Genomic DNA, 122,955 nt, shown 5'->3' with positions numbered 1-122,955 from the left:
AAAGATGCGGCTTCCCGCTTCAACAAGAGGCCTCGGTATATCAGGCCGGAGAGTCTGCGGTGTTTAAGGAGCTAAAACATCTGCTCGGTCCTTCTGTCCCTCTGATCCGCCCCTGGGGTGCAGATTTGTCACATTACACACTTGTTAACTTGCTACAGGACCAAGGAAATCTGTCTCAGAAAGGCAGAGCGAGGACAAGAAGCCATAGCGGGAGGAACACACAACTCCGTGGGTTTGTAACTTTTCCAGTCCGCGCATCCGCCTGCTAGGTGAGTGATTTGAGTGTCACAACCCACGGTCTGAAGTGAAGATGCTAGTGCACAAGTCGGGAAGCAGGAGAGGAGAAGAGTGAGCTGGGTGATCTTCTCACTGGTCCAGAAGAGACTGTGTAACATCTGTGCCCCTTGTTGCACAATAGTTAGAATTCACTTAGTGTAAAATTCTGTTTCAAGTTGTAGTTCAACTCGTGTAGGTTGAACATCAGTGCGTGAAATGAGAACTGAGTAGTAAGTCGCTAGTAGGAAAATCTGTGGGCCTCACTGGGGTTCAGAGGCAGAGAGAGGCCTGTCTTTCTGGAAGCAGAGGCAAGATTGGGGATGGGGCTCTGTCAATGCCTGTGACATTATGGGTTAGCCACGACTGGTGTTAGATGCTACGGGCAGAAGGGAGAGGTTGAAGCCTTATCCCTGTCCTAGTCAGGGAGACCAAGCCCAGAAGAGGATTGTTAATGGGAAAAAGACATGTGAGTGGAGGCTGAGGGGTTACAGGTGCTGTTGGTTTGACTGTGACCTGGTGTTGGAAGGACAGTGGGAAGGACAGTGTTAGTGACCACGGAGGAAAGGAGCAGGGCCTGCTGACAGGCCAGAGGGCTGGCCTGACATGCATGGACAGCTCTTATGACAGACAGGTGGGCAATAAGAGAGGACTGAGAGAAAGGGGCCCCGAGAGGTGGCAGAGGAGCCTGAACCAGACCCGGCAGGAGGCACAGGGAGGCAGGAGGTTTGCATGCAGGCAAATGGCTGATGAGAGCATGTTAGAGAGATGAGTCCATGTGCAAACTGGACTGCAGGGGCCAGGGCCTGGAGCTGGAGCAGCCCAGGGTGTCTGCAGCGCTCCAGAAACAAGCCATCCAGGGCCCAGACAGTCAGAGGGAGGAAAGAGACTGAGGGACGGGCCAGGGGGAAACTGCTATGAGACCAGACAGCCGGAGGGACAGGAAGGCCAAGGAGGATGGCACACCGCCCATTAGAAATGCCCTGTAGCAAGTGGAGATGCCAGACCTGCTCGCCAGTGAAAGAACTGGGATTTGGGAGTTGTCAGCAAAGAGGTTGTAAATGAACTCTCTAAAGGAGAGAACGGAAGGTTGGACAGGAGCTGGGCGGAGCCTTGGAAAGGGAGGAGGGAAGGCAATCCCAAAGGAGCCATCAGAGAGGCAGGAAAATCAGCTTAGGGTATTGTCTCATTAAGCTAAGAGCACAGAAAGCTGCACAGAAGTGGGCCTTTCCACAGGGCTCTCTGCAGGATGGGTCAAGGAGGACGAGGCTGGGAAAGGCTCCTCTGTCTGTTAGCAGAGGGCTCGCAGGTGACCTGGAGCATCTTGGTGAGCAATGGGGACGGGAGCTGGGCTTCTGGACATCAAAAGTGGAGCACATGTAGATGCGCGTTTGAGAACTTTGGCAGGGAAAGGAAATGGGGGCCAAATATAGAGGGCAGAGGTGCCAGAAGGGTCACATTAAGCACCTCCTCCCCCACAGTACAGGTGGACCCTCTGCATCTCTAAGGCAAGAGGCAGGTGCTATGGAGAGGGGGCTTTTGATGGGCGAGACTTGACATAGCTGCACATTTGACCTTTGCCCTTCTCTGTCTTCTCATTTCCCAACTTTCCCTACTGGTAGTCCAATATTTATGCTATCTCTCCTCCACTTTGAGGTTTTATACGTTAGGATACATTGGATAATCGGTATAAAAAGCTGATGAGTGGCATTCTTAAACTTGGAAAGGAAGTGACAATCATGAATGAATGATTACAAGATGGTCTTCTTTAAGAATGTTAGTATTCTGGATTTATAATGTTAAAGGTGTGATATTTGATGTCCCCAACTGAGAAAGTTTAGGAAATAAAGAAAATTCAGAAGTGGGGCAGGAGAAAACTTGAGCTGGAGATTTTCTTAGCAGATTTTACTTCCACGAGAGCAAAATTAAAAATAACAATTAAGAATTCAGTCCACTTGCTTTTGAGATGATAAAGATCGTCATTACACTCTGAACCTAGAGTATTAAGCAGCTATGTTTTTCCCACAATGGTAAGAGCTTACTCTAAAAAAAGCAAAATTTAGTATAATTACAAGGATATACGTGTTAAGTCAATTAGGTATAATCTACACAGCATTAAAAAAAGATCTATGGAGAAAGTGCAAGAGATATCTCTGAAAACTTAATGAATAATGTGAGATTTTTGTGCCCAAACATTAACAGACTGTTATTCCACGTCATTTTGAGATAATTTATGGCCTGAATCCAAAAACTGTTGTCATTGTAATTACTGATATACACTCTCCAGGACAATGTAACCATAGTGTTCAGTGGCATTAATAGCAGCATTTGCACAACATGTGTAAAAGAGAAAGGAAAATGGGAGCCCTGTAGCCTTTATTCATAGAGAAGTAATAAAAAAATTACCCAGAAACGTGAGCATCTTTTGTTTAATTCAACATTCCTCCCGAAATAGTTATACCGTACCAGGCACCGCACTTGGGGCTGAGGATACAGCACACGGAACATAAGGCTTTCCAAGCTGCAGGTGGCCGTGAAGTCGATTTAAAGAGTCACATCACACTTTAGAAAATGAAATAGAAAATTCCACTCTGGGAATGTACCCAAAGGAATTGAAAGTAGGGTCTGGGAGAGATATTTGTGCACCCATGATCATAGCCATACTATTCACAGTAGCCAAAAGGTGGAAACAACCCAAGTGTCCATCAGTGGATGAATGGATAAACAAAATGTGGTATATCCACACAATGGAATATTATTCAGTCTTGAAAAGGAAGGAAATTCTGGGGGCCAGCTCAGTGGCATAGTGGTCAAGTTTGTGTGCCCCACTTTGGTGGCCTGGGGTTCACAGGTTCGGATCCCAGGTGCAGACCTATGCACCACTTATCAAGCCACGCTGTGACAGGCGTCCCACATAAAAAATAGAGGAAGATGGGCATTGATGTTAGCTCAGGGCCTATCTTCCTCAGCAAAAAGTGGAGGATTGGCAACAGATGTTAGCTCAGGGCTAATCTTCCTCACCAAAAAAAAAAAAAAGGAAGGAAATTCTGACACATGCTACAACATGGATGGGCCTTGAGGACATTATGCTACGTGAGATAAGCCAGTCACAAAAAGACAAATACTGCGTGATTCCACTTATATGAAGTTCCTAGAGTAGTAACATTCACAGAGACAGAAAGTAGAATGGTGGGTGCCAGGGGCTGGGGGGAGGGAGAATTTGTTTAATGGGGACAGAGTTTCCATTTGGGATGAGGAAAAGTTCTGGAGATGGATGATGCTTGCACAACGTGAATGTACTTAATGCCACTGAACTGTACACTTAAAAATGGTTAAAATGACAAATTTTGTGTTATGTATGTTTTACCACAAGAAAAAAAATGCAACAAAATAGGAAACATCAGAGTGCATTGAACATAGAATAAGTATTTTTTACTTGAAGCATTGGTCTCAACTTGAAAAGTCTGTTATGCGCTGAGTGGCAATGTAAAATGTCTCTCTCCCTGTAAGTCACAAAGTCTAAGAAACATGCAGACATATAATAACCATACAGATAAATGTATCATTACAAACTGTGATAAGTGCTCTGAAGCAAAAACAGAAGGAAGGATTTCAGATTATTCCGGAGGGTCTGAACTGGACTGAGGAGTAGAAGAAGGAAGCAGAGCAGCAGTGGGCAAAGAGTGAGAGGATGCTGCTTCAGGCAAGTCAAGCTTATCTGAGGAAACAAGGGGGTTACTGCGGCAGGGAGTGGAGGGCCTCTTCACATGGGGGTTCTGATTTTATTCTGAGAGCAAAGAGAAGTTGCTCTTCAGTTAGTGTTATGGGCTAAATTATGTCCCTCCCCCCCAAATTCATATGTTGAAGTCCTAACCCCCAGTACCTCAGAATGTGACCTTATGTGGAGATAGCGTCTTTACAGAGGTAATCAAGTTAAAGTGAGGTCATTAGGTGGACCCTAATCCATTATGACTGGTGTCCATATAAGAACTGGAAATTAGGACACAGACACACACAGAGGGAAGATCACGTGAGGACAGAGGGAGAAGACGGCTATCTACAAGCCAAGGAGAAAGGCCTGGAGATCTTCCCTCATAGCCCTCAGAAGGAGCCAACCCTGCCCACACCTTGATATTGGACTTCCAGCCTCCAGAACTGTGAAACGACACATTTCTGTTGTTGTTTGTGGTACTTTGTCTCAGCAGCCCTGGCAAACTGATACAGTTAGTATAGAATTTCAAAGTCAAGAATTGGTTATTCCACAGACTCAGGACACCATTCATTACTGACATTAAAATATAAAATAGACTTTCTCATGATAAGATTGTTACTCTATAAAATAAGAGGTGATCACAGATCTTAACATCAATAAAGAACATTAAACTTTGTGGTCTCCCACCAGCCTGCCGACGCAGGTGTACTTTTCCACAGCATCCCCGACAAATGGTCTCTCAGCTCGTTTCAAAGTTGAAGAGCTTGAGTTATTAAAAAGATTGTTCGTTATTTTTATCCCAAATCGCCTTTCCCAAAGCGTCCTTCATTGATCCTACTTTTGTCGGGTCGATTGCATCTCTCTCTGTCCTGGTGCAGGCTTCTGTCTGTTGCGAAATGTTGCCGTAACTGCCTGTGTCCTGGTGTCCCCACCTCTGCTTTGTTACTCCAGGATGAAGTTGCCCAAAGAGGGGTTAATGATGTCATTTCATTCTCTGACGCCTACCTCATTAAGTGCAAACATCTTGGCACAGACTTTGGCTCTGCTGCGTTCCTGCCACAAATGCTGTCTTTGGCATCCCACACACTCAGGCCACCCCACGCCATCAGCAACTCTACTCCTGACTCTCAGACGTGCCGTGCACTTGAATGCCCTGGACCTCCGCCCATGCTGTTCCTCAGTCCTGAGGGCCCGCCTTCCCTGCCTGCCAGCATAGAAGCTGCCCAGTCTGCAAGGCCTTGGCGGGCCTCTGCAGTTGTGAGCAATCCTGTCCGCTGCACTCCCACATCTGCTGGTACTTGACTGTATCCCTATGTCAACCCGCCTTGCCTTGTAGGAATGCGTGTGAGTGTGTGTGTGTGTGTGTCTATCTCTCCCAGGGACTAGTTGGCTCTAACACCCATCATGCTTGATACAATGTTGAAAGTAGTTGGCACTAATTGCTGAGTGGATGAAAGAGTGAATGAAGGAATGAATGAATGAACCCTCTAGACAAAATCAGTTGCCCATTACACACAATAGGCTTTCAAATGCTTTGAAGAGAGCTCTCATCTTCTCCAAGGTAAAGTTGTCCATTTCCTCCCTGTCCATCATAGGACATAGTTCCTAGACCCCTCATCTGCTTAGATGCCCACCCCACTCAGCTGGGCTCTTTTCTCCTGAATCCTGGTACCCAGAACTGAGTACAATAACCTCAGACGACTGACCTGGGTGGCACTTCCCTTTAATAACTTGGATATTATGATTCTATTGATGCCACTGAAGTTTGTATTGATTTTTTTTTTTTTTTTTGAGCAGCCAGGATATATACTGTTGGTTCCTATTGAACTTCTGGTTAATTATAAACCTATCAATCTTTTCAAATGAACTGCTTTTGGGTCTTCTTCATCCTGGACTGAGCTAATTGATTTTTTAAAATCTAAAGACAGGATGTATCTTACCCTTGTTAAATGTCATTTTGTTGGTTTCAATCCATCCTTTTAGCTAACCAAAATCTTTTAAACTCTTAAATCTGGCATCTAACACACCAGCATTTTGACAGCAGGGAATGTGCCATAACAAACCCTTTAACGTCTTCTTCATCCTTGTAATTGATAAACACAAGAGCAGCGCAGGAGAGGGTGGAAACGCCTCACCAGCCGCATTTCCATTGATCTATTTGTCAATATTCTGGATTTGTTTGTCCAACTAAATATGGAATCACCTCAATTGTTTGTTCACCAGCCTATTTTTCTCCAAATCACCCACAGAGTTTTGTGAACGATCTTTACCAACACTTTGTAAATCTAGTCTGGCAATGCTGTGAAAAGAGGGAACGAGGTTGGTTTGGCCCTCAGTAACCACATCTCCTTCCAAGTGCTACACACTAGCTCTTCAAAGGTCTGTTAGATTTTTTGCTCAGAACCAATATTAATATCAAACTTATCATGTATATTTTCCAGAACCCAACTTTTTCTGCTTTTTGGAAAATGATTACATTTTTCCCTTCCCAGTTTTCTGCGACTCCCATCTGGCAAAATCCAAGATCATTTGTCGAGACCTCGAGAACGTATTTGCAAGAGCTAAGGCGTCCTACAGCCATCTCTCACCTTTCTTGGGCTCTTGACAATTCCTCCTAAAGAACGTTTCTTCAACTTTTCCCACTTTTAAGATTATTCTCATCGGAGAAAAAGAAACCCGCAGAGCAAAGTCCTAAAGGTGCAGACTGGTTTTCAGAGTCCTTCACGGCCCCCGTTCCCTCCAGTTTAGCATCCTCTGCCCCCAGTCAATCCCCACTGCTTTTCGTTTCCCAGACACCCCACAATTGTCTGCCTCTGGGGCTTCGCCTGTGTGATTCCCAATGTTGGAAATGTCCTTGCGCTCCATCTGGGATCTCACTCACGTGCTGCCTCCTCTCTGTCCTGTTGGAGTCCCTATCCTCTTGGATTGCTAATGGCAGTCAGTGCTTTCCCTCTGTGCTAAATCAACCTGCCTTTTAAAGTTCTGTAGAAACCGGACTGTCGACACCATGGGGGCACCACAAAGGCAGGGCTTCTGCTCTTCACTTTGAGTTCATTCATCCTCCCACAGCAGCCAACGTGGAGTCTCCATAGGACTCTCCCTGGCCTCGCTCCTGGCTGGTAACCTCATCCTCATGTGGGGAGGCAGATCTACAACTCATCTCATAAAGGTGAGATATTCGTAGCCCTGTGAACCCAGCTCCCTGACTACCTGCGCACCACCTGTCCTGGATGGGCGGGGGTGGGTGAGAGGCGCTGGGCGAGAAACAGCTCTGTGTGATCAACAACCTTATCAAGGGCCTCTCCAGCTTCGTTATCCCGTCCCAAAACTGTCGACACTGCAGTACATGATCCCCAGAGCCTTCCACAGATCGCTTGTTAATAGTCCAAATAGATACGAAGACGCCTTATTTTCTGAGAAACTCGTGGCTTCTTTCCCCAGTAGGTTATTCACTCAAAAGCATTCTTAATGATTTGCATTCGTCAAAAGAATTTACACATTTGGAAGTATCTGAATTGAAGTGGAAAATTAAAAGCAATATTCGCTTGGTTTTCTTTTTCAAAAATGTTGCTCCATTTAGGAAACTCAATGTTATAATTGTCTCTAATTCATACAGTAATGCAAGTACTACAGTAGATTTTAAATATCCGTTGCAGCATCTCCAGTGAACAATGTCATTTTCAGGAATTTCTGTTCGTTTGCTCCATCGTGTTGCCTGTGAGGTTTTATGGCAGTTCCTGGCACACCACCGACTAACCACAGAGTAAACACGCTCATATTAGGTCAACTCCTCATTCCAGTATGCTAGGGTGGCCCGGGTTCATGCCTGTGTCCCGGGTAATCATTAACAGTTCCCCTTTGGCTCTGAAATATTCTGATTTGGATGACAAATAATATGGTTACCCCAGCTAATACAGAAAGACTTAGAACCTATCCATATTGTACATTGAAAAAAATTCTTGAGATTCATACATATTTAAAATGCCATCCTAAGCTGCCTCACAGCATCAGAGTTGCAAGAAATAAAGAGAAGTTGCTGGAAATCTGAATATTTATCAGGAAAATCAAGTAAAAGATCCACTTCTGAGATTTGCCTGGTCCATTCCCACCACCCCCATCACAGGCTTTTTCATCCCCATGGTCTAGATACACAATACTTATTTGTAATTAACAAAGGGTCTGGGAACTGTTGCTAAAACTTTTGCCTATGGACCTCAGACTCCAGCTATCCCACTGGTTAAGGCAAAGGTTTAAAGGGTCCTCTGATCAGAGGTCCTGTAAGACGCTGCTCCACCTGCCTCATTTGTGGGCGTGTTCACTGCGTTCTTCGTCACAGAGAGAAGCTGGGTGCTGAGCATTGGTTCATTCATTTGCACACACCAAGTGCCCACTCTGTGCTGGGAATAGGGGACACAAAGGAGAATAAAGCACTAGCCTCCCGCCCCAAGAGGGTCTCAGGGTCCAGGAGGGGAGCAAACACACAGGAACACATCGAAACACACAGGAGGGGACCAGCACACAGGAGCCCACTGGGGGGACGTGCCAGTCACCACCCATGTGTCAACTCCAGTCCATGCTACAAACTGCAGGGTAGGTAGTACTGCCTCAATGTCACATGTGGGGAAGCTCCCTTGTGAGCAGAAGGCAGTGCCTGGCCTAAGGTTACATGGCTGTGGGTGGTAAAGACAGGGTTTAAATCTGGTTCTGCTAGGCCCCAAACCTCACTTTTTTGCTCTGAACTGCCACCTCTACTGAGGCTGGGGCCGATGGAGAAGGAATCTAGGGGTGGATTGGGCCAGAGCTCCAGCGTTGATGGATCTGGGAGATGAGATAAGTGGAGAGAAGGAGGGAAAGTCATCCAGATAAGAGTCTAGAAATGCATGCCCAGCGTGTCTGGGAAATAATGAGCCATCCAGCCCTGTTCAAGTTAAGGATGGAAGAAGGAGGTCAGGCTGGAAGGTCAGGCCCTATTGCCGAGGGTCTGGGACCCCATACTAAGGGGCTAGGTTTGACCCAGGGGTGATGAGGAGCCCCTTGGAAGCCTCACAGTTGGGCTGCGTTCAGGAAGACTGATGGGAAAATGCACGTAAACTGGACCAGGGGACACCGGAGTCACAAAGACCAACTAGTGGGCATTGGCATAGTTCCAGGTGAGGTGGTGAGAGCCTGGGGATGGCCAGAGGCCGTCTTCCCAGGTGGATGGGGAATTGGCTGGTTGAACCAGGTTGTTGAAGCAGAAGACACCAAGGGAGGATCTCTTCTGAGAGGGAAGGAGTGGTAGGCAGAGTAGGACGTCAGGGTGTGAGGTGAGTGCAGGAAGAAGGCCAGGCCTTGGCAAAGAGTATGCCCCTGGGGATATGGAGGCTGGACAGATGAGCAGTGGCAAGGCCTGAGGGCTGGAGGTGGCCAGGAAACAGGCAGAGGAGGAAAGGAGAAAAGAGCTGGAGAACCCACTGTGTGGGGCCGCATAGTCGGGGGGGCTTTGTCAGGGTGGGAAGAGCAAGCACGGTTGACAGGAGGAGGAAAGAGTCAGAGGAAGGGAAGTTGGTGACGATTCAAGGAGAAGGTAGATGGCTGCTGGAGCGGACTTCCAGAGGACCCAGTGTGCGGGGAGTCTCCTTAGAAAGGAGGGATGCATGTCTCCTGGGAAGGAGGGTTAGAAGGATGAGATGGGATGAGATGAGAAAAGATGAGATGAGAAAAGCCACTGAAAATGTGAGGTTCCATCCATTTGTTCAACAAATATTTGTTGGCAACATGGTCGTCCTCGTAAAGAAGTTCTAAGAGTGGCTTTCCAGGGAAAGGCAGTGGATTGAGTCCGTGTGTTTATCTCCACATTCTGCTGAAACTCCTCAGACCCACAGGACAAAGAGTGTGGAAGACGAGACCACCTCAGTACAACTTTGCAAGCTGGCAAGTGGGAAAGGAGAGGCAGCGTCTCATTTGTCCCAAACCAGCTGAAACTGAAGCCAGTAATGTTGGGGCAACCATGAAGCACCCCACTTCCCACCACAGCACCCTCAGAGGTTCAGGAATTGACGCACCAGGCACCTATGGAAGTGGGGGCACAGGAGAGGCTGAAAACAGGACTGGCCAAAAGTCTGCTCGAGAAGCTGCTATGGACAGAACTGTGTCCCCCTAAATTCCTACGTTGAAGCCCTAACCCCACAATGTGACTGCTTCCGGAGATGGGGCTTTTAGGGGATGATTTAGATTAAATAAGAGTGGGCCCTAATATGATAGGATTGGTGGCCTTATAAGAAGAGGAAGACATATCTCCCTCTCTCTCTCCACCATGTGAGCACACAGGGAGAAGGTAGCCATCTGCAAGCCAGGAAGAGGGCCTCACCGGGAACCGACCATGCTGGCACCCTGATCTCAGACTTCCAGCCACCAGAACTGTGAGAAATTTCTGTTGTTGAAGCCCCCCTGTCTGTGATATTTTGTTATGGTGGCCTGAGGTGGCTAATACAGAAGCAGTCAGACCCCTTCCCAATCTCTTTCCTCGCCCTGCAGAAGATTGAGGGTTAATCTCTGAAACAAGTGAACTCAGGAGTTCTCTGCACAGACAGATACCAGGGGTACCGTAGTGAAGATAAGAAAGAAATGACAGCCTAATGCTGACTGATGAGACCTTGCCCCAGCCCCTTCCCACCCTGAGCTCGGGAATTCTGGCAGCCAAGTGTCTGTTCTCCAACAACAGTGTGGAAGACCCTCCTTTAGGGAATATGACGAACTCTGGGGAAAAGACCTGGAGGTATGGAAGGTCGGGAGTCACAGAGAAGTCCTCCTGTTGACAAGTCTCATCTGTGCGCTCAGAGCTTCCAGGCAGTTTTTGAATGCTCCTCTCTAAAATTTGAATGGAGAGCCAAGAATCTCTAAACATTTGAGAAAATATAAAAGCAAAAAGGAAGGGGGGATCTGAAGGAAAAGACAATACAGAGAACAGAAAGAAATAAAACTATCATCGACATTCTCAAAGGTCGAAGTTATTGTAGCCACAAAACAAGGGCAAGATGCCAAAATCAGATGATAAAGAAGAGTTTTTGGAAATTAAAAATATGACAGTAGAAATAAAATCTCCACAGAAGGGTCTAAAATAAAGTCAAGTAAATCTCCCAGAAAGATAGAACAGAAAGACAAAGCAATATAGAATACTGGAGAAAAAAATTCATTAATCATATTGGGAAGTTCAATGTCTGAATAATAGAAGTTTCAGAAAGAGAAAATTAAGAAAATAGAAGGAGGGAATTCATCAAAGAAATAATTCAAGAAAAATTTCCAGAACAAAAGGACACGAATTTCTAGATTGAAAGAGTCTGCTAAGAGCTCAGCACAATGGAGAAAAACAAACAAACAAAACAAAACACTAAATTTTATATCCCTGTGACATTTTAGAGCACTGGAGATAAAGACAAAAAGCTTCCAGAGAGGAACAATAGGTCTCAGACAAAGAATTAAGAATTAGAATGGTGTTGGATTTCTGAATAACAATGAGAGGAGCTAGAAGTCAATAAAGAAATGCAAAAAGTAAATTTTTGAGGGATATTTATTTTCATCCTATAATCACAGGCCCAGACAAATCATCAAATCAACTGTATGAGTAGAATAAAGATATTTTCAGTTACACAAGTCTCAACTCAAAAACTTAACTCCTGTGTGCCTCCTTTCTCAGAAAGCTACTGCAGGATGTGATCCACCAAAATGAGGGGGTTGCCAAGAAAGAAGAAGACATGAGATCTAGGAAACAAAGAATCGAACCCAGGAGAGAGATGAAAGGAATCTCCAGGAAAATGGGACAAGAGATCCCAAGACATCAATTGTGCAATGAACAGCAACAATTGTGCTGCTAGGCATCCAGTCAGATTGCAGCCAGAGGACAGAGGCTCTGCAGAAATGCGACCAAGAAGACGAAATTGGAGACTATTGAAAGGAGGTTTACACAGAAGCCAGAAGGGATGATGTAGTGATAGACACATGGAAAACAGAAGACAGTTACTTAGTCCAGGAAAACAAAAAACTGTAGAAGAAAGAAAATTCAATTGCATCTTATACGCCTTAACTGTGAATCACGTTCCGTAGTCGTAATAATATAAACACAAAACAATCAAATAAAAAGTTATGCCGTATCTATATTGGAAAGATAGGGAGAAGTGCGTGTGCAGGTGTGGGTGTGTAGTGGGCGATGTAAGAGAACTGTCTTCATCTTCCGTGGAATGTCAGCAGATAACACACTCCTGAACGTGGAAAATCAAGAACTATCAATGTACCCATGTTATTTCAAGGAAGAGAAATACACACCGAAGGAACGGATAAAATATTTTCAAGTACCAGTTGCTTCCGGGAAGTGGGGATGTGGGGGTGGTGTGGGAAACGAGAGAAGGTAACTGCTATTTTTTTGTACTAAGCTTTGCAGAATGGCTTGATATTTAAAAAATATCTGCAATGACTTTAAAAAATGTAAATGAAGTTTAAGATCATATGTACGTTTTCATCTGACTTCTTGAGCTTCAATTCGTTGACTTGTTCTTTAGCTCATTCACTCTACAGACGTTCACTGTGAGCCTCCTTCTGACGGTCAGGTGCTGTGCCAGATGAAGATGAAGTCTCAATTCATGTCCCTACAGGACCTCTCCTTTTTTTTTTTTTAATAATTTTATTTATTTATTTTTTTTTCCCCCAAAGCCCCGGTAGATAGTTGTATGTCATAGCTGCATAGCCTTCTAGTTGCTGTATGTGGGACGCGGCCTCAGCATGGCCGGAGAAGCGGTGCGTTGGTGCGCGCCCGGGATCCGAACCCGGGCTGCCAGTAGCGGAGCGCACGCACTTAACCGCTAAGCCATGGGGCCGGCCCAGGACCTCTCCTTTTAATAAGAAAGACTTCAAGGATGTTAAAGATTTATGTGCCTTTTTACTTTGTTTTGCACAGTAGATGGGTTTCCGAAGAACTCTCAGATCTACATTTGTAAATCAGTTGAAGTCTTGGGACAATGTGTGGCTGGAGCCTGTGATTTAAAGGGGTCTTATGATAAATCTTTCAGGAAAAAAAATTCCCACATAATATATCAATGTGTAAATTCATATCTTCATATATTGACCACTCTGATGAGAAATAGATGTGGCAGCAGAAAAGGTAGTTTCAGAACAAATTTAGGGGCGACATATCACCATTTGGGAAGAGGAGAATTCATTTATGACCAATATTACTAATGACAACAAATTAGAATTTATTTATATACTGTATACTGAGATGTGGTCCTTAATTACATTATTATGTACGTACTTAACCATGTCATTTAGTGATTAAAAACTAACTATATCCAATAAATGGGATAGTAAAATGTTCAGCTATACATCATTGGGATTCTGTACTAAGCAATTTCACAGGTTTTTACATTTCTCCATTAATAACAGATATCATTGCTTTCTTTCAGCTTCATCTATAAAGGCACCGAGAAGAACTTCTTCTATATATGTAATATACATATGGCTGTGTTACCTGCTAAGACTTTATTTTTGACTGTAGAACACTTTATGGCACCAAATTAGAGCAGCAGGATAATATTCTTAAAAGATAGCCATAGTTTGGAAAAACCATCTGTTTTAGTTGGAAGAGTATGCACATAAAATGTATCATGAAAATGCTCTTTCTTCCAAATGTTACCTTTTGTGCTATGACTATTTATAACATCCTGGATGAATCTACGAAATGTTTTATTCAAAGTCCTCATTGCTATCCCAATACTGCCATTATGTGGGAAACAGAAGAGGCTCATAAGTTATACTCATGTATTAGACATGCCTTTCAAATTGGTACAAAAATTATATTAAGTAAAATACATCCCACAGTAATGAAAAGCTATCTTCCACACGGTGGCCAGATTCGTCTGCTGAAGTGTGGCACTAATCCAATCACTGCCCAGCTCACAATTCCCCTGTGGCTCCCCACCGCCCGCTGGAGGAAGAGTAACCTGGCCTGCGAGCCGCTGGGATTCGGCCAGCCCAGCCTGTCCCGCGTGGGATCTGTCACGTCGGCCTATGCTCAGCCCACTCGCCTGTGAAATGAACCATTTGCTGTTCTCCGGATACGCCCCCACTCTGTCCCATCTCAGACTTCGATTGTGCTGTCCCTTGCCATTGCTCCCTGTTATGGACTGAATTGTGTCCCCTCAAAATGCCTATGTTGAATCCCTAACCCCTAATGTGACTGTATCTGGAGATGGGGCCTATAGGGAGGTAACTAAGGTTAAATGAGGTCATAATGGTGGAACCCTAATCTTATAGGATTGGTGTCCTCCTAGAAAGAGCAAGAGATGTCAGAGCTCTGTCTCTCCTCCATGTGAGGACACAGCCACAAGGCGGCCGTCTGCAAGCCAGGAGAGAGTCTTCCCCAGAAACCAAACTTGCCAGCACCCTGATCTTGGACTTCCAGCCTCCAGAAACGTGAGAAAATAAATTTCTGTTGTTTAAGCCGCCCAGTCTGGTATTTTGTTGTGGCAGCCCGAGCAGACTAATATACTCCCCATTTTCCCAGTCACCACCGCTCAAGTTTCATCTAAATGCCACCTACTCAAATGCCACCTAGTCTGGGGACCCTCACTCTCCCCCTGCCAGATGTCCCTCTCCCCTCTCTGAGGCCCTCGGCACCCAGGACCGTCCAGGTGAGCTCCAGTCCCTCGAGACTTGGCCTAGTCCGCTCCCCGGGCTCTGCGCGCCCTGAGAACAGAGCCTGGATCCTTCCCGATGCTCTGTAGTTAGAACATCGATTTGACATGGAGACACAGGTTCCTGTAACTTTTCAAGAAGGCTGCGAGGCTCTGCCTCTGTGTCGTGGGCAGTGTGCCAGCAAGCTGCATTCCTAATTATATAACAGTATTAAAATGTAAAATGCGTGTCACTATGAAGAGAGGAACGACCCCCTTTTTATTTTTTTTTTTTTGTATTTTGTAACCAGAAAAGCTCTTTATGATCGCTGGACTAGTTTCCATTTTAAGCTAATTAGTAAATTGCATTTTTGGCTCTTTAACTGGCTGGGTTAAATTTAGCTCATCTCTTCCCTTAAAGTCAAGCTGTCAGTGGGATTTGCAGTTAAAATTTCCACTCTCAACTTTCCCATTCAGGGGGATGTTGGCAACACACCCCCTCTTCCAGCCCTTCCTCCTTGCAGCTGCTCCCCAACCTCGGGCTTCCTGTGGACACAGCAAGACAGCTCCTTACCCCCAGGCTTGCAGGTCACCAATGAGCATGGCTGACATCCTTGTCAGCCCCCACAAGCAGGCAGGGCATGTACTCGGGGCTGCAAACAGCGCTCAGTCACGCAGCTGAACACCTACTGTACAGCAGGCCCCAAAGGAGTTACTAAACATATGCAACCAGGGCTGGAGCAGGGTCCTGGAGGCCCCCTGATGTGCGAGGCAGGAACCCTTTCCTCACTGGACGTGGGGAGGGCTTAGGGGTCCCGGAAGAGGAGCCTGGGTGGCAGGAGAAGAGGGTGTACTCAGTGGAGGGCTGGGGAGTGGGGCCACCTTACACAACTACTGAGCACTACAGAAATATTTGAATCTTTTAACAATCACCATGTCCAAATCAGGGTGTACCAGCTGACTCTGGGCCCTGCCAGGCCCCAAAGATGCCCAGGAACCTCCTAGTGAGGAGTGTGAGCGTGTGATAGTGCAGGGGTCACCAGGCCACTCCCGCCCAGCTGTCTCTGGTGACCAGAGTCACAGGGAAAGTCCCCCCCACCCAGAATGCCCCCTGTCACCTCCAAGCCCTCTGCTCTTCACTTGGAACTCTGCTTCCCTCCCTCCCACCCTGTTTCCCCTTGAAGCCTGCAAAGAGCTATTCTCCAGGCCCAAGCTCTTCCTGCCCATCCCCAAGTGTGGTTCAGAGGCTCCCCAGCCCCTCAGCAGACAGCCTGAGGGTGAGAGGAGGGAAGATGCTCACCCAGTCTTCGCTAGGCAGAAGAAAGACGTCAGGCCAGTTCCTCCCTGTGTGAGCAGTCCGCTGCCCCTCCTCCAAGGGGAGATGGGGAGGCAGAGACTGGCCTTATGAGCAGAGTGCCTGCGTCTGACTTCTCTCGAGGCCATTAAGCAAGATGGGCTGGTGATTTCCAAGAAGCGGGAAGGAGGTGTCCATTCTGTGGGCACTAACGGGTCTCCGGCCTCCTGCGCTGCTCAGGGAAGCGGAGCAGGTCTGCGAGGGGGGAGCAGCGCCCACCTCGGCCTGGCTGGTTCCTCTTCCCATCCACGCTTCTGTTCTCTGCCGCAAGCCCCTGCCTATCTGGGTGATGGCAAGTAGGGCAGAGGAGGCCACCTCAGGGGAACGGCTGCAGTTCATGAAATGAGCTCAGTGGCCTGGGGAGTCCACAGAGCAGAGAGGGGATCTGGGAATGAGCACCTGCGTCTTTGCAGTCACAGTGACTTGGAATTTAGGAGAGAATTACCTGTGGAAAAACTGGAAAACATTTTTACTCTCCCAGATATGTGACCCTGGGCAAATGTCCACCCCTCTCTGGGTCTGACACAGGAGGAGGTGGATTCTGGGACCTCCCAGTGTCTTTCCAGCTCTGGCCTCCTGTGGCCCTGACCAGATCAGAGGCTCCCGAACAGCTATCCATGAGATGGTGAGGAAAATGTGGAGGGAGTTTTTCATGGCACAAAATGTATTTAATTTCAAGACTTTGCCTTATTCTGAGATTATTCATCTGACATTTTTAGTGATAAAATAGGCTTTCTTTTAGGAAATAACGGCCAGAGTAGATGGTAATTATTTTTAAATGTCCTTATTAAGCAAAATAAAAAGTTAGCAGCCTTACGTTGCTGCCCTGGGGGGCTGGGGACATGGGAAAGTCTGTGAATCACAGTTTAGTGTGAAATCTGGACCCTGAAGGACTCTCATTGTGATCTTTGGTCACTGTTGGCCCCTGGAGAGGTGTGGAGGGGGAGGGGACACAGATGTGCTCCCTATCTACGGCGACAGCATTGTGACCGCCCTGCTCCCCCATGTGTTCAGGATGCAACACCTTCTAAACTTTGGGCGGAGAGGGAGAAGCTCTTGCGTTTTATCCATCCAATGAGCTCTTAGAGTAAGATCTCCTGCTCCTGGTCTGCCAGGCAGTAGAGCACGTGGATCAAACCGCGGGCTGTGACCCACTTATGGGTCAGGAAATCCATTTAGCAGGGGACTGAAACCAGCATCTTTAAAATGAGATATCCTGGAGCAGAGCAGAAAATATCAGAGTATATCACATGTGGACATGTAGGGTAAGTATTGATTCATATCCCTTTTCTTCCAGATACATATTCAAATGTATATGTATTTGATATATATTCAATATATATTCAAATATATATTCAAAATACATATATATTCAAATATATATGTATATTCAAATATATGTGCATATTCAAATATATATATTCTCTTCTGTATGGAGGAGTAAATTCCTAACAAACCAACCCTCTTGCAGACAACATCTACAAATCTACAAACTATGGACAAAAGAACAAAAACAGCATCCTGAGGTCCCTAGAGAATAAACAAAAATGGGCAGGTTTTGGAGCAGCATCAAAACCTAGAAGAATTAACCCATGTGCAGCAAGTTTCCCATTTTTACAGCTTTGCCTAGAGGGCAGCCACATTTGTGGTATGGGCACAAAGTGGCTAAATTCCAGTAGGTGGCCTGTTGTCCCTCTGGACAGAGGAATGGGGAGAAGGAGCCTTGGACAGCAGGGCTGCTGGAGAGTGGGGAAGAGCCCCATAAAGGAGAGAGCCAGAGAAAGAGAACCCCCAATTTTTTTTTTTATGAGGAAGATCAGCCCTGAGCTAACATCCATGCCAATCCTCCTCTTTTTGCTGAGGAAGACTGGCCCTGGGCTAACATCTGTGCCTGTCTTCCTCCACTTTATATGGGATACTGCCACAGCATGGCTTGACAAGCGGTGCATCGGTGCGAGCCCAGGATCCGAACCCGGGCCACCAGCAGCAGAGCGCGTGCACTTAACCACTACACCACGGGGCCGGCCCCAAGAGAACCCCAAATTTTGTGTGTAAATTCTGCCCCAGTCTCTGGCTGACTCCCAAACCATACATGCATGGCATATTAAAAGCAGTCTGAACTGAGATCTGAGCCCCCACCCACCACAAGTGTCACAGAGTTTGAAGTTTGCATCAAGTTCATTGCCTACTGAAACAAAAACATCAACACTCTTCAAAGCAATATCACAGAATACAGAGTTTCCACAACGGAACATTCACGATGTCTGAGATACAATCCAAAATTACTCCATGTATGAAGAACTAGGAAAATGCAACTCATTTTCAAGAAAAAAAGTCAATCAATAGACACCAACCCTAACATGACTCAGATATCAGAATTGTTAGACAAGAACTTTAAAGCAGCTATTATAACAATACTCAATGAGGTAAAGAAAAATATGTCCTAATAAAAAATACAGCACATCTCAGCTTAGAAATATAAAATATCAGCATTATTCATAACAGCCAAAAAGTAGAAAAAGATCCAGATGTCCATCAACTGATGAATGGCTAAATGAAATGGGGACTATTCATACAATAGGATATTATTCAGTCATTAAAAGGAATGAAGTACTGATACATGCTATAACATGGATGAACCTCGAAAACATTAAGTGAAAGAAGCCAGACATAAAGACTATATATTGTATGATTCTATTTATAGGAAATTTCTAAAATAGGAAAATCTATAAAGACAGAAAGTAGATTCATAGTTACCAGGAGCTGGGGAGAAGGGGAAATGGGGAGTGATTGCTAATGAGTATTGGGTTTCTTTTGGGAGTAATGAAATGTTTTGGAATTACATAGTGGTGACGGCTGCATAACTTTCTGAACATACTAAAAACTACTGAATTGTTCACTTAAAAATGAATCAAATAAAAATTTCAGAATGAAAACTACAGTATCTGAAATTCAAAAATTTGGGGCCAGCCTGGTGGCATGGCGGTTAAGTTCATGAACTCCACATCAGTGGCCTGGGGTTTGCCAGTTTGGATCCTGGGCACAGAACTACACACTGCTCATCAAGCCATGCTGAGGCCACGTCCCACATAGAGCAACTAGAAGGATGTACAACTATGACACACAACTATCTACTGGGGCTTTGGGAGAAAAAAGGAAAAAAGGAAGAAGATCGGCAACAGATGTTAGCTCAGGGCCAATCTTCCTCAAAAAAAAAAATAATAATAAGAATTCATTGGATGGACTCAGCACCAGAATGGAAATGACAGATGGAAAAAATCAGTAAACTTGCAGAGAGATGAATAAAATTTTTCTAATCTGAAAGAGAGAGAGAGGGAAAAAAAGACAGAATAAAATTGACAGAGCCTGAGGGACACACAAAACAATATCAGAAGTCTAAAAGTTCTAGAGAATGGGAAAGAGAGAATGGGGCAGGAAAAGTATTTGAAGAAATAATAGTTGAAAATTCTCCACATTTGGAGAAAAACATAAATTATAGCTTCAAGAAGCTTAGCAAAATCTGAATAAAATAAAGGAAGAAAATGATGCCTTTGGCACATCATGATCAAAACGCTGAAAACTGAAGATAAAGACAAAACCTTGAAAGCAGACAGAAAAACCATGTATTTCATACAGGAGATCAATGATTTGAATGACTACATCTCATCAGAAACCATCAAGGCCAGGAAACAGTGGAACAACATCTTTAAAGTATGGAAAGAAAAAAATATTTCAACCCAGAAGTCTATATCCAGAAAGAATATCTTTTAAGAATGGAGATGAAATAAAGATATTTTAAAAGAGACTTTGGTAATTCATCACCATCAGACCTGCACCATGAGAAATGCTAAAGGAAGCTCTTCAGTCTGAAGGGAATTGATGCAGACAGGAAACTCAGATCTTCATGAATGAATGAATGGCATCAGAAATAGTAAATATTTGGGTAAATATAAAAGATCATTTTTCCTCTTAATTAAAAAAAATTACCTGTGTCTGTTTGAAGCAAAAATTATAATGCTGTCTTGTGCAATTTATAGTAGATGTAGATATAATACATATTTCAGTGTAAAGGATGGTGCAAATGAGGATAAATGGACCTATAAGGTTGCAAAATTCCTACATTTTATCTGAAGTAGTGCAATATTAACTTTAAGTAAACAGTGAAAAATTAAGATGTATATTATAACCCCTAGAGCGACCACTGAAGAGGCAGTGCAAAGAGGTGCAGCTAAAAAGTCAGTAGGTAAATTAAAATGGAACTCTTAAAAATATTCAAATAATCCCAAAAAAGGGCAGGAATGGTGAATAGAAAAATTAAAAACAGAGGCAACAAACAGAAATAAATTATAAAATGGTAGACCCATAGCCAACCAAGCCAATAATTACATTAAATGTTAATGGGCTAAACACTCTAATTAGAATGCAGAGATTACTAGAATGGAAAAACAAGTAAGACACAACTATATGTTGTCTACAAGAGACCCACTTTAAATATAAAGACATACGTACACTGAAAGTAAATGGGGAGAAAAAATGTAACATGCAAACAGTAAGTATGACAAGGTGGGAGTGGCTCATTAATATCAGATAAAATAGGCTTCAAGACAAAGAATATTACTAGAGCTAAAGAGAGACACATCATAATGATTAAAGGGTCAATTCATCAGGAAGACATAATAATAATAAATGTGTATGTGCCGAATAACAGAGCATCAAAATACATAAAGCAAAGACTGAGAACTTTAAAGGGGAGAAATAGGGAATTCCACAATCATACTAGGAGATTGTAACACTCTCCTCTCAGCAATTTATAGAAGTTAGACAAAAAAAAAAAAAAAAAAAAAAAAAAAATCAGTAATGACAGAGAGGATCCCAACATATCTTGACCCAATTGATATTTATACTTATGGGCCATGATGTAAAATATATTTCTTACCATGACTCATTTCTAAAAAAAGTTTGAAAACCACTCTGCTAGGGCAAACACTGAGGACTGAACCATAGTCTTAAAATTCAACAACTGGTGGGTGAGGCAGGCACAGATCATTACAATACCAGTGGAAATTGCTATAAGGAAGAGTAGGAAAGGGAAGGAATTAATGTTTACTGAGTAGCTACTATGTGCCAGGCCCTGTGCTTAACATATTACACAATTATATAATTCTCATTACTTGGCCAGGTGGTACTATCATCCCCATTTTACAGACGGGAAAACTGAGGCCCAGGGAGGTAAAATAAGTGGGCTAGTGTCAGAACTGGAATTTGAACCAGTGCTGACTCCTACAAACAACCGTAGGAAGACAGAGAGGGTAATTCCTTTACTTTGGAGGGAAGTGAGGAAGAATAGTAACAAAGTTTAGGTGTCATTGGAACTGGGTGGACAAGAGAGAAAAGGAACGGTGTGAGAGAAAATGAGGAGGAGGGAGAGTTTGTGTGTGACATTTACAGATGTCAGGTGGCTGGAACTTGGAGAGACAGGAGGGACTTGGGGGGAAATGTGGCTGGGGGGGTTATGGGGCTAGAGCAAGCCCAGCTGAACCCCCACTTCTATTTCCAGGCAAAAGGAGAAAGGGGAGCAATAATGAAATAAAGGGGACTTGGGGGGTCTTGCTCATCTCCCCCACCTTGGCTGGCTGCCCTGGGAGATGCAGCCTCAGAGGAATGTTCCCTACGTTTAAATTGAGTGTCTCCAATTTAACGTCCTGAGAAAACCTGAGCATACAGGTGGGTATGTCCAGAGGACATCGTGACACTTGTCCAAATGCTGAAACACATATGCCTCATTCTTGGTCCAGACAGATGTCTTAAAGGGTGGGGACGGGTAGTGTGGAGACATGCGAACAATTAGGATCCCCCCTTCACTAGTTGTGAGGCCCCAAAAGGAGTGACATCAGATTGACCACATAAACCAAGGAAGCTTGGACCGTCCACTCTAAATGCGTGGTGGGAGTGAGAGAGGGACCCCAGAAATGAGAGCGGCACTTGTTTCTCTGTCCCCTGCTGGGGAGGCCAAGGTTACTGAGGTCTGGGGCCAGCACTGCCTCCTGAGGATGAGCTCCATGGAACCGGGGTGCTCCAACTTCCCGCACGCGCTCCCCAGAGCCTTCTGCTGGCGCCCACCACAGGGGCCCCGGGGCCAGGGCCATGCCCTTTGGGATGGTGCTTTTCTTCGCATCTCAGGGATGAGTTCCTCCCACAGGAGGACCCTAACCTGGGTCAAGTGTCCCCACAGGTGACCAGGATGCCATCTGCGGCGCAGGCCTTGCTGTCTGCATGCTGATAGCCCCCCAGCTCCCCAGGTGCCCAGCACTGCTGTAAAGTCCCCGCTGGGCTGACAAGCCAGAAGAGAGGAGTAAGCTGCTCCCTTTTCTGATTCTCAGGCAAGTTGCTGGCAAGGCTAAGACAGGAGGAGCAGAAAGGGATCCTCTGGTGGGTCCCCTTCGATGGTGGAGGGGTCTGCAGTTTTTGGCTACCTTGATTCCACATCGAAACCACCAGCCAATGCCAATTGGGGTCACTCCGTAGCCCCAAACTAATGACAAAAAAGATGCAACCAGCATTGGGCGTTTTTCAAATGCCTTTCTAAGTTTCCCCCTTTACCCAGCTGTTCTGGGGCATGTGACACACGATCTGAGCATGGATTCTCTTCGTGCCCGTTAGGCTGTAGTGTATGTGGTCATCCCTGGCCCGGGGCCTGTCTGCCTTCTCTCCACCTCCTCCCTTGTCTATACTCCAGCCACGTGGAACTCGGATAGTTCCTTCAATTGCATCAAGCTGTTCTGTGCCTCTGCCTTTGCCCATGTTCTTCCAGCCACTGTGAAGTCTTCTCCTTCATGGCAGCTCCATCAACTCCGCAGTCTTTCACCCTCGCAGCTCAGACGTCACCCTTCCAGCTCAGAGGTCACCCTCCAGGCTCAGACACCACCATCCCAGCTCAGACGTCACCATCCCAGCTCAGACACCGCCATCCCAGCTCAGAGGTCACCCTCCCAGCTCAGACACCACCATTCCAGCTCAGACGTCACCATCCCAGCTCAGACACCGCCATCCCAGCTCAGCGGTCACCCTCCCAGCTCAGACATCACCATCCCAGCTCAGACACCACCATCCCAGCTCAGACATCACCATCCCAGCTCAGACACCACCATTCCAGCTCAGACGTCACCATCCCAGCTCAGACATCACCATCCCAGCTCAGACATCACCATCCCAGCTCAGACATCACCCCCTCAGCTCACACACACCATCCCAGCTCAGACATCACCCTCTCAGCTCACACACACCATCCCAGCTCAGACATCACCATCGCAGCTCAGACACCACCATCCCAGCTCAGACATCACCCCCTCAGCTCACACACACCATCCCAGCTCAGACATCACCATCCCAGCTCAGACATCACCGTTCCAGCTCACACACACCATCCCAGCTCAGACATCACCGTTCCAGCTCAGACATCACCGTTCCAGCTCGGACATCGCCCCCTCAGCTCACACACACCATCCCAGCTCAGACATCACCATCCCAGCTCAGACATCACCGTTCCAGCTCACACACACCATCCCAGCTCAGACATCACCGTTCCAGCTCAGACATCACCGTTCCAGCTCGGACATCGCCCCCTCAGCTCACACACACCATCCCAGCTCACACACACCATCCCAGCTCAGACATCACCGTTCCAGCTCGGACATCACCCCCTCAGCTCAGACATCACCTCTGGGCTCAGAGGGCTTCTCCGTGAAACTCTCCAAGACCCCACCCACCACACAGAATGAACCCTTCCCTCCTCTGCGTCACCTCAGAAGGCCCAACAGTACAGCCTTCTGAGAATTTCACTTAAAGTGTGGCATTGTAGTTACCATATTTCCTCAATTCTGACACACTTTTTGCTTTTGCAGGTTCCTGAAATACGGTTGAATCTCCCGTTCAATGTGCGCCTTTAACATAGGGGTGCTTCTCCCTGTCCCCCGCCCTGGGAGAAAGCTGCTGTGAGACCCAAGGCGGGTCTTAGACTCAGGTGACTCAGCCCCTTCCCCAAGTTGTCTCTGTGTCCCTGCAGCCCTGTGCAGACTGGACGTGGCAAGCATTTGCTGGATCCAAATTTGAATTCAATTCAGGTATTCCTTGTGGCCTGCTCTGAGTGAAGTCGTGTGCTCGGCAAAGTGGAGGGTTTGGGATAAATACAAAGTGAAGTTCCTGTCCTCTAGGAGGTCACAGATGTGTGTGTGTGAATGAGGGGGTGGGGAAGGCCGAAAGGAAGGCAACCAACAGTGATGCAGGGGGGCAAGACCATCTGCAATAGCATCTTGGCCTGGACTAAGGGGTTTTGTATTTGTTTTTAGTTTGTGGTTTTTTTTTTTTTTTGGAAATACGTTTGACAATTTGTAAATGTCTTGTGTTTTCTCAGTCGATTGTACAGAGAACTCAGATTTCCATTCTCCATCTCATTTTACAGAGAAACGAACTGGGGCTCAGAGAAGTAAGGAGTCTTGCCCAAGGTCAACAGCTAGAAAGTGCCAGAACCAGCTAGAAAGTGCTAGAACCAGGACCAGTTGCCCAGCTCTTCTCATTCCCTGATTCCTGTTCTCTCTCAGCTGTAGTAAATTCTGCCTAGTGGAATCCAACTCTTCTCTTTAAAATATGAACATTAGCCCACTTTTCAGGAGAAGTCTAATCTCTGTTCTGCGAAATAGGAAGTAAATCCTGAAGTTTCTCACTATGCCTTCTTCTCACACAGTCACCATGGCGATGGGAAAATATTATGCGGTGAAGGAATTATGGGAATATGAATCAGCAGAACTAGCAGAAGGACCTTTGGAAAACCGTGACTCCCAGTGGACATGCTGCATTTTCAGAGTAAACACTCCAGAATGATGGATTGCACTCTGCTTCCTATAGAAACTTGACGGCCAGCCTTGCTCCATTAGCTGACCTGCTGTTTCCGTGTGAACCCTGGTCTCCTCTTCTCTTTGCAAGAAAAGCGTTGGCCATTTATGAGCACGATTGCTGCTTGGCAACAGGGATGGTGGATATCTGCTGGCTTCATTAAATTTTAAACATTTTTCCTCGCCAAGGGGAACAAATTATTGATGTTGATTTTGGTGGATGGTTAACATTGTCCAATAGAACTTCAATGGTGAAGAGTTCAAACCTGGTTTTTAAGCCTAGAATGATGGAGCTATTCATCCAACCTTAAATAATGTTGGAACAGAATGACTGGCTTATCCTGTCATTGGTAAGCCTCCCTAAAACTCTTAGTCAGTCTATATGTGATAAAGAATACTGAGTGAGTCCCTCAGAAAAATTAAACATACAATTACCATATGATCCAACCATTCCACTTCTGGCTCTATACTCAAAAGAGTTGAAAGCAGGGGCTCGAACAGATATTTGCACATCCATGCCCACAGCAGCATTACTGACAATAGCCAAAAGGTGAAAACAACCTAAGTGTCCACCGACAGGCGAGTGGATAAACAAAATGAGGTCTGTGAATACAATGGAATAATATTCAGCCTTAAAAAGGAAGGAAATACTGGGGCTGGCCTGCTGGCATAATGATTAAGTTTGCATGCTCCACCTTGGCAGCCTGCGGTTCGCAGGTTCGGATCCTGGACACGGACCTATGCACCGCTTATTAGGCCATGCTGCGTCAGGCATCACACATATAAAGTAGAGGAAGATGGGCACGGATATTAGCCCAGGGCCGGTCTTCCTCAGCAAAAAGAGGAGGATTGGCAACAGTGGTTAGCTCAGGGCTAATCTCCCTCACCAGAAAAAAAAAAGGAAGGAAATTCTGACATATGCTACAACACGGGTAAACCTTGAGGACGTTATGCTAAGTGACAGTCACAAAAGATAGTCACATAAACCAGTCACAAAAAGACAAACCACTTATGTGAGGTACCTAGAGGAGTCAAATTCATAGAGACAGAAAGTAGAACGTTGGTTACCAGGGGCTGGGTGAAGTAGGAATGGGGAGTTAGTATTTAATGGGGAGTCTCTATTTTGTAAGATGAAGAGTTCTGGAGATAGATGGTGGTGATGGTTGCACAACAGCATGAATGTACTTAATGCTACTGAACTGTACACTTACAAATGGTTACGATGGTAAATTTTTCTGTTATACGTATTTTATTGCAATAAAAAAAATGTCAGTTGAGGAATGGGCAAGGCAGTGGCTTGTGTGTCGCTGACCCTGACTCGGAGCTCCTGCTGGCCAAGCCAGAGGTCTCCCAAGAAAGTTGAGTATCTGTTTCACCAAGCAGGCCTGGTTCTACAGCCATGTATAGTCCACCCTGCTTTTCTGCTGTGCACCTGGACTGGAACGCAGGTGGTGGTTTCTCGCCATCCTTGCTTGGTCAGCCACCTCCTTCCTTCCTTCCAGCAGCACCTCGAGTGTCCCCTCAGAAGCCTGCCCTGACCCTCTACGGCCTTCATTACCCTCCATCTCTTTACAAGTCCGTGTGCTCCACCAGGCTGTAGCCCTTGAAAGCGGGATGCTGTGCCTTGGGACTCAGCATGCTCCTCAGACCAGTAGCATCAGCCACACCTGGGAGCCTGCTAGAAACGCAAACTGTCTGCCCAGTAAATCAGAATCTTTGGCGGTGGGCTCAGGAATCTGGGTTTTAACCAGTCCTCCAGCTGAAGAGGATTTTGTCCCCCATCCTCTTCCCTCGCCTTCCCTCCATGGCTCTTAGCCCACCACCGCCAGGTAAGCGAGATGAACAGTCAGCCTTGGCCTCAGGTAGGGGCAGACTCCGAGGTGCCACTTACACTGCAGAGCCCCCTGTGAGATGCAATCCCACCTTGTCTGGTGTCACTCCCTTCCCTTCCCTTCCCCCTCTCTTGTACCGGATTCTCCTGGGAGCATGGCTCTGGGGTAGCCCACCTTACCTACATAGCAACGGCTCCTTCATTTTTGCACCACGGGGCTGTACACACACTAGGTGTCAGTCATTGTCTGTGTTAAACTTTATTGCAATTTTTTTTTTTTTTTTGGTGAGGAAGATTAGCCCTGAGCTAACATCTGTGCCAGTCTTCCTCTATTTTGTATGTGGGACGCTGCACAGCATGGCTGATAAGTTTTGTAGGTCCATGCCTGGGATCCAAACGTGTGAACCCCAGGCTACTGAAGCAGAGCATGTGAACTTAACCACTATGCCACGGGGCCGGCCCCTATTGCATTTTTATTTTTCCCAAAGTTGTCAGTTCTTTCAACCAAGGGAGTGACACACTAATGGGACCATATATAGTGTCACTCTTTACCTTTGTCCCTCCACACACTCTCCCAACCTTAGTGGGTGTGATGGTTCATTTTATGTGTCAACTGACTGGGCTAAGGGATGCCCAAATCGCTGGTAAAACCTTCTTTCTGGGTGTGTCTGTGAGGGTGTTTCAAGGAGAAGGGACTCAGGAGACTGAGTAAAGCAGAGCGCCCTCACCAATGTGGGAGGGCATCATTCAATCCACTGAGGGCCTGAATAGAACAAAATGCGGAGGAAGGGCAAGTTCATTCTCTCCCCTTGAGCTGGAATGTCCATCTTCTCCTGCCTTTGGACATTGAAGCTCCTGATTCTTGGGCTTTTGGATTCAGACCAGGACTTACACCTCCTCGGATTTATCAGCCCCCTGATGCTCAGGCATTTGGACTGGGACTGAATTACACCACTGGCTTTCCTGGTTCTCAAGCCTGCAGACAGCAGATCACGGGACTTCTTGGCCTCCATAACCACGCAAGCCAATTTCTATAATGAATCTCTTCTTATATATCTCTCTTTACATTCTATTGGTTCTCTTTCTCTGGAGAACCCTGACTAATGCAGTGGGCTCTCCTCGCCCTGCTGTAGGCTGTCTCCTCCTCGAGGAAGCATTTGAGGCCGTCAGCTGGCCCTCAGCTGGCCTGTAGTATTAGCAAGTAGCAACATGCAGCTCTGACACCCAGACCCTGCCTTCGAGAGAGGGCCTCCACGGGTCAGTGACCTCCCAGAGCCAAAGCCTCCCACCGGCCTGGGCCCTCGAGGGTCTTCCCCTCCCTTGCCCAGTGGAATGGACGTGAAGGGCAAGAAGAGACAGCTCGGGGTCCTCCTGGTGTCCCCCACTGCCCCTACATCACCATCCATGCTCAGGTTTATGGTACGGCTGTGCTGAGGCTCATAGAGGTTAAGGAATGGGAATGGTAAATGCTAAAATCAATGAAAACATCTGTACCACTTAGTGGAGGAGCTAGAGGAAAACCCCGGTCACGGGAATAATGACTATGACAAAGCTACGCTCCTCGGCGCTCAGTTGATGCTGGGCGCTGTTACAAGCACTTCCCACCTAGTACCTCCGCTGCTCCTCGAACAACCCAGGGAACCTCCTGGTGCTCCCGTGGGCCTGCCTCCTTCAGCTCTGAGACTCATCCTGTTGTCCACGCTTCTTCCCTTGTTGAACAGCCTTCTACTGCTTGGATGTACTGATTTTTTATCAATTTTATTGTTGACAGACATCTGAGCAGTTTCCAGTTTGAAGCTATCGTGAAAATGCTGCTGTGAACGTTCTTGTCTTTTAGTAAAAACGTGTATTTATGTCTATCGAGGACATCCTAGGCGTAGATTGTATGTTTTCACACACACACACACACACACACACACACACACACACACGCCTAGGAGTGTAATTCAGCTTTAGTAGGTGATCTCAGTTTTCCAAAACGCTCGGAAAAATTTACACCCTACCAGCAATGTGTGTGTGTTCCAGATGCTCCAGATCTTTCCCAGCATTTGTATTTCCATTTACATAATCTTTAAAACAAGCAAAGCTAATCTATCGTGTTAGAAGTCCGATAGTGTTTGCCTTTGGGGGCAGGGACTGTAGGGGTTACGAGGGGGCCTTAGGGTGTTGTCACGTTCTGTTTATTGATCAGGGCACCGGTTACGTGGGTGTGTGTTCACCCTGAAAACTCAGGCCATGCACTCGCAATCTGTGCACTTTCCTGTATGCATGTTAAACTTCCATCTAAAAGTTTACGAGAAAAAGTAAATTTAAAAGCGATCCAGTGGCACAAGTGCTCCCATCGCGCCTCTGGTTCAGATGAAGATGCTGAAGGCCAGAGTCACTGCCTGGTGCTGGGGTCACCATCGGAGTTAATTACGGGAAGTCCCTCCTGACCCCACATCTGTTCAGTCTCAGGGTCAGATCTACCTCCACCGCGTTTCTCTAATTGGTCACTGGTTTCCATTCCTGTTACCCCTCACGCTGGGTCTTGCTACCCTCAGATTTCGTGTTAACTCTGCCCCCATTTCCAGCCCAGGTGCAATCATTTTGAATACTCATTCTGTGATCTCCCACACCACCTCCTCGCCCCAGGCTCGGTATAGTCCACGAATTTGATAAGCGTGTCACCCACGTGTCCAACCAGATCCTTCGTACAAACACTGGGCAGCTTTGTTCCATCTGGGCAGGGGCAGCCGGGTCCCACGACACCCGATGAGAGTCCTTGAGGTGGGCTCAGTGATCGATGCTGGTCTGTGTTTGACATCTCCACCCAGCTCTGCCAGCCTGCCTTCTTCCTTATGATCCACAAGCGTGAGATCTGGCAAACAGTCCTCCAGTTGACAGATATGGTGTGAGCACCTCCTACGGGAAGGCCCTCTGCCAGCAACCATAAGGGCATAGAGCTAAATTGAACGCGGCTCCTAGAGAGCTGACAGGAGCAAGGTGGTTGTAATTATGGACTCCAGAGCCAGATGGCCTGAGTCCAAATGCTGATTCTGCCACTCAAAAGCTGTGTGATTCTGCCCGTTACTCAGCTTCTCTGAGCCTCGGTCTCCTCATCTGTAAGGTGGGGATAATAATAGCGTCCCTGAGGGGTGGGGTGAGGATTAAGTGAGTTAAAATTTATAAAGCTCTTCAGAGACAATGCTTTATAAGCCTTGACTGGCATTCCTAGTCTACTGGGGCTTCTGGATCCATCTATGATTCCTCATTTCTCTTTCTCCCTGCTGGCCTGTGGCTCCTCAGGGTCAGGCAGCAGAGAGCAAAATGCACACAGGAGGCCCTTGAGTGAGACGGACCTGCGTTTGAATCCCGGCTCTGCACTTACTGGCTGAGTGCAAGCGTCGAGCAGGATACTGTTTGCTCAGCCTAAGATGGGCCTAGTGGTGCCACACACGTGGACCACTGGCCAGGATAGGTGCTCACTTGATGAGACCAAGATTAACAGTGGTGGCTGCCTGCACATGTTTGGAAGTTCTGTCTTCAAGGCCCTTACAGTGAGGTTGGGAAGAAAAGCGTGTTGCACGCTGTGGGAGGCTGGTTGCGTGGAGGGGGGACGGATCAATAGATGCCTCCATTAGTAATGTGACATAAGAATTAAATTAATGGACAGCTGAAAGTCATTTCCTTTTAACAGTGACCTTTAAAAATCCTGCACGGGGCCGGCCCCGTGGCTTGGCGGTTAAGTGCGCGCGCTCCAGTACTGGCGGCCCGGGTTCGGATCCCGGGCGCGCACCGACGCACCGCTTCTCCGGCCATGCTGAGGCCGTGTCCCACATACAGCAACTAGAAGGATGTGCAACAATGACATACAACTATCTACTGGGGCTTTGGGGGGGGAAAGGAAAAGGAGGACGATTGGCAATAGATGTTAGCTCAGAGCCGGTCTTCCTCAGCAAAAAGAGGAGGATTAGCACGGGTGTTAGCTCAGGGCTGATCTTCCTCACCAAAAAAAAAAAAAAAAAAATTCCTGCACAGTTATGCCCAACAAAAGGAACAGTTCCTTGCATAATATTCTGCAGTCGTTAAAAATGGTAATTCTGGAGATAATTCAGCATGTGGAAAACGCTTATGACATAATGGTGAGGGGAAGAAACAGTACTGCCATTTTATGGGTGGCAGAAACGGACGAGGAGAGAAAGGATGGCCACGTGGCTGGCGGCACTGGGTTTCCAAGAGAAGAGACTACAGCTGATTTCGTTTTCTTTTTCTCCGCGGAATGAATTTTCTGCAGAGGTTTTGTTTCTCACACACATTTGGAAGTTTACTTTTCAGAGAAATGGAATGGCTTAAGCCCAGCCCCATAGCTCCTGGTCCGTGAACGCCCACAGTGTTTTTGAGGAGGCTCCAGGCCCCACTGCAGGTGCGGACTGTTAAGGCCCGGCTGGGGAGCTCCCCCGGCTGGAGACAGGGACTGAGTTTAAGCGGGCGTGCTGCAAACCCACAGTGCCACCTCCCAGCTGCTGACCCGGGCAGGCCCTTCCCTCTCTGGCTGAGGCCTGGACTGTAAGACTCGCACCAGCTTCCTCCCCAGGCTGCTGGGAGGATGAAACGAAAGGAAGGCTGAAGTGCCCGCACGTGGTGGCTGTTGACAGCAGGGAAGGCGTTGACAGTCGCAGAAGGACATATGCAAAGAAGTGGGACCTCCTGGCCCAGGGCTGCACTCAAGTCTGGCTGAGGTGTGGCCAGCAAGGAGCGGCCGAACTCCAGAGAACCACAGGGTCGAGGAGATCAGGAAGGTGAGCACATGTGGCAGCAGCTGGCCAGGAGGAGGGAGGGCCCCCCAGAGAGAGACGACCTCCAGCCACGCAGGCCATACAGAGACACCCCAACCCTGACTGCCAGATTGCCCGCCATGTGCACTTCAGCGCCTGTGAGAGGAGAGGCTGGTTCTGGGGAGGGCAGGGGCCCTGGGCTCACCCCAGACACCTGCGCTGGGGAAAGCAGAGCCCCTTCCTTCCCTTCTGCTTGAACCTGGACCCCACCCTGACTCCCGGCCCATGTTTGTTGCATGATGCTAGGGCCACCTGTACCCGAGCACGCTCCAATTTGGAAGAACAGAGCTCTTTAAATCTAAACAACGTGTAAGTCATATGTCTGGGCACCAGCTTCTCAGCTGCTGGGGCCTGGGTAAGGTCAGACTGCTTTCAAGATCTATGCCCCTGAAGCAAGTCGCCCAGGCCAGCACAGGCCTGCTCTGACCCCGACAGCCCCCTCCAGACATGCCAGCATTGCCATTAGAGAAGCAACAGGCAAGTAAACTCCAGAGTCTTTGAAAACCAGAGTGCCACATTTTAAGGGAGTTACAGTGGCACCCTGCAAGTCCATTGTGATGGGGAGGGAGGGCGGGCAGGAATGCGTGCTTCACAAGAAGCCCTTGTGAGCAAGCCCCTCCTGGCCCCCCTGGCCTCCCCAGGAAGCCTTGGTACCAAGTGCATAATGTATGAGGAAGAGCCTCTGCATATTCATGAGCTCATTGCCTCCCAAGGCCAGTTGCTGTCTGTGAAAAATCCTCGCCTAATGAATTATTGCATGAGTATGCCACGGAAGCTGAGGGCCGGGAAGTTGAAGCCTCCAGGCCTCAAAATTACTACAATCTCTAAAGCTGGCTTTGAAGAAAATGCTCCCAACCGTGCCTGCCTTTGGTCCAAACGTGGGGGAGATGCAAAGAAGGGAGCCTCCACTATGGGGAACACATGCACCCCTAGGCTGCACAGATGGGGTGCATTTGGCATTGAGTAGGGGCTCAATGAATGTGAGTTTACCCCCCCTTGTTCCTAGGGAGGAAGGGCTGCCCCACTCATCCTAATTTGTCTGATAGAGAAGTCTGTTCACGAGACTCCTTACGTCCATATTTATTCCACGTGCTGCATGGCATTCGAAGCATTAAGTAAGTGCTGGGTTATTTTGGATTTGGGGTGGGAGTTGGGGAGGTTAAAAGTTTTCCCAAACTAGTCACGACCCAATTAAAATGTTACTCATGAAACCCAAGACAGTGATTCATTTAATGCTCCATCTGGCGTTTCTTGCTTACAAGCAGCTCACATATGACTCAACTTTGATTTTGCTTATTAAACATTAACTGGCACACTTTCTCATCCCAATAAAGTCATTTGGAAAGCCTCGCTGCCCCTGAGCGTGTGTGCCCATGCCTGCATATTTGTGTGTGTGTGCCGTGGGGCAAGTTCATCCACAAGGGTCCCAGGATGCATGACGTGAGGGTCTGCAGGGCTGGCTTTGTTGACATATGACCTGTGGCTCCCGGCTTGGTTTAATGTTCTGCTTGAAATTCTTCATAATTCTTGAACAGGGGACTGCATGTTCATTTTGCACTGGGCCCTGCAGATTGTATAGCCAGTCTGGGTGTATATATGTACGTCTGCACGTCTGTGTGGGCACCAGAGCCCATATGTCCCCATGAGTGTGGGTGTGAGCCCATACAGATGGGATATACATGCTCGTGTGGATGCAGGGGTGTGTGAGGACGTGTGTGGGAGGGGACTTGAGAAAGTGGGCGTGAGAGGGGCATTGAGAATCTCACGAACGTGCCAGAGGGTGCCCGAGACAGGGGCACAGGAACCACAAGGAAGCCCCCAGATGCAGACTCCACAGGCCTGGGTGGGGCTCAGGGACATGTAATTTTATCAAGCCCCTCCTTCCAGTTGACTACAATGCGCACCAAGGTTTGAGGACCACTGGCTGTAGGTTTTAAGCACTGAAAATTGAAGCCAGTGATGCCAGCGGCATTCTTTAAGGATGGGTTTAGAACATGAAGCAGCTCAAAACCCTCCCACCACCCACCCAATTACCTGGCTTCAGGTTCTCAAAGGAACAGAAGCTCAGTAGGAACACCAAACTGTTGATGAGCACTGATGCGGCTAACTGCGGGGAAGCCCGGCTAGAGGCCTCCCTCGGCGCTGCCTGGGCCCTGAGCCAGGCGGTGAGTCATGGTGGAGGAGGACAGGGTGGCCTTGATGGCCAGCCCTCCCCCTCCCACTCCCTGCATCAGTGGAGCAGGGCCAGGGCTGCTACCCCTGTGACTTCTCCGATTTATCAGCGTGGGTCATACCATAGGTCCTGCTCCCTGCTGCCCTACCTCTGCCCATGTTCCTCGCCTAACCCTCTCACATGAAGACCCATCCTCAATCAGAAGTGATTGGCATTGGTCAGCATCCCCCACCCTTGATGCCATCTGGGGGTGCCACCTCCAGAAGCACAAGCGAGGGTCCTTATTGCACCCTCCCGCGGCCCAGCAGGCGCTGACCCTCAGATTGCTGGCACCTTGTGAGCTCATCCAAGATAACTCCACTCCTGAGCTCCATTTCACTGAAGGTCGTCCGAGGGTCAAGATGCTGCCCCCTCACTGAGCACATCACGGCTGGGCGAGGGGCTGCAGGGCAGCAGGCTGCCACTTGCCAACCAGTGACTCTGAGAAGGTCACTTGAGCTCTCTGAGCCTCAGTTTCCCCATCTGTGAAATAGCCTTTCCCTGTGCTGACCCTTGGGCCAGGGCCTGGCTCCTGCCCCCTACTTCCTTCAGGTCACACCTCCTCCAGCAGCCCCTGCTGGGCCATCAGACACACCTCTCAGCTTTCAACCTCTGCCCCATAGGGGGGTCGCGAATGGAGCCAGTCATCACCAGTGTAAACTAGAAATGGAGTCCTGCAAGCTTTGGGGGGACCAGGAGAGGCCCCTCTTTCCCAGGAGAGGAAGTGGCCCCAGGATGGGGAAGAGGCTGGCCCAGTGCCACACTGCCAGTCTGGAGCTGTAATGGAACAGACATTTTCTGTTCCCCACCCCTTGAGCGCTTTCTTCCATAGCTGCCACTGCCAAGCATCTACTGTGTGCCAGGCACTCTGCAGGCCCTCTTCTGGAGCCCCTGAAACCATCACAGGAGGTAGGTGGGATGTCAGACAAGGAGATGAAGGCTCAGAGAGGTTAGGTGTCTTGCCCAAGGGCACACAGCTCACGAGACTGAGATTTAAGCCCAGGGCCTTCACAGTAACACCAATGCAGGGACACCGTCCCTCTCTGCGCAGCATCAGCCCAGCCCCTCTCTGAATCCCCTCCTCCAGCCCTGAGCTCCTCCACGCCTCTAGGATCCTTCTGCCGTTGAGGCTGAACATCCCTCGTGGTTGATCCCCACAGCTCCCCGACACAGCCCAGGTGGCTGGGAGCCCAGTGCCAGCCCTTCTATTATTCACGCCTCCCTTTGGCTGCCAGCGGGGACCAGGCCCGGAGGCCCCGGCTTTGCCAGGAAAGATAAGGAGCCAACACCTGACTCGTCCTCCTCTGAGCTGCATCTCCATTTCCCGACGGAGCACAAAGGCCTGTTGTTCCTGGCCCCGTGTGGGAGGCTGGACCTCCTTCTCACCAAAGGGAGATAAACCATTAGCAGGATTACGGCCGGTTAGATTTGCAGCTTTTCCTCGTGGCCGCCTGTCTCTCCTGTGACACTGCATGGGCCCGGGCACGGGTGCCTGCTGTCTGCTGGGTCTCAGGGCGGGGGCGGCATTGGCTTTACACATGGCCTTATCGGGTCCATGCCCACTTCCCGGGGCTGGTGCCACCGGTCCCGTGTTAGAGGTGAGGAGACTGAGGCCCGCTCAGACCACACAGCGGGTGGATGGCTCTCTGCCCTGGGCAGGGACGCCAAGCTGACTCATTTGTCCTCAAAACAAGACTTGGAAGAAGTGAACTCGTGTGTGCAAACCCTGCCCGCCCACACCTCCACCTCTACCTTCCTGGTAGAGTCAAGCAGAGACCGAAAGCAGAGAACAAAACTGTGAGGCCACCAAAGGGTGCTCCGGGAGCCCAGCCTGCAGCCCCTGCTCACCCTTCCTCTTTCTCCAGCATGGGCACCCAGGCCGGCCAGCCTGGGAGCCGAGTCGAGGCCCTCCCCAGAGGTCTGACGGAGCCTCTGGGCCCCAGGGATGCCCGTGGTCTCCGAGGGTCACATGTGCCACCGTGAGGGGAATTGGGGGGCAGGGGAGGCTGCTTTCCAGGCTGGGAGGTGGGGGCCCTTCCCTGCCCAGGCAGACCCCGCCAAGCGGATGACGCCGCCTGCCACAGGACTAAGATGATGTCACAAGAAGCAGCTTAGTGCTGGACAAATAAACATCTTCTAAGGGTTGGCGCTCCAGGGGCGCCTGTGCATGAACAAAGTGTGGCTGTGTCTTGGACCCCACGGCGCCCGTGGGGAGGCACTTTAGGGACCACTAACTGCAGCTCCACCCCATTTTACACATCGGGAGAATGAGGCCAGAGAGGGGAAGGGATTTGTCCACGAGCCCCCAGTGACGCAGGGCAGGGCCAAGGTGCGTCCCGGATGTGGGCATGGGAGGGGGGGCACTTACTGGAAACCCTCTGGCTTTGCCACCCGCAGCCCTGCAGTTGAACCCTCATGCCTCATGAACTGGCCGTCTGATGGTCCACACCCTCTGAGCCTCAGTTTTCTTGTCCATAAAATGGGAGTGATAATACTACCCAGCTGATGGGGTTTCGAGGAAGAGAAAACAGAGTGTGCGTCAGGGGTCTTATAGGCAGCTCTCAACTCTAACTGCTTCCTAGGGGCCGTTGGAGGAACAATGACCAGCAGCGTCAGAGAATTACAAGACCATTCGTTGAGCACCTACTGTGCGCCAGCTGCTGGGCATAGAGAGGACTTGGGTGTGGATGCTGCCCTCAAGATGGTCACCATCTAGTGAGGGGACATAGGGAGTAATGGAGGCACACAGAGAAGGCCCCTCCCTGCGGGGAAGGAGCGGGTGGGAGGGGAGGAGGACTGTTCTGGGAAGAGGGCCTGGCACTGGCAAGGGCCAAAAGGTGAGAAAGGGAGCGGAGAGTTCCATCTGCCTGGCTGCCCTGGGTGTGAGGGGGTGGGGCAGGGGCAGTACTGGGCAGGGAGCCTGGGGTGGCCGGAAGGGTCAGACCACCCAGGGAGGGCCAGTGTGCGACAGGCTGGGGGGCTGGGACTTAACTCCAACGAGGAATTCTCCCTGAAGGGTCCCACTAGCTGGAGTGTCAGGGACCCCGGGCCACTGGGCTGAGACAAGAGGCGGCCCCTTGGAGAGGGCAGGTGAGGTCTGGGGGTGCTTCCCTGAGGGACAAACCTCAACACCACACGTCTCTGCAGGCAGGACCCCCTCCCCGTGTGCTGTGCCCACTATGCCACTTTCCCTGCCTCCTTCTCATGGCCATGCCAGGTGGGCCTCGGGTTACAGATGGGGAAACTGAGGCTAGGCCAGGTGCAGTCGTTCGCCCATGCATGACAGAGCAGGGAGTCAAATCTGGGCCATTTCCCACCATGATCTTTCCATTACATACCCTGCCTTTCAGCTTTCTTGAGTATTTCTTCCATTATCTACACATTTTAGTTTATTTCCTTTTTCAGCCTTCACTGTTTTAAAAAATGGCTGCTTTAAAATGTGTGTGTTTTTTTTTTGTGTGAGGAAGATCAGTCCTGAGCTAACATCCATGCCAATCCTCCTCTTTTTGCTGAGGAAGACTGGCCCTGAGCTAACATCCGTGCCCATCTTCCTCCACTTTATATGGGATGCTGCCACAGCATGGCCTGACAAGCGGTGCCTCAGTGTGTGCCTGGGATCCGAACCTGGGCTGCCAGCAGTAGAGTGCGCTCACTTAACCGCTACGCCACAGGGCCGGCGCCAATGTGGGTATTTTTTTTAATGTGTGTTTTTAAAAGATAGCAGCCCATTCTTCCTGGAGTCAGCCTTCCACCTGTGCATCCTCTCTCACCAACCCTGTTTTCTCAGGGCTGTAAATCACTTCTTTAAGGGGGGCTGGGACACCCAGGGGAGATCACTGCCCTTGTCACTTGGTGAGATGCGGTTCATCAGCCAAAGCAGGTTCAGGCTCTGGAGACGCAGACGGGGCAGCCCAGAGTCCCTAAGCGTGGATGCAGGCCCCGCTTCCCTGGGGACACGCCCTTCCCCTGGTGTCTGCACCTCACAGGCAGCCTTCCCACATCAGCAGGACCAGGACAGTCTCCGCTGCCCTGGGAGGGAGGCTTCGGGCCTGAACCCCTCGCACTCTGATCCGAACCCTATGCAGCTCCAACCACTGAGCTCAGAGAGGTGCTGGGGAGGTGGTTCAAAACCAGCTCAGTCCTCAGTCCTGGCATCCTGAAAGATGCAGAACCATCACCATCAGAAGTGCTCCTGGGGCTGGGGGATTCTTTAGTTCCCAATAGAAGCAATATTTGGTTTATACTTAAACACTAAAAATTTATCTGTTGTTGCCCTGAAATTCAAATGTAACTGGACTTCCGAATTCTATCTGGCAGCCCCAGTGTGGACTACATGTTACAAGTGTGTGCCTGTGCGTGTGTCCACGTGTGTGTGCCTGTGCGTGTGTTCACATGTGGGACTGTGTGTGTCATCGTTCAAGACCTTGTCATGGGGGAGTCCAGTGACAAGGACTTGGCACTTGGAGTGTCTTTCTCGTATAAGAAGAGCTGCATCTGCTGGGGGCTGCGCTGCCTCAGGGCAAAGAACTCGAGTTCCCAGCGCTTTTGACCCAAGAGAGCCTGCTGATGACATTTTAAACATCATTGGTGGCCCATGAACAGCGCCTCTGGAGGACTCCATCTGGGACTCTGTCACCAATGACTCCAGCAGGGGCTGGCAGAGAGGACTTGGGTTTGACATCTATCTTCTGACGCCCAGAATCACTGGAAATTAACATCTTCACTTGCTGCCACTTGCTTGTAAAACCCAAGTGAGATCCCTTACCACTCCTCTGCTCAAAACCCTCCCATGGCTCCCGTCTCACTCAGGGTCAAAGCCACCGTCCCCTCGTCACCTCGAGGACTGCAGAAAGGCCCTTCACAGTCTTCCCGCCCCCTCCTCTCTCAGCTTATCTCCCACAGCTCTCTGGTTCGCTCCGCCCAAACTGACCTCGCTAGTGTTCTTTGAAAAGACCATGCACTCCCACCTCAGGGCCTTTGCATCTGCTATTTCTTCTGCCAGGAACACCTTCCCTCAGATACTCCCAGGGCTTGTCCTTCATGGCCCTCAGGTTCTTCTCAAGTGTCACCTTCTCAGAAAGCCCTTCCCCGGCACTGCTCTCCATGCACTGCTCTCTCTCTTCCCTGATTCACTGCCCTCCGTCCTTATCACCCCCATCACCATCGTACGTACTTTGATTATTTGTTTTGTTCATTGTCTGCACACTCGAGCGTCAGCCTCGTGAGGGCAGGGACCACCACGTCTTCTCTGTCTGCAGCTGATCAGTAAATATTTGTTGAATGACTGATGGACTAAATAAATGCTGCTGCTGCCTCTGCTTCTGTGCTGGGTCACCCAGGATTTCCTGGTAGCAGGCTTTGCTCTGAGGACTCACTTTGTAATCGGAAGACCCACGCGCAAGGCTGTCTCTAGCACATTGGAAGCTCAGCTCCTCCCTGGGCCCTGGACAGCTGCGCCCCTGCACCGCCCATGCTGCCCTCTGATCTGGAAGACCCTGCCCTGCCTTGCTACCTCCCATTCATCCCTCAAGACCCAGCCTGGGGTTACCTCCTCCAGGAAGCCGTCCCTGCCCATCCCTGGTGACTCTCAAGTCACAGCACACGGCTCGCTGGGCTCTCGCTGTCCCTCTGCTTGTTCGTCTCCCTGTCTGGCTGTGACAGACCGTCCTCTGTGCCCCCAGACCCAGCAGTGCCCTGGCACTCAGGACGTGATTGGAGGCTAAGGGAAAGATTGATTGTGTAGTTTCTTTTTATTTTCTTTTTAAATTCCCCTTCACAGACCCTGGTACTTCACCTGGAAGGTCTGTAGAGACTCCAGCTCCAGACTGGTTCATATCACAGACAGGGAAACTGAGGCCTAGAAGACGGAAGGTGTGGGAACTAATTCCTGTCCAGCATCTTCTCTGAGCCAGGCACCAGCTTCTGAGCAGAGCGACTCCTCCCCTGCCCACCTCCAGCTTCTGTGGGACCCTCAGTGGCCATTCCTTGGAGGGCAGAGGTTACGGCCCTGAACCGAGGCCGAGCTCCCTGGGACACAGCTTTGACTCCGGGTCCTTCTGGAGACAATAGACTTGGAATCCAGGTTTCATAGAAAGATTAAAAGGGTTTCTAATCCCAAAACTCCCCTTTCCATATCAAGAGAAAAGCCTGGAGGGCACAGGGCTGGGAGAGGGAGGGAGAAGGGCAGGAGTCACAGGCAAGGAGGGGCTGGCTCTCCCTTAAGGACAAAGCCACCTGGGGGGATCTGAGGCCCTGAGGCCGTTTCCCTGGGTACCCTCCAGAGTCTAGGAGGCTTCAAGCTTCTCTGAGGAATCCTGTGTTGGTGCCTGGGCTGAAGGGTGACCCCCAGGATATCAGGCCCCAATCCCCGGACCCTCTGAATGTTACCACTTGTGGATAAAGGGTCTTTGCAGATGTGATTAAATTAAGGATCTTGAGATGGGCAGATGGTCCTGGATTATCCAGGTGGGCCCTAAATGCCGTCACAAGTATCCTTATCAGAGAGACGCAGAGGTTTGATGTACAGAAGAGGACAGTGTGGCCTCGGAGGCAGAGACTGGAGGGACGCGGCCACAAGTCAAGGAGCTCCTGGAGCCAGAAGCTGGGAGAAGCCCGGGATGGATTCTCCTCTGGAGGGAACAACCTGCTGACACCTTGACTTGGCCAGTGAACTAATCTCGGACTTCGGGCCTCCAGAACTGTGCGAGAGTAAAGTTCTGTTGTTTTAAGCCACCAAGTTTGTGGTCATTTGTTACAGCAGCCAGAGGAATCTAACACAGTGTCATAGCCAGACTGTGCAAGGGCAGGAGGTGAGAAGACAGACAGGCCCTCGGGGATGGAAGCCACCCGACTCACTGGGGCTGGGGTGCAAAAGCCCTCTTGCCTCAGACTCCGTGGTCTGGGCTACACTCCAGAGCTCCCTTGGGATCAGGCTGTGGGGAAGGTCCTGGGTGACAGGGCACCGAAGTGGAGGCAGCAGGAGCATTTAGTCCATCAGTCATTCAACAAACATCTGACCAGCTGCAGACAAGGAAGGTGCGGTCTCCGCCCTCATGGGAATGAAGTTTGAATACAGACAATGAATAAAATAAAGCTAGACCTCACCGGAAACCCTACCCTGCCTCCTCCCTCCTTCATTGCTTTCTCCTGAGCCTCTCCCAATAAGCCACATGCATAGAATGGAAGCTTTTCTTCTATCTGATAGAATTCCCACAGCCCTTGACCACGTGTGCTATTTCATTCATGGTTAGCACTCCTATAAGGTATCATCAGCCTCGTTTTGCACACGAGGAGACAAAGGCCCAGAGAGATTATATGACTTGCAAAGATCATACGGCACCAGGTGGCAGAGCTCGAATGCCAGTGCCAATTTGCCTGATTCCCCAGCCACGCCCCCATCCCTGCTCCTCACCTGCTGCCCCGAGTGGCTGTGGGCACAGTGGCAGGACAAGGAAAGAGCCTGGGACTCCCGCCTGCTGCGGCATCTACCCCCAGCCCCAGAGCCTGGAGTCCCCTTCAAATATGGCCCATCTCCCCTAGGTTACAGACTCAACTGAACATCCAGGGCCATCAGGGTGGCTTCTCCTCATTTCCCCCACTGGGTTGCAGAATAGAACATGAGTTTTCCCTCCGGGGGCCTAACGAGCTTGCCGTCCGGAGGCGGGTTTGTTTCCACCGGTGCTGAGCTGATTGCGTCCTGCACCTCCTGCCCAGCTCCCTGCTCGGGTTACAGCTACACAGTCAGCCGACCATCAGATGCCACCTCCGCCAGGCCCCAGTCTCCCGTCCAACCTCAGGGGAGGATGCTGCTGGCCTATCTCCAGAGCTCTCCATTGACAGACGCAATCTTGCAAGTCCAGGAAGTCCGATGTCACCCCCTTGGGGAGCAACCAAGGGGAGGAGGACAAGTAACTCACCATAAGAAAACCCATAGGTGCCCCCTCACCGGAAACTCGAATGACGAGCCAGGCTTGTCTCCACTGAATGTGTGGTCTGGACCCCTGCCTTGTCTGGATTTCCCCAGGGCTGTGTAGACACGGCCGGATCTCTTTGCCTGCCCTGCCCAGCAGAGCTTCAAAGCCCGGGAGGATATCAGCCAAGGCTGGGCCAGTGTCACTCGGTGCCTTCTGATGTCTGTCCCTTTCTAAAGGGGTTCAGAACTTGCAGCATCTTCCAGATTCCCAGCTTCCTCCATGTCCCTCCCTCATAACAGCCTTCAGAGGAGGGACTGTAAGCCCAGCCTGCAGCTCAGGCAGCAAACATTTGCTGGGCAGCCACCCTGTGCCAGAACCCTAGAACTATCTCACTGAATCGTCTTCACAGCCTGGGAGGCAGGCGCTGTCATCGTCCCCATTTTACAGATGAGGAAACTGAGGCTGAAGGTCTCAGAGCCGAGAGGTAATAGCCATTAAGCACAAGAAAAGATGCTCAACATCATTAGTCACCAGGGAAAGGCAAATCAAAACCACAGTGAGATCCCACTTCACACCCGCTAGGATGGCTAGAATCAACAGACACGTAACAACAAGTGTTGGTGAGGACGTGGAGAAATCGGAAACTTCATGCACTGTGAGTGGGAATGGAAACAGTGCGGCCACCTTGGAAAACAGTCTGGCGGTTCCTCAAAAAGTTAAACATGGAGTTACCGTATGACCCAGCAACTCCACTTCCAGGTATACCCCCAAGAGAAATGAAACACGCTCACATAGAAACTTGTACACAGTGTACACAGCAGCATTAGTCATAACAGCCAAAAAAGTAGAAACACCCCACATGTCCATCAACCGATGGACGGGTAAATAAAATGTGGTATATAACTATACAATGGAATATTACTTGGCAATACAAAGGGGTGAAGTACTGATACACGCTACCACATGGAGGAACCTAAAAACATTATGCCGAGTGAAAGAAGCCAGTCACAAAAGGCCACGTATTATATGACTCCATTTATATGAAATGCCCAGAATAGGAAAATCTATAGAGATAGAAAGTGGATTAGTGGTTGCCAGGAGCTGGGGGTGAGGGTGACTGCTAACGGGTAGAGGGTTTCTTTTGAGGTGATAAAAACGTCCTAAAATTGTGGTGATGGATGCACAACTCTGCGACTATCCTATAAATCACTGAATTGTACACTTTAAATGGGTGAGTTGTATGGTATGTAAATTACATCTCAATAAAGCTGTTACCAAAGAAAAGAAAAAAGGGATGCAGACAGGATTGGGACCCAGGCCTCGTTCCACAGAGCCTGCAGCCTTGAGCGTCACTGGCTGTTCCCTTCGTCCTCCCTGTGGGACTCGGGGGAACCTGAGCACAACTCCCTGGGCTGGCTGCACCCCTCCAAGTTCCCCACAGCGTCAGGGCAGGCTTGGGAGCCTGGGGCCCCCACATGCTCTGAGCGGGCAGGGCACAGTGACACCAACCCTGTGACCTGCTCTCCTTGCTGCTCTGGGGCTAAGGCCGCCCTGACAGATCCACAGGACCCAGGGCAATCCAGGCTGTGGTCGCTCCCCCTGCCGAGCACCGGCCATCTGCATTCTGATCTGGTGGTAAGCAGGGCTCTGCACAGCCACCAGGACACGTACAGTGGATGTCACAACTGGCAGTCCTGATGACACCTATTTATGACACCTCACCCCCCAGTTTGGGGTCGTGGCTGGGGCTCCTCCTCTCTCAACAAGCTCCACAAGTTTCAAGATAGAAAGAAAAGGGAAGAAAGTCCATGGGGGACAAGGGACTGGGTGGATTTTTTTTTTTTTTTTTTTTTTTGCTGAGGAAGATCAGCCCTGAGCTAACATTCATTGCCAGTCCTCCCCTTTTTGCTGAGGAAGATCAGCCCTGGGCTAACATCCGTGCCCATCTTCCTCTCCTTTATATGTGGGACACCGCCACAGCATGGCTTGATAAGTGGTGTGTAAGTCCACAGCAGGATCCGAACCTGCGAACCCCAGGCTGCTGAAGTGGAGCGCCGAACTTAACCACTACGCCACCAGGCGGCCCCCGGGAGTGGGTATTTTTGCAGGTCTAACACTTCTGACTCAGCGAAATTAAGTTAAGCAAGATGAGACGGGACTCCCTTCCCTGTGCACTGCCCTCCCTGCAGGGGGCCCCCCAGAGCCGCATCAAAGCAGCACCAAGCCCCCTGCACGACCACCTGTCTGCCTAAGAGGAGGTGAGGGGGTCTAGGCGCCTTCTGGCTGCAGGCTCCGTGCTGGGTGTGTCCCCCTTCTCCACTTCTATTAACCCCATGGACCAGGAGGCTGAAGACCCCTCTTCAGTGGTGAAGGCCAGTCCCGGAGGAGGACACCCAGAGCGAAGCCCCAGCTCCTCCCGCACAGCGCAGGCCTGGCGGGACACGTGCACACGGCACGTGCTCACAGAGCACCCACCGCCTCCGACCGTCCGCTCAGACGGCCAGCTCGCCCTTCAGCCAGAAGCGGCAGGAAGGGTGTTTTCTGCAACTGCCTCAGCGCCTTGACATGTTTTTCCACCCGAAATAAATGACGCAGGATTCCTAGAAGATGTGTTTAAACTTGGTAGAGCGTTCTCTAAACACTTTGGCTTAGAGGTTGGAACACGGGGCCCAGAACTGCAGGAGCGTCTGATCCCCAACGCGGAACCCAACATCCCAGACCGAATTCCGGTTTTATTTCTAGCAATTGCGCCGATTAGGGGAGGGCTCGGAGACAACCTCGAGTTTTTGCAAACATTATTTTTAAACCAAGTCTTATCTCATTCTACAAAACAATGTATGTTATTCATCGCCACAGCCCTCTGCTGGGCTGCAAATTTTTCTTTAAATTTGTTTAGTTATATACTATTAAAAGTCAGTTGGGAAAGCCTGCTATTAAACTGATGGTGCAGCTTCTATTTGATGGTGTCAGAGAATCAAGGAAATAGCGTCTATATTAGCGTGATGAAGCTGACTCTTCGTAGTTTTCATTTTCCAATCTTCTTCTATAATTATTGTCTTCTAAACTCATATCCCATTTTTTTATCTGTTGACTTCGTTGATTAAACGGGCTGGTGAACTATCCATCCCAACTCCCTCTTTGCCTTAGCAAATAATAAATCGATAGAGCTTTTAGGCAATTAACAGCCAGCCAATGTTTCTCTTGGTTATGCTTTTCCTTGCTAGCGTTGTGACCAAATCTTTCAGAAATTAGTTTTTGTGCTTTTAAATGCAAATTCCAGTCTGCGGGAGAGAGCACATTTTGAAAGATCTTGCCCCTTTCTTTGTGATTTGCATATTGGAACGACTCTTGAACCGAGTTTCAGACACCTGCCGACCACAGCTCACACGATATGCTCCGAACATCATAATTAAAATGGATTACTTAAAAAAAAAAAAAAGCCAAATGGGAAAAAAAAGTCAACGGGGGGCCAATATTACTACTGTTCACTAATGGCTGGCTGTACCCAGCCCTCTGCCATTAGGTGTGGCCATGTGACTCGCGGGAGCCAATGAAATGCCAGTACTGGCAATATTGGTCACTTTGGGGTGGGAGCATTTAATTGCCAGTGTGGCCTCCTCTGCCTCGTGACTGCAGAAGGTTGGGTCCATATGGAGGCATCACACTGAACTACTGTGTAGGCGACCTGCCCTGAGAGTCACTCAGACCCACAATGGATTTTGCATGAGCAAGAAATACACCTTTGTCGCTTTAAGTCACAGGGATTTGTTTTTTCCACAGCACACTGAGCTCGTCCGGAGTGACAGAGTCAGTAGAAAACAAAGGGGTGGTTCTGATGAATGCAAAAATTTGAAATCAGCAGTTACAGATGACAATGGCTATCTGTGACCTGTCTCAGCCACCAGTTTCTGTATTTTATTTTGACTACACAGTTTCAAGAAAAAACAGATAAGTGGTTGCAAACACTAGCAGCTTTGTTTCATTTTTAAAATATAATTAACAAATATATAAAACCTAGCTTGCTATCTCAAGAATGCTCAATTAGAATGGACCCAATACTTCAAAAGAACAGAAGTGGGTAACTTTTGTTTCCAAGTTGAATTCCCAACTGCTTCTAACCTGTATTTCTTGTCATAAATATAAAAGCCCCCGAGGGGACTTCAGACACTGGAGCATGGATTTGTTCATTTGCTGCTTGGAGGCTCACGGGCTGTAACGAGAGCCAGCGTAAAGCAGGTGGTCCTGAGCCCTGCCTGGGGTGGGAACACGGGACACGCGTGTGAGCCGAGTGCTTGCCTATAGGAGTCATTGCTAATAGATGCAAATAACCTCTCCAGGCCAGCAAGAGAAGGAGGCTTGTCCCAGGTCACACAGCAATAGACCCCACCCAAACACATCTCCCGACATCAGCGTCCTGTGAGCAAGATGGGGTGTCTAGGTTGGCACCGTTCAACGCTATTACCGAGCAAGAGGAGCAGATATTGGGGGGGAGGACACTCCAAGGCTGCAGGGTCCCCCGGGGGCTCCAGAACTCAGGGCAATGTACAAACGGGGTGACTGTGGCCCGGGGGCACAGTGGGATTGGCGGGAGATTATACAGAAGGAGAAAGACGGTCGCTCTGCTGGCTGAGCACTTACTCAAGTTAGGGCTGTCCATCCTCACCACACCCTCTGAGGCAAGGCAAATGTCCACCCCTCACTGAGGCTCAGGGAGGTTAAGTGACTCTCCCAGGGTCACAGAGCCAGGGAATGGTAGAACGGGGATTCAAACCCAGCGCTCTGACGGACCTGCATTGGGTGGTCTGCTGAGAGTACAACAGCCTATTCTTTGGTGCTTGGAATTGTAAAACTGCTTAGCTGGAAACATTCCCAAACATGGAGGGAACTGACAGCACAGAGGCTGGATTATCTTCCTGCAGAGTTCCACCAAGAGGGGGGCGGGGTAGACCACAAGGTCAAAGGCAGGAAAAGACAATTGACAGACCCAGGATGTGTGGAACCAGCACCTTCTGGGCTCCTCTATCTAGGTCTGTGCCAGCACTTACAGACACTGTCTTGGGCCCAGGGAGGGACGAGGCAAGGCCCCATCTTACAGGTGAGGAAACTGAGCCTCAGTAGGGAAGAGAGGGGAAGAGCCAGGCCTGGAATCCAGGGGACTGTAAAGGAGGCACCGTCGCTGGATGTGGTGCTCGGGCTGGCCGTCCTCCGTGCAGACAAGCTCCTGCTATAAATACAATGCTGACTCCCGGTAACCTTAGCCTCTAGGCTCCCCTGCCCAGGCATGGGGCCATAAATCCTGGAGGCAACCGCCTGCCACGGTCCTCCTGCTCTGCGGAATTTTTCTGACACCCTAACAAGGTACCACATTTTTTTTAACAGGTTCCAAATTATTGGAGGCAATATTGAGCTAGCCTTCTTCACAATGAGAAGGGCTGTTGCTCAGAAGAGACCCAAAAAGGCCTGCAAGACAGCTGCTCCCTGGGCTGAGCAGGGGGGTACTTCCTGAAAGGGGGATGTAATGTTGGTTCTGTGCAAACAGGGTCCAGAGAGCTGGGTTCGAATCCCAGCTCTACCATGTAGCTGCTGGGTAACCTTGGGCAAGCCTGTGTGCCTCTCTGAGCTTCCATTTCCTTAGCTATACAGTGGAGTTCATGCCACCCACCTCCAGGGATTAAACAGACAATGTGTCCCAAATGGCCAGGACACAGGACACAGCAGATAATTTGGTCCCTTCATTTTCCTCTTTGGGTTGAAGCTCATTTATTGGTCGAATAATTATAACAGCAGCTACAACTGCTAACAATAAGCCTGGCATTATTTTAAGTGCGTTACTTGCTTTTGGTCACTTAATGCTCACTGGAACTTGAGGAGCTAATGTCCTATATTGTCCCCATTTAATGGATGAGGAAACTGAGGCACGGTGCCCTTGAGTAATCTACCCAAGGTCACACAGGTCATGAGTGGAGAGCTCAAATTTTCCTGCTGTCGACACAGGCCCAGGTATTGTTACTGAAAACAGAAATATTTCACAGGGGGCCCTTCCTGGGCCCAATGGCTGCTGCGGGGTAGGAATCCCAGAAAGACTTGAACTTCAGACAGTACACTCTAGGAGACTCCCCCATGAGCAAACATATACCCCTGCACCCAGGCACAGTCTTTACTCCTGCCAACGGGGTTCCATCGCAAGCCCAGCACATCAGAGACCAAAGGCCATCCTGCAGTATCTTATAGGTGGGAAGCCAAGCCCCAAGCTTGCCCAGGGCCATCTGCCAAGCCAGGGTGGGCAAAGCCAGGATGGGCCCACTGGCCCCCAACCCAGCTGGCCCTCTCCTAGATGGCGAGAGGCAGTGAAGGCCATGTCTTCTCCTGGCCTCCTGGGCATACACACGAGCACACAAACACACACACACACACACACACACACTCAGCACCCATTCCATTGCCCCGACAGGCTAAATATTGTCCCGGCCTTCCTGAAATACCCAACTCCTCCAGGGTGATTTTACAAGCTGCTAAAAGCAGGGCCGTGTCTCTGGTGGAGGGAGAGAGCTATTCCGGGTTTGTGTCAGGTGTGTCCAGAGCCAGCCAGAAAGGGCCTGTCTGCCGCCCCCCGCCCCCATACTGGCTCCTTGGCCTTCACAGCCACGGCGGACAATTCCTGGCAGCCAGCACCACTGGCGCCCGGGGGAAGAGGGTGAGGTCAGGCCAGTTTCATCGGTGTCCCCCTCCCCAACACACACACACACACTCTCTGTTCCAAATCTGACTCGGCCTGGCCCAGGCACTAGAACTGTCCATCAGACACCACGCAGGGTGGGGCCACACCGCTGTTGCCCACAACCCATCCCAGGGCCCCTGGGGACAGCTTGTCATGCCCGAGATTCTCCCTGGCGGTGTTTGATGGATAAGGAATCCACGAGTCACAGAGGTGCAGTGACTTAGGCAAGGAGGCCCGGCGGGAGGGGCCAGACCAGGATGCACAGGCCCCAGCGCCTCTGGGCTCCTGCCTAGGACCCCCCACCTGCTGCTTCCAAGAAGGCGCCACTGAGCGCTCACTACACACCAGGCACCGACAGAGGCTTTCACACATTATCACCTTAATCTTCACAACTGCCTGTGGACTAGGTACCCTTAACACTGTCTCTTTAATCACCTGGGGACACTGAGGCACAGAGCAGATAAGCCACCTGCCCAAGGTCACCCAGTCTGGAGGTGAAAGAATTGGGATTTGAACCTGGGCAGCCTGACTCCAGAGTCCCCGACGTACCCCCTGCATTAGGCTGTCTCCAGTCCTTGCCCACTCAAGGCTGGTTTGGGGGGACGTCCACATCAGAGCTTGTCTTCAACTGGAAGGAGCCAGGGGCAGCCAGCCAGGGACACGGCAGCCAGTCCCCATCACAGCCCCTTGCCCTGGGCAGGGCAGAGGGTGTGTGTGCAGACCCCAGTATCTGGTATCCCCCCACCTGCCTGTGTTGCCAGCCATTTCCAACCTAGAGGATTTCGGGGCCCATGGAAAGCCTGCCTTGTGCTGGCAGACAGGGGCTCAAAACTTCTCAGAGGTCTCAGATCTTTGGGGAATCTGGCGGAAGCTGTGGGCTCCCCCGCGCCTCCAGGCAAATGTCCATGCACATTTATTTGCACGCAGTTCCAGGGGCCTGTGGCACCCCGAGCCCACCCAGGGGTCCAGCTGCAGTCTAGGCCCCTGCTGCAGTGTGGGTCAACTCCGGATACCCTGGCTGACAGCCGGAGGGTTTGCAGCAGGCACGGCTTCCTGCTCTGGCCTCATCCTTCGGGAAGCCAGGGGGGTGCGGCAGAACTTAGCTTTGAAAGTCAAGCTCCCTGCTCCAGGAGCACAGGCCCCCAGGCATCAGGCTAGGAGGAAGGGGGTCCAGCCCCACAGCTGCCTGCAGCCTGCGGGGGGGCCCAGTGCCCTCAGCGACCAGTGGCCTTGGCTCTGCAACCAGAGCCCTGGGGGTAAATATAGCGCTGCCACTCACCAGCTGAGGGGCCCTCGCCGTCCGACATGGTGCAAGAGATGGGCAGGCAGCCGGCCACCGGCCTGCACGGACGCTCAGAGCCCTCAGCGGCCGTCTCCCACCTGGTGGGGCTTGGGGCTGCCGGCCCTGCTCCGCGTCCAGTCCCCAGGCAGCGTCCCGCCCCAGCCGGCCCGGCCACCCCCCCATGCTGGGCTGGGCAGATAAGAACCTCTCCAGCGCCAGGAGCCCGTGCTATTGGTGGATAAATCTGGGCACTGCCCTCCCCACCCGGGCCTCTCCCAGGCAGCCTCGGAATGTCGCCTGAGAAACCGCTGCACCCCTGGGTGCTTGGTCAGTCCCGAGACCCCAGCCCCAGCCCTGGGGACCCCAGAGTGCCTGCACGCTCTCCCCCGGGGGGTGGCTCCACCCAGCCAGGGAGGGGCGTTTCTGGGCTTAGAGAAGAGTGACCCCAAGTGATATGGCCATGGAGTGCGTGCTGGGTGCCGGGGCCGTGCTGAGGGCTGCCACGCTTGTCATCCCGCTCCGCTCTCCGGAGCAGCCACGACCATCATCTCAATGTCACAGACGGGGTTAAGTGACCCACTCGAGGCCATCCGGCCAGTGAGGGGCGTGACAGGAGCTCGCTCCGGATCCACTGTCCGTCTCCCAGGCTACAGGCGGGCACAGCCCTGGCCTTTGACCGATTGGCAGACCCAGAGCAGTCAGCACTTCTGGGTACCTCCCGGGTGCTGACTGCTCCATGTGTGTTGGGGGCTGAGGGGGGAGGGAGATGGACCCCGGGGGCAGCCATGTGACTCTGTGTCTGGCACAGAGTGGGTGCTCAGGAAATATTGGTCAAGAGAACACACCTCAGCAAGTACTTAGTATGCACTTGCTGTGTGCTGGCCTAAAAGCCAACCCACTGCCTCTCCTGGGTCCCCACAAGGGCTGGGTAATGAGGCACGTGGAGAGCTCTGGGCAGAGTTCCCAGAGGCATCACCCCAGGGCTGGGCTCCACTGGGGCCCCCAGGGCCTGAGGTCTCCCCAGTTCTGCGTGCAGAGCACAGAGGGAGTGAAGTGGCTTAAAGAGAAGGCAGAGAGGCTGGTTATCAACCGCAATCAGAGAGATTCGGGAGGGCTTCCTGGAAGAGCTGGCATTTGAGTTACATCTTTGAGGGACAAGGAAGTTTTTTCTCAGGGGAAGAGAGGGCATTCCAGAAGAGAGACCAGCAAGAAAAGTCAGAGGTGGGAAAGCTTGATTGGAGAGTGGCAGGGGTCCCTGGCAGGGGCTGGAGGTGGTGGTGATCCTGAGGAGAGAGGAGGGTTGATGCTTGTGGTAGGGGAGGCATCTAGGGCTGAGGAAGTCAGGGAGACATCCTGGAGGAGGGGGCAGGTGCTGGTGCTGCAGGGTCCATGAGGCTCAATGAGAAGGGGATGGAATAGCATTCTGAGGTATCCAGCAGCTCTTCCATCGGCATTGAGGCCTCTCTCAGCTCAGAAACCTGGGGAGTGAAGGCAGGAGGCGCCAGGCGATCATGCTTCCAAAGGCACTCCCTTCTGGAGAAGGGGTGGGGGGAGGACCACGGAGTCACATCAGCTGTCAGAGAGAACAGCAAAGGAACTCAATCCCCATGAGGTGGTTCCAGGCCTCCTGGCCTTTGCCTATGCTGTTCCCTTGGTCAGGAATTCCCTGTCCTCCTCCCCCTCCTCTTCCTCTCAGAAGCCTTGTCTGACTGCCCCTGAAGGCGGGCCAGGGGCCCCTGTGCTCCACTCCGCAAACTCTGACCTCCCTGTGGTCAGTGCCTGGTCCTGGCTCTGTCCACCTTTGGGCTGGCTGTTGCTGTTCTGTGTGATAATGAGCTCACCATCACTGGAGGTATGTAAGCAGGGCTGGACAACCATGGGGCAAGAACAGTGGAAGAAGTTCAAGCATCAGGTGGGGTTAGATGAAATGGCTTTTAGGTCCCCCTAAGGTGACCAACTTGAGCTGGTCTCCCTGGACCTTTCCCTGTTTTAGCCCTGAAAGGCCTCATGCATCCTTGGATCTCTCGGTACCAGGACTGCTGGTCCTCCTGGGTCCCTCCTAACTGAGATTTTTATTTTAAGTGAGCAAGGTCAGCAAGGAGAGAAGCAGCGAGCTGCTCTTCGGGCCCTCTTCACCTGCAAAGTGGGAGGATCTCACCCGCTGGGTTCGAGGATTAACTGAGGCAACGCCGCAGCAGCGCAGCAGTCTCTGTAGGTGGCAGCTGTACCCCCAGGGAGGAAAGGGCACCCGGGAGCCCAACTGCCCAGCCCCCTCCTCGGACTCTGTTCTCCCCGTGGAGCCGCAGAGGAGGGCATGGGTGGGGTCAGACCTGCCTCGCTGTGTGGCCTTGGGGAGGTTGTGTCCCCTCTCTGTGTACCCGGCCCTGGGCCAGGCTCTGGTGCAGGAGGAACCCACAGAGTCCCTGCCATCAGGTATGCACGCTCCCATGGGGCCTGTGGCCCCATCTCGAGTACTGTCTCCTGCAGTGCACACGCTGGGCTCCCTGGGATGGGCTGGATCGACAGAGGAGCACACCATGGAACTCACCAGAGTCCAGTCCGGGGTACCAGGGTGTGCCCAGTGCTGGACAGCAGGGCTGCAGAAGAGCCCCACCAAGCCACCTGGCATCCCAGACAGAGGCCCTCGCCTTGGCCACTGTGGATGGGCTGCAGGACCAGGGCCTGGAGGAGCGCGGTCAGAGGTGCCCGGGGCCAATGCCAGCTCTGCCAGTCCTCCTCGGTGACTGGGACAAGCTGACCCCAGCCTCAGTTTCTCCCCTGGAAACAGGAGGGGTGGCGCCTGCAGGGGCTGTGGTAAGGATCAGCTCCAGGGCCAAGATGCCTCAGAGGGCCGTTCTACCTCCCCACCCCGCAGCCGTCTGTCTGTCTGTCTCTGAGTCCCACCCAAGCGGCCGCCCAGCGTCCACCCGGCTGGAGCCGGCTCCCTGTGTGCAGGCCACTTCCCCTTCCTGTCCCTGGCCCCAAGTCCCTTCCTGTTTCCTTTATTGTGGGGACATGCATTGGGGAAAAAACAACTCGATTCCTTTGCTCCTGAGGTCATTGCCGCAGCTATGGGCCCACTGCATGAGTGTGTGCAAACGTGTGTAAATGTGTGTGTGCCGGTGAGCACGTGTGTGATGATGTGTGTGGGTGTGTGCATGTGTGAGTGGGGGTGGGCACATGCATGGGAAAGGGTGTGTGCTTGTGAGAATGTGAGTGTGTGCACATGTGTGAGTGTGGGTGTGAGTTTGTACAAGTGAGCATGTGTGTGTGACATGTGTGAGTGTGGGTGTGAGTTTGTACAGGTGAGTGTGTGACATGTGTGAGTGTGCACCCCTATGCACGGGAGCATGTACATGTGTGTAGGGGAGTGTGTGTGAGTGTGCACATTCCCCATGAGCATGTATATGCACGTGCAGGGGAGCATGTAAATGCTCACCCGGGGGCGTGTGTGTGCTCCCACTTGAGCATGTATACGTGTGTGTAGGAGCAGGTATGTGGGGGGGGGGCATGCGTGTGCATGTGGTGTGTACATATGCACGTGTGCTCGCTGGCTCCTGCAAGCTCGTGCTGTGGCTCTGACTCTCCAGGGAGCCGTTTGTGTCCCTGTCATGGACACTGAGACCTGCCACGATGCCGACTGGCCCCCAGGGACACACAACAAGCGTCTGACGACATTTTCAACTACTCAGTGGGCACCCATGATGGGCCGCCGCTGCCGGGGCCTGAGTGAGACGTAGGCTCAGCCTCGAGGGGCCCACAGGTTCGTGGGGGTGCTGGAGGAAGCACAGGGCAGAGTGGCGGGGGGCAAGTGGTGGTGGCCAGGGAGACCTCCCTGAGGAAAGAGCTCAGGGCGCCCTGGGAATGGACAAACGTGTGTAAATGTGCGTGTGCCGGTGAGCACTTGTGTGATGTTGTGTGTGTGATGATGCGTGCGGACAGGGGTGGGAGATACAGTGAGAGGGGCAGGTGGCTACTTGTGTGGCCTTGGCAGTTGGCAGGAGTTGGGGTTGCTTGAAGGGGAACAGGGCGAGGGGGGCGCACACTTGCTGCACATCCATGGGGCCAGCCCTGAGCCAGGCCTCTCCGGCCTCCCTGACGCCGCAGCATGCTCAGGGGAAGCCAGGGTCCCACTTCCCAGGGGAGGACAACCACTGGCCTGGCAGTGACCGCTCGCCTGGTTCTGTGTGCACAGCACCCCCTCCCCCCACATGCTCCCCCGCCTGCCTGGAGTTCCCACACTGCTCAGTCAGCCAGCTCTGACACCGGGAGGAAAGTGTCCCTAGAGGGATGGAGGAGGGTGAGGGCCGGCTTAATCAAAGGCAGGAGAGGCGTCCGAGTGTGGTGAGGTCAGGGAGGAGGCCCTGCTTCCTGCTGCTGGCACCTGCTCACTCCACATTCACGAGGACCCCAGCTGGGTCTCAGGGGTCCCAGCACCTCCTCCACGCTGGAGACTCCGCCTTCCTGGGCCCTGGGTTTCCCCCGTAAATAGAGGCAGGACAGTCATGAACAGGGAGCCTCATCTGGGACTTTGGTGGCCATGACTTGAAGAAGGACAGCAGATGCCCACATTGAATGGACCCACGCTTCCCGGGCATGTGGCCTTGAGCAGGTCACCTAACCTCACCGGATGTCCGAGTGAGGATGGGGTGCGTGGTACACAGCAAGGGCCTGGCACCAGCGGCCTTGTAATACTTCCCGGGTCTGTCCACTGCCTTCACTTAAAACAGACACCTGCTTACAGCTCAGTCACTGCAGACACACACCCCGGCACATGCAGCCTGAGACACGCAGACAGGGACGCCGGGACCCGTACACGCAGCCTCACGCAGGAGAGACAGAGAGATACACAGAGCCGGGAGACCACAGAAACACAGAGATATATGGAGAGACACGAGTGGACACGCACATGGGGTGCACAAACACATTTGAGGCTCATACACACACACGGGGCTCACATACACACACTCGAGGCTCATACACACACACACACCCCTACAGGGCTCACACACACATATGCACATACTCCGGTACAGCTCTGGGAGCTGGTCTCCCACACCCGGGGGCCCCCCGTCCAGCCCAGCACCCTAAGCTGACGGCCACCTGGGTGGCCTTGGGCAAGCCTCCCAGCTTCCAGGCTCCCCGCCAGGAGAGAAGCCTGAGAGGCCTGTCCAGCTGCACTGGGTGTCCCTGGGGTGTGAGGGTGTGGGCAGCTCCAAGTTCTTTGGGGCAACCCCCTCACCTCTGGGTGGGGGCCAAGAAGCCACTGCCATTTGGTGTGTGTGTGGGGAGGGGGGAGGCCCAGGAGGCAGGCAGCTGGTGGGCAGGCCTCCGAGGCTCTGGCTCCTCCTGGACTCCTGGCTCACAGCAGGGTGAGGCTGCCCAGGCACGGGGAGGCCCTGCTACCTCTTGGGGCCTTGTCTGCAGAAAGAGGTCCGGGATTACAGTACAGGCAGGCCCAGGGCTGGCCATGAAGCCGGTGCTGAACGGTGAGCTGGCACCAACATCAGCATCATCACCACTATCATCACGGACTCCTCCTCACCCAGGGTTCCCCTCACCCTGGTCCCAGGGCTACCCAAAGGGCTTAGATGAGGGCCCTACCACTGGCTGGGGACCGAGGGGCCCTATCAGAGCAGCTGTCATCATACCCCTCTGCCCCTCAAAAGCCGGACCAGCATTGGAGCTGGGCCAAGGAGAGGGAGTGGGGAGGGGAGACAGGCCCTTTGCCCCTGCCTGCCCAGCACTGACCCTGGGACCCTCCACGCCCTGCCTGGGAGGCCAGGCTCCTGCAGGAAAAGCCCCAGCGTCCCCCACTCTCTGTCTGGCCTCACTGCCCTGAGACCCCTGGCGCCTCCTCCAGCGCAGGCTGGGGAGCTGGACACAGCAGGGTGGGGCTACCCGTGAGCCAGCCCAGAGCGGGAGGCTCGGGGCCCCCTCTGGCCTTCACCCTCTGGAGTGCCAACTCAGGGACGAGTGGCCTTGCCCCTGGCTACCCAAGCTGCCTCCCACTGGGCTGACCGCTCTGCCTGGCTGGCCCAGGGTCCTGCCCATCAGCAGGGGCTGCCTAAGGTGGACAACCCCAGAAGGGTGACTCTGGTTTCCCTAAATGAGAAGAAAGTGCAGCAGAGGCCGTGTTCTGGGAAGAATGTGTTTTTAAAGCTCCTGGCCATGGAAGGGCCTTGACTCCGTCCCTCCCTGCCCCGGCCCTACTTCAGAGAAACGACCCTCTGCTATAAGTCCCCCCATCTGCCAGAAATACCCCCCTGTCTGCCCCTCCTCCGGATGGGGTTATTTTTGGACATCCAGGCAGAGACGCCGGAGGCTGTCTGGAACCCAGGGTGAGTCAGGGCAGACGTCGATTGAGGAGTCACCCCAGGGGGATTGCGAACCTCCTTTGGGTCACGGTCTCCTCAGCAAGCCGGCTGAGGATATAGGATTCTCGCCCCAGAGAAAAGCAAACATCCATGCAGAAAAGAAGGAAGAGCCACTGGCTTGAGCCCCCTCTGCCCCACCTCCAGGTCCCCTCCAGGTGGCCATCCCCTCTCTCAGGTCATCCCGCGTTTGTGGGGTCCACCTGCGCTGGATGGACCTACCTGACTCTGGACCAGTGTAAAGGACACCACGCCACTCGGCCAAGACAACCAGCAGGGGCTGAGCTCCATCCAGAACCTTCCCAGGTGGGCAGCTAATTGTGAACCTCTGCCCACCCACATTGGCTGCCACTGAGGTCCAGCAGGACCACCAGGGGACTCCAGAGCCAGCCTCCTGTCCCAGCGCCCAGCACACAGAGGAAGAAAACCTCCCACTGGACCAGGCTGGGCCAAGCTTCTTGCCCCCTGCCCGAGTAGGCCAAGGCTCCCAAAGCCACACTCGAACCGGGCCTGAGCCACAAGTCACCCCAAGGGTCCCTCATCACTGGCCTCCAGGCCTCTGGGGCCGAGGACATGGGAGGTGGCTTCTGCTCAGCAGAGAGCACTTGAACTGGGGAGCAGCTCAGTCCTGGGGGATCACGAGGCATTCCCCGGCTCCCAGGCATCAGGAAGCAGCCTGCGCCCCGACCGGTCCTCTGTGCGCTTCTCCACCGCAGGGCTTTTCTTGCCAAAGCTGCCCCTTCCGGGTGAGGCCCCTCTACCGGGCAGCCAGCGTCCCACCGCCAGACGCAGGCCCACGGCCAGAGAGGTGAGGGGGAACCGCCGAGCGATCGCCGCACCCCCGCCTGCGTGGCAGTGTCCCTGTCGGCCCCGCCAGCTGCCTGACCCTCGCCGCGTCTCGGCGGCCCCATTTGGGAAATGGGGACTGCCCACCTCCCCTTCCCCTCCCTCCCAGTGGTCAACGGATGCCCCAGACCACCGCCGCCTTGGCCGGGGCGGGTCTGCACCCTCTCGCTCTGACCCCGCCCCCAGGAGGCTGGGCTTGCGTCGCCTCGGGCCCCGCCCCCTCCGGCCCCCTGGACCCTCCGTGGGGTGGGGAGGTGCCGCCCACTCTGCCTGCGGCAGCCGCGCGGACCCGAGCTCTGCGGCGGGGCGCCACTGTGTGGCTCTCCTGGGAACTGCACTGCCAGGCCTCCCGGGAAAGCCCTTCCTTCCCCGGAGGTGACAGCTGTCAAGATGCCACCGCCAGTGACGGTTACAGCCGGCGGGTCTGCAGCACGGACGTTGACAGGCTCTGTGCTAAGCACGATCCACTCAGAACGCTCTCCACTCTCCCACCCAACCCTAGGATGTGGGTCCGATTTGTTGTCTCTTACAAATGGGGAAACTGAGGCCCAAGCCCCACAGCCAGTGACAGGTGAGGGTATGATTTGACCCCAGGAGGCCTGGCTGCAGAGCCTTGGGCTTAACCCCGTCCAGCCTGCCTGGACCCCAGGGGTTGACACCAGCCCTGTGCTCATTGGGGTCTCCTGGGGGGCTGGTGTGTGGGAGGGGTGTGGAATGGACAGGTGTGGGGGCTGGTGAACCTCAGAGAGGAGTTGCAGAGAGCAGGGGTGGTCACAGCAGGTCAGGTCCCTGAAAGCAGTGCAGGGCTGAGGGCCCGGGAACTAGACCAGAGGAGACAGTGGCATTTGGGTGGCCGTGGGAAAGGGCTGCTTCTGTGCAGGGCAGAGACGAGCAAGGGGTGGGTCTGACCATGCAGCTGGAGGCAGAGCCCGGGCACACTATTCTCAGAGCCACAAGAGATTCTGGGGCCCCGGTCAGGGAACTGGAAACGGAGAGGGCGGGGGTGTAGCTTGACAAGGGCCTAGCCGAGTGCTCAGGTCAGGCAGGAGGCTAGGGGAGCAGGAGGGCCCTTACTCTGCAAGGAATCTCAGCTCAGAGGCATCCTGAAGGCCGGATCCTCTGCCCAGAGGCTCAGACGAAACTACTAGTGTGGTTCCACGGCCAGCCTGGGCTGGGGGGTCGGGGGGGTCCGCCCTAGTACGGTGCACGCACCTGTACTGCGCACATCACTTCCTCCCCTGAGCCTGAGTTTCCTCTCTGCTACCTGGGAAGATCAATTGGAACTGTCGTTTCAGACTGTGGCAAGGACCCAGGAGAGACGCACAGCAAGAGCCAGCCCGAATCCATGCCCTCCCCCATGTGGGACGGGACCTTTCTTGAGCACGTACCCTGACTGGGGGTGAGGGCGGTTTGTTCTCTCTGCATGCAGACAAGCTCCCAGCTGCTAAAGGAGAAACTCAGGGCAGGTACTTTTCCTTGATGGGCCCAGAGGACACAGCGTGCCATATTTACTGCCCCTTGGCCACCCCTCAGCCCTGCAGAGGAAGGGACGGCTTCTCCCACCCACCCACTGCTGTGAGAGTCATAGTCTCATCACGTGGGCCAGGCCAGGACGGGCAGCATCGTGCCAGCAGGTGCAGAGGACGCTGGGGCACGTGAGACCCGGTATGCGTGCTCAGCTCCACCCAGCTGCCCCCGAGAGAGGGCCCAGGGGCTCTGGCCTCTGTGAGGCCACCTGGGGCATCAGTATCTTTGTCGGGAGTGGATTAGACCACACAGGCCCCAGGGCCCCAACCTTCTCCAATCAAGCTCTCAAAACCAGTCCCCAGCCTGTAATCCCAAGCTCACACTACACCCAGGAGCGTGGTCTTGTGTATAACACAAGGAACAGGCTTCTACTAACACAGGGCCATTCTGGTCACCTGGGCAGTCTTCTCTCAAGGTGGCATTGCCCGAGCATCTCCAGGGGTAGCTTCCAGAGCAGCGCCAGCCCTGAGAGAGACCGACCTCAACATCACCCCCATTTTAACAGACAAGCAAACGGAGGCCAGAGCGCCCTGGTCTGGTCTGGCCGTTCATTCATGCAGTCAACACATATTTATTGAGCATCGACTCTGGGCCAGGCCCTGGGTGGGCATGAGGGGCTCAGAGACAAATCACACGCAGACCCTGCCCTCAAGGTGCTCACAACCTGGCAGGGTGATCTGTCACATCAGAGGACACTCATGATACAGTGTGGTCAGTGTGGTGTTAGAGGTAGCACAGGTGACCAAGGGAGTACGGATGAGGGGCCCCTGGCCCGGCCGGGGGACAGCAGGGAGGGCTTCCTGGAGGAGGTGACACCCAAAGAGGGCTTTAGGGAGTGAGCAAAAGTTAGGGTGTCCCAGCAGAGGGAGTGGCCTGTGCAAAGAGGTCGGGGGAGACAACCACACATCTGCGTGGCAGCTGGAGTTAGGCAGGGGCCAGTCCAGGAAGGGCAGTGGAGTTAGCAGGGACAGGGAGCGCTGGGGGCGTGAAGCAGGCGGTGGTTGGCAGAGGGCCCGCTGGGAGCCAGCGTGGAGGGCGCCCGAGGAAGGGGGCAGGAGAGCAGGGTGGGAGGCAGTGGGGTTGCAGAGGAGGGGGCGCAGCCCTGGCCCAGGAGTCCGGCCCCGCCCCAGGCCCCCTCAGCAGGGCGGGGGGTGGGGGCGCGGGCTGCCAGCCGCGGGGCTGCAGGGTGCACAGCACGGGGTCCAGTGGCTTGAGCGTGGCCTGCTCCTGCAGCCCGAAGCGCTGCCCGGGCACCAGCCGGAACTCGAGCCTCTGCAGCAGCTTGGCCATGACCACCTTCACCTCCATCTGCGCATGCGGGGGCGGGGGAAGCGGGTCAGTGCGCGCAAGTCACGCAGGCGAGGAAGGATGCAGGAGGACGGCGGGACGAGCGACTGAGCACGGCCGCCGCGGCCGCTGGGGGCCCGGAGCAGGGCTCTGAAATGCTTTGTGGCCCAGGACAAGCCGCCACCCCTGCGGTCCCTCTGGGCAGAGAACCCAGCCCCGGCTCCTACCTGCGCAAACTGCTGCCCGATGCAGGAGCGGGGGCCCAGGGAGAAGGGGAAGTAGGTGAACCTCGGCCTGCAGGGAGAGAGGCGTCAGGGGGCGGTGGCAGCCCCGCGAGGCGGCCCCCACAGTAATGACAGAACCAGGCCCTGCTGATGGCCGGCTTTGGGCCAGGGCTGGTCTTTGCACACACCGAAAACAGCAACAGCTGCCTCTGCTAAGCTCTGGCCCCGCATTTCCCCATTTTATCCTCCTCTTGGGCCTTCCAGAAGGAGCTGCTATCATCCCGGTTTCACGGATGCAGGAGCTGAGGCTCTGAGAGGCAAAGCAACTCGCCCAAGGTCCCATGTCATCTGCTCGTTCAGCTGGTCACACGTCCAGTTCTGGGCCGAGTCTGGGTCTGGACTCGGGTGGTCTGTTCCTGGAGCCCGGCTCCCCCACTGCTGCTTCAGTATTTTAACGCAGCAACCTCCAGAGGGAGCCATTGCTATTCCCATTTCTCAGATAGGAGCATCAAGGTCGGGGAGGTGCCGTCACTTGCCCACGTCACACGGCTTCCCCGTATAAGGGACTGGTTATGAGAATGAGCTTTAGAACCAAACCCCAGCTCTGTCAGTTACAGCTGTGCACCCTTGGGCAAGTTACCTAACCTCTCTGAGCAGTGATTTCCTCCCCTGTAAAAGGGGGCAGAGTGGGGTTCTGGAAAGCATGGCTCAGTGGACACTGGCAGCTCAGAACAGAGGCCGCCGAGACCGTCCTTCTCCCACCAGGCCTCTGCTCCTGGACAGCTCGAAGAGAGACTTACTTGGGTGCTTTGGGGCTGAAGCGATCAGGGTTGAAAGTCAGCGGGTCTTCAAAGTATGTGTCCATCCGCCCCATGACGTAGGTGCTGAACTGCCGGGCACAGGATCCGCTTATCTCTGGGTCCAAGGATTGGTCCCTTGCACCTCCCCGACCCACTGTGGCCTCCCAATGGGGCCACTTGGAGCAGAGTAGCCCCCCCCGCCACCCCCCACCCTTGCTCTACTCTACCCCCCATCTCCCCAGCCTCCCATCTCCCCACCCACCCATCTCTCCACCCACCCATCACCCCACCCCTGTTCTACCCTACCCACCCATCTCCCCAGCAACCCATCTCTTCACCCACCTATCTCCCTACCCACCTATCTCCCCCCCCCAATCTGGGCCAGTGTGGGATCCCACAGGCCCCTGGAAAGTCTCTAAGAGGAAGAAAGGGGACAGCCCCATGTACCAACGACCAGCTGGGCATGCTACATCATCCCAGGCTTGGCCCCGCCCTGTGGGGGAGCTACAATTATCCCTATTTTACAGATGAGGAAACTGAGGCTCAGAGAGAGGTTCATGACTTGCCTGAAGTCACCTGGTGAGTAAGTGGCCAAACTGAGATCTGCTGGCCTCAGGTCTGCTATGGGGCCATCTTTCTCTGGATCCCTGAGAGCTGTTACCATTCAGGTTCTCTTCAACACAAGGCTTGCTTCAGTGGGGGTGGGATGGGGGAACTGCAGACCCCCACTAGCCTTTCACTTGTATGCATGGTGCCTTCTGATCAGGGTTAATGCTCCAAGCGCCTGGCCCCCAGGGGCCATACATGACCCCCATAACTTGGACCCTGGGTGCTGGCCTCTGCCTCTTCCGCCTCTGCACTAAGTGCCTCCCTGAGCCCGCTCTGCCTCTGGTTCTCTGTGCCGAGTCCAGGGCAGCTGGGGGTGGAGGAGGGGCCTGGAGCTGAGCTCTGAAAAGTGAGTTGGAGCATAAGCTGGGAGGGTCTGAGGTCAGCAAAGGGCACCTACTATGTGCCAGGGATTTTGCCAGACACATGATGTACATTATCCTGTTGACTCTTCTCAATACACTGTGACTCGGGCACCATCATCCCCGTCTTACAAGGATGACATTGAGATCCAGAGATTCAGGGTCTTGCCTGAGATGACCCAGCCAGCCTGAAGCAGGGCTGGGATTGGAGCCTGGGGCTGCCCACTCGTAACCCAGGGGGCTGTACACCTGGGTTGAGAGTCAGCACAGGGCCTTGCCCTGCCAGGTGTAAGCGCATTCTAAAGAGAGGGTCATTAAGGCAGGTGGTATTGGTTCAGGGGTGTTAAAAAAAAAAAAAAAAAAGAGCAGATGAATAGAATAAAGAAACACACGTAGATGAAGCTTTGATACACACTGGAGAAGGCATGGCAGAGGGGGGGTGCTACTCAACAGATGAGGCTCGAAGCACATCATTCTCCACATGTAAATATAAATATGAGTCCTGTTATGGGCTGAATTGTGCCCCCCCCCAATTCATATGTTGAAGTCCTAACCTCTGAATGTGACTATATTTGGAGATGGGGTCTTCAAAGAGGTAATTTTAAAATGAGGTCACTGGGTGGGCCCTAATCTGATAAGGCCTAGTGTCCTTCTAATAAGAACTAGTGTCCTTACAAGAAGAGGAGGTTAGGACACAGACGAGTGAGGACACAGGGAGAAGATGGTCACCTACAAGCCAAGGAGATTGGCCTCAGAAGGAACCAAACCTGCTGACACCTTGATCTCAGACTCATGCTCTCCAGAACTGTGAGAAAATAAATTTCTGCTGTCTAAGCTGCCTGGTCTGTGGTCCTTTGTTACAGCAGCCCCATCAAACTGATACAGATCCCAACCTCACACCACTCACAAAATCCATTCCAGGTAGATAAGAACTTAACTTTCAAAAGAAAAATGTAAATTGTTAGAGGGCAATGTAAGTGAATATCCTTCTGACCTCAGCGTAGGGAAGGATTTCTTAAGTAAGACAAAACAAGAAAACTAAACACTAAAAAATTAAGAACTTCAAATCATTAAAAATACCTTAACAAAGACAAGCCACAAATATAGAGACAATATTAGCTACACATATACCTGAGAAAGCATTAATATATGAAGTTTTAATAAAGGTTTACATAGCAATAAGACAGACAACCCAAGAAAGAGAAATGGACAGACCCCTCACAGAAGAGGAAAAGCCCCGTAGAGCTGCCCTACCTCACCAGTAATCAGGAAAGTGCAAATCCAAACCACAGTGAAATACTTTCCCAGCACTTATTTGATTAGCAAAAAATAAGAAATTAGACCATTCTAAGGCTGGGGAGAATGAGGAACAACAGACTCTCTCTTACACCACGAGTGGGCACTGAGTTGGCACAGCTACTTTGGAAAACAATTTGGCACTAGTTTACAAAGTTGATCACTCAGATGTCCTACAATCCAGCCCTTTCACTCCTGGGTACATGCCCAAGAAACATGTTTGCATGTTGCATTAGGATGTGCAGACAGGAACACTGACAGCAGCAGTGGTGCTCATGATAGCAACAAACTGGAACCTCCCAAATGTCCATTGACCCCAGAATCAATAGGCCATGGTGGTCTCTTCACACAGTGGAATATTACACAGCAGTGAAAACGGATGGCCTACAGTCACATGTGGAAACCTCCACAAATCTTAGTAGATATTATAGAGTCACAAAGCAAGTCCTAGAACATATGATTGGGTGGGTGCACACACACATACACACACCCACTGAGGGGACGGCAAGGACAAAATTCAGGAGAGTGATTGCTTCTGGAGGGCAGCAGGAGAGTAGCATGTATGTAGATGATTATATTCTAGTTTTGGGGGTGTGTGGTGGGTTTAGGGGAGGTCATTATGCATGAATGGATGCCTGAATGAATGAAGAAATGAATGGGGGAGTAAACAGACGAAGAGACAAAATGTAAAGGAGGAAGGAGGAGAAAGTCAACCTCAGTGGGAGAAGGGGCTGTGGAGCAGAGAGAAAAGGAACTGGGACAAATTTGGGCCAGCTGTGAAACTGAACACAATCCATATCTGCCCATTGCTGGCTGTGTGACCTCAGGAGAGTGACCTAACCTCTCTGAGCCTCAGCGCCCTCAGCTAGGAATGGGGCACCTCCCTTCCAGAATCATCTGCTGTAATCTTACACTGGACTGTGCGAAGTGGGAGAAAAAGATCACACAGGGTTATGGTGACAGTCAAATGAGAACGCACAGGGCAGCCTGTGTTGATAACGGGGCCACAGACTCCCCTGACCTCAGAGGAGAGCCCCAAATACGGGGCAGGCAGGCAGGGCCCCGACGCACCAGGAGCGGGGTGTTGCCGGGGACTCTGACCCCGTCAATCAAGGTCTCCTCCTCCAGCAGGCGAAAGGTGCCCCATGCTGGAGGGTATAGCCTCAGCGACTCTTTGAGGACCTACAGAAGCCACGCGGGGAGATAATGAGAGAAGTCAGGAGATCCCACAGAACGTGCCCTGGACCCATGTCTGCTACCACTCACAGTGCAGAATGTGCACCCACATCCAGGACTGGGTCCTGGACCCCTGCAAAGTTAGCTTTACCTTTCTCTCCAACTCCTCCTGTGACAGAAGAAGAAACTGAGGCCCAGAAGGGGGTTGTGCAAACCACCATGGCAGAGACGGGACGGGGAGCCAGGCCTCCCTCTGAACCAGGGCTCCCACTGACCCAAGAACGCCAGATGACTCAAGCAAGGCCTCCTACTGTGTTTTGTCAGCGAGGGGAGGGGTCTGCTGAGCCTGGCTCCCTGGTGGGAAGCTTAAGGCTTGTGGAACCCTGGCCTGGTTGGGAAGCGCAAATACAGCAGCATTTACTAATGGACTGGTCTCCAATCTGGGCTGCGAGTTGAATTTACCTGGGAGGCCTTAACAATGCTGCTGCCCAGCTCCCGCCCCCAGCCCCTAGATGCATTGGTCTGGGGGCAGCCTGGGCAGGGGAATTTTTTTAATCTCCTAGAGGATTCTCAGGTGCAGTGAAATTAGAGAACCCCTGTACTAAAGGCCTGACCCGATGGATCACCCACATCTGCCCAGAAGCTTCTCTCTCACCCCCCACACCTGGGACAGGTACTGCAGTCTCCCCAGGTCCTCGCAGTCAAGGTGCCTCTTAGAACCGACGACCTCATCCACCTCGGCCTGCAGCCTGTTGGGTCAGAGGCAGACAAGTTCATCTCCAAGGAGCGACCAGTCCCACGTTATTTTTAAGAAGAGGGGATGGAAGGAAGTGTGCGAACAGAGGCCTGGGGTCCCCCACCTGCACACACTGCCCACCCCATTGTTGAAGACATCCAGGAATGACCATGTCCAAACCAAGATCTCAGGAAGTTAGGAACTACGTTTCCGGCCTTACAACATTCACCCTCTGTGTTTGCTGCTTGGAATCGGCTGCAGGAAATAAATGCACCACAGAACCAGGTCTTTGCACAAAGAGGCCTATCATCCTGGCTCACAGCAGCCAACAGCTGGAAACGGCAGAACAGGGGTGCAGGGATGCGGGCCGAGTAAACTTTGGGATGAGCACTGTTAGCATAATATGCAGCACTAAGGGTGGGTCTGGACCACTTCTCACCCATCAGGAGGGGACAGAAAATAACAAGTGTTGCCAAGGATGTGGAGAAATCAGAACCCTTGCGCAATGTTGGTGGGAATGTAAAATGGTGCAGGTGCATATGGAAAATAGCCTGGTGATTCCTCAAAAAATTAAACATATAGTTACCATATGATCCAGCAATTCCACTCTGGGAATATACCCAAAAGAATTGAAAGTAGGGTCTCAAATAGATCTGTGCACACCCATGTTCATAGCAGCATTATTCACAGTAGCCAAAAGGTGGAAGCTACCCAAGTGCCCATTGATGGATGAATGGATAGCCAAGATGTGGTATATCCGTTCAATGGAATATTACTCAGTCTTACAAAGGAAGGACATTCCGACACACGCTACAGCATTGATGAATCTTGAGGACCTTATACTGAGTGAAACCAGCCAGTCACAAAAGGACAAATCCTGTATGATTCCACTTACATGAGGTCCCTAGAGGAGTCACATTCACAGAGACAGGAAATAGAATGGTGGGTGCCAGGGGCTGGGGGAGGGGGAATTAGTGTTTAATGGGGACAGAGTTTCAGTTTGGGAAGATGAAAAGAGTTCTGGGGATGGATGGTGGTGATGGGTACACAACAACGTGAATGAATGTACCTAATGCCACCGAACTGTACAGTTAGAAATAGTTAAATGGTAAATATCATGCTATATATATATATATATATTTTTTTTTTTTACCACAATATGAAAAAAAGAGTGGATTTGGAAAGAGGTAATAATAATGTGGGGCAACGTTGTGATAAGATACATGGTGGAATTCGGTAGTTAATCATGAACTACCTCTGGGTGGGTGGGTAGGAGCACCATGGGTAGATTTATTATTCTTATCATTATTATTATTATTTTAACTTTTCTGCTTTTTTCCAAATTTTTTATAAAGAACATGTTCCTATTAGATATTTTTAAAAACCCAGTAAACCATTTGATCGTATCAAGCAGAGGCTCACGTCTGCCTTTTCTGCTGGTGCTGACGACTCACGGCAGCCCTTTCCCCTGCCCGGAGCCCCCACGTGAGCCCGTGGGTTTCCGAGTCCTCCTGCACTTGGCTCAGTCAGTCTGCACAATGGTCCTCGAGGGAAGCTTCGTATTTAAGGAACCACTGGCCGGGCTCAAAAGCGCTCTCCCCAGGGACGCCCTCCTTTGTCTCGCCAGTGGAAGACAAGCGCTCCCTTAGCACTTTGGTTGGAATTCTGCTCGGTCCTGAGTGCCAGCCCCGGGCCAGGCACTGGCTACACCACGGGGAGGGAGAGAGCCGTGGTCCCCGCCCTCTTGGAGCTTCTGGTTTCAGGACTGAAATAGACTTGAACCGTCCCAGGAGGAAATGCATTAGCGAGCTGGGAGGAGCGTAGGAGGGGAAAACACAGAGGGGCTGCTTTAGGGGTCTGAGAAGGTTCTGAGGAGGAGGAAGGGGGAGAGGAGAAGGGATTTGCCAGGAGAAAAGCAGGGAGAGGAGCTTCTGGGAGAGAGAACAGCCTATGCAAAGGCCCTTGGGTGAAGAGAGGCAGGACACATTGGGGCCGGCCCGGTGGCGCAAGCAGTTAAGTGCACGTGCCCCACCGCTGTGGCGGCCCGGGGTTCGCTGGCTCGGATCCCGGGCGCACACCAACGCACCGCTTGGCAAGCCATGCTGTGGAGGTGTCCCATATAAAGTGGAGGAAGATGGGCAAGGATGTTAGCCCAGGGCGAGTCTTCCTCAGCAAAAAAAAAAAGAGGAGGATTGGCAGATGTTAGCACAAGGCTGATCTCACAAAATAAAAGGACACATTGGAGGGGCCTCAGCCATGGGAGGCGGGAGCAGGTGGTCTTCCAGGAACAAGACGTCAGACAAACCCCTTCGCCAACCTCAAGGGAACCCCCCCACCACCACCAAGTCTCCCCTCTCCATACCTCGCCAAGATCTCGGGCTGGCGTGACAGCTCCATCACTGTGAAGGCCAAGTGGTTGGCAGAGGTCTCGTGACCTGCAGGAAAGAGGCGAGGGGCAGCTCCATATGGGCCTACGGGGCTGCTGGCCCAGCCCGCCTGGCCTCTGAGACCACAAGGCCCTGGGGGCAGTTCAGGTTCCCTTCTGCCCCCTGTGGCTGAGCTGGGCGTACAGACATGGTGGAGGTCCCTGTCCACCTCCGCGTCCCCTGTGCTGACCAGTGTAGTCAAGTAAACGGCATTTGCCCCCCTGTGTCTGGTTTTCACACTCTAAGAGCCCCCTCTTCCAACCATCCTTGAGCCTTGCCCAGCCTGGAGGGATGTTCATCCCCACTTTGCAGAAGAGAAACTGAGGCTGAGAGGCACATGTGTCTCTTAGGTCCCTCAGCAGGAGGAACAGAGCTGGGACTCAAGTCAAGCAAGGTTTTGAGCCCAAGGCCCGTGTTCTTCCCAAGCTATGACACCAGCCCCCAAGGTCTGGAGAGGGCAGACCCCTAGCCACCAGGACCACCGGGTGCCTTCCCCCTGAGAAGGTGGGGGTCACTGCAGGAGGGCCAATTCTGAGTTCTTGTGGGATCTGGTCAAGTGGATAGAGTCAAAACCCTCCCAGTTGGCCTGGGAGGGAACCATCAGAGTTGCTTGAATTTCCCCTGATGGGGCAGGTGGCTTACCAGGTGGCCACCACGGCCAGCCAAGGGGCCTCAGGGGCCTGCTCGAATGCGAGAGAAGGGCCCCCACCTACAGTGAGCAGGTGCCTGGACCCGGGGCCCAGCTGCTCCCAGGGCAGGACGGCGGGTGAGTCACAGCCAGGGGACCCCAGAGGGAAGGGGCTGGGGAGGGAGAGCAGAAGCCGCCAGAAGTCTTGGTCTGGCCCCGGCTCTGCGTTGCCAGCTGTGACTCAGTTTCCTTGCAGGACAAGGCGAGGAGGGACGCAGCTGCCCTGCTCTCCCCCGCCTGCAGTGTCTGGACACAGGGCTGGGGGTGGGCTTTGAGGACATGAGGGGGATTATTAACCCTCATTGGGAGGCTGAGTGGAAGCTTGGGGAGCACCTCCAGGCCCCATTTACAGATGAGGAAACTGAGGCCCAGGCCACAGGGCCAGCCTGGGGAGGAGCCACATCCAGGCCTGGGCTCCTGGCTCTCAGGGCCCCGGCCAGCCGTCCGTCACTCAGCAGCATTCTCTGTCAGGCACCCTGAACTCTCGCTCCAACACTAACCATCTCTCCAGGTCTCCTGGGCCGTCTGCGCAGGCCTCCCCCACCGGGAGGGCCCCCTCCGCCCCACCCACACGGCAGACCGCCTCCTCCCTCACAGCTCTCTTGTAGGGGAGGCAGGCTTGCTCGCTCCCTCCTCTGAAAATCCACCGCCCAGCAAGATTCCCAACCAATTCTGTCTGTCTGTCCGTCCACCTCCGCCATCAGAACATGAACTGTCCCTCATCTCATTCACTTCCGTCTTCCTCAGGCCTACGATTCATTCACTGGCTCATTCATTTCATCCAATCGTTATGGGAACCTGGGAATACACAGGTGAGCAAAGCCACATCACCCCTCGCTCACTGAGTGTGCAGTCTGGTGGGGAGACGACCTCAGCGAACTACCACAAATAAATACAGGACACTGAGACGTGAGGGCAGAGAGGAGCCCTGGGCACCATGGAGAGCTTCTAACTGGGGGCCTTCTAACTGGGTGCAGTCTGGGCAATCACTGAGGGCTTCCCCGAGGAAGAGGCACCTGAGGAACATCTGAAGGGTGAGGAGGAATTTTCTAGGTGAAGAAAGATGCTCAAGAAATATTTGATGAGCAAATGAATGAAGATGCTCAGCACTCCTTTTTGTGCCGGTCCGGTGAAGCCCTCCCCACAGATCCTGAGTGAGGGGAGCCTTGAATTCACATGGCCAAGCTCTCCTGAGCCCAAAAGGGCGGCTTCACAAATCCCCACAATTGCCAGCTCCATTGCCAGGTCAGAGGCTGCCGAGAGCCCCCCGGACCTCCCCAAGCAGAGAGAGAGGGCCTCTGCTCCCCTCCTCCCAGCACCCCCAGTTCCCCAGCAGAACTCTACTCAGACAGCCCGGAAACTCTCTGAGTCAGGGTTTAAGGGACCACGGTTCCCGTCGCTTCTGCAAAGCTCTGGGCCCTGGGTCGCCGCAGAGGCTACAAACCAGCGATGAGGAAGGTGACAAAGTTGTCCAGCAGGATCTCGTCGTCCTGGGCCCCCTCTTCAGCTGAAAGACAAGGAGAGTCTCAGGTCCCCGCAGCACACATCCGCGACACCTTGCTCCCTTTCCCACAGCTCATAAAAGAACCAGACGTCGTTCTCCCTTAAGCCAGACAGAGACCTCTGGAGTCCACTGGGACCCCTCACCCTGACAGCACGACCACCCCGGCCGCCCCGGCCCTCCGAGGGCGCCCTCGCACCTTTGAGAATCTGCGTGAGGATGTCGGCAGGGACGTCCTCCCCCCGCTTCAGGGCCTCCCGGCGGCGCTGGACCCAGTCCTTGCCGACCTGGCGCAGAAAGCGAATGCTCTCCCGGACCTCGCGGAGCTGCTTCCACTTCCCTGGCATGAACTGAACGAGAGGCCCAGCTCCACAGGGTCTACTGAACACACGCTTTCCCTCTCCCCTCTCCCCCAACTCCAAAATGACTTTAGAAATCCACAGCAGCGCCGGCCAGCTGGGAGGTCGGAAGAATGCTAGAAAATTCTAGAAAAGATAAAGTAGCCAGGGAGACTAGATCACGATGGCGGGCTAAGCCCAAGCACTGGCTTCCCTTCCTGCGCCAAATCCCTAGAAATGATGGGAAAGATGCCTTGAGACATCCACGCAGCACTGGAAACCAAGGAGCCCTGGGGAAGGAGGTGGTTGGGACCACACTGAAGGAAGAAACCACAACCGCAGGGAATGGACATGGAATCAACTGCCAAAAAGATGGGGTGGCATCAGGGGACTCTAAGCTCGGAGGCTGAAGTCCCAGGGAACAGGAGGGGGCCCTGAGCATCTGTCTGGGAACCAACTCAAGTACCACCTTTCCCCCTTTTTTCTCCTCCATGCCTGGAACAAGTGGGTGACAGCTGGAGCTGCAGCAACCATCTTATAACAATGAGGTGATGTGCTGGAGACAGTGGAACAGAAAGACCAAAAAATCCAGGAACATCTGACATTGTGGAGCCATCACAGCCACGCTAGATTGCCTGCTTTGGGATCATTTTACATGAGAGAAAGATTAACTCCTAACTTACTTAAACCACTTTGATTTTGAGCCTCTACTTTAGGCGATGTATGCAAATCCTAACTGATTCACACACACCAGAACTCAAAACCCATTCTGAAAAAAACCACTGGAGGAGGTGCTCCAGCAAATGAGGACAACGCAAGCTGTGGCGGCTGGTTGCCAAGGGGGTGCTGAGGCAGTACCTTCGCCAGAGTGTTGCGAGAGGCGCTGATACCCTCCAGGATCAGTTTCACCTTCCGGGACAGAGGTTTCTGGGCACCCAGCAGCATGCTGGTCTCCATCCCGAAAGCTGCCTGGGGGAGAGAGAAGAGCGAGGTCATACCTGGGGGATGGGAGAACAAAGACCCAGGGCAGGGTCTGGAGACCCAGGCCCTGGACTCAGGGTTTACGTGCATCACGTCATCAACTCCTCACAACGACCGATCATAATTCCACCCCTGGCAATGTGGTGAGGATTAAGCAGCACATTAGTAACCACTCGACAAACCTTGACTTCTTTCCTCGACAAGATGCATTTCCCCTGAAATTCAGCCTTCCTTGGGTGTCCATCCCACACCCAGCTTCCCAGTGGATTGTGGGATGACGACGACTCCTCACTCGCTGTCCCTACACGCCAGCTGCCTGCCCTGCCTTTATCTGGGTTTGGGGTTATCTGGGCCCCTGCTGAGACCGCCAGGGAGAAAAGCCAAGCCACATCCCACGGGAGGACGCCAGGGGGAGGGGCGCTTTGGGCTGGGAGTCAGGCCGACCTGAGATCCAGCCCTGCTTCTGCCACTGGCCAGCCACAGGCCAGTCCCCACACCTCTGATGGCCGCTTCTAGAGCAGGAGTCAGTGGCTCCCATCTCACACTAGGTTGTTTTGAATATTCAAGGAGATTTGAAGCTCCCAGCCCAGAGAAGCGGCTGCTGCTCCGCGCCGGAGCAGGAGGGAGAGGGGGGGAAAGCAGTGAAGGGGAAGAGGGAGGGAGAGCCCTCTGTGCGCGTGCCCCGGCCCGCCCCCGCGCCCCGCCCCGCCCATCACCTTGGCCAGGATGTCCATGGTGGTGCAGGTCAGCATATCCTGCATGGACACCGGGGTCTGCCCGTCCGCCTTGGCTTCCAGAATCTCCACCAGCTGCTCGGCTTTCTCGTTGAACGTTTCCATCAAGCTGACCAAGGAGCTGGGGAGACAGCGCATGCATCAGCTGCCTCCCGGACCAGCCCAGGTCTGCGGCCAGCCTGCGCCCCCTCTCCAGAGGGAGGCCAGTGTGCAGAGTGGGGGAGTGGGGGCCCCTCCTAGCCTTTCTGGCCTCCCCTCGAGGCCCAGCTTGGGGCTGCTGGAATCAAACTAAGCCCCGGGGTTTCACCACTCCCCTCCACCCAGGATGGACACTGACCCTTTGCCCTCGTCTTACTGTTTCCACGGGTCCTCTGTCTGCCACTGGGCCCCTCAACTCTGACCTCAAGGGGATGTGGCGGTGTAGAAACTCCAGACAACAGTGGGCAGGAAGGGAAAAAGGCCTCCAGGGCCCCCTAGAGTCCGTGACAGGGCCACCCCGGTTCCCCTCCCACCTCTCTGCTTGCTCTTTCCACTCTCCTTACCTGCCCTGCCCGGGCCACTGTCTGCAGCCTTTTGTTTTCCCATTTCACTCCCTGTCCTTGAGCAAGCACAGTGCCCAACTCTACATGGAAATGAGTCTTCAGACCCAGAGCTCCCAATCCACAGTGCTCCCCGCCCCAGGGCAGCTACCTGGCTCCTCTTCCAGGCACAGAGATTAGAAAGAGGTATGGAAGGATGCGCTCCAAACTCACCAAAATGGCAACTCTCAGGGATTGGGAAGTGGGGAGACTGCCACTTTGCACATTACATATTTCTGAATTTTTACTAAGAGAAAATGCTGCTTTTGTAATTAAAAGTAATTTTTAATGTTACAATCTGGGTAAAGGGTATAGGGGTGTTCTTTCTCTTATTCTTATTCTTAGAACTTATCTAGAAATTTGAAATTATTTCCAAATAAGAAGTTTTTTAAAATACTAAAAACAGAGAATGGGAGAAGAGGAAAAAAAGTAATTTTTTTCTTTTTTTGCTGAGGAAGATTCGCTCTGAGCTAACATCTGTTGCCAGTCTTACTTTTTTTTGTTGTTGTTGCTTTTGCTTGAGGAAGATTAGCACTGACCTAACATCTGTGCCAATCTTCCTCTATTTTGTGTACGTGGGTCACAGCCACAGCATGGCTGACAAGTGGTGTAGGTCCACATCTGAGATCTGATCCTCTGAACCTGGGCTGTCGAAGCACAGCGTGCCGGACTTAACCACTATGCCATAGGGCCAGCCCCCAAGAAGTAATTTTTTAATTAGGAAAGAAAATCAGCTCTTCATTGCCCATCCACCAGCCCTGCTGTGGCTTCCTGGCTCTAGCATGCTCCACGCACCGCCCCCCGCCACCTGCATCCTCATGTTCCCTGCTGCCCCACCCCTGGCCAGCTGCATATCTTATCCTCTGTGGCCCAGGTCTCTACTGAAAGCACCACTCTGATCCACTTCCTTTCCAACCTAAAACGCTTTGAAGCACCCTGTCACTCTTAAGAGAGAGGCAAAAATCCTCACTTGGTCCTGGGAGGCAGAGTGTGCCCCCTCCTCACTCCCACCTGCAGTGTGGCCTTCCTGTTACGATGGCCTTTTAGCTCCTGCAGCGCGCAATGCTCCTTTCTATCTCAGGGCCTTTGCACATGCTGTCCCCTCTGCCTGGAGCTCTCCTCCCTCCCACCCTCCATCCCTATGCCCCATGAGCACCTTAACACCTGCCCACTCTCCAGGTGGACACTCAAATGCCACTTTCTCAGGGAAATGTCTCTTGAGCCCCAGGTAAGTCCAGTATATGCTCCCATAACACCCTCGACTTTTTCTTCATAACACTTACATGGTTTGCAAGAATATATTTATTTGCAAGACTATTTGTAGTTGTCTTTTTTTAAAAATTACATTCAAGTTGACTATTTGGACAGCACACAGTTGGTTGTCACAGCAACACTGAATCTCTTGCAGCTATTGCAGATACACAATTTGGGCTGGAACATTAGTGGTACAGTAAAATCCCAACCCCCTGTCTTTCATGGAAACGGTTGGGACCAAGGTCTTTCAATAAAAGTAATATCTAGACAAGCAGAAACTGGCAACTTACTCTCACAATTTTATTGAAAGTACATAATGATGTTCTGTGTGGATAACGGCTGGAGAGGGAACTCACCAGTGGTTCCTGTTTTTTCCCTCATTAGTGGATTAGGATTCACCGAAGATCAATAACACTTTCGTAAACACTTAGAGGCATCTCCAAAGCTGCTTTCACACAACATTGTGAATTTTGCATTTGCAATGAAATAGTCATCTCTTAGATGACTGTCTTACTGTGAGACTAAAAAATATAAATGCCCGGTGATGGCTGCACAACAATGTGCCTTTACTTAATACCACTGAACTGCACACCTAAAAATGGGCAAGATGGTAAGTTTTATGTTATGTGTCCCTTACCACAATTAAAAAATTTTTTAAATAAAAATCTCTATGAAAGCACTTAATAAAATGTAAAGTGCTGTTCAAACGTGAGGTCCTGTGTGCTGGAGAGAGTTCACCTCGACAGTGACACTGGTATTTGTCATGAGTGCTGTGGGCAGTCATCTGGATAGAGTCCACATCCTCCAACAACCTCAAAGCTTCCCAAGGGTGGGGACCACGTGAGTTCAGCTGGTCCTCGTAACCCCGGCTCTTGGTGCAATAAGTAGTTATTCAATAAATGCCTCTCTCCAGCCTATTCCTTCTCATTCTTACTTCCAGCAACTTTTCAGGAAAACTAAGACTATTCCAATTCATTAATTCACTCATGAATTCATTCACTGAAGGGCTGTGAAGGGCCTGGTGCTCTGCTGGACGCAGGAGTCCAGCAAGAGGGGGTGTCTTCTGCTTTCAGGGACCTGTGGTCTATGGAAGGAGGCAGACTGAACGAGAATCACTCAGTGGGTGTGACGGGAGCTGTGATAGAAGAACGAATTTGGCCTCGGAGGATCAGGGAACACCTCCCCCAGGCAGCGCCATCTTAGCTGGATATAAAAGGAGGCACAGGAATTCCCCGGGGAAGCACAGAGGGCAGAGGAAGCAGCAGGAACAAAGGCAGAGATGCCAGAAAGAGCACAGTGGTTCCAGAAAGGTGGAGGAGAGAGGGTGCCAAGGCTGGAGGGGTCTAGGGGCCAGACGGGGGGTGGGTGGGGTCTGACCTTCATCTTTCTTTCAGATGACAGGGAGCCATTGAAGGCTTCAGGACAGGGGGGTGATGTGGTCGGATATGAGTTTCAGCAAGATCTCTCCAGAGCACTGTGGCGGATGCATTGGAGGAGGAGGGAGACGGGAGGCAGGGAGGCCAGGAGGAGGCTGCGATGAAAGTTCAGGCAGGGACGTTTACACAGTCGCTTACAGATTACATATCAAATAGTAACTTCACGGTGGAGAAACCTGAGGACACTGCCTCAACCACCTGAGCAGAGTTAATGTCTCCAGCAATGGGACAAATTGACAGCATGTGCCTCCTAATACAATGCCCCGAGGGGGACACAAAATCACTTCTATGCCATTCCCGCCAAAAAGGCATGACCTGAGTGTAATCATGCAGAAACAGCAAACAAACTCAAATTGAAGGACATTCTACAAAACTGGCCTGTAATTTTTAAAAGTGTTAAGGCCAAGAGAAAGGACTGAGAACTATTCTAGAGTGAAGGAGGCTAAGGAGATGTGGTAACTAACTATAACACATGAACCTGGGTTGGATCCTAGACAAGGAAAAAAACCAGCCATAATTGCACAAATGGCAAAATTCAAATACGGAGTTTAGATTAGATAACAATATTGGGTTAATCTTAAATTTCCTGATTTTGATAACTGAACTATAGTCATGTAAGAGGACGTCCTTGTTCTCAGGAAATACACATGGAAGTATTTTAGGGAAGGGATCACAATGTCCCCAACTTACTCTCAAATGGTTGAAAAAATATGCACTACATAAACAATATAAATATATGTATATACCCACACAGAGAGAGAACGATAAATATATTTATATGTACACATAGAGAAGAAATGATAAAGCAAATGGTGATTTAAACAATAAACAACAAGTGAATCTGGGTAAAAGATATACAGGAGTCTCTTAGACTATTCTGGCAATTTTTATATAAATTTGAAACTGTGTCAGGCTGGCCCCATGGCTTAGCGGTTAAGTCTATATATTCATATATCAGTCACACATTTTTAAATCATAGAGGGCCGGCCCCATGGCTTAGCGGTTAAGTGCGCATGCTCTGCTACTGGCAGCCCGGGTTCGGATCCCGGGTGCGCACTGATGCACCGCTTCTCCAGCCATGCTGAGGCTGCGTCCCACATACAGCAACTAGAAGGATGTGCAACTATGACATAGAACTATCTACTGGGGCTTTGGGGGAAAAAAGGAGGAGGATTGGCAATAGATGTTAGCTCAGAGCTGGTCTTCCTCAGCAAAAAGAGGAGGATTAGCATGGATGTTAGCTCAGGGCTGATCTTCCTCACACACACAAAAAAAAGAAATTGTGTCAAAATAAAAAATTACCTTCCTCAAAATGTTAAACATAGAGTCAGCATACGACCCAGCAATCCCGCCCCTAGTTATACACCCAAGAGACATGAAAACATACGTCCACACAAAAACTTGTACCCAAATGTTCACAGCAGCATTACTCACAATAGCCAAAAAGTAGAAACAAGCCAGATGTCCATCAACTGATGAATGGATAAACACAATGTGGTATGTCCATTCAGTGGAATTTTATTTGGCAATAAACAGGAATGAAGTTCTGACACCTGCTGTAATGAATGAACCTTTGAAAACATTATGCCAAGTGAAAGAAGCCAGGCACAAGAGACCACATATTGTATGATTCCATTTGTCTGGAAATGTCCAGAATATGAAAATCCATAGAGACACGAAGTAAATTAGTGGTTTCCAGGAGCTGGGGCCATTGAGAGGAAATGGGGAGTGACTGCTTTTTGGGGTGATGAAAATGTTCTAAAATCAACTGTGGAGATGGCTGTACAATGCTGTGAATAAACTAAAAACCATTGAATTGTACCCTTTAAATAGGTGAATTGTATGGTATGTGAATCATATCTCAATAAAACAGTTATTTAAAAAATAAAATGCTACCCCAAAATGAAAACTATAATAAATAAAATAAAAAGCCCAGATGAGGAGAGATGAGGTCTGAGCCAAGGGAGCTGCTAGGGGGAGAGGGACTCCACCCCTCCAGGCATTGTTGTCAATCAGCCCTTGATGCTCGCAAACCCCGTGGGGGCCTCTCTCTCCGTGACATGCCACCAGCCCGCCTGTCTCGCTCTCTCTCTGACGGCTCATGCCCTCATTCCTCTCCCCCTTCAGCCTGGGCCAGGCCCCCTCCGATGAAGACCTCCTTTCCCAAGGCCCACCACCTCCGGCCGCACTCACCTCCGGCTGAAGGCCAGATCCATGACTCTCCGCTGCTTGTGCCAGCGCTCGTAGTCACATTCGGACACCAAGCCTTGGCCAAACAGTCTGCACGGGACAAATGCTTGACGTGAGAAGCTGGGTGAGGGAATGGGGACTGACTGCTTGATGGGTACAGGGTCACTTCGGGTGATGGAAATGTTCTGGAACTAGACAGTGGTGATGGTTGCACCACACTGTGAATGTACCAAATGCCACCAAATTGTACCTCCCACGTGGTTAAGGTGGTGAATTTTATGGTTGTGAATTTTACCATGATAAAAAGTAAATTAAAAAGAAACGGGGAGATCCATGCACCCCAACCTCAGTGACCCCCACGTTCCCACCTGCCATCCAGAGTGGAAAGAGGAGAAGGAACTTTCTAACGACAAGAGACAAGAGCGTGGCCACACAGATGGAGCACCTGTTGTGTGCCTGGAAGCCAGGGCCTCAGGCCTTAATGTGACACCCAACTCTCTGGGCCCCTTGGGCCCTCTGCTAGCAGCCTCAGGCTTTCCTGCCCTCCCACCCAGCCCCCTCCTCGCGCCTTACCTCTCGCCAAACACAGTCTGGAGTGCGTGGTACATCTTGGAGTCCTTGTTGTACTTGGTTGACATCAGGAACTTCTAGATATCCCCAAAAAACCAACATGAGCCCGTGTACCCGTGACGGGCTGCAAAGGACTCAGCAGTTTTCTCGATTCTTGTGAAACATGCCCCAAATAATCACCCCGTGCTGAGCAAATAATCACACCCAGCTGTGGTGTGAACACTTCATAGGTATGACCTCACCTAATCCTCCCGAAGTCCTGTCTCCCAGCAATAGCATCCTGTTCGGGGATGAGGAAAGCAGGGCACAGGGAGCGAGTGAAGTGATTTTCCTGTGGCCGCACAGCTGGAGAGTGGTGCAGGGGGGTTGCCTCACCAGAAGCCCCAGAGGGAGAGCTTCTGGGACACAGGAGAGACACTTGGCACAGATTCAGTGTTGTTCGTGCAACCCAGCCACGGAAGTCAAGGAAGGCTTCCCGGAGGAAGCGTCATCTTGCCTTACCAAGAGCTGAATGGTAGCCGCAGGAACATTAGCTAACAGCTCCTGAGGCTGTATAGCCCAGGGGTTAACGGCTTGGGCTGTGGAGTCAGCTGGCTTGACTTTGAATCTGGGCTCAATATGCTCTCTCCACCACCTGCTAATTCTGTGACCCTGGGCAAGTTAGTCATGTCCTGTGCCCCTCAGCTTCCTCCTCTTATGAGACGGGGATAGGAAGAGTGCCTGGCTGGCAGGGTTGCTCTGAACAGTGCTCAGAATAGCACCTGGCACACAGCTGATGCTCTATAAATGCCAGATGGCATCAGCATCCTGTTGCTCATTTAACGATAAACCCGAAGATGTGGGTGACATCTTTACGTTCTTCTTACATCTGAACGAAGAAGTGGATTTAAAACTGGCCTGAGGTCATGCACACAGTCAATGGTGGACATAGGACTTGGATCCAGGCAGCGTGCTGGGGGGAGGAGGAGGGAGAAGGCTGAGCTCCAGGCAGGGGAAGCCCAGGGCACACAGTGCCTTCAGGCAGAGGTGCGTGGAGTGGGGCAGCGGGGGCCAGATCCCGCGGGGCCAGATCCCAGAGGACCGTCCTGTGGGGCGCTGAGCTTCATCCTGTGGGCACTGGGAGGCACTACAGCGCTATCTCTACTGTACACTAACCCAGGGGCTCCTGCTGTCTGTGAGCTTAGCTCCCAGGGGTCTCATAACAATTTTTCAGCTGAAAGGAAACCCCAGAAGTGGCTGACTTTGGTCATGAGTCACATCTCGGGGACCCCACCCACCCCAAACACTGTCACTTGTAAACCAAGTTTCATCACTACTCCACTCTCGCAGTTTTATCTCCTGCAAAAAGACTATGACAGTAAAGGCCCGCCTCCCAGGCCCCTCTCAAACATCCTTGAGTGGTCCAAGGTCCGCATCAGCCCTTCCCAACCGGAACTGAGGAGCCCCTACACTGAGGTGGAACAGGCTCTGACCAGGTGTCCACACAGCCAAGGGTCTACACGGCGTGTTGTTCCCAGGGCTGGGGATCCTTTGATGGTCCAGCGAGCTGGTCTGTGGGACATGAGGGGTGCACAGGGCACCCCCAGCTCTTTGCTGCCTTCCGTGACTGCCCACACTGACAGCACACTTCCACCTGTGAAGGCATAAGTGCTAGGGACTTGCCCTTCTGCCATAAACAACCAGAAAAATAGGCAAAATGTATGAAATATCTGTTTTCAGACACTCAACAACAGGCAGAGCAAAACTGTGAATCCCAAGCAGAGGAAAAGGAAAACGACAATGTGAGCCCTACGACCTGGGATTACTCCATCTCTGCCCAGAGGCAAACTCAGGACAAAGGACTAAAAGAAGAAACTCAAATATAGTCCAGCAGCTCTTCCAAACTGATGAGACAGAGATCAGAGGCCAGGCAGGCCAGAGGAGGCTAGAATTTGTAGGGCAGAGGACACTAGAGGAGGGAACTACGCATAGAAAGAGCTCCTGGGCAGAAATCTGTGTAGGGACCCCTTGTGTCTTTGGATGAATACCAACCCGTGCACATGTAGAGCGAAAGTCCACAAGACTGGGTAAAAATAACTTCTGAGAAAAGAAGAAGTACTGGCTGAACAATTCTCAAAGCATAAGCCAAGAATTGTTCAAGTCCCCACTGGCCAGAGTTAACCCTCAGACACAAGGCCTTTATTAGTGGCCCCAGAAGGGTCATTCCTTAATAGTGGGGCTAATCTAGCTCTAGAGTAAAACTCTACTCTATATCAACCCTACAAAAGCCTTAAAGCAAATCTGGAAAGGATCGAACTGATCTGCAGGTAACTTCACCATCTGCCGGCATGAACTCCAGCACTCTTGAAAGGAATAAAACAAAATCAAGCACTCAACAATGTGCAGTTCACAATGTCCGGTGTTCAGTGTAAAATCACCAGACATGCCAAAGAGCATGAAAATCTGACCTATAACCAGGCTCAGAAATAACAGGGATGATGGAATTTGCAGACAAGGATGTTAACACATTTATTACAAATATTACAAATATGCTGAAGGAACCCACATATCCAACAAGTTCAAAGAATCCTACATAGAATTAACACAAAAACAAGGACCCCGAGGCAGAGCATAATCAAATTTCTGAAAGCAGTGATAAAGAGAAAATTTTAAAGGAGACAGAGATGAAGTGGTATAATGTTATTTGAAGATAGAGTGATATAAATTAAAGATATACTATAAACCCTAGCACAACCACTGAGAGAGAAAGTAGAGCTAATAAGCCACGTGGAGATACGTGGAATACTAAACATACTCAATCCAAAAGAGGGCAGGAAAGGAGGAAGAGGGAACAAACAACAGATAGGACCAAGAGAAAACAAATAACAGCATGCTAGATTTAAAGCTAGCTATATCAATAATGACATTAACTGTAAAGGACCTGAGCACTTCGATGAAAAGGCAGAGATTGTCAGACTGTATAAAACAGCAAGACCCAACTATATGCTATCCACAAGAAACCCCCCTTAAATATAAAAATCCAGATAGCTTAAAAGCAAAAGGATAGAGAAGATGCATCATGCAACGTATGACGCGTTGCATCATACGTTAAGCGTAAGTTGAATGCTTACGACAGTTAAGCGTAAGACAGCTGGAGTGGCTACATAATACCAGACGAAATACACTTTAGGAAATGGAATATAACCAGGGATAAAGGGGACATTTCTAAAGATAAAGGGATCATTTCATCACAAAGACATAACAATCCTATATGGTACACATGTAATAGTAGAACTTCAAAATACACAAAGCAAAATTGATAGAACTGAAAGTAGAAATAGAAAAATCCATGATTGTGGTTGGAGAATTCAACATCCCTCTCCCAGCAATTGCTAGAACAAGTAGACAGAAAGTCAGTAAGGATTTAGAAGAGTTGAATGACACTGTCAATCAACTTGACCTAACCGACATTTCTAGAACACTCCATTCAAAAATTACAGAACATACATTCTTTTTAAGTGCTCATGAACATTCACAAAGATAGACCAAATGCTAGGTCATAAAACAAGCTTCAGTGAATTTAAAAGGATTGAAATTATGAAGAGTATTTTCTCTGACCTTACATAATTAAATTAGAAACCAATAACAGAAAAATATCTGGAAAATCCCACAATATTTAGAATATTTTGAAATTATGTTGAATAACACACATCTAAATAATCCATGTTTCAAAGAAGAAATCACAAGGAAAGTTAGAAAATATTTTGAACTGAATGAAAATAAAAGCACAACATATTGAAATTTGTGGTAAATTTGTGCTCAAGTAGTGCTACAGAGCCAGCCCTGGTGGTCTAGCAGTTAAGAGTGAGCCCTCTCACTGCTGCGGCCTGGGCTTGTCTCCCAGTCAGGGACCCACATCACCCATCTGTCGGTTGTCATACTGTGGTGGCTGCGTGTTGCTGTGATGCTGAAAGCTATGCCACTGGGATTTCAAATACCAGCAGGGTCCCCCATGGTGGACAGGTTTCAGTGGAGCTTCCAGACTAAGACAGACTAGGAAGAAGGATCCAGCTACCTACTTCTGAAAACACTGGCCATGAAAACCCCATGAACAGCAGCAGAGCATTGTCTGATACAGCACCAGACGATAAGAGGATGGCACAAAAAGACTGGGCAGGGTTCCGCTCTGCTGGACACAGGGGCAGTAAGAGTCAGAATTGACTGGATGGCACTAACAACAACAGTGCTTACAGGGAAATATATAGCTTTAAATGCTTATATTAGAAAAGACACAAAGTCTAAAATCAATTGTCTAAACTCTCACCTTAAAAAATTAGGACAAAGACAAATTAAACCTAAAGTGAATAGAGGAAGGATATTAAAGAGCGCAAATCATAAAACAGAAAATGGACAAACAGAAAACCAATGAAGCCAAAAGCTGGGTCTTCGAAAAGATGAATAAAATTTATAAACCTCTTGCTAGGCTGATCAAGAAAATAAGAGAAAATCCAAATTACTATCTTCAGGAATGAAAGAAAGGACATCACCACAGATCCAGTAGACATTAAAAAGATAATAAATATTGTGGACAACTTTATACCAATAATTTCAACAATTTAGATGAAACGGATAAATTCCTTGAAAGACACAAATTAACAAACTGAAGGAAAAAATAGAAAATCTGAATGGCTATCTATCGATTAAAGAAATCGAATGTGTAATTAAAACAAAACAAAAAACACTTCCTTCAAAGAAAATGCCAGGCCCAGACGGTTTCACTGGTGAATTCTATCAAATATTAAAGGAAGACATAACACCACTCCTATACAAATTCTTTCAGAAAATAGAAGAAAGGGAACATTTCCCAACTCATCTTATGAGGCCTATTAACCTGATACCAAAACCAGACAAAGGCATTATAGGAAAAGAATAAATACAGAAATAAAAATCCTTAACAAAAGATGAGCAAATTGTATTCATGTACCTATGTATCCATGAGTGAACTGTAGTATGACCAGGAATGCAAGGTTGGTTTAACACTTGAATATTAATGTAATTCATCATGTTAATACATATCCTTCAACTTCTTTTCTCATTGAGCATCATGAAGGTCTTTGTGCATGCTTTTTTGGTAGTATGCTTTAAAAAGTCTTAAACTATGTCTGTATTTGAAATTAAACTTAAAAAAAAATGATTTTTAACAACTTGTTAGAGACAACATGGTTGTTCAATTTGTCTCCTGATCTTTGTATTTTACCCCTCTTAGTGTCACCACAGCCACCCTCCATGCAGAGAATCACCCCCACACATCAGCTGAGTACCCATCAGCTGAGTGAGAATAATTGCACCATCATTTATTGAGCAACTGCCGTGTGCCGGGCCTGGGCTAGATGGCTCACAGACATTATTTCAGTTCCATTCTTACACCCATCTGTAAGAGAGGCATCATCCCTATTTTACAGATGAGAAAACTGAGGCCCAGAGTGGTGAAGAAACTTGTCCAAGGTCCCACAGTCAGTTGGTGGCAGAGCCCAGATTTGAGCCCAATTCTGGCAACTCTAAAGTAGATGTTCTGATGGCCATTCTTAGTACCTACATGGCAGACACTGTCCTGCACACATTACAGACCAGTTAATGCAGCCTGTCTCAGTTTCCTCATCTCTAAAACGGGGACTCATAAGAGCCCCTACCCCTATGAGGATGAAATGGGTTAATAATTGTGGAATACATGGAAAAGCGCATGGCCCACAGTAAACACTGTTTAAGTATCTTTCGACACGTCGTTAAATAAATTGAACAATATTTAATTCTCATCATAACCCTGAGAGAGAGGGGTTATAATCCCACTTCTCAGATGAGGAAACTGAGGCTGAGAGAGGTGAACTAGCTACACGTGTGTGCGCCAGCTGGGCAGAACTCCCAACCCAATGGTTCTGATAGCAAAGTCCCCCCTCACTGCCCACCTCGAACTGCCCCGCTTGTAGAGGCCCCCAAACGGTGGGTGGTTAGAGAGAAAGATGCCATTCCCTTCTGGATCCTTGGGAAACCAGCCCAAACGCCGTGACTCGGGAGCATCTCTCCCACAGCCCCTGGGGCTGAGTTTCACGGCCCACTCCAGGAAAGGGGAGGGCTCTCCCCGGTGAAGCCACTCTGCTCCTTACCTTCACTGACTCGGGGCTGGTGATGATGACTGAGGTTTTGTGGAAGACGTTGACCCGCACGACGGGTCCGTACTTCTTAGCCCTGGAAACCAAAGGGACCGAAGAATGCACTCAGCCAGCAGCGACGTGAGTATCATCAGCCCAGGTGCAGCGGGAGGAACAGGGGGTCCCATCCCAGGAGGGGGCTCAGCACGGCTGGGGGCCAGTGCTCTGCCCTGCTGCTGACTCACCACTGGGGAACGTCCCCCACTGGGCCTGTTTCCACACCCGTGAAATAAGGTTGCTACACGCCTCCTTTGCCCCAAAAGGTCGTGCTGGGCATCAGGCAATATCATAGCTTTGAAAATGCTTTGAAAGGTGTAAAGCACTGCCCCAAAGAGTGACTGTTGTCTAGTCACCGCCGGCCAGTTTACAGATGAGGAAACTGAGGCTCAGAGACCTTCTGACAGCTGGTCTAAGGTCGAGCGTCTGCCTCTCCAGGAGGAACTGCTGGGGGTGGGAGTGACCTGGGCAGGGAGTGGGGAGTGTGTGCTGGACCAGGGGGTGGGGAGCTGCCCAGTGAGGGACCTGGACTGGGGAAGGGCGACAAATGACAAGTTAGGACCCACCAATCCAAAAACACATCTTGGAGCACGCGGCCACAAACCTCGTCCTTTTTCCAAAAGTAGGGGAGGTGTCCCAGAAGGAAACTAGAAGAAACGGGAAACATTAAGACCACTGGAAGTCACTACTGAAGAGTGCTCCCTTCCCCACAGGACCCATGAGGTTGGCGTTACTGGGCCCCTTCACAGATGGGAGGACTGAGGCACGGGGAGGGGACGGCACTGGCTCAGGGTCACCAGGCAGGATGCAAACCCAGGTCTGCCTGGCTCCAGGGGCCTCCTTGGAGAGGAGATTGTTTATTCTTCTCTGGCTCCCTGGTGCGGAGGTGAGGGCCGGCACGTGGACAGGGCTCAATAATATTGCACAGAATTACCCTGAGACATTCACTAAACATTCACTGTCGCTGGGCCCCCAGCTAAGCCTCACCCCAACCGACAGTGCCCGGAGGTAGGTCTGTTATTAGCCCTGTGTATATAATATTAACAGAGGCCGGCCCACACTGTGTAGCGGGTACCAGGGTGCCCGCAGTCCTTCTCACCAGGGGAGATGGTTTGGTCATGTTAAGTCTGCGCTGTGAGCACCAGATTGGAAACAGGCCTGTCTGGGTGTCGCCCTGGGCACTTATGACCTCCTGTCTCCTGTATGACTTTATTCCATTCCACTTCACTTACTACAGCATCCAGAATGGGTGACAACAAACTGCACTTGGGATTTTCTGGATCAGTAAACTCATATTCTCCCAGGAGAGACAGAGAGTAGATAAACAAATAAGTAAATAAATATGAAGCCAGAGAGTGATGGGAGAAAAATCAGAGTGGGGGATGGGTAAGGAGATCAGGGATGGGAATGGAGGCTATTTGATACAAGCAGGTCAGGGAATGTCCCTCTAGGAAGGTGACATGTGAGCTGCAGGAAGCAAGGGACGAGGCCACACGGGTATCTGGGGGAAGAGCCTTCCAGGCAGAGGGAATGGCAGGTGCAAATGTCCTGAGGTGGGAATGTGCTTGGTAAGTTCAAGGAACAGCAAGAAGGCGGTGTGGCTGTAGCAGAGTGCTTGAGGGGAGCGTGGTACAGGATGGGGTCACCAAGGTGGGGGCAGATCGTGTAAAGCCTTGTGGGCTGTTGTCCAAACTTTTGCTTTGACCTCAACAAAGTGGGGGCCACTGGAGGGTTTGGAGCAGAGCAGACATGGGATCTGACTTGGGTTTTAAATGGATCATTCTCATTGTCGTGATGCTGAGAGTAAACGGGGTGGGTTCGGGGCAGGGGCACCACTGAGGGAGCTGTGAGAGGTGATGGGGGCTCAGACCAGCGGAGGTGAGAAGAAGTCAGATGCTGGATGTGTGTTGTAGGTGGAGCCAAGCAGACCTGCTGCAGGTTCAAAGGTGGGCATGAGAGGTGTCAAGGACGACCCTGGGGCTTTCGGCCTCAGCCGCTGGAAGGATGGAAGAAGCTGGTAGTTACTAAGACAAGGAGCACTGAGAAGGGGCTTGCTGGGGGCAGCAGACACCGTCCTTGTCCGTGCAGGGGGGCACACCTCCAAAGGCCAGCATGCGAGACGCTGCCCAGCGCTCTCTGCTCTGCCGCAGGAGGGGCAGGCGGGAAGTTCCAGCCCCACACCCCCAGAGCAGCCCTCCAATGACCCCAGCTCCTCCTCGGCTGGGTAGCTCAGGGCATGTGCTCCACACGGTCCCAGAGTTCCCTGGAGGTGGGGGGGCCGTGCACTCAGTTGCCCAGAGGAAACTTGCTTGATTGGCTTTCTAACCTTCTCTCTCTCTCCAATCCCCAACCCCACGGGGTCACACCCATAAACTACTTACTCTTCAATTCTTGTCTCAGGACTGGCCTCTGGGATCCAACCTGAGACAAGCAGATTAAATCAGGAGCTTGGCTTTGGGCCTGTTGGGTTTTTGGTGCCCATTTAACACAGAAGGGGAGCAGGCAGGTAGATACTTGAAGCTGGGGTTCAGGGGAGGGCTCCAGCCAGAGATGTCAACACGAAAGTCCTCAGCAGAGAGGTGGCATTTAATCCAGTGACTGGATTAGACCACAAGGGGGTGAGTGTAGATGGAGAAGAGGCTCAAGGATGGAGCCACCGTTGAGGGGACAGCCAGCAAAGGGACAACCAGCCAAGGAGAGTGAGCAGGAGACGCCGGGGTGGCTGGAGGAGATCCGGGAGAGTGGAGGGGGAAGCCTGTGAAGACAGCAGGACAAGAAGGAGGGAGGCGGCCGGGTAAGATGGTGACCAAGGGCTGACCAAGGAGCTCAGCTCCCTGGAGGTCACGGGGACCTTGACCAAAGCAGGTTGGGAGGAGAGGTGGGGGCCCGAGCCCGACGGGGTGGTGGGTTCAAGAGAGAACGGGAGGGAGGAACGGGAGCCCAAAGACAGGCAGGCTTCTCGGGGGGGGGGTTGCTGTGGGGGTGCGGAGATGGGGGCAGCAGACGGAAGGAAGAGAGAGGGAAGAGAAGGGTTGCTTTTTTTTAGAGCACATTATATAAAAATGGGAATGATGCAGAAGAGAAGGAAAACTGCTGATGTAGGAGAGCGGGGGCACAGCTGGGCAGGCCTGCTGAGCAGCAGGGGCTCGTCCCAGCCAGAAGGGCCCACGGGCCCCTGCAGGGAAGGGGGCAGCTGTGGGCCAGAGCCCTGGAAGAAAGTTCTCTCAGGCTGTGCCATTTGCTCCGGGAAGTAGGAGGCAAGAATAAAGGCTGAGAGTGTGGTTGGAGGGGGAGGTGATGGGGATTAAAGAGAAGGGGAGATTGTTGGGAGAGGGGGAGAGCGAATGCTGGGGAGGGAAGGGCAGTGTGGCCACCAGGCGGCTGAGGCCCCCTCGAGGTGAGCGGCCTTGAACTTACTCAACCTGCAGAAAGATGGGCTGTACATGACTCACACACGAGTGGCTGCATTTCCAGAACAGTCTAGTACCCATGGTCACTCCCCAAAGCTGTACGTTTTGGGGGAATGTTCTCAGTTTTGAGCCACCTGAGTGAGAACAGAGTCTGGACCCTCCTCATCCTCCCAGGCCTGTCTGAGAGCCTCTACCCTAACCACTGGGGTCAACTGCCACCTGAGGAGAAAGGTGAGTGACACCTCAAGGAGGCCAAGGGCACGGAGTGGCATGGGGTCCCCACTGCCAGGCAGGAAAGGGAACTAAAACTTGTTGCTTCCAGTTCCTGCAGGGGGCGCTGGCGCTGAGAAGCCGAAGGCAGAGTGGGAAGACCAGGTGTTAGAAATACGCAGGTAAGGGATGACAGAATGAGGGGATGGTAGCATACTGGGTCGGGGGGGAGGGCGGGACAGAAGCCCACCTGGCACGCCCCTGGTGGTAGCCTGGATAGGGCAGAGCAGCCCAGGGAGAGAGGGGAAGGCAAAGTCCCCCTCCCCTGCTGGGTCCCCAGCACCTGCAGTTTTCAAGGTTCCTGTGGGCCGAGAAAGCCTTGGAGAGTAATGAGCAGAGCTCATCTGGAGAGCCCACTGTGGGGCCACCCCGAGAGATGAAGGGAGCCCACAAAATGGCTGAGGGGTGGGCCACCCACTAGGAGTGAGGATGAGGGGCCGTGATTGTGCCTCATGCCAAAGGGATGGGGTGGTGAGTACTCAGCTGGGCACCCAAAGTCCATGGGATGCACCACCCAACAGAGCCAGCCATGGGTCTCCACCACCACCAGGAAGCATCCAGCAACTTGGCAAGTAGGAGCTGGAGAGAAAACCAGCACTGCCCAGGAGTCAAACTTGAAAACCTCACTCCAAAATAAAAACTGGGAGAGAGAGACCTTCATTGTCAAGTTTACATTCAACCTACACTATCAGGAGAGAGACGGCTGATAAGGAAGTTTAGAGCAATGACAGAGAGTAAAGAAGCTACAAGTGTCTGTGTGGGATCTGAACGTGGGGTCTGAGTTGTCAGCTGCTACACGGACGATTGCCGTAGGATGTTGTCTCTAATAAGAACATAGAGGTGTGGCATTCAGGGAGGGCAACCTGGTGACTCCTGCAGAATAAGGAGGATGAAGGGTGGGGGTGGGGGAGCACAGCAGATGCCTCTTGCAGGGCAGAGGGTTCCTTGCCTACAAGCTGGCAAAGCTGTGAAGCACCAAGGGGCACATGCTGTTACTGGAGACTCAATACCTGGGTTTCCTGTCTACCAAGGTGTTTCCAATCATGGTTTGAGGATCCAGGCTTTGAACGCCAAAGCATCTGATTTGTGCTAGAAGAAGTTCCAGAACTTTCATTTAGTGCGGCTTTATATTTGACCAACCAATTTTTAATCCAAAATCTTTCTGCACATGCATCGTTCAGTTCACCTCCGCAGAATGAAGAGCCCAACCATAATTACATTCTGCCTCCTCCCACTCCTCCACCCACCCACACACACCTGTAGGTCACATGTAGATTCTGTGGTGTAAGATTTGGGGGAGGATTCAGGCATAAAAAGGAAAGAAATATGGACACATGCTACGACATGGATGATCCTTGAAAACATTATGCTGAGTGAAAGAAGCCAGACACAAAAGGCCACATATTGTATGATTCCATTTACATGAAATGTCCAGAACAGGCAAATCTATAGAGACAGAAAGCAGATTAGTAGTTGCCTAGGGCTGGGGTGGGGGAGATGACGAGTGACAGCTAATGGGTATGAGATTTCTTGTTGGGGTGATGAAAATATTCTGGAACCAGTGGTGATGGTTGCACAACTCCATCACTATACTAAAAAGCACTGAATTGGACACTTTAAAAGGGTAAATCTTATGGCATACATAAGTTTATTTTTTAAATACAATTTTAAAAAAGAGATGTAGGGAGAGGGGCTTGATTTAAGTTCTGCCTTCTCAAGACACCAAGACTGGGCCGGCCCTGTGGTGTAGCGGTTAAGTGCGTGCGCTCCACTGCTGGTGGCCTGGGTTCGGATCCCCGGCGCGCACCGACGCACCCCTTGTCAGGCCATGCTGTGGCGGCGTCCCACATAAAGTGGAGGAAGATGGGCACGGATGTCAGCCCAGGGCCAATCTTCCTCAGCAAAAAGAAGAGGATTGGCATGGATGTTAGATCAGGGCTGATCTTCCTCACACACACACACACAAAAGACACCAAGACCGGACCAGGTCTGCAGGCTTGAAGCACCAGGTTTTACAGGAAGGCCAAGTCCTGATGGGACCTGTTGGAACAAGCGCTAAACTCATTCAATTCCAATTGTTGATGGCTGATTTGAAACTTTGAAAGGGTGACAGTGTACCTAACAGAACTTGTAGGAGATTTCCAGCATCCACCTTGAATCACTGTTTATTGAGCATCTACTACACATGTCCCAGGTGCTGCTGTGCTAGAGGTCGGGGACACAGCAGTGAACGAGACAGACACAGGCCTATGGGATAGACACACACTTAACAAGAGGTTGCACAAATAATTACCCAATCACCATTATGGTGACTTAGAGCTTATAAAATGAACATAATATATACAGGGATAGGAGCAGGTGGGACCTCCCTGAGGAGGGGGCATTTAAGCCAAGCCTGGAATGCTGCAGGGAATCATCATCTAGGTGAAGCAGAAGATGGAGATGCTAAGTAAGGGAAGAGGGATCAGGAAGACCCCAAGGTGGGAGAGGGCACCTGGGAGGACAAAGAACCAGCCGGGAGAATAGTTGCCTCTATGTCATCAGCCACAGAGATCTTTCCCGAACCCACCAAATAGGGATTCAGGCTTCTAACGCCAGGGCATCTGGCTTGTGCTGGAGGTGGGTGCCTTCCAGAATGTTCATGTCCTGAGGTTTTAACAAGTGTGTCTAATACCATTGTTTATTCATTCATTCATCAAACATTTATTGAGCATCTGCAATGTGCCAGGCTTTGGGGATACACAAGTGAACACACAGCATCCCTGCCCTCCAGGGGCTCACATTCTAAAGGGGGAGACAGACAGTCAACAGGTGACAAGATGGTAACTTCAGGGGGGATGGTCCCATAAGGAGTTTGGGGCTGGGTGGGCTTTACACAGGGTGGATGGGGAACAGCTAGGCCCTGGAGGAGGGAATCAGCTGGGGGGTGGTGCGGAAAGACGGGGCAGCAGAGAGGAAGCCAGGGGGCAGAGAGCAGTACAGAAAGGGTGCTGAGAGCTCAGCAGGGGCCTTGCTGGCCATGGAGAGGACTTAATTTAGAATTAGATTTACTTCTAAAGTGATGGGAAGCCTTTGGAGCAGAGAAACGACACATCTGATTTAAGCCTCAGAAAAGTAAGCTGCTGGTGACGGGCAGGTAGGGTGGGTGGGGGTGGGGGCCAAGGATGGAATGGAAGTACTAAGGAAAAGACAAAAAGGATGTACCAGGACAGAAATACAAACAAAGGGGAATGTGACCAAAATGCAATGTGTTCCAGCCCAGGTTGAGTGACCCCATCCAAGTCCCAAAGTTAAGAGCGCCCACTTTAGAGCCAGGCTGACCTGGGTTTAAATCTAGGCTTACCAACTGTGTGACCTTGGGCAGGTGACTTTGCCTCTGCGCGCCTCAGTCTCCTCGTCTGAACGATGGGGTAGCAGTAGCGCCTACCTAACAGGGTTGTCGCTGCCATCACGTTTGAGGGGCCCAGCAGAGCGCGGTGGGCGCCGAGCAGCGGCTGCGGCTGAGTAATTTGTTACTAAGAATAGTTAGCGCCCCTCTCCCGGCCACCGTCTCCAAGCGGCCGCGCGCAATGGCGAGGCTGGACCCCCAGCCCCGACGCCGGCTTGGATGTAGTCCCCCGGCCCCCCATTCGAGCGCCCCATCCAGGCCCCCGCCCCCACCCCCCGCTCACCTGGGCCTCGGCGGCCCGGGGATGTGCTCGTAGCGGCTGCGAGCGCGGTGCACGAAGGTGCAGCAGAGGCCGAAGGCGACCAGGACGGCGCTGCCGAGCAGCAGCAGCAGCCCGGGGCTCATGGCTCCGGGGCAGGCCGGGCCGGGGTCGGGGCCGGGCACAGAGGGGGCGGGAGGCCGCGAGCCGACTCAGCTGTCAGCGCCGCGCGCCGCCTCCGCCCCAGGCCCGGCGCGACCCAGCACCGCCCCCGCCCGCTCGGCTCCGCCCCCGCCGGCTACGACCCCTCCCAGGGCGCTCGGTCCCCGCCAACCACGTCTCCCCCTCCTGCTCCAGCTCTCAGGGCCCGCCCCCGCCCCGCCCCGCCCCTCCGAAGGCTCCGCCCCAACCCCAACACGGCCCCCGCCAGGCCCCGCCCAGAGCGTGCGGTATCCACCAATCACAACTCCGCTTCTGGCTCAGACCCCTCAGGCTCCGCCCTCTCCCCGCCTCCCCAGGCTCCGCCCTCAACTCTCAAGCTCCACCCCAGCAGCAGCTCCGCCCAGAACGCGTTGTCCCTAGCAACCCTGCTTCCTGGGCCCTGGCTGCCTGGCGGCGGCGCTAAGTCTAAGGCTGGTTCCGTCCTCTTTGGCGCCTCCAAATAACGGCGTTTCTCTGCGCGCGGCCCCAGGACCCTTCTTTCTCCCTAAAACCTTCCTGGAAACCTCATCCCAGCCTCCAAATTTTCGTACTATGTCCACTGTCCCCAAAGCGCTCTCTGGAATCCCCATGCCCCAAAGCTGGTTTCCCCTGCCTGGCCTGTCCACGGCGAGCACCCGCGGTCTCCCAGCGGGGCCCACGGGGCAGGTGACGAGGGCCCCGGGGACACAGGGAGGCTGTGTCTACAAATGAAGTGCACGGCTGAACCCGAGGCTGAATCCGAGCGCACGGCTGAACTCCGAGGCCTCTGGAACCTCCCAGACCCGGGGGAAGCCCCGTCGGAGGCGCTGACCCCAGGGAGCTGGAGTTGGAGGGGAGCGGGTGAAAATCTGGATACGGAAGCTCGCCCTCAAGGGAAAGCGAGAAATGTGCTCGGGGTGGCCAGAGAGTATTTTTGAACTAATACCCACGACTTCCCTCCGTTTCATAAGCTGCTTCTCCTTACCCGTCTAAGTGTGACAGAAGAGGCGGGCTCTCGGGCCAACCAGAGTGCCAGCAGTGGATGGGAAGGGCCAGGCGTGCCCAGTCCTAGTCCAGATAAAGATCCCCTGGGAAGGGGAAGGGGCGTGCAAAGACAGATGCTGCTGGGTGTCTGAGAAGAGGAATGCCCCTGCCCCACCCGTGGGCCAGTCCCGGAGAGGTTTGGGGACTGGAAAACAGAGAAGTCCTGTGTACCCCTTTCCCAGGTACAGCCAAGAACAGTCCCTACAGGGACATGACTGTTAGGGGTGTGTGGGCTTCGGGGTGACAGAGAGGGCCAAGCTTTAAGGCCTGGACCAAGCACAGAGGAGACAGGGTTTCTGCCCCCTGGCCACCTCAGCCTGGACGTCCATCCCGGCTCGGGGACCTGGACCCGCCTCCTAGTAGAGCTGGGAGACTTCGCTTGCCACTGTGCCCCTGTGTGGCGGTGAGAGGCAGGCGCAGGCGTGCACACCGGACCTCTGACTGGCCCTGCTTGGGGGAGAGGGAGGCAGGGAGGTCAGACAGCCTCCTGGGCTGTGACTGCTGCAGGGGCTGGGGGCAATTTGGAGGGAGGACCCCAAACAATTATTCTTTGAAAGCAGAGCCAGATCCTGAACTGCTCTGGACACCGTCTGGGGTCCCACGTGAGGTGGGCATGGGGCAGCCTCGGTGCAATTGTGAGAGTGAGCCTGTCCGACCAGAGCTAAGGAGAAGAGTGGGCATTAACATTCTCTGGTGCATCCGTCAACACCAGTGACCGCGGGCTCAACGTGACCATGGCTCAACCCGGCATTTCAACAGAGCACCCCTGTCCCTGACTGGGGTGAGTCAACAGTGTCCTCTCCCAATGGGCACCAAGTCCTCTGCTGTACCACTGCCACCTCTTCTGATCCTCCCAGCTGTCTTGTGATCAGGTGGGGAATGATGAGATGGCAGGCACTCCAAGGCTCAGATCGGAGGCCCTTTCCCTGTGCAGGCAGCACTACCAGCCACCAGTAGAGGGCGCTGCCTGGAAGCACATGGCCGACCACTTGGCCCTTCCCTCGGACTGTCTGGACAAATGCTCTCCAATATGGTAGCCACTGGCCACATGTGGCTATCGAACACTTGAAACGTGGCTAGTCCAAATTGAGGTGTGCTGTGTGTGCAAAATACACACTAGATTACATCGATTTAATACAAAAGAAAAGAATGTAAAAAAATCTCTGATATTTTTATATTAACTGTTAAAATGATAATTTTTGAATATGTTGGGTTAAATAAAATATATTATTGAAATTAATTTCACTTGTTTCTTTTTACTTTTTTAACATGACTACTAGAAAACTTAAAATTACCTATGTGACTCATATTATATTTCTATTGGATGGCACTAGTATAGACAATGGTTCTCACAGTGTGGCCCATAGGCCATCAGCATCACCCAGTGTCACAATGCAGATTCTCAGCCCCACCGGTGTGACAGTGCAAATTCTCAGCCCCACTGAGACTTACTGACTCAAAAACTCTGATAGGCCCCCAGCAACTTGTGTTTTAACCAGCCCCGCAAGTGATTTTGCTCAAGTTTGAGAACCACCGGTGTAGACGATGCCACACAGGATGTGGTTTCCCAGCAGGAATCACTGGGGGAGATGAAGGCTCAGAAGAAGCGGCTGCCCTCACTTGAGTGGCTCAAAGCCGCCTCCCCTTCTGAACATGGGACCCAAGACCAGCCACCTTGGGGATCTGTGCTCTCACCTGGAAAAGAGGGATGGTGATGTCAAGGGTGCCTTATGGGGCCACTGTGAGGCTTAGATGAGCCGGCACCCCTGAGGCACCTGGCATGCATAAGTCCTCACTAAATGCTGGCTCTTAGCAGAGAGGGTGAGAGAAGAGAGGCCCCCACAGGAAGACTTGGGTTCTACATGTTAGCATGAAGGGGCTCATCTTCCTCCCATTTTGAGGATTTATCCCCAGATCATTCTCATGCTGGGCCCTCCCCACATGGCATGCCACTCCCCACCCTGTCTTGTGCAGCTGGCAGCCATCGTGGACACCACCAGCCTAGCATTAAGCTTTCTGTCTAGGAAGCAACTTGGACCCAGCTGGGCATGTCTGCAAATATTACCTCATTTTTCTTCCAGTAATCCTGCTGATTACCTGTTTTCCAATGAGGCTCAAAGTGGTTATGTGACCTCCCCAAGGTCACACAGCCAGGGCTGGAACCCCGGTCTCTAACCTCCCAGTCAGGCTTTTGCCAGGCATAAACCCAGGGGTGCCTTGGGGAGCTGGAGGTTGTCCGCTAGCTTGCATGCCTTTAGCCACCGACTGCAGCTGGCAAGGCTGCCAGGGACAGAGGGCCTTTCCTGTTGTCAGAGGAGAAAGGTGGCCACCCAGGGCCCTGTCCCGGCTAAAGCTTATCAGAGAGATGCAGGTGAACAAGGAACAAATGAGGCCCAGTCAGGGACCTGGAGTGTTGTCACCCGAGGCTGACACCATGGATGCAGTCGTGGGTGCGGGGCCACACCTGGGCCATCCTGCAGCACTGGGCTCCAAGGGCTCCAGAGCTCAGCCGCTGGGCTAAGCAGCTTAAGGAGCTTAGCTCAGGGACTGGGCAGAGGCCGCCCTCTCGGGGTCAGGTTCTCAGAGATCCCTCTAGCTGCCGATGGGAGGCCGGATTAGAGCGGGTGAGGGCAGAGGCTGGTAGGGAGCTGAGGGAGCCTTGGCCTGGGCCAGCCCCATCCCCAGAGACCCTGGAAGACTCTAAGGCAGGATCAAAGTCCTTCGGGACAGAGTCACTTGTGAATGCCCCCTTGGAGCCGGCTGCAGGTGGTGGAGGGGAAGAAGAACTGGACAGGGAGTCTGCACCCGGCTCTGCCCCTCCCTGGGCTTGTGTCCCCATCTGCACAACGACAGGGCCCAATGGGGGGGCGGTGGACACTGAATTCAATGCTCTTTAGGCAGCACAGTGTGACAGCCCACAGCTGGGGCTCCAGAGCCAGACTGTTTCAAATATCGGCTGTGTGACATCTGACAAGTAACTAAGCCCCTCTGGGCCTCGGCTTCATATCTGTAAAATGGTGGGGGCGACTGCGGCACCTGCCTCATACAGTTATCATGAGAATTAAAGGAGTGAAGATGTAAAACTTCTAGAACGGTGCCTAGCACACAGTAAGTGCTCTGCGAATGTCAGCTATTACTATTACTATTTAGGAGCAGTGAGTTGGCTTCAACCTCCTTCTCAGGAGTCAGGTCACAGCCCAAGCCTTGTTTGGAGCTGGAGCGGGGATGAGTCGGGGGACTGGAGAGGGGGGCACCCTGCCCAGAGGAGTGGCAGGCCAGGGCCAGCACTGCCCCGGGGTGTGGAGGGGCCTGGGACTTCTCCCAGTTGCCCCATCAAACAACAGAGATGCTCAGGGCCCTGCTGAGGCCTGGACCACTCCACACTGGGGAAGACGCCGCGCCCCAGATGGTGGCCCCAGGCTGTGGGTGCTGAGGTGCAGTGGGAGGTGCCCATATAACTTCTGCCCCACTTCCCGGGGCACGCCTTTCGGCGTCGTGGCCTCCAGGCCTTGAAATGAGCTCCACGGGTGAGGATGGGCAGGAAGAGCCTCTGTTCTGGGAACTGAACGGGCTCATGCACACTGTGCTGCTCTGACAACGGTGCCTAGCACATCGGCCCCACTGAACGGCAGGGCTAGTCGTGGTTTCCACAGGGGTCTCAACGGGGCCAGACAGGCCGCAAGGGCCCAGGGCCCTCGCCAACTCCACTTAGGGCAGAGGCTGCAGGAGTCCGAGAGGGTGACCCTGAAGCTTTCCTCTGCAGCCACACTCAGCTTCACTGGGCAGAGCTTCCCAGGGCCATTTCTCTGCCAGGCACACTGCTCCTAGGGCCAGCTCAACTCTCAGAGCAACACACAGGTTGGATGGGGATGCACCACTCAGAGCCCTCCCAGCCCCCCAACATGAGCCATATCCTGTCCTCACTGCCCTGTGACCATCTGCGTACCCTCCCCGTCTCCCCATCAGAGCCTGAGCCCAGCCATACTTGATGCCCCTCGACAGGCCTGAGGCCCTTAGTGGGCAAAGGGACTTCCAGCTGTGAGCAGGAGAGAGGCTGCAGGCCTAGCCCCCCACCCTGCCAGCCCCTCCCTGCACCCCACCCCCAACTCCCAGGCAGGTGTGGGTCAGAGAAAAGAGGCAGGAAAGGGGTCTGTAAACAATCACGTTGTTGGCACAGCCCTGGGGGAAAGAGCATCAGTAGTCTCGCTGGACCCACAGCCTGGTCGGCCCCGGGGTGGGGCTGGAGGAATTAGAGGGTCCCCTGGGATTTCAGTGAGTAGGGGTGGGTTTGGAGATGACAGAGGTGGCCCTGACACAGTCTTGAAAGTAGAGAAGCCCAGGGCCCTGGGTGTTTGGAGTGGGCAGGTGGAAGCACGGGGGACTTCTGGCCCAGAGAGCAGGGGAGAGTCAAGCCTCAGGGTTGGGGGGCTCAACACCCTCCCCAGAGCACTCATATGGGTCCAGCATGATGATGCGGTCCAAGATGACCAGGAGGCTTCTCCCAGAGATCATCCAGTGCCCTTCAGCCAGCCCTCCCCAGGCAGCCTGACCCTCACTCCGGCATCCATGGCCTAGGGTCACCACGGACCCATTGGTCTGGCGGCTTCCTTTTCCCCACTGGATGTCTTCCTGTTCTCCTCAGTACCTCTGACAGAGGTACTGAGGCCACGCTCAGGCCATGCATTTCTTAGCTGCTCTGGGGCCTTCACTCCAGTCGTGGGCAGGGCAGGCCTGGTCCCCTGCCTCAGTCTGCCTGCTGTGCCTCTGTTAATGCATCCAGGGGCCACATTTGCCCTTGAAGGGTGGCTGCCCTCAGTGCTCAGGGTTCCACCACCAGACTGTGTTCCTGCTGCTGGGCGGGATGCTCAAGGTAAGAAGTGCACACCTTGGGCCACCACCACACACCCACAGGGACCACTCGGACCCAAACACGAGCTGTGGCTTCCCGCCTGCAGAGGACACACATGCACTGCACACACCTCACTGGGGGCCACAGGACAGCGTTGCGGACAGGCCACCTCCGCCGCCACACCCCACGGCTTCCTCCACCTTCGGACTCTCGTGCACGCGCCAGGCGCGCAGAGGGCGGAGGGCCCCGGCAGGCTCCGGCGGGAGGGAGGACGCTCGGCTACAGGTTGGGGTCCTCGCGGCTGCACACGACGCCCGCGTCCTCCTGGTGGTCGCAGTTGTGCGTGCCCACGCCGGCGTGCGTGCACTCCAGCAGGTTGCGCTCGCCGCCCTCGCAGCGCACGTCGTCCAGCAGGATGGGCAGCGCCCGGCCCTCGCCGAACTCGGCGCGCTTGGTGGCCCGCACGACGTGCGCAAAGCCCAGCTGGCGACACACGACGGCGGCGGCCTTGCTGTCCCACGCGTCGTCGCACACGGTGCCCCAGCGTCCGCCCGCGAACACCTCCACGCGCCCGCGGCCCGGGCTCAGCCCCGCGGGCCGCACCAGGCGCACGGCGCCGTTCGAGGGCGCGGGGTCCGCCGTACCCGGCCGCCCCCGCCGCCGCCCGCCGCCTCTCCGGCCCCCAGGCCGCCGGGTGGGCCGTGCCGGCCGCGGGGTGGGCGCGGGAGGAGCGGCTGTGGGGCGGCTGCGGCGGGGAGCGTTGGTAGGAGCCCGCGCTGTGGGCCGCGGGGTGCTCTCCGTCCTTCGGATGAACTCTGCACAGAGGAAGAGCCTGCGGTCAGAGGCACCCTAGCCGCCCCAGCCCACCCCAGCTTTCCATCCAGGAGTGCAGACTCCCGGGAAAGATGTCCTTGTTCCGCCTTCCACTCAGACCCTGAGGGTGGGGTGCCTCTTGGGGCACCAGTGGTGCTTCCTGGGTCACCCTGGCCCCACAGAATGCTGGCCTGGAGCTGGGTGCAAGTTGATTCTTCAGTCATTCTGCAAACATTCGCTGGCAGCTGCTTTGTGCCAGTCTGCTGCTGGGTGTCCCCTCACCCCCAGCCCTGCCCTCCTGGGAGCCCCCAGTCTGGCTGGGGAAGGCCCCTCACACTAAACCCATGAGCACAGTGGAAGGGAAGGGGTGTCTGGGAGGGCTTGTCAGAGCAAGTCTACTCTTTGGTGCACAGGTGAGGAAGCTGAGGCCCAGAGGTAGGGAAGAACTGCTGAGAGTGGGAGGCAAACGGGCAGGAGGGGACTGGGACTGCCCGGGGCCCCGGTGCTCAGGGGAAGCTGTTTCCTCCAGGGTCCCGAGGCTGCCGGCCCCACTGCCCATCACAAGGGGTGGGATGGGAGCTCTCTGGAGGTGGGGCTGGGGCCCACACTGACCAGAGGGGGTGAGGGCAGGACAGGGACCCCTGCCCAGCTAGCCCTTCACAGGGCCTGGACACAGCAGGCGTTGGGAAGCTGAAGTGGACGGTTCCCTCTGTCCCTGTAAGACGTGGCCCTCACACTTGGCCCTCGTCAGCCACAGGGACCAGCCTCACTCTACCTCAGACACTCTGCCAGGCGCCGCCTCCCTCAGGGGAGGCGGGACCCCCAGACCACTCAGTCGCTATGGGGAGGGATCCAGGGCCACCAGCCCAAGCCCTCTGAATCCCCTACCTCAGCCAGTCCTACCTGGAGAACCACTGAGATGGGGGCTGAGAAAGGGCCTTGATACAAAGCCAAGCACAGGCTGGGGCCAGAGCATCAGGACACATCGTGACATGAGCCAGATGCACCGTCCCCCCCAACCTGGCCCCCACTCCACCCACAGGGAGGGACTCGGGCTCCCCAGGCTGCCTGACTTCTCCACTTTGGCTCTTGGACTGCCACCCCCGATGCCCCGACCCCTGCAGTGCACCCTTCCTTTTGCTTCCAGGCTCAACCCTCAGCATCCAGCATCCAGCATCCCCCTCCCCCTTTCCCCAGTTCTGCGTGGTCTGGGGCCCCATGGCACCTGGCACACACTTCTGTCACAGGGCCTGGGATACTAAATGACTTCTCTGTCTGTCTCCCGTGGCCCCAGCATCCAGCACAGAGCGGGTAACTAACAAAAGTGCCAGAAACTGCTGAATGAGTAACTGGAAAACTCGCCAAGGCCCAAAACCAACTGCGGTGAGAATGAACTTCCCAAAACACCGAGCTGATCCCTTTCCCCAGCCTCCCTCTACCCGGAGCACCTCTTCCTCGGGGCTGGGCTGGGCACCCCCACCCACCCAGGTGCCCCACCTCCCCCTTTTCCTGTCCCTCCCACACCCAGTCCGCCAACTGTGAACCTGCTGGGCACACTTGGCCTGCTGAAGTGTGTCCTTTGGCCTGCGGGATGGTTTTTAAAATTTTGAACTAGTTGCCAACATTTTCACATCAGAAGATTGTACGTAAGACTCCGAGAAGGCAGGGACCCTATCCATCTTGCTCAGCGTTACATCCCCAGTATGAAGCATGTGTGTGTGGTAAATGGATGGATGTATGTATGGATGGATTCCCTCCTTGTCTGAAGAACTGGGAGGTCTGGCCACACTGGGTCTCTGTTCCTGCCTAGCTGGGGCCCAGTGGAACAGCCCCTCTTTGGGGCACCCCATTTTCAGTTGGCCCCGGATCCCACAGGCAGTCATTGTGGCTTTGCCTGCACCGCCTCCCTTCTCCCCACCAAACTTGTCAAAATGGAACCATCTCATGCAGGCCCAGCCCAAACGTCCCCTCCCCTAGGGGCCCTTCTTCTAGAATAACTCTTTCCAGTCCTGCTCACACACATTCATATCCTCTTTCTCTGTCCCTCCCGAGAAGTGAGTGCACCTTGCCTGGCATCAGCTATTTCTCCCCTTGCTGTGCCCCCTCTGAGGCCTGTAGCTACTTCGGGGCACTCCCACCCATGGTCTGGGACGGGCACACACCACACAAGTGGATGGGTTTAAGGAGTCCCACCCTCCTTAACTGAATGTCTAATGTGTGCCAGGCGTGGGCTAGGCGCAGGGGCTGAGGAAGGGCATCCAGGTCCAGCTGGGAGGACCCACATCTGGCGGAGGGCGGCTGGGTGTGGGCTGCAGGGGCTGCCCGCGCCCCCTGCGTCCCTATTGGTGGGCACTTACTTTCTTTGGGCACAAAGCGGACGAGCCGGCTCCTCACCTTCACCTGGGCAGGGTGGATCCGACACTTGCCAGGTGGTGCCCGTCTGCCAACACACAGGAGGTCGTGAGTCCCACCCTGAGTGTGCCCCCTGACATCGCTCTCCCCCTGCAGCTGGGCAGGGAGGGGAAGGGCCGGGGTGTACTCAGGTGCGGACAGTAACAACAGTGGCCATCTGTGGAGTACCTACTGTATGGTCTGCAGCCTCCCTGCTGCCCCAGGCCCCCAGGGCTCTAAGAGCGACAGGAATCCCTATCACAGCCTGCGAAGAGCTGGCTCAGCCTCTGCCTGAAGAGCACGGGGGCCAGGGGCTCAGCCTTCCCTGAGCCACTTCTAATTCAGAGCGTGAACTGTCCTTGGAATGTGATCAAATGTCACGGCCCTTCTCCTCCCCAGCCTGCCAGTGCGACTCCTGTAGCTGTCTCAGCAGCCCAATTCCTGCACCCTGCCCTGGCCCCCAACCCCCACAGCCTTTGAGGAGGGTCTCTTTCTGCCCCTCTAGTTCCTGGATTTCTGGTACTGCAGAATCTGAGAGGTTCCTCCACCTGGGGGAACCAGGGAAAGGTCACGACAATCTAAAGAATAAAGTGGGAGAGAGCGAGAGCCTCAGGGCTGACGGCAGAGCGGAGGGATCTGGGGGCCTTGGAGGGTGGGGTTTGAGAGAGCTGGGAGAGAAAAGAGTCAGAGAAGGGTTGCCAGGGCTGTGAATTGGGTCTCCTTTGACATCTTTGAGGGGCACAAGCAAGGAATGGAATCCCATTTTAATTGGGTTTTGGCTGGCGATCTGTGAGTCTTTGAATGGGACCGACCCTATTGTGGGGTGACCCACGTGGGCCAAGACTTCCATGGGTTCCAGCAGCACGAGGGGAAAGCCTGCGGGGTGAAGCAGCCACGGGACACGGGGTGGCTTCCAGACAGCTTGGCAAAAGAGGGAAACCGAGGAGGGACGTGGCCGCTTCCCCCAGAGGTTGAGGGAACACAACCAGGCACACCCACTTCTCGAAGCTGCAGAAAGGGCAGGTTTTCTGGTTGCCTTGAACTCTAAATAATATTCACGCTTCACACAGACCCAGCAGGGTTCTGTTCCTCAAGAGAATTACGTAAAAAATCTTTGCTGCGGGGCCAGCCGGGTGGCGCAGCGGTTAAGGGCGCGCGCTCCGCTGCGGCGGCCCGGGGTTCGCAGGTTGGGATCCCGGGGCGTGCCCCGACGCACCGCTTGTCAGGCCATGCTGTGGCGGCGTCCCATCTAAAGTAGAGGAAGATGGGCACGGATGTTAGCCCAGGGCCAGTCTTCCTCAGCAAAAAAGAGGAGGATTGGCATCGGATGTTAGCTCAGGGCCGATCTTCCTCATAAAAAAAAAGAAAAACAAAAAAACTTTGCTGTGCAAAAGGGTAGGAAATACACCACAAAAATGCCACAGCGGTTATGTTTGGGTGGTAATAGATGACCCCACCCCACGCCCTCCACTTCCCAATTCTTTGTTTTCCAAATGTTCTGTAATGGGGCCCCTATGCAATATATATGCAAAAATCCACATTTATTCCGAAAGAGAAAAATGGAAGAGATGAGAAGGGTCAGGGAGGGAGGGAGGGAAGGGAGTCTAGCCTGCTTCTGGCTTCTCCAACCCATGAGACTGAGCTGGAAAACTCCCTGAGTCCCTGTTGTGGGGGATAATGAGCCGATAGGGTGCTGCCCAAGCCAAAGGAGCTGACGGGGCTAAGGCAGCATCTGGCGTGAATTAGCTGCTCCGTGCATGTGATATTTCCTTAGAGAAGCACTCTTTTTTAAAAAATTGGAAATAACCTAAATGTCCGAGGAATGGGTAAGACAATTACGGCAGAATGACTCAACAGAAAATCATGCAGCCATTGAAAACGATCCTTTTGAGGGTGATGTTGCAACGTAGAAATGTTTATGCAAAATAGGGATAAATGCACAAAGAAAAATGCACAGTTTGCGTGTGCTCCTCTGCAATGACATAAATCCTGGCGCTAGGCAGATAAAGATGGATGAGATCTCAGGAAAATGAAAAGCAGGGCATGAGAGGAGGAAGTGCTGATGCTTTTCATGATAATAGTTATGTCAATAATTAATAGATCCGAGCTTTAAAAAAAAAAGTGTGGTTGGGGTCGGCCGGTGGCGTAGTGGTTAAGTTCACATGCTCCACGTCGGTGGGCTGGGGTTCGCATGTTCCGACCCTGAGCGTGCACCTACGCACCGCTTGTCAAGCCATGCTGTGACAGATGTCCCACATATACAGTAGAGGAAGATGGGCATGGATGTTAGCTCAGGGCCAATCTTCCTCAGCAAAAAGGATGTTCCTCACCAAAAAAAAAAAGTGTGGTCAACAGGGAATGTCCAGAAGCTATCACCGACCACAGGATGCTCAGGAGACATGAAGACTAGATGTAATGTGGGATTCTGGATGGGATCCTGGAGTGGAAAAAGGGCACCAGGGAAAAACTGGAGAAATCCTTTCTTAAAAAGTGTGGAGGGCCAGCCCGATGGCTTAGCAGTTAAGTGCTCACGCTCCGCTGCTGGCGGCCCAGGTTCGGATCCCGGGCGCGCACTGACGCACAGCTTCTCCGGCCATGCTGAGGCCACGTCCCACATACAGCAACTGGAAGGATTTGCAGCTATGACATACAACTATCTACTGGGGCTTTGGGGAAGCAAAAAAAAAAGGAGGAGGATTGGCAATAGATGTTAGCTCAGGGCGGGTCTTCCTCAGCAAAAAGAGGAGGATTAGCACGGATGTTAGCTCAGGGCTGATCTCCCTCACCAAAAAAATAAAAAATTAAAATAAATAAAATAAAAAGTGTGGAGTTACTTCAATTAAAAAAGAAGTGTGGAGTTTAATTAATAGTAATGTATCAATATTGGTTCATTATCTGTGACAAATGCAACATGATAATGTGAGATGTTAAGAACAGAGGACACTGGGTGAGGGGTATAAGGGAAATGCTGTACTATCTTTGCAACTTCTCTGTAAACCTAGAACTATTCTAAAATTGAAAAAAAGAATTATTTTTTAAAAATGTGATGGTGGGGCCTATGTTTCTCAGCCCCCATGCGTATCTCCGGCTCCCACTTATCGTGAAAAGAGCTGGACTTCGAATCCTGCTTTTGAATCCTGGGTCTGCCCCTCACCAGCAGTGTGGGCTTGGCTAGTCACTTCCCCTCTCCCAGCCTCAGTTTTCCCATCTGAACCATGGAGATATTAACAAAACCCATGTCAGGGAGTGTAGAGAGGGAAATGAGGCGATGGAGGAGCTCAGGCAATGCCAAGGGCAGGGACTCACCTGGAGGGGTCGATCACTTTGTAGACCACCCCACGGGCCACGGTGGCACTCGGCACGCCCGTTGACATGAAGTACAGCTCCCCTAACACAAGAAACAGGTGAGGAGTGAGGACACTGTCCCGGCCAGCCTCATGCCACCTACCGCTGGCTCTGAGACAGACCCTAACCTTGGCGAGCCATGAGGGGGGCGTTCCAGGTCAGCGTAGCTCTCCAGTGCCCACAACTGGAAGCCAAGGCTGAGAAAGGCATCCAGAGATGCCCACAGGCCTCTGCAGCGCAGGCTCCCTGGCTGCCAGCTGCTCGGCCCGGACCCGCCAGGCTCTGACCTCCACTCTTGTCTCCTTTGGTGACCCAGGCCCATGCCTGGTCCCTGCCTGGGTTTCATGCCCAGCACCACACACCTCTGGGCACACGTGAGGGTCCACAGCCCAGCTCCCCACTAACTGCTTACTGGCTCTCTGAACCTCAGCTACCCCATCCCCACAGGGGATGCCTCCTAGGGCTCTTACAGGATTAAAAGAGCACAGAGTAACTGCTCCATCGGTATTCGCTATTATTGCTGCTGTTACTGTCATCGTCATCCAGGATCCCCGTCCTGCAGAGTCCTTGAGGCCAGAGTCTCTCTCCACTGACCAACAGGCAGAATACAAGCTCAGGGAGTCCCTGGTGTGAATCCAGCCCCTGCACCTAGCCCCGGGTGAGCGCCAGCAGCTCTGACAGCACCACTCCGAGCCTCAGTTTCCCTCCACCTCTCAGGGCTGTAGTGGAAACGCAGCGAGGAGAGTTGTGAGCACCTGGCGCCATGGACGCTCTCAGCGAATGTGAGTTCTCCCCTCTCCCCTCACCCCCATTCTGCCCCCAGCCCTTGCCCCCACCTGTGCCTGGGCTTCATTATTCCCATCTTACAGGTGAGAAAACAGAGGCTCAGAGAAGTCAAGTGTCTTATCCAAAGTCACACAGCTGGTGAGAGGTTAAGCAAGGCCTGGAACTCAGGAACATCTGCTGCCCCCAAGCCCACACCAACGTAGGACACATGGTGGCTGGGAGGCCCAGACACAGGCACATGTGACTCAACGTGATGGTTCAGCCATGCTAGTACCTTCTGTCCTTGTAGGACAGTGGAAAAGTCTCCCAAAGGGGGGGTGTGGTTTCCCCAAGGAGAGGCCAGACAGACAGCAAGGTGGAGCTTGGAGGAAGGCATGTCCCTGGTGCAGGCAGGGAGGGCGGCATGGGGGTGGGGTCTGAGAATCAAGGCCCAGGAAACCAGGGGAATTCCATGAAGGGGAAGACACTTGAGAGGTGACTTGTGTAACTGGGGTAGACCCAGCTGTGGCGGGGAGCTGGGGGCTGGGGAGGGCAGGATGCGAGTGGTCAATGGCCTCTGACCCCCTCCAGGAGCACCAGCTCTGCTGGGTGGGGGGTAGTAGGCCCACGCAGTGATGATGTAACCTGTGGGAGGGAGCCGGGTATCCTTTCTGGAGAGAGGCCCTTGGGAGCCCGTCTCCTCCCTGGCTGTGAAGCCCTTGCACCTACCCTCCTGTCCCCTGGGGCAACTCGGGGCTCCCTGCACACACTGCTCCCTCAGCTGGAAGGCCTTTCTCCATTGTCTTCCCTTGGCTGACCAAGCTGGAGTTTGAGGCCCTGCTCTGGAGGCCTCCAGGGGCTAGGCTAGGTACAGTACCCGCCCCCCGACCACCACCCCATGACTGGGCATGAATAGTCAGCCTCGGTTTCCCCATCTGTAAAGTGACTGGGTTGGACTGGGCACACTCCAAGGCCCCTTCCAGCCTTAATCTGCTGGGAGCCACGGCCCCAACCCCTGCACGGGCAGGGAGCCCCCAACGACACTGTTAAGCCCCGCCGGAGGCCATGCTGCCCTCTTGATCTCTGCCATGTGGACTGTCCCAGGGGGACACTGGGCCAGCAGAGGTCCTTGTTGAGCAATTTGCAAGTGTCAGAAGAACAGCTAGAGAGACGGGAGCGGGAGCTGGGAGCTGGGAGAGGTTTGTTTGCATTGGACCCCAGGCCTTCCCGGAGCCGCCTGCCTGAGCTCACCGACATGCTGTCCCTGGCTGTCTGTCTCAGAGGGGCCTCCTCCTGGCTGTCCATCACTTGGTGTCACTCAGAGGGCTGAGGAAGGGCCCCTCGGGAACTGTACCTTCCAGGCCCTGCCTCTGTGGAGGAGGGTTGGGGGGAAGGTGCAGAGAGAGCAGCCTTCCTTCCAAAACACCTTAACCCCCTATTGACCAAAAGAAAGGGCTTTCAGGGGCCTGGTGAGCTTGGGGAGGGCAGTGGGGGCTGAGCCTGCCCTTTTGAAAATTTAGATTCTGATGGTTGTCGGTTCAACAAAGGTTTCCCAGACTCGGGCCTGGGGGCTCTGGGCACCAGGCCCTGCAGGGGACACCTTTGAAAGGCCCCCGGGTGGGCGTTGCCTAGCAACCCCGCCAAGCATCCACCAGGCCCCACTGGGGGCCCCTCGGCTTTTGTCCAGGGACAATCCCAGGGCCAAAGACAAAGGCAGGAGGCTGGAGCAGGATGGAGCCTCTGTGGCCCGTCTCCCTCTCCCCTCCCCCATTTCTCGCATTGAAAATGCAAGTGCCTGAATGGGGGACCCCCTAACAGGCAAGAGGCGGTGCCCACCCTCTTTCTGAAGACAATGTGGCTTCATTTTACAGGCCCAAATACATTTTGCCACCAGGAATGGAGGTCTGGGAAGGACTCTTCCCTCACCTGCTGCATTTCCACCATCACCAAGCCTTTCCTGGTCCGCTAACCGCCCCGGACTCCTACCCGTGTCATCCCTCTAACCTTCACAGCAACCCTGCCCAAGGCAGGGAAGATGCTGCTCCCATCTTCCAGATGAGGACTGATGCCCAAGCAAGGTCTCAGGCCCACTGAACCCCTCCCTCCCCAGTCTGAAGGTGATTTCAGGCCTGAGATCCAATCCCTTGAATCCCAGGCCAGAAGGACCCATGGGGTGGGGGGACCAGCCCCAGCCATGATGATGGAGAGCCCTCAGGAGTGCTCACCAGCCTCGTCCTCCGCGAAGGAGATGATGTACGGATAGTAGTTGTTGATGAGGCCCGGGAACTCGCAGGTCTGGCCACGGCCCATGCAGATCTCGCTGTACCGCCACTGGCCTGTCTCTGGGTTCTCTCGGAGGGACATCAGACGCCTACGAAGGAGGATGAGCTGTGGAGTCATGTGTGGCATGGTGCCCAGGGAAACCCCACCCACCATTCCATCCATTCATTCATCTATTATCCACGCAACCAGGACCAGACATAATCTGCAGGGTCTAAAGCAAAATGAGCACATAGGGCCCCTTGTTTAAAAAGTATTAAGAATTTCAAGACATTGAGGGCAGAGCATTATACCAAGTGCGGGCCCTTCTGAGCATGGGGCCCTGTGCAGCTGCACAGGCTGCACATCCATGAAGCTGGCCCTGCATGCAATCTATGTACCAGGGGGAGGAGACCAGCTCGGTCCCTGCCCCCTCAGCTCAGCCCCGCCCACTGACCAGCAGGAGGCAGGCAGGAGCTGACCTAGGTTTCAGAACCCTCCCAGGCTGGCACCCAGGAGTCTGTATATACTTTGGAGCTGCCTCCACTTCAGAGCATGAGATGGAGCTTGGGCATCTTTCAAATATGCTGATCTCGCCCCTTACTCCCGTCACCGCCTGTCGATCACCTGCTGATACTCCAGGCCCTGCTCAGACGGCCCCACTTCTGGGAGGCCCTCCTGCCTGCCCCTGCACTTGGCTTCCCCAGCACTGTGCACAGACTCTCTGAGGCTGGACCGGAGTGGACCGAGTGTGGGTCTGTCTCTCTGACTCGGGTGTGAGGTACTCTTCAACAGCATCGCTCTGGCCCTGGCACAAAGCCTGACCCAGCAGAGGGGCTTGGGAAGAGTTGGCAAAATTAGTTGAATTTCTGTGGTCAGGTGACTTGGCAATTCTGGGGGAGGGCGGAAGGGGATAGGAGAATCGGCGTAAAAACAGGCTTCATCCAGACCCATTTTCCAGATGGGATAGCTGAGTCCCAGAGGTAGACCCCAAGGAAGGGGCGGAGCTGGAAGAAGGATCCAGCATCCAGGGACCCAGGTCAGGATTTTCTCTCAGCTCCAGGTGCAGACGTACTGGCCACAAACCCACCCAGGTCAGCAGCCTGCACAAGGTGAGAATTCTCCTGCCAGCCTCAGATTCCTTACTTCCTCTCCTGAGGAACCCTATTCAGCCACCCTCATGTGCAGAGGCTAGGGTGGGAATAATTAAGAGCCACCAGATATTGAGCACATACTAGATCCTAAATGCCATATATGTATTGACTGATTCAGTCCTCAGACAACCCTAGGAGACAGGTACTATGATCATCTCCATTTTGCAGATGGGGAATGTGGGCACAGAGACGTGAATTAACTGGCTCAAGGTCACACAGCTAATAAGTGTGCCAGGACTCAAACCCAGGCAATCTCAGCTGCACTTTTAAACATCGTGCCAGGTGTATATCTTCTCTGGGCCTCTATGGTCGTCAGTTTTCTCCTCTGTACAATGGGAGAACAAGGTGGTTATGAGGCTCCATAAGTTGCCCTGGGAAGAGTCGGCCCACAGCAGGCTGGGGAGGTATGTTCCGGGTGTGATTCATCCCACCCGCCATGTCCCCACAGCCCCCACACACTCTCTAGCCGCTGGCTGGGTGGAGGAGGTACTGCCATACATACAGGTGGGAATTGGGCAGCAAGGCTCTATGGGCCCCCACAGTCAGTCCTCAGCTGGAGCCCCAGCTCCCCTCTCCCCAGCAGGCTAACCACTCCTGGACCGATGCTCCCTACGGCTCCAGTCAGTTGGTGCAAAGACAGGTCCTGGCTTCCTCAGGAAAGAGATGGCCCCGAGCCTGTCAAGGAAGTTGCTCCTGTTCCCCTACCTTCCACCTCTGCCCTCCCTGCCCCTCAGAACTGCTGTCAGGCTGCTTACCCGCTCATGAAATCGCCGAAAATGTAGAGGCCGTTCAGGTTGGGGTACTCGCAGCCCCGGTACACATAGCCCCCCGTGACAGACTTGCCCAGTTTGTGCGGGTAGGCGAAAATCGGCAGCACGTCGTCTGCAGAGCGGAGAGAAGCCGGGGTGAGTCTGTGGCCTGCGGGTCATCGGTGGGGCCAGCCCCTCGCCCACAACAAACCTTCGTGGTGGTCCCGAGTCTTGCGGGGCAAGGGGATGTGTGGTCACTAGGAAGGCCCACAATGGGGCCCCAGATAGTCACCCAGGGAGGAAGGTGCTTACCGCTTGCAAAGAGCATGGGTTTGCAGGGGTAGAGAGAGTGAGGTGGAGAGCGGAGAGGAGAAGAGCGAGGAGCAGCCCAGCACAGGTGGGGAGAGGGGACGAAGCGAGGGGAGGTCCCGGGGAAGGGCGCGGGGGTCCCCAACGGAGGCATTGCGCACATCCAGTGGGGTGGATCCAGGTCCAAGGGATCCCCAGGGGCGCGGGCGCACAGCTGTGGGGGAGGGGGGACCGATCCGGGCTGGGGAGTCCCCGGGGCGCGGAGAGGGCGGGGGGCGGTCACCCAGGGAGACGTTGGCGCACAGCTTGCGGTCGTAGCACTCGAAGCCCTCGCGGGCGCGCCAGCCGTAGTTGCGGCCGCGCTCCACCAGGTCCACCTCCTCGAACTTGTTCTGGCCCACGTCGCCGCAGAAGAGGCGCCCGCGGCCCGCGCCCGACGCCGGGTCGCCGCGGTCGAAGGAGCAGCGCCACATGTTGCGCACGCCCAGGGCGTAGACCTCGGGCCGCGCGGCGGGCTCGCCCACGAACGGGTTGTCGGACGGGATGCGGTAGAGCGGGCCGCGCTCGTTGCGGTCCACGTCGATGCGCAGCACCTTGCCCAGCAGCGCCGACCTGCGGCCGGGGGAGAAGGCGCCGGCTCGGGGTCGCCCTGTGCCAGGGAGATCGGCCACCGCGGGCGGCGGCAGGGGCCGGGGGCCAACAGCACAAGTCCACCTCTGCTGTGGGGCCAGAGACCCCAGGGGATCAAGTCCTCCGCAGCTCCTTACCAGCTGGGGAACCTCAATCATTCATTCCACACGTATCGGGCACCTGACTGTGTGCCAGGCCCTGTCTCAAGCATTGAACACGCTTGCCATCTATTGCTCCTTTCATCAAAGCTTCTAGGTAGGTGGGTACCACTGTGATCCCCACGTTACAGGTGGGGCCACTGAGCTCAGAAAGGTCACAGAACGTGCCCAAGTGCCACACAGCTAGTAGATGGTAGGGCTGGGGTCCAGCCCAGGCAGAAACGCCAGCTCTTTAGGACAACACTCTTTCTACCCTCCCTATGCCTCACCTGTAACATTAGGTGGTCCCTCTCTTTCCTGCCTTACAGGGTTGTGCCACAGAGCAAAAATGCTCCTAGAAAAATGACTTGTATTTACGGTTTTCATCCAGCACCGTGAATCATGAAGTGTTTGCTGAGTGAATGAATGAACGACTGCAATCAAAGTCAAGTGCACCACACGGAGAGTACAGGTCAGGACTGGGAGAGGGGAGAGGGCGCTGCAGATCTTAGCAGGAAACTGAGGCTGATGTTCCTGCTTTCTCTCCCACACACCCCCAGGGCCTTCCTGAGCGGAACCACAGCCTGTCAGAGAGCAGACAGGCCTCAGTGGAGGTTCAGTTCCTCCCACACTCACCACCCCTACCTCAGCCCAGGTTCTGAGAGGGGGACGACTTGCCAAGTCCCCCAGGGAGCTCTGGACAGAAGCCAGGCCACTCCACGGCGCCATGCAGCTTCTGGGGCTCCTGGAGGGAGAGGACATTAGGTCGTGCCTTCCAGAGCCACGTAGAACAGGGGTTCGGCCCTAACCTCCACGAAGCTCCTAGGGGTGAGTAGCTGCTTGTGGGTTTCATTCGTCACATGACAGAGTGACACACGATGGGGAAACTCTGCAATGTCCTTGAAGATGTACTGAGGAGAACACATCCTTTTTGTCTGTGATTTTTGAGGCACCTATGTAATTACCACATGGTTTTTTCCTTGCCGTTAGCATTTTGCTGTACCCCCTCCAGGCAGGACTGGCATGGTTTGCCCATTTGATGAACTTTGTACCTGTCATTCTCACGCAGTATCAGCACCCACGCATTTCCCCCACCATCAAAGACATCTCACAAGTGTCCTCTATTAATGGTGACAAACGCTCCCACCCAAATAGATGGCCCCCAGTTAATCCCCTATTACCGACATTCAGGTCTTGCCCCAGTGAGCTCCTCCCCTCCCGTACCCTCCAGCCTGCTCGGCACCGAGCTGCAGATTACAGCCCGGAGCCCACACACCACGCGCAGGCTTCCATATGTAAGTGGGCAAAACTCACAGCAGTGAAATTATGTTTTAAGTTCTGTCCAATTATCCACAAATCCTTAATTTCTATTTTCTCAACTTCATCTCTAAACACATCCCAAACACGAGAAAGCTGCAATGATTCTTCCACTGTCACATATGAAAGCACAAGTCACACATTGGGAACACTTTAATTACCGTAATCAACATCACACTCGCTATTTTTACTTTCTGGGCTGAGGAAGGTTGTGTCATTTTGGCTACGAGAGTGGAGGAGGCTGCCCTGAGACTCCTGGATATCCTGGTCTACACTCACAAGACTCTGTGTGTGTGTGTGTGTGTGTGTGTGTGTGTGTGTGTGTGTGAGGAAAGGAATGGCAGCAGGCCATCTGCTCAGGCCAGGAAGTGGGTAATTGAGAGCAAGACTGTGCTTCAATTTCTGGGCCATCCTGGGTGACCCTCGGGGCAGAAAACCCACGGCCCACACGACCCTGCTCCAACCAGCTCACACTCCCCCTCTGGTCTGGGAAGTACGCTTTCCTTACCCTGGTTCCTGCAGGGCTGGGCTGACCAGAGCAAATCTCATCTTCCCAGAGGCTCTCTGATGCCACTTCTCAGGAAGCTGTGACAAGTGGGCTCTGCGCCCAGCCCTCGACAAACATGATCGCCTTTACTCCCCACGACAAGCCTCCCCATGGAGACGATTATTTCCCTCTAACTAATGAGAGCAAGCGACTTGACTGGGGTCCCCAGCTGGCTAGCTGCAGGCTGAGCTAGGGCCCAAAGCCCTTTCTAAGCCCTACACTGCATGGCACCAGAAGAGCACGTAAACCAACCCACCAGCCAGCCCAATCAGAACATACTTGTTTTGGGCATTTCCAAACTTTCCGAAGGGGTCTCCGGCCATCCCGCCATCTCCAGTGAAGATATAGAGGTACCCATCGTCCCCAAAGAGGAGCTGGCCCCCATTGTGGTTCGAGGCTGGTTCTTCAATCTCCAGGATTATCCTAAAAGAAGATTAACCCCCCACCAAAAAAAACCTCAGCCTTCTGCACAGGAGCCAAAAACACAAAACAAGATCACAGCAATTACCATTCCTCTCTCTCGGATGCCATTTCACAGTCGCAAGACTTCATTTCCTTTACAGCAGGTGATTTTTACAAGGATCTGGTAGGCTGGGCAGGGATACTTCACTCCACTGCACCAATGAGGACCTGGAGGCTCAGAGAGGTTGAGCAACTTGCCCAAGATCACACAGCCCATAGGTAGCAGATCCGGGACTAGAATTCAGGTCTTCTAGTTCTGGTCTAGTGCTTTTTCTACTGCTCCCCACTGCTAGCACCTGCCCTGTTATGATCACGTGAAACTGTTGACCCCATCACCGGCACAGCTGGTCTCTTCATCATCATAACTACCCACACGCCAGCCACTTCAGCTGAGCATTTTCTACACAGTCCCTCATTTGTCATTTACCATAACTTCTGAGGAGGTGGGCTGGATGGTGTGGGTGTGCTCAGCTCTACACTCACCCCTCAGCCACCTCCTTTACTGCCATGGTGGGAAACCTTCCACTCTACTGCCAGCCAGCTGGCATCTGGTTACAGCTTGCCCATGGAGAGTGGAAGGCAAGTGGAGGGGAGAAGCCATGTCTCCCGGGCTTCTGGCACTGCCTCCAGAAGTGCGGTTGAGGAGATGGCAACAGTGGCTGGTGAACGTGGACTCCTGGGTGTCTGCCCAGACAGCTGGGTACTGGGGCAGCAAACTCAGCAGCACAGACTGTTCCCTGTTCTTCCTCTAGCTTCTTGTGGTTACTAACCTTCAGGTAACTCAACCTTCCCTTTCCCCTCTGCAGCCCTCCCAACACCTGTGTAGACGACTCCTTGTATTAAATTCCCTCCGACCAAAACGCTTAGGCTGGTTTAGGTTTTCTAGTATTGGTCACGGATCTGTTAATCCCTTATTAATACAGATAAGAAAAGAGACCAAGTAACTTGAACCCAGGCTTTTGGCTCCTTCAGAGCCAAGATGAGAAGGCTTTCTGTTTCGAGGCCGACACCCATGACTTGGTGAGCAGTACACAGCCCCGAACTCCAGATCCTCCTCCATAAGGAGGACAACTCAGACTGTTGGCCATCCACTTCCCATTGGAATCCCAGCCCTGGGAATAGAGACTGACAGCTGACTCAGCCAAGGGCGACCACTCATTCCTGGCCCTGCCCTGAGCCAGCCATACCTACCCCTCCCCCTGCATGAGTCAAGTTCCAGGCTTGTACTTGTGAGGTCCCCAGAGGACCCTCACTGAACTCTCACTCCAAAATATGTTCATCTGTATATGTTGTGTATATCCACCTTCAGTCTTTATCAGGAATCAGCTTTTAAAAGTCACTATTGAAGACACATCCGTTCTGTCCCTCTGTCTCCCCTCTGTGAGATCCATGTAATAAACTTGGTCTCTCTTGGAGAACTGGTTGTGCAATAAGATGAGAATTATGTTTTCTCCTTTTACTCTGGCTGCCAGGAAGCTCACAGTCAAAATTAACGCTTCATGACAAGATCAATATTTGCCCTCACAGCCAGCATATTTGATTCCTTCTCCTTTGTATACTTTCCCTGTCGAGATTTTACAGGTTTATCAAATTCGTGCTGTGCTGTTATTTGCCTATTTGCCCTCAGATCCAGTCCTGGCCCTCCTCCTAACTGCTCTCTACTTCAGAGGGCCAGCTCTGCAAACTACATTTCCCATGCTCCTTTGCTAGCTGGCCTCTAGCTAGGTTCAGCCAATGGAAGGCACTGGCAGGAGGTTGGAGGGCGCGAGGAAGGGAGAAGCCAGGGTATTTCCTCCATCTCTTTCTCTGCTTCAGGCAGCATCTTGGCAGTAGCCGCACCTTCTCCCTGGCTCCAGTTCCCCCTGCCAGGCCCGCCCAGGTCCAGCTTCCACCAAGGGTCCCCAGCTCCGGGGCTGCAGTAACCCCACCCCTCACTCTGTCTTTCCAGCCCAAGAAATAGAGGCAGCATCCTTCAGTTGTTAAACTCAGAGCCGCCTCCCTTCTTCCCCAGGTTGCTCTTTCCTCCTTTCTAACACCTGAGTGACTAATTCCCAGTATCAGATTCTGCCTATTGAATTGCCCGGTCCATGGTTTATTTTTCTACTGGACTCAGCGATGCGTAAGCCCTTCATGCCGGCCAGGTCAAACCCATTTTAAAATCAGCTGGGACATAAATAATACACAGGGAGGAGGCTCGGTCTTGAGAGGAGCAGAAGCTGGGAGGCAAGGAACGGATACACCTGCTGAGGGCAGGGAGGGGCAGAGGGTCCAGGGGACGAGAAGAGGGAGGTGGGGCTCACCCCCGGGGCCTTGGGCCATAGCAGACAGGGTGGGGCCTGGGATGGGCTTGGGAGACAGACCAGGGTCCCAGCTCTGACGCCTCCTAGCTGTGTGACCTAGTACAACAGGTCCTTTCATCTGTCTAAGCCTCTGCGTCCTCATCTGGAAAATGGGGAAAATAATCTTGACCTCACTGGGCTTTTTGAGAACCAAATGAAATGACCCATCTAAAGTGCCTGATCCAGGAGCTTGGACGTGACCCTGTAATGTCTGTTTGGCAACTGTCCCTCCCCCGACCCCCAGAACATGGGGTTCAGCCCCCTCACTGGGCATGATATTCAAAGTATTTAACAACCCGTGTGGCCCACACTGTGAACCAGCACGGTCATACACCAGTGCTCCTGCGTGCGTGCCGGCAGATTTCAGCCCTGCCCCTCCCGGCCTGGGCTCCCCGGGAAACACCTCTCAGACTGGTGGTCCACGGTGTTCATGTCGTCCTCGGAGACCCTGAACTCGCTGATGCGGATCCACTCGTCAAAGTCGACCCCCACCGAGTAGTAGACATAGAGCTTGCCATTGTGCCGGAAGCTGGGGTGGAAGGCGATGCCCAGGAAGCCCCGCTCGTCGCCCTCCCAGGGCGAGGTGAGCACGGCCCGGCTGATGTTCAGGAAGGGCTTCTCGAGCCGCGAGCGGTCGGGCAGGTAGGCCCACACCAGCCCCAGCTGCTCTGCTACGAAGAAGCGGTGGGTGCCGTCGCGGGCGTGGACCATGGCCACGGGGTTGCGCAGCCCGTTGGCCACCTCCTCCAGGCACAGCTGCAGGCAGCCCTTGGCGTCGGCCAGCACGCGGCCCAGGTTCGAGTTGAGGTTCTCGTTGACCAGCAAGCGCGGGAAGCAGTAGTCCACATCGTCCAGGGACAGGTAGCGGCAGAACTTGGCGCGGTTGCCCTCCAGCGCCCAGAGCTCGCGGTCCGGCGAGAGGTGGCGGAAGAGGCCCCGGCAGGTCTGCCACACGTCCAGGCAGTAGTCCTCGCAGAGCCCGGGCACCGTCCGCAGAGGTGTGGACGGGTCCTCGGCGTCATAGAGGTGGGCGGCGTAGGGCGAGCACTCCTGCGGGGACAGGGATGGCTCAGGGTGCTTTGTGGTGGCACTTGCCAGCTATGTGAGCTGAGGCGGGTCACCCCACCTTCTAGAACTCAGGCTGCTGATCCATAAAATGGGGACAATGCCATGCGCGTATTATGATTGGTTTCAACTATAGCAGGGCTGTATCCCCTCCCCCTCTTTCCTTTTCTCTTGCCTAATGCTTCTGTTAGAACAAATAACCACAATATTCTTACTACTCCTAATAACGAAAGCCTCAGCAGCTACTCTTGAGCACCTACCGTGTACCAGAAAGGATCTGAGGCACTTGTATATACTTCCTCTTTTTTGGTGAGGAAGATTGTCCCTGAGCTAACATCTGGGCCCCTCTTCCTCTATTTTGTATGTGGGTCGCTGCCACAGCATGGCTTGATGAACAGTGCGTAGGTCCGTGCCTGGGATCCGAACCCACGAACCCCTGGCCGCCAAACAGAGACTATGAACTTAACGGCTATGCCACCGGCCTGCCCCTAGACTTCCTCTTCTAATATGATGCCTCTGCCCCATATCTGCATGATTTATTTACTCCTTCACTTTACTTAGGGCCCTAAATAAAGAGGGGCACCTCCCGAGAGGTCTTCCCTGACCACCCATCCACAACCCCGTTTCCCCCGGCCTCTCATTGGGCTTAAAAAAACAAAACATCAAAAAGCTTAACATTCCTTGATAGTATAATAAAAACTAATGTTTACATGTGTATTGTCTGTCTTCCTCAGAATATAAATTCCCTGAGGGCAGGAATTTTGCCTGTCTTGGTCACTCCCTATCCCAGAGCCTACAACAATGCCTAGCACATAGTAGGCCTGTAGTGGAGGCTGGAGGAAGGTGCCAAACAGTAACCTACCCCTGGCCAGCCCTTAACGGTGAATAAGGGCTTCTACCTCCAGAGCCCACGAGGGAGAGAGTGCTACAGATGGGGAGACTGAGGCAAGGCCCTGGTGCCATTCAGGGCCATTCAGTCAGTGGAGGAGTCTGGGTTTGGTCTCGGGCCGACCCCCTCTCCCCAGCAAGGGTACGTGTGCGAGTGCATGGTAATGCCCAATGCCCACAGGGACCCCTGACCCAGGTCGTGTGCCAGAGTGGACAGCTGGGGTTGGAGGGCAGGAGGGAGAAGCGGGGTCTTTCACAGCTCCCCTGGCTGGCTCCTACCTACACACCCCCAAGCCTAGTTAAGTGCCCCCCACGCTGCGGCACCTTCCCTGCACCCCACCTGCCCAGAGGCCTCAGCTCCCCCACCTTTGTAAGGACCTCCCTCGGTCAGAGTGCCCGACCTGCGCAGGTGTAATTATTTGACTGTGTCTGACACACCCCCCTCCACCATAAGCTCCCCAGGCCAAGGCCTGGTATGACTCAGCTGTGGGCCCCCGGAGGCCTCGGGGGTGCTCCTCCCGAGGTAGGGGAGGCACTGACAGGAGCACACACTCCCCCTCCCAGGCAGGGCCAGGCCAGGTTCCAACAGGAACCACCCAGGAACCACCTCCAGGGACAGTGGGTGGCAGGCTGCCCTCTTGGCTGTGTCCTCAGGCTCCAGGCCAGGGCCGCTCCCTCCCGTTACACGATTGTGGCTTTTGGTCATGCCACCGCCTGTCCTCCTGGCCCGTCTACTGCTACTGTGGGGCTGTGGCCACTTGGTGATATGTGCCTGCGGGTCGGGTCAGTCACTATCCCAGGCGTGACAGGGACGCCATGTTTCACAAGCACCACTCGGCCTACAAGTGGGCCAGATGGCCGGGTCCGGGCCACTGTGCAGGGTCGTCCCTCCCACGGCTCCACTGGAGCCTCCTGTGAGTCCAGCCAGTGGCTGTGACTGGACCACGGAGGGTCCGTGTGCACACACCTCATTGACTCTTTGCAAGGTAGGGACATCGTGACTCCTATGTGTAGATGAGGAGGTGAGGCTCAAAGAAGGCCATGTGCCGAGAAGCGACCAAGCCAGGGCTCAGACCCAGGCCTCGTGACGCCCAGACCGGGGCTCTTCCCTGATCAGTCAGCAACGTTTCATTCAACAAGTGTATACTGGACACCGACTATGTGCCAGGCACTGTGCTGGGCTCCAGAGACACAGCGGGGAGCAGAACAGACTTCTGGAAGCCAATCTGAGCACCCTCCACTCATCAAAGCCCAGCTCAGAACTAGAGAGAGCAAGGAGGGCCTCCAGGGAGCCAGGGGGGAATTTCAGCATCCATGCCTCAAAGCACTGGGTCTGGCAGGCCCTTACTTATGGCCCATGAACTCTTACTTACTCACAATGCAAACCTGGGGCCCAGCCCTGAGTAGTCCAGAAGCAGGAAATGACAAGAGGGTGCAGGGATTGCTGCTGGCAAGGGGGACAATCAACAACTAGCCTCACAGTGGTCAGCGGGGAAAGGCAGCAGAAAACCCTTGGAAAACCAACCCGGTATCACACCGCTCAGCTGCTGGGCCATTCAGCACAGAGACAAACAGCTTGCCTACTTCACCGCCCAAGGATGCCACTGTCCACTCGCTGACACTCAGGACTCATGGTGCCGAGTCCCACAGGCTTCTAATGTCCACCACCTATTCTTTAGGGAGACCGAGTCTTGGTGCACAATGTTCTCTTGTAGGACATTCCCTCCTTGCCCACTTCTGCATCTGCTAAACTGCTATGCAAGTCTCAAGGCCCAACTCAAAAGTATTCTTTTACTCCTCCGTTGTCCCAGGAACCTGACTCCCCCTGGGCCCATCTGGATAGTCTCACAGCCCTCTGTGCATATCTCAGAGACAACATGCACCAAATTGTAATTCTGCAGCTTGTGGGGTGAGCTCTCCGCTTCTGCTGTCACCTCACCATTGCCAGACATGGCTCAGCTGGTCTCCTTAGCTAGGACTTAATTATCTCTTTGCATTCTGTCCACCCCACAGACAGTGGGACCCTCCAGGGCAGGGACCCCAGGGCCCAGCACACAGTGGGGCTTCAAGAAGGCAGGCAATATGGCAAAGTGCTTAAGAGAAGGGCTTTGGAGTCACAGCACACTGGAGACTGAGTCTACCATTCCCTGTGTGACCTTGGGCAAGTTTCTTAACCTCTCTGTGCCTATGTCTTCATCTGTAAAAGGGAAAAGGAATTCCAATATCATAGAGCTGTTAGGAGGAATAAATTGAGATGATAATTGTATTTGTTCAGTGAATGCTCAAACAAAATGGGCTATCGAGATGTAACTCAATGTTCCCTCCTCCAGGAAGTCTTTCCTGACTTTTCCAGGGAAAGTCTGGTCTTTCTCCCTCTGCCCCCTTAGTATTCGGTCACCCTTGGGAAGGCTTTTGTGCATTCTGGTAATCTGTGTGTCTGTCTCTTGAAGTGAACAAGGGGACTTTAGAGGCTGGGCCAGCAACTTGCCAACTGCCTCTAGGCCCAGCACGCAGCCCAGGGCCAACTTCTCACAGGCCCTGGGGAAATGTCTGCCCAGTACATGAGACTGCAGAGTACGTTCCACATAGATTTCCATCAGAAACCAGGCTTTGATGACTTCAGGTTCTCAGGGAGGCAATCTCAGTTATAGGGTAAGTTCATCATGTGCAATGACTCACTCCAACTACACTGGGGACCAGATGCCACATGTCACAAGCTGTCTTTTCTCCTGATGACACAGGCATCAGCTGGATGAGGGCAAAGCCCCAAGAAAGAGTGAGAAGGGGCCAGGAAGGACAATTGCCCTCCAGGCTAAGGAGCCATCCTGGGTATCTGTAGGAGTTGTGGGTGCCAGAGGGGGGCAGGCTCTGGAGGGGACCGTGGGTGTGATGGGGCAGGCTCTGGAGGGGACTTTGGGTGCGGGCATGTTTCATGGTTTCTCTCCTGTCTGGAGTCCATCTCCCTAAGGCAGATGTGAATGCCTGAATACCATTATTGACTGAAACTTGTAAATAAGGCGCTTCAGCCACCTCCCTCAGTGGAAATCAGGAGGCGCTGAATCCAGACGCAGCCTTGGCTGACAGAGAGGGCAGTCTTCTGGCCAGCGCTCTCCTGCCCTCCCACAAGGCCCTGCCAGGGAACTGTGATCCAGCCTCTGCTTCTCTCTCCAACCTCACTCCAGACATGAGGTCACTCCCAGAGACGTCTTGGTGAGGTGCTAGCGGCCATTCCACCGCTGGTTGCTCAAGGCCAGGCGGTCCTGGGAAGGTTCCCAAGGAGAGAGGGGAGCCTCCGGCCAGGAGAGGGGTAGTGGACTGACCCTTCTCTTCCTCCTCCTCAGACCTGCCCACCGTATTTGCCCTGCGGAACCCGGCACGTGGTAAGTGCTCCATAAACAAATGCGGAGTGGACGCATGAACCCTGCTATGTGACCGGGGCTGGGAAGACCACAAGACCCGGTCCTGAGGAGCCCCCAGGCTGGTGAGGGAGGTGGATGCTTGACCAGACCATTCTGACTCTCCTGAGATGCACAGCATGGGAGCTCAGTGAGTGGCCCCCCCTTTGCATTCTGGAGCTCCCCAGGCCCGCATCCGCTCCCGGCCCCTCTTATGTCCCACCCAGATGGCCTGCTCACATTGGCAATGAGTGTAGTCCAAGTGCCCACCAAGGCCACCACTGGGCTGTGTGACCACAGAGCAAGTCCCTGCCTCTCTGGGCCTTCCCTGAATGGGCCTCTGGGCCTAGCTCAGTCCACACCCAGGGCCGGGCAGCCAGTGGGGAGCAAGGAGACAGTAGAGAAATCCAACCTGAATGGTCCACTGAGCCCCTTGTGTGTGTCACTTAGTCTGTCCATGTGACAACCCTGGGGGGTGGCTAAGATTGCCCCCATTTTAAAGATGATGCAACTGAAGTGCAGCGGCGACCTGCCCAGGGTCACGCAGCCAGGAAGGGGCAGAGCCAGGATCAAACTCCGGTATGTCTGACTCCAAGCCAGCCCCCCCCCCCCCCCCCCCCCCCCCCGCTCCCCACAGCGCCTGCCCCCTGCTGGCTGAAGGCTGGGACCCTGCCCTGTCCCCCTCCTGGGACCCCCTCCACCCTCAATCCTCTCACTGCCTCTCACCGTGATCCAGCCCGGTGCTGCGCCAGGGCCAGCCTTAGTGCTTCCCAGTCTTGACCCCATTACCGGCCCGGGTTCCTGTCAGACACCGGGAATCACACCCACGCAGGAGGAAAACGAACAGCTAAAGCACATTCTGCCGCCGCACCTGCCCTCGGAGGGGAGGTGCGGTCAGAGAGGTTTCACCAAAGAGGTGCCACTCAGGGGGTCCTGAAGGATGAGAGCGCCTCTGCCGGGTGGGCGCCATTCCAGGGAGGGGCACAGCACGAACGGGGTGGGGGCCAGGAGCGCCTGGGGCATCGCGACTGGGGCATCAGAGGCTGCCCCCTCAGGGCGGGGGAGGGGCCCTCATTGGGAGCAGTGTCCCCCCAACCCCGTCGACAAACCCAAGCTAGATCGTTGACCGTGGCCTCTGCAGGGTCCCGCGGCTCCAACGTCCCCGGGGCAGCGCGGGGGAGCGCTGAGGGGACAAAGGCTTCCCACTCTGGTGCCCGGATAAGGACGGGCTCCCGGGGCAGTGGGGGGCCGACTCCAGGAGGTCCCGGGGCAGAGGGGCCCCCAAACTCAGGGAGTGATGACATCATCTGTCCATCCCTCCTGCTTCAGGAGGGGAAACTGAGGCCCAGAGAAGGCCCAAGTCACAAAGTGAATGGCAAAGCCCAGGGCCGTCCCAGGATGCCCGTCTCCTCGCCCCGCGCCAAATTACTCGCGCTGGGGGCCTCGGGTTCCAAAGCCTGCTGCCCAGTCTGGATGCTCTCCCCAGCGGGCTCGCCCCGCCGCCCTCCCCGCGGCGCCCGAGGCCGGCGCGCGCCCGCTCACCTGGCACAGCAGGTCGAGCGCGTAGCCGGCACACGCGGCCCACTCGGCGGCGTCCACGCGTGCCGCCAGGGCCCCGAAGCGGCGGGCCAGCGCCGCGTCGTGCTCGGGGGCGCAGCAGCCGAAGGCCGAGTACTGCGTGCAGAAGCGCAGCGGCTCCGGCGGCCGGAAGGGCGGCCTGAAGTCCAGGCACTGCGGGTGCGCCGCCGCCCCGAGCGCCCGCAGCGCCAGCAGCGCCAGCAGCGCCAGCAGCGCCCCGGCCCCGGCCCGCCGGCCCGCCATGCCGCCGCCGCCCGCTCCGCCCCGGCCCGGCCCGGCCGGCGGAGGAAGAGGCGGAGGGAGGGCGCCCCGGGCCCGGCGCGGCCCCCGGGGAGCCGCCGGCCGCGCCCTGAGCGCCCGCCTCCCGCCTCGCCCGCACCCTCTCGGAGCGCTCCGGCGGCGGGGAAGGGGCGGGCCCACCCTGCAGGGCCTCGAGTTTGGGGACCTCTCCTGCCAGGAGGCCACCTCTGGCCGGGGACACCCGGCGAGACTGAAGGAAGAGGGCGCGGCACAGAACTCGGAACACTGCACCACCTCTGTTCCTGCTGTTCGGGCAGCGCCTTCTCCCTGGACCGGGAGCCTTTCCAAATACAGTGGCAGTGGCTTGGCCTCCTGGGGTCCGGGTGCGGACTGTTTCCCGTTTCCGCCTGGGACGCAGCTTCCCTCCCCGGGGGCCATATAGCCCAGGAGGTGCAGGAACCCGGGGCGGGAGGCCTGGACTCCTGGGTTCCAGTCCTACCTCTCACCCGGCTAGGGGAGGGACACAATGGAGCCAGTGGCTGGGAATTCTCACGGAGTCGCTTAAAAATGGGGATGCAGCAGGTTAAAGGGGAGGTGCTATTGCCCCGGGAAGCACAAGAAGTGAAACCTAGGCCTGGGCGTGGGGAGGGAGGATGCGGCAGCTTCCAGAGTCCACCTTGGGCCCCCACCCCAGGCTTCTTCCCTTTCTCCCCTCCTGGACCAACAGATTCCCCTACAGCCCGAACTGCTGGGCCTCCTCCCTCCCACTCCTGCCTACCTCCCGGGTGGGCATCCAGCTCTCCATCCTGCAGCCCCCACCCAGCTTCTGCCCTAGATCACTCACTGGGTTATAGGTTTCATCATACAGATGAGGGAGCACAAGCCGCCAGAGAGTCAGGAGCTTGCCCAGCGTTTCACAGCGAGCTGGTACTGGACAGCCCAAGTGTGTGTCTCCGTTTCTGCTCGGACACTTAAAGAGCTTGAAAGTTCTCGCTCCTGCCCTGCCAATAAGCAAAAAGCTGCACAAACTGAAAATCAATGATTTTTCTTAGACCCACTAGAGAACGGAGGTCCCAGGGCCAACTGCCACTCCAAAATCTGGAGAGAAGCAGATCCAGAGTCACAGCTGAAGTCTGCTCACCTGGAGCAGACAGTATTGGAGCCATAAACTGGCAGGGCAGCTTAAATGGTTATTTTGACAAATTGCTGGGGGCTGAGTGTGCACTAGTATGAGACTGAAAAAACTCCTGGGGGTCACAACCTAAGAGGGAGGGCATAGTTTTATGATTTACCTCCAGAAATCTCCCCAAACCCCCCATGGCTCATGCAAGGGGAGGGGAAAGTTGCCATTGTGAAACCCACCCACAGCGTTCTCGGTAACAAAGGCCTGCTCTCCAGGAATCAAGGCTTCACCAGG

General features: G+C 53.3%; 2 protein-coding genes across 2 annotated transcripts; both read right to left on the bottom strand.

The window, feature by feature from the left end:
- Positions 1 to 59,314: 59,314 nt before the first annotated feature.
- LOC131421187 (cholesterol 24-hydroxylase) lies at positions 59,315 to 91,228 on the bottom strand. Its single transcript, XM_058567909.1, has 15 exons — positions 91,107 to 91,228; positions 84,322 to 84,402; positions 83,714 to 83,795; positions 77,577 to 77,650; positions 77,007 to 77,093; positions 71,528 to 71,666; positions 70,689 to 70,799; positions 69,692 to 69,842; positions 69,436 to 69,498; positions 67,240 to 67,312; positions 64,806 to 64,890; positions 64,037 to 64,147; positions 60,702 to 60,790; positions 59,905 to 59,971; positions 59,315 to 59,698 (listed from the first exon to the last, which is right to left on the bottom strand). The coding sequence occupies exons 1-15, from the start codon at positions 91,226 to 91,228 to the stop codon at positions 59,315 to 59,317; spliced, it is 1,719 nt and encodes a 572-aa protein (XP_058423892.1).
- A 5,744-nt stretch (positions 91,229 to 96,972) lies between these two features.
- Positions 96,973 to 121,611, bottom strand: HHIPL1 (HHIP like 1). Its single transcript, XM_058567683.1, has 9 exons — positions 121,263 to 121,611; positions 114,776 to 115,422; positions 111,851 to 111,994; positions 109,224 to 109,552; positions 108,638 to 108,764; positions 106,695 to 106,840; positions 103,666 to 103,747; positions 100,326 to 100,408; positions 96,973 to 97,970 (listed from the first exon to the last, which is right to left on the bottom strand). The coding sequence occupies exons 1-9, from the start codon at positions 121,539 to 121,541 to the stop codon at positions 97,435 to 97,437; spliced, it is 2,373 nt and encodes a 790-aa protein (XP_058423666.1). The 5' UTR covers positions 121,542 to 121,611; the 3' UTR covers positions 96,973 to 97,434.
- Between the last annotated feature and the right edge of the window lie 1,344 nt (positions 121,612 to 122,955).

The sequence above is a fragment of the Diceros bicornis genome, chromosome 24 (assembly GCF_020826845.1).
Source record: "Diceros bicornis minor isolate mBicDic1 chromosome 24, mDicBic1.mat.cur, whole genome shotgun sequence".
Lineage (NCBI taxonomy): Eukaryota > Metazoa > Chordata > Mammalia > Perissodactyla > Rhinocerotidae > Diceros > Diceros bicornis.
This window is presented reverse-complemented; position numbering and strand designations above follow the sequence as displayed.

Coding starts and splice junctions, on each gene's coding strand:
- LOC131421187 (XM_058567909.1), bottom strand. CDS start 91,228: ATGAGCCCCGGGCTGCTGCTGCTGCTCGGCAGCGCCGTCCTGGTCGCC. Junction 70,800..71,527: donor CCATGGACATCCTGGCCAAG/GTGATGGGCGGG, acceptor TCTCTCCCCCAG/GCAGCTTTCGGGATGGAGAC. Junction 69,499..69,691: donor CCTCACGCAGATTCTCAAAG/GTGCGAGGGCGC, acceptor CTTGTCTTTCAG/CTGAAGAGGGGGCCCAGGAC.
- HHIPL1 (XM_058567683.1), bottom strand. CDS start 121,541: ATGGCGGGCCGGCGGGCCGGGGCCGGGGCGCTGCTGGCGCTGCTGGCG. Junction 111,995..114,775: donor GTGGACCACCAGTCTGAGAG/GTGTTTCCCGGG, acceptor ATCTTCTTTTAG/GATAATCCTGGAGATTGAAG. Junction 106,841..108,637: donor TTCGGCGATTTCATGAGCGG/GTAAGCAGCCTG, acceptor CCTCCTTCGTAG/GCGTCTGATGTCCCTCCGAG.